We start from the raw sequence: 143233 nt of genomic DNA, 5'->3' as shown, positions 1-143233 counted from the left end.
TCCTCCGCCAATGCCAACCGGACAAACGTTTCCGTGAAGCTTCCGTCCGGTGAGTACAATTTGCACTATGACATATGCAATTTAATCCTACTATGTATGCATTTGTGACGCATAAATGTGCATATGTTTCAATTTTCTTAATTATATTTGCAAATTGGTAATTATAGTAAGTGGGATCCAGTATTTGCTTGAGACTATTGATTATTCTATGCGGGTTTCATAGGCTTTATTTTATGTCTCGAGTTTGCAAGCAACTTATACAATATTTATAATCGTAAATTGAAGATATCACGTCAACTCGCTCTAGTAGTTCTTAACTCAATTAAGTCCATTATTAGAAATTTAGATTTCAATTGAGTTTTTTGAAAATCGCTCATTCCACTGCTAATTAGTCTATTTTTACAATGATGAAATATCTCTATGAATAGTTAGTGTTTGTTGTTGCTGCTTTAGTGCAGCGTTGTTGGCAACTACTTTTATGTTTTTTCTGGTGGTTGCAGCTCTTTTCTGTGTATTAGTAATTTTCTTTTTTCTTCAATATTTTATTTACCAAAAAAAAAAAAAAAACTTACACGATACAACAGATAATTTGTTATCGTGGCAACGTCTCATGGCAGCAACACTTGATCATGACCATGATCAATATTAATTTCCGTAATTATATGCCTTAATTAGGGCAAAATTTGATTAGGTTGCTGCTTTTGGTTACCACTCCAATTAGGTGACATTTTAAAGGGTTTTTAATTGATTGTTAGTACGGAAAATCACCCATAAACGGACCAAGTAATATGCAATCAATTTCTTCACCAAAAATAAAAAAATGCAATCAATTAATAATTTTTATTTGGAAATTAATTTTTTATTTTCTCTGTTTTCATAATTTTCCAATTTATGTCCTTTTTGTGGTTGAAGATTCTATGCATCAGAAGTAGTTGCAGCTCTGGAGTACCTCCACATGATGGGAATAATATACCGTGATCTCAAGCCCGAAAATGTACTCATAAGATCAGACGGCCATATCATGTTGACCGACTTTGATCTCTCATTAACAACCACCGATCCAACATCAACCGCTCAGGTTGTTTCTGATCGGGACCCACCAGTCACCAACCGTTCCGATGATCCCAACAAGCCAAACTTTGGCATATCATCATGCATCCTACCAAGTTGTATGGTCCCGGCCGCACCAAACACACACCCAAAACGCAAACGCAAGAAGAATTCCGGCCACCGCGGGATGCTCGAGATCGTGGCGGAGCCTATCAATGTCCGGTCAATGTCATTCGTCGGGACCCATGAGTACTTGTCGCCGGAGATTGCATCAGGCGAAGGGCATGGCAATGCAGTAGATTGGTGGACTTTAGGTGTGTTCATATTTGAAATGTTCTACGGTGTGACACCCTTCAAAGGAACCAACCATGAGTTAACCTTAGCCAATATCATGGCTCGAGCACTTGAGTTTCCTAAGGAGCCCACCGTGCCCGGGCCCGCCAAGGATTTAATCGCCCAACTTTTGATCAAGGACCCATCAAGGAGACTGGGGTCCACAATGGGTGCAACAGCAATCAAACACCATCCATTTTTTAATGGGGTCAATTGGGCACTACTGAGATGCAATACCCCACCCAACATACCCCGGCCGGTTGCTTGCCGGGACTTTGCCCAGGCCGAGAAACGCAAGGACAATTCAGTAGAATATTACTAGTCAGATAAGAAACTCAAGTTTGTTTCAAAGCAATTGTGATATAAAATTTCAAATATACATGTAGCTGGAATTTTATTTTGTGGATTTTAATTTGAACAATGTCACAATTTTGTTGATTTAATACGATATATAGTTCAAAAACAAAAATGATTTCCGCTGCTCAATTTTTTTTAGCCACCTCTGTTCATTTTTGTCCATCGCTTTTCTTTTGATTTATTCGATTCAAATGTTTGGAATATCAAGGATGTGCGGGAGAAGAATAGAGGCATCTGAAAACCACTTCCCCTAAAAAAAATCACTTGGAGGACACTTGTGCATGATGCATCATGCATGCATGCAAATTGATTTTTATCGAAAGCAATTTGAGGGTTCATTTCTTATTTTCAAGATTATTTTATTGATATCGTGGTCTATTGGAACAAACAATTGAATTGAATTGCACTTATAGACAGTTTTGTCAAATTTTATAACTGACGTCAATATTATCCAAAATTTAAAAATTGAGTCTAATCTTGAGTATGGGCAGCCGCGACGCGTTGAAACTAAGCACCAGCTGATCAGATTACTCCATGACATGACTCTTGGTTGAAGGGTGGAGACCACTGTCTACCTCTTTGCAAAAATTTCAACGTTCGTGTTGTTTGTTGCCACTGCAATAATGGTACCACCCATTAATGGGGTGTGTGTGACCAACTTTATATCCATCCCATAGGTAACCAAACAAAAAAACTGCTAACTGTTGCAACATTTTTGTAACAATGGCTGAGCTTTCTCTGGATTGCTACCACGGTGCATCAGCGACAGTGGTGGCGGTTCCTCATCACACAAGTCACGGCCAGGAATCAACGGCGGCAGTGAAGTTGCAAAAAGTGTACAGGAGTTATAGAACCAGGCGTAGGCTAGCAGATTCGGTTCTTATTGCTGAACAGCTATGGTAATTAGTTTTCATGTGAACATTTTGATCTCGTTTTCTACTTATAATCTCAAGGTTATATAATATGTTAGTTTTTGGATTAATTGGAGGTGGCAAGCCATAGATTATGCAAAGCTGAATCGGAGTACAGTTTCCTTCTTCGATTATCATAAATCCGAAACTGCAGCGTCACGGTGGAGTAGGATCAGTCTCATTGCATCGAAGGCGTGTTTCCTTATCTTCCTCATGGCACATAAACTTATTACTCCTACATTAAATCTTTCTAAAGCTCGAAAGGAGAAAAATTAACGGTTCATGTTTGATGAATTCTTTGTAGCTGGGGAAAGGATTATCTAAGGATGCCAACGCACAAAAGTTAGCGTTCCAACATTGGATTGAAGCGGTAAGCTTGTAATAGTTAGAGTAAACGTTGATTTCTCGTGCAAAGACATTCATCTTCGCTGCTGATTATCATCATGGTTGTTGCAGATTGATCCAAGACACCGTTATGGCCATAATCTGAACTTCTACCATGATGAGTGGTGTAGATGTGATGCTGGGCAACCATTTTTCTACTGGTATATACATGATTCAAGATCCGCAGTTTATATCGATTCAAGATCCGCAGTTTATCATGTTCAATTAATGTTTTCTAAGATACTTGGTACATTTAAGCTTAGATGATTTAGAAAGAAGAGTCTCTACCTTTTGTAGGTTGGACATTGGAGATGGCAAGGAAGTTGATCTCAAGGATTGCTCAAGATCAAGGCTGCAACAAGAATGCATCAAATATCTAGGACCGGTACCATACTTCCCTCCGTGCTGCGTATTTTGTAACTTGGAACAACTTTAGCAGCATTTCATTCGGAAAAGCATGGTTATGCTTGCCACTCACCGATCCACGATAAATATAGGCATGACTAGTTCTAGAATCTGATAAAAAAATGTAGTACCAGTACTATAAAGTACATTCACAAACACAGGATTAAGATTATAAACCCTTGTTTTTGAGCTCCGCATCAAATAAAATATGCTAACATTCTCTTATGCATCTTGTGGTGATCTTTTATGCAAACAAGCAAGAGAGGGAACAATTCGAATATATCATTCATGAAGGGACATTGGTGCACGGAGGAACAGGACATCTTCTTGATACAAATCTAGGAATGCAAGATTCTAAATGGATTTTCGTCATGAGCACCTCGAGGAAACTTTATGCTGGTGTGGTAAGATCTGATATGGACGTCAACTGTGTTTAGCTTTAGTGTTCGCTACTTCTATTTGCAGAAGACTGATGCTCTTCTTGTTCGTCCTTCAAGAAGAAGAAGGGATCATTTCATCATTCCAGCTTCCTTGCGGGAGGGGCTACCTTGGCTGCTGGAAGACTTGCAGTAGAAAATGGAAAGCTCAAGGTACATATAGTAATGCATCAATCAGAAAATCTGGTACTCTAAACTCTTAATATCAGTCTGTATCCATCTCTCGGGATAACTCGTCCTCTTAGATATTTAATTTATTATGCTTCTAGCTCCTAATTCCCCTTGTCGTAATTGGAAATCCTTACCCTTTTTACATCTGAATGCTATATGTCCTTTTGACTTCCAGTCCGTGTCAGCATACAGCGGACATTATCGTCCAAGCAACGAAAACCTTGGCAACTTCCTCGCCTTCCTTGAGGAAAATGGAGTCACCCTTGATGAAGTCCAGGTAGAATGCATGCTGTTCATATTTTTTTTTAAGTCCATCAGCGATCAATAAACTGTATAATGTATGCACATTTGTGCATGCTTCTAGTCTGGTTTCCTCTAAGCTTTCCCCATCTTATTCAGGTACTTTCTCCAATGGAAGGCAACAAGAGCTACGATTTGAGCAAAATGAACCAAGCAGGAAGAACAATTGGACAAACAAAAGATGAACAGCCTGAACTTCATGCTTCCAGAGTCGAAGAACTAAATCAACAGTCTGAATCCTGTACATTTACACAAACAAAAAGAACGGTCACTTACCAAAGAACTGTAACTAGGAATCTCCGCAACCTCCAAATAATTGTGCCGACGAATGAAATATTGCAGAGGATCAAGCCCAAGAAGGAAGCAAGTTCATGCCAATTTCGGGACCAATTATGTTCAGAATGGTCAACAGGAGTAGGCCAGATAACTGGATCTGTTGCAGAAACCCTCTGAAGTTAGTCACAAACGCTGGAATTTGCAAACCTCTCGCCTAGGGTTCCCATCATGGCATCGAGCTCTGAACCTCCATCCGGATCACAGCCTTTACATCGTGCAGGGTAATGTGACCGGGATTGTAATCCCGTCCCTTTTTTATGCAAGTGATATTGGAGAAGGAATTGAACGCAGAACCTCAAGTGCATGTGTAAATGCTGTTAAGTGCTTGAGCAACAAGAAGCTGGTATTGTAAGCCTCTCTTTCGTAAGGGACGTGACTGCAAGTCACCGCAGTCTAGGTAAACAGTACTTAACAGGATTGAACAACCAAGTTTTTTCTTTAGGTAAAACACTAGCGACGGAGGGGTAAGTAATCTCAGAATGTTACAAATTAGGGAAAACTATCTCAGAGAACATTAAACACCGAAGCTGTAAAAGAAATTAAAAGAAGGCTTCAAACAACACACCGTCTCCCATTTATTTATACAGGAAATCATACATACAACAAGTTCAAAGGGGATCATTGTGATTGTGCTTACGAACAAGTACAAGTTTAACAAAGGACTTCATAGTCTATCATGTCGGTGTTCACCGATGAAACACATATTAAACGAACTACATCCACATCCACATTAAATAGGCAAAACACTAAGCTAAGCAGCTGCCACAGCTTCTGCAGGCTTAGCTTCCGGTTCTGCTGGTGCTTCTGCTTCCCAATAAGCAGTCTTCTTGCCAGTTTTGGAAACAGTTTGCAGCACTGTCTCGGGTGGTAAATTGCTTTTCACTGTCACTTTCTGAGCATCGAAATCAATGTCATATGATTCTACACCTGAGGATGAGAAGAAAGAACATCTTCCATCATTATCAAGATAAACGAAATCCACACAATTATGGACTCTATATTTTGTTAAAAGTTAGAACAATGATTAACAGCACAATTCCTGTACAAACATACTTACTCCAAAACAACCTCTCTATTTGTTTTTTAAATGGATTAACATGTGGGAATCAGGATAATATGCAATGCAGTAGACCACCTAGGGGAACAGGGACGATTTAATGGCCTCTAAACCCAAAGTGAAGTATACACCCATCTCTAAGATATAAGAGAACCATGACCTATTCTTCCTTTTTCTTTTGAAGGCCACCGAAGTGATAATCAGTGCACAGAGCTTCAGTGTCAACGTATACGACAAAAATACATCGGACTTTCACAAGATCGAAGCATCGCAACACTTAAATCCACATTCGTGGACATATTCACATGATTACGTAGTTTGCCTATTGTTGTAACTGATAGCCTCAATTGAAATAGAATAGGTATTAAAGAAGATTCAAATGATTTTCTTATGCTAGATTAAAAAGACCGTAAGCACGGCACTGAAGAGTAGGAAGATCAACACAATTGAAGCGGACAAGCACGAGCTATAAACAAACCTTCAAGCTTGCCAAGAACCCGTTTGACGGCCCCAACACAGCCTTGACACGACATACCAACCTTGAGGACCGTAGTCTGCACCGAAAAACAATCAAACATTGAATTAAATACTGAAATGAAACAAAGAACCAACATATACCGAAATTCACAGAACCAAACCTATGCTAACATATCGCCATTCTAACGATGATTTCAAACTCCCCATCAATTTTCAAGATATTCTCTTCACCTCAAGACATAATCAGTTTCTTTTGATTCTCTCAATTTTTATGCAATTCATTCCTATAAAAGCAAGAGACTTTTCAACTTTTCAATCAAATATATATCTTTTCTTCAATTGCTTTTGATCAGAATAAATTCCTAGCTCAGCAGCAAAAAGCAAAACTGAATAACTTGAAAAAAAATATATTTTAAGCTGGATAACAAGCTTAAGCAACTCAATTTCCAAAAAAAAAAAAAAAAAAAAAAAAAAGCAAGTAAAAGCATAATCTTGTACATAAACTGAGAATATTATTGTAAAACAAAATAAAGTGACAGATTAAAATTTCAAATCAAACCCAACATTGGTTCAACAAATTTATTTACAATCGTACCCAAATTTGACTTACAAGTCCTTAACTTTACATCCAGCACCAAAAACCCCAATCCAATCCAATCCAATCTATTAAATTTCAATAAAATCCCAGATATAAAATTGAATTGAAAGCAAAGGAGAAGAGGAGCAGAGGTACATACCTGAGACGCCATGTTAGGGTGTTTGGGATTTCAAGAAAGCTGAGGAAGAAATGAGAAATTTTGTTATGGATTGGATGCTGTGCTGGTGTGCAACTGGCGAAACCCAAATGGTATTTTTATAGTAAAAAATAAATAAAAGCAAAAAAGGTGATGAGGAAAAGGTTGACTCGGATTTTTGTTTTTATTTTCACTAGGCGACGTACGTAAAAGCGATAGCACGTTTATTATTCTTATGTTGCTTTTCGGTTACGATAATATTCCACCGAAAGAAAACTCAATGAAGATGATTTAAAAATTTTAGATTTTAACGATAACGATAAAAAAATAAAAAATGATTAGTATCAAAATTGACTTTTTAGTATAAAAATATAATTTTTCGTTAAAATGAACAGTACCGAAAATTTTTCGTTAAAATTTTCTAAAATAAAAAAAAAGAAAAGAAAATTACTTTTATATTCCTCTTTCTTTCCTATTTCTTGGCTTTATATTTCTTTATTTCCTATTTCTTGGCTTTTCTTTTTTGGCTTTTAAATGAAAATAAAAAAATCACTTAGTGTTACTGTCTTATAGACTTGTAAGTGAGAGATCGTAGACTTGAATATCACTAAAGATGAAATTGAACTAGTTTATTATGGTTAGTCTCTTGTGAGATGATGGTCAGGGGTTGAGGACGAATTGCACGATGTTAGATTTTTGGAGCTGATGAATCGCATGATGTTGGCTAGAAGAGACTGAAATGTCTCTGCGAGTCTTTCTAGCTCCTGAAATGATGAACTACCGTGGCGAAGCCACTAGTTGACCCTCTTTTTAAAAAAGGAAAAAAAAATTGTGGGATTAGTCCACTCCTCTATTGTGAAGTTTATGAGATTAGTGAACCTTCAACAGAGGTTTAATTAAAGGATTTAGTGAACCTATTCAGTAGGTTCAGCGTTCTTAGAACATAGCCATTGTTTTATCCAAAATAAAATTGACATGTATTGCAATACAATGAAATCAGACAAAACCTTGGAAACAAATAAGAAGATAAATTCAAACCTCTTGTTAATCTTTGTAATTGTGGTGTGGAATTCTCTTTTTTCCTTCGTTTGGGTTGAAAGTTCTGACAAGATTTTATCGAAGCTCAAAAAAAGCAACCTATCTTCTTTGTACGAATTATGTTATGTCATCAATAAATATCGTACTTCTCTTAAAAAAAGTTCATATTAACTGGATGATAAAAATTGCATCCCAACATTAATTTAGAGAAATCCAACCTCAACCAATGAGTAACCCTATCTCATAGCAAACAGGCAACAGACCTAAACTGATAACAAAAAAAAAATCTTGGATTAATCATAAAGGATGATCACATTTCTGGTTTAAATCTTTCTCAAAAGAGTAGAAATCGGAGTTATTCATTTAAAATTTCCTTTTTGGTGGCGAATAATACGAAAGCATCCATATGGGAAGAGTGATTCATGAGGAAGGATGGAAGGAGGAGGTCTGAAAACAAGACACAATGTACTAATTATTAAGACATTTAACCACTTGCAAATGAATTTTATATACTAAATAAAAGTAATATATGGCATTCTGCAATTCAATTACATTATGCGGAATTAACGATTTTAGAGAAAGTACATAGTAGTTGAATCAACTGAACAACTTCAACCACTACAGTTAGTGGTTGGGGATGAATTTCAAGTCCATATCTCACATGACACATCTTGTGTTCAATTTCTAGCGTTGGTAAATCGCACAATGATAGTCAGGGAAGACTAAGATGCATTTGTGAATCTTCTTGACCCTCGAAAAAATGGATTACTGTGACAATACTAATAGTTGATTCTTTTAGAAGAAAAAAAATTCCAACTGAAGTTGACAACTTCTCTAGGAAAGTAGCGAGTGGTTTTAGGTTTAGACATGTCAACTAATTTGACGCCACAAACACTAAAAGCTTGTATGGATAATGGATGTGGCAATCGTTCTTTACAAAGCATCCTAACGAGCTTTCCACAACATTGTACTAGCTTATCTCTTTGTGTTTGACAGAAATCATCTTGTTTTTGGTCCAATAAAATTTGTTGTATTTTTTTTTTCTACACAATGATATATTTACATTAAGGAAGTGACAAATTTTAGCTAAACCACGTAACAAGCTCTTATTCGATGAAAATCGAACTTAAGACCTCTCGTTTACAATTACAAATAAAAATGAATAATATTGGACCATAATACTAAATGATAAGTTGACAATTAGCGCATCACATGCATAATACATAATTTGGTTTAGCAATGTGATTTCAATACATTGGACGTTGACATTAATGGGTTGGGCAATGTTGTCCACCCACCTATTTTTACTTCTCACACACATTTTGTAATTTATGTCCTTTGAGCTACTACAATTCATTTGATCTGGCAATCAGAAAATAAAAAGAATATGCAAGAAGTAAAACGGACTGTGTGTATATCACATCCTTAGTAGGTTATTTTATGCATGAAAATTGTTTTTTTTTTTTTGCAACAATCAACAAACATGCATGTACCACCTCAACCATTCACGTTGCAGCATTAATCACCAATACAATTGTATTTTTTGGCTTTGATAATGCATAGTTGTTGACATTAAACAATCATTATTAAATCTAAACTTGTTTATTATCTTATTATACCACCCTGAAAGCATTACTTATTACTTGATATTCTTAATCCCAATTATCTGGAAGATTTAGTTGAATCTTACTTAATATATAATGAATTGATCTAGTCAATGGCAATTTGACTAATTAAAATGAATGGAGCTGCCAAAGGCGTGCTTGTGTAATAAAAGACAAAGTTACCAAAAAGAAAAAATAAAATGGTTATCAAAAGGGCCTAACATGTTAGTTTCAAGGTCAGCCTGCGACACTTCTTGACTTTTTATAAGTAAGGAGCTATTATCTAAGAACCATAGTATGAGAATTACATGAAAAACAATAATAATAAAATTTTGCACACATGTCAAATGGTAGTTTATCTGTAAAGGAGCCCAATATATGGTAACTCATTTTAATCATTCCGTGAAAAATCTCTATTAAATAAGGATAAAATAACAAAAATATCCTCAGTTTTGTCAAATCATTTTGATCCATTGTTTATTTAATTGAGAATATTTTTGTCATTTTGGTCTTTATTTAACATAATTTTTCATGGAAGAACCAAAATGATTGATGGTGAACAAACTAAGAGACCATTTCTATTGATTTCAAATCTCATGATCAAAGTGAGGAGTTATGCCAATCTCAATGATCATTTTGGCTAAAAAAACCTTCATTTTTTTTAACAAACGATGTTATCTATGTTAAGAGGGAGGGGGATAAGCTTAGCTTCATAGTAGATTAGCAATAATGTTATTTAGACGATCTGGGGTTGATCATCTAGATGAGCCAACTTTATTTTCTTTTATTGTTTTTATCCCGTACTCTTATTTCCTATGTTTTTACTATAAATTTAATTTCCTGTCTTTAATAACTTTAGATTTTCAATTTTTAAGTTAAAAAAATTGTAAACCGAACTAGAAAAATTGAATCAAAATTAAATCAAACCGACCAAAAAATCGAAAAAACCAAACCCGTACATAAATTTCGTTATGGTTTTCAGTTTCGACAAAAAAATCGAATGGATTAGAATCGAACCCACACCTAACCACTAGACCATAAGGTTATCTGCAGGGGCTAAAAACTCAAATTTAGCGTCGCATTTTCAACTATCTAATTCACCTATGCATGAGGTTAGACAATTTTTTTTCCTCCAATGGTAAGAGGCCTATAATTCCCACTTCCAACTTTTGTATTTCGTTGATTTTTTTATTTTTTTTATTTTTGCTAATAATTTTGGAATTAAATTCTATATAATCTATCTTGTTTTATTTTTGCGAACATTTTTATGTAAACAAATTCAAATTCCGAGCAAAAAATAATTATTGAGAAAATTGATTTTTTTTTATTGATTAGTAAACAAATGGATGTGTATGTATAGTGTATTGGAGTTGGATATGATATGGATTAATTAATAATATTGTTATGACCGTTTGATTTAAATTTGAACCATAAGAATTTTTTTTTACTGTTATTGAATTTGAGCCATTGGATTAAAACTGTTGGAAACTGATGTAGCTTGGCATACCTCATTGGATAAAAACCTAGAGCGCGCTGCTCTGATGCCTTTCTTGCACGGAGCTCGCATGGGTTGTCTTCACATCGTCTGCCTCTTGCGATTGGGTCATCGGCCCACTTGTTTCTCTTATCCATTTGGGGTGGGAAGCAACCCCAAATTCTCACCTCATACCCTAAATCACAAAATTCCCACCCCCAAAATACATGGCTAAAGGAAGTTTTGGCACAAATTTTAGGATTTTTGTGTTTCCCACCTCTGATTGGAGACAGCCAAATACCAAATGACAAGTTGATACTTAGCTCATGACATGTGATGAGTCGATTTTATACTATAGATTTTCCTCTATTCTTGGTATATTTTGGTGAGATTTTGATGTTTTGTTATGTATTGTTAATGTAGGACATGCGAATCATTTATGAGCATAAAGTATTGAAACAGTGGAATTTTTCAGTGATTCCAATTGGAACAAGTTCGTTAGTCTATCAAGAAGGTTATATCAAAATTTCATAATTTTATCCCAAAACATTTGATCGTGGGGAATTAATTTATACTCAGCGTGCAATGCTGGTAGATTGGACTATAGAGCTTATTTATGACTTTCCGGTTGGAAGATGATGGATTTTGGACTTGGGCTCTTCTTGGGACTTGAAGAGGAGGTTCTAATCCTTAATTTAAGTCATTTTGGACTTGTTTTGGAGCCTTAAAGGTAAAAAAAAATGTGGCTATTTCTTTGCTGGGTAGATTTCCTAGTCAAATTTGGAGTGTGTTTTTAAGTTATCATTTTGTTATTATATTTCCTAGTTTTTGGAATACCTTTTCTAGCAAGGGTTTTAATTTGTAGTACATAAATAAGGCTATTTAGTCGTTAAGGTTGTCTACACACTATTTTGGAGAATTTCGGACTTTTTACCTACAAGGTGCTTTCAATCATTTTTTTAGTTAATGATAAAGGTTTTTATTATGATTGTTCGTAACTAGTCATTTTGATAAGGTGAGGCCATGAGCCTTAGCATGAATATGTGATTTTATTAATTTTCTTATGAATGCATGCTTGCTTTGAATTATTAATCACTATGATTAAACTATCTAAATGTCTTAATGATCTGCGACCACTAAGGTATTGAGATAAGTAATTTGATGCAATTTCTGTTGGAACATCACCCTGAAATTGAGGAGGGCTTCTTGTGATTTGTAATTGTAAGTTCACTTAAGACGAATATCACGCTCTTAAGGGTTGCATGGTTTTTCAAAGGGTTTTCACAAAACTTAATGAGTTTTGCATGTTTATATTTGATCTGAACATCATAGATGGGTTGCATATTAGATATACGTTTCCACTTGAACATCACAAGGAAAATATGCATTAGGAAAACCGAAAGCCTAACCTTCAAAGTATGTATGTGGAAATTCATAAGTAGTAAAAGTGCATGTGACGGTGGAACCCTAATGCTTAAATTGGTTTTCCAAAACCGTTTTCTTTTGTTTTCTTTACTTTGCTGATTTCTTTAATTGTTTTTATTTAAATTCATTTTTATTACTTTAAATCACAAAATCAACTTTTTCCAACCTTTGTTTTAAGTAGTTAATTAAGAATTGGTTTAAATACAAATTATTCATTCAATCTTTGTGGAGAATGACCTTGCTTGAGTAGCTATACTACGATAACCTTGTACTCTTGCAAGTATTTTTAAATGTTTTTATCCCTACTTTTGCATATGGTAAAAATCCTATCAACATGCATAATACATAATTTGGTTTATCAATGGTGATTTCTCTTACCGTTACAATCCATTGGCCGTTAACATTAATGGATTATTTTATGCATGTGAATTGTATTTTTTGCAACAATCAATAAACATGCATGCACCACCTCAACCCTTGACGTTGCACCAATAATCACCAGTCCCGTTATATTTTAAGGCTTTCATAATCCGTGGTTGTATTATTAAATTAGATGATCCTAGTCAGTGGCAATTTGACTAATTAAAATGAATGGAGATGCCAAAGGCGTCCGTCTCCTTGTGTAAGAAAAGACAAAGTTACTAAAACTATTTAAGTGATTATGCTGATACACCATGCATGCAAAGTTGCCTTTTACCGTAATCTATTGTCTCGAGACAAAAAATGGATCAAATTATTAGACAAATCCAAATATTTAGATTGAACTCAGCAATTTTCTACCTACTTAAGAAAATGTCGCCATTATTACAAGATAGTAAACTCAACTCAAGCCTACAGAATTATAAGGCTTATTATCATCGAGGGAAACGACATATGCACATCGTTTTTTAATTAGTATCTTAAAAAAAAAAATAAAAAAATAAAAATAAAAAACTAATCTCTATCATGCTTGAGCGCTTTGTATTTGTTTTTACTGTTGTTGGCCAAAACCTTGAAATTATGGGGCTCAATAGATAGTGAATACCAAGTTCATTCTTCTTCATTTGTTCTCATCTCCTACCACCCTCTTCATCATACTTTCGTCGTATATAAGCACAGAAAGTGAAATAAAAATAAAAATTGAAATGGTTATCAAAGTGGCCTAACGTGTTAGTTTTCAAGGTCTAAACCCGCAACACTTCATGACTTCTTATATGTAAGAACTATTACCTGATAATCATAATATGAGAATTACCAACTCATTAAAATGAAAAACAATAAAGATAAAAATTATACACACATGTCAAACTGTCCCAATATTTTTCTTGGGGAAGTACTTTTACCATCCTAGATATTAAAGAACCTACTTGTCCACCCATTTTTTACTAGTGTTTTATAAAATCGACAGTATCACTGAAATATCGACCAATATTTCAGTTTTTCCAGTCATCGACATAAATATTGTTGGGGGCTAAAACAATAACTTACTAAGAGCATCAGGTGCGAAAGAAACCCACACGATAACCCAATCCAATTTTCTCACAATTCTCCACTAATTCAACCTCTAAATCACTACACTTTGTACGATTGGAAAATGCTAAATTTTTGCAAACTAAAAAATATTTTGAATACCTCATCGCTTGGGTTGGTTAGGTGAAGAAAACGAGCAATGCGAAATATGCAACAAAAAGAAGGATTAAACACAAGACAAATATGTAAGATATATTGTTCTCTTTACGTTTGAATGAGTTGTAGAAAAATGAGTTTGTGTTTTTATTTTATCAATGGGTGTAAAGATAAACTTACATATTGAATTGGGTTTGTGAGGATAGTTTAGGTTGTAAATTTGGGTTTAGAGAGATATTGATGGTTTAATTAAAATTGATATGGATGTAGAAAGTAAGTTTGATGTAGAAATAGGTCATATGAGTTTAAATAAAATTTCCCGATAGAATTTTATTTCTGTTTCTATTTTGGATCTGATTGCGGTTGTTCTAGATCTATTTGGATCAGGCCCATCATTTAATGGTCTAGTTCTATTTAGGCTCATCATTGCGGTTGTTCTAGGTCTATTTGGATCAGACCCATCATTTAATCCGGTCTAGATCTATTTAGAGCAAGTCCATCTCTAAAAACATGCGCTAGCACCCAGCCCATTTAATCCACTCAATGAACAGTGATAGATTCTAATGAACAGTAATAGGCCAAATGCATCTCCACCCCTAAAAAATGCGCTGGCACAAAGTCTAAAAAATGTGATGGCACAAACAATCTCCACCCCTACAAAATGTGCTGGCACCTAGCCCATTTAAAATATTATTAATTTTTTATAAAATAATAAATAATAAAATAGTTTTAATTTCGGATAGGATTTTTAACCAATCTCGTCATGCCACGTGTCATTATCCGAACGTATTATTTGGTGAGTTTATGTAATCTTATTTGATGTGTTTAAATAAAGTACAAAAAATAAATTTGAAATTACATAAAGTTTTACAAATAAATAAGAAATTACATAAAGTACTAATAATAAATAATAAATTACACAAATTACTAATAATAAATAAAAAATTACATAAAGTACTACCAATAAATAAGAAATTGCATAAAGTACTAAAAATAAATAAGAAATTACATCTATTAATAAAAATAAATAAGAAATTTCATAAAGTACTAAAAATAAAGACGAAATTACATAAAGTACTAAAAATTAAGACGAAATTAAATAAATACGAAATTATACAAAGTCTGTAGAGCTAGGATATGTGGTGCTAGGATCTGTGTAGCTAGAACCCCCTCGACTTGTTTCCGCATCTCTTGCACACCTCCTTCACACCACGTCTCTTTTTTTCTGATGTCCAAAAATATTTTGAATTCGGAGACAGTCCTACTAGAGGCTTGTTCATAGTGTCACAATCTGCTTGAGCCATTCTTTCTTCTCTAAGCATCTCGTTTTCTCGATTAAGTGATTCTCTAATCATCTTGTTTTCTCGATTAAGTATTTCTCTTTGTCTTTCAGCTACCGCATCACATCTTTTAGTAGCTGCTAATATTGCTGCCATAGTAGCATCTTTTTCCTCATCTCTAGCCACTTCCTACTCCATGTTCAATTCACCTTAGCGAGCAAGTTCGTCCATATATTTAGTGCAGTCATTTTTGGAAGAACTACCTTTTTTCTTTGATGCCTTTTAACCTTGAGGCCTGAGGGACTGATGAGTCGGTTGGGTCTCCGACACTTCTTCAGGTGTCCCTTCTGTCTCTTTAAATGTGTCGCCTTCTTGTTCAGCCGTGTCTGCTTTTGGCGAACTATGTAGACCCATGTCGTGCATGACAACTTTTGGACCGGTTGCCACAATTCTGTATTTGGGGCAATCTTTGACAATTTGCCAACATTCTCATTTTTGCTGAATGATTTGTTGTGGTTCTTCGCATTGTAGAATGCTTGTGCTTGTAGTGTCTTTAAATGTGGGATAAGAGAGTATTATAAAATGCGGGTGTAACACAAATAAATAAATTAAAATATTGATGCGGATGGAATACATATAAATAAATAAAAATATTGTCACTTGATCCCCTAAATTTATCCCACTAAGCAGATTACCGGAAGCATGAGAGATAGCGTTTTTCCAACAAGTAAAGGATGCATTGTGTTTTTTCCAACAACCTTGAAGACCTTGACTACTTTTGGCGTCTTTTCCATGTACATCGCAAAATGCTTTTGTAATTTTACTCCACATTTCTGGCTTATCCATCTCATTACCGGTAATCGGGTCATGAGTGGTGTGAACCCAGCATTCACACAACGTAACATCTTCGATGAGCTTCCATGCAGTCATTTTTTTCTCTAAAAAATTATATGAAAGCTTTGGTAGAAAGTGTTGAAAATATTGAAATGTGGTGTAAGGTGGAAGATGATGATTAGGTATTTATAGAAATTTATTTTTTTAAATTTATTTTCTGTATTTTTTAACAAATTTTAATAAATTTTAATAAATTTGTTATAAAATTTAATTTAGTTAATTAATCTGGACCGTTGGATTTGAAAAAGATTCAAATCCAACAGCCTATACGTTGACACGTGGCCAATGGTCATAATTCTGACTGTTGTGCCTTTTTTTGGGGGGGAGGGGAACGTGGACCGTTGATCTCTGGATCGAACGGTCCAGATCAAGCCACATTACTAACCATTGGATGTCAAATTCAAATTTTGTTGACAGTTAGAAATCCAACGGTCCAAAAAAAACTAGCCGTTGGAAATCCAACGGCCCAGGATGGGCCACGTGGCCTCCCCATCATATCGGGCCCTACGCATGCGGGCCCCGCCTCTGATTTCTTGTCGGTGACACGCGCCCAGTCGCTCGTGCTTCCCACGTGCCTGGCACAAAAAAAATTTAAAATGCCCTCCGACGTCACGCTGGCGTCAGCATGACGTTAGATGGGCCGTCCCATGGGTCTGTCGATTTTGGGCCAGCCTATGGCCTGGCTTGGATTGGGTGCTAGCTTATTAGGCTGAGGTGGAGCAAAAAAAGGGGAGGTTGGTCCATTTTTCAAGCTGGGTGCTAGCCTATTAGGTTGGGGTGGAACTGCACTTAGCCTCATCATTTGGACCTGGCGGGATCGAATCCCTGTAATTATTATTTTATTTTGGAAAACACCTAACTCTTCAATTTTCTATAAAATAAAATTATATTTATTCCCATATATACAACTATTGTAAAACACGGTGTTGAACAAGTTAATCGTTCTCACACACCTTTTTTTCTTTTATTCTGAAGAAAAAATACAATGGAGGAAGAAATCGACATCATGGTGACTATGAAGTCGAAAAGGCAAATGTACTTTGTATGTTTTTTCAAGTTTTAATTTGACTCTTTGACGAGAAAATTTTGCTGGATCGCAGCTCGAGCGATGAACCAAAGCCGTAACCCACCTGATTCTGGGTTTTAAAGGTAACCGCAAAATGAAACCATGTGCAGCTGCACAAGCTGCAGGAAAAAGAGGCAATTTGCTGAAATGATCGCTCTAATTGTATCTCCACGTTTTAATTATTTTATTTGGGTTGCTAACTTCACGGTAGAGTACTCGGCTTTTAAGTGCTGCTAGCATCATTTACACATATGTATGAAGTAAAGATTCATCCATACCATCTTTTACACATTGGTTGTAAAAATGATTAGTTTTTAATAACAACGACATATTGATCATATCTGGACCGAAACAATGATGACATAATAACCACACAACGATGATAAATTTTATTTGTAATGTATAAATTTTTATAACATTAATTTCAGTGTAGAATTTTTAAGTTGTATTGGAGCTGATGTCGCATCACGTTGGCTTTGATCTAGTAATTTGTTTATTGGTTGAATTATACGGCAACTAAATAGTTGAGATTTAAAATAGAACATTTTATAATTATAGAAATCAAATCTAACAATTAAAATACTTGTACCATTCAACGCTATTCAACATTAAAGTTGGACGCTCCATCTAGTTGCTCTTTATTTTATGTTATTTTTATCCTATTCTCGGGCATTTGTTAGCCTCAAATACACAGATACGGTGACAATTCATTTGGTAAAGTTGGTGTTCTATATTTTGTTGAAGTTTCTTTGAATTATGAACCTCTTGAATTTATCCAAAATGTCCTAGTTGAGGTTTGTACCAATTTTTAATATTCTAATATAATCGCTACCATAGGAGACTTTTTTTCTTCTTGTTAGTGCAATGAATATATTTGGAAAGATTGTTTCAGCTGGCTCACATACGTGTCCACTCAAATCGTCATATGCTAATATAGACATTGGGTCAAGAGACTAAAAAATAGTTTTGAATCTTACACCAGCTTTTAGTCTTAAAGTGATGTTTTTTGTTAAATAAAAAGTGAAGTGTTTTAAGGATTAATATGAAGTTTTTGTAATTAACAAGTAAAATTCCTTAAATTTAGATAATTATACATGTTTCCTTCTCTTTTATTTATTTATTTTGTTTTGTTCTATTTTATGGCTTTTGTTCATTTAATTAAAAGTTAACTGATTAGGAGTGCTTGTGTTTCTAATTGAAAGTGGACGGTGAATATCTGAATGAATTTTTTGAGAAAAGATACAAAACTTTGAAAGATACAAAGTTATCGTGACAGCTTACATACATATAGTGAAAACGTGCCCCCTGATTTGGGTCTGTGCATGCATGCATGCTTATAAGCAAATTTTATATAGTAGCATGAACAAGAAGCAAGAATAAGCAAATTTTGAGCACTGTTAAAAACAATTCCACCGCTTAGGGCAATAGTTATCCAAGTAATTGAGTAACAGAAATAAATTTCTTAGTAAATACATAAGTGCATTTTCACCGAATTAATTGATATTAAGAAATTATTTAAATATAATAATAATTAAAAGATAATATTCTGTTTAATTTCGGATAAAATGTTTAACCAATTTTGTAACATCACTTGTAATTTTTTTTGTTCAATTTTCGATTAGATTTTTAACCAATCTCGTAGCGCCAAGCGTCAATGATCCTATAAAATTCTTGTGAGTAGATTTCCGATTAGATTTTTAACCAATTTCGTCGCATCACGTGTCACTATTCATTTAGAATATTTGTGAATAGATTTTTGATAAGATTTTCAATCAATCCCGTCATGCCATGTGTCACTATCCATTTATAATCTTTGTGGATAAATTTTCAACCATTCATGGCGACAAGTGCCAATATCCATTGTAATTGGCATTTTGAATTTGCTGATTGTGTTAAATGGGGATATTCTTTAGCATATGCATCCATTCCCATGTATGTCACCTTGTGTGCGAGTAATTGGACGGATGAGGGCCACTCTGTAAAGAATAAATGGTGTCTTTGGTGGTTGAGCGATAAAACCCTATGCTAAAACCGTGCGTATATTAGCGAGAGCTCCTTGCATTGAAGAGAGAGACCATAAACTCTTGGCTATAAAAATTGCAACCAACCCATATATCTCTGCTTGTGCGTGATAACGAGACAAAGCTAGAGAGAGAATGAGAGAGAGCATAAGAAATTCCTTCACCGAGGAGGGAGAGGAAAATCTCAAAACCTTCAAACCCTCTCACTCTTTCATAGCCAAAATACACTGCAAAAGAAAGGTATTGACTCTTATAATTACTTGTCTCTGCATTTTATTTTTGTACATGTTTTTTTAAGCAATTTCTTGTTTCAAATAATCATGTCCATTCGGAGGATCCACCTCGCCTGACGTATTTTTCCAGTAATGTTTTACTTTTCACGTCAAAATGTCATCCTCTTGTGCACCCAAAACTCAAAATGATCTAAAAATTATCTAAGACGCCCAGAATAAAACCCTTGAATTTTTGGTCCTCCCACCCCAGTGGCCAACGGCGAACCAACAACGAACCCAGTCGCCATCCTCTATGTTTTCTCTCACTGTCCAAACACTCATGATCCATTAGCCGACAAACCACAGACAAATCTCTAAATTCTTTTTCTTTTTCTTTTCACAAAAATACGTGAGGAAAATTAACAAAGAAATCTCCAAATCATCATTTATCTCTCTTCTCCACTCTCCTACTCAGCAAGACGCACTTTGAATTGATGCTGCACTATGAACTGATGTTGCACTTTGAACTGATGATGCACTTTATACTGATGTTGCACTTTGTAAATTAATTCTGGTTCTACTTTCTATTTGTAAATTGATTTTTAAACATCTGAAAAAGAAAATGAATATGCGTCTAAATTTTGTGATTAAAAACATTAACCGTCTAGCTTTGATGTTGCACTTTGAATTGATGTTGCACTTTGTAAATTAATTCTGGTTCTACTTTTCGTAAATTGGTTCTGCATAATTATGCATCTACATTGTGTGTTAACAACCAATTATGCATCTACCTTGTTTGCTAAATGATGATGCATATACTTTTGTGCTAAGTGATACTGCATCTATTTGTTTGCTAAGTGATGTTGCATCTACTTGTGTGCTTAGTGATGTTGCATTTAGCTTGCGTGCTTAGTGATGTTACATCTAGCTTGTGTGCTTAGTGATGCTGCATCTAGCTTATGTGTTATGCATTTGCCCTTTGCATCTTATTTGTCATTTATATTTCTTATTATTTGATAATTTATTGTATGCATGATCGTTTCATTTTTTTTATGAAGATGACGACAAAAGTAAAACATTTTGCAATAAAAAAGAAATCAGCTCCAAAATTTCCTGCCGTAAAGGGTCGAGTAACAGATGAGAACTATGCTCAAATAAGACTAAATATCTTGGCTTTTGCAGAACTAATACAAGAGCTCAAGCCAAAACTTGAACAAAAACCAGAAGTCTTGGCATTCATATATAAGTCACCTTTTGGCAGACTAGTGAATTACAAATGTAGAAATCAAATTGGGATATCATACATATAGTAAACTGGTATGACATTGAAAATGGAATCTTCAAATTCAAAAATAGATATTGCAAAGTAAATGCTGATAATATCCAACGCATATTTGGGATCCCAAACCGAGGCAAAGAAGCCGCTTAGTCAACAAAAGACTCAAGAATCCCAAAGTCGAAAGAAAACACATTTGTTGACAAATACTTCTCGGAAATGACAAGAATTGGTAGAAGTGAAATTGCACAAGCAATTCAAGTTGCATTTGATACTGGGACAACAGAAGGAGATTAAGATGCAGGCTACCTTATAATTCTATATTTGCTTAATACAAATCTGCTTGGGAGCATAGCGGAGAAATTTCCTTTGAGTTTGGCCAAGAATTACAACTCCATCGATAGCATAAATCAGTACAACTGGGCCAAGGAAACATTGGGGAAACTCCTTTGTAGAACCAAGTATCTTGCTGTTTCCTTGGTCCAGTTGTACTGATTTATGTTATCGATGGAGTTGCAATTCTTGGCCAAACTCCAAGGGAGTTTCCCCATTGAGCTCCCAAGCAGATTTGTGTTGAGCAAGTATATAATTATAAGGCAGACTACATCTTAATCTCCTTTTGTTGTCCCAATATCAAATGCAACTTGAATTGCTTGTGCAATTTCTCTTCTACCAATTCTTGTCATTTCCAAGAAGTATTTGTCAACAAATCTGTTTTCTTTCAATTTTGGGATTCTTGAGTCTCTTGTTGACTGAGGGGCTTCTTTGCCTCGGTTTGGGATCCCAAATATGCGTTGGATATCATCAGCATTTACTTTGCAATATCCATTTTTGAATTTGAACATTCCCTTTTCAATTTCATACCAGTGATGTATGACATCCCAATCTAATTTCTTCATTTGTAATTCACCTTTTAGGTAAGCTTTCACTAGTGTGCCAAAAGGTAACTTATATATGAATGCCAAGACTTCTAGTTTTTCTTCAAGTTTTGGCTTGAGCTCTTGTATTAGTTCTGGAAAGGCCAAAAGATTCAGTCTTATTTGAGTATAGTTCTCATTTGTTGCCTGACCCTTTACGACAGAAGATTTTGGAGCTGATTTCTTTTTTATTGCAAAATGTTTTACTTTTGTCGTCATCTTCATAAAAAAAATGAAACGATCATAAGTACACTAAATTATCAAATAATAAGAAGTAATATAAATGACAAACAAGATGCAAAGGGCAGATGCTTAGCACACAAGCTAGATGCAGCATCACTAAGCACACAAGCTAGATGTAGCATCATTAAGCATACAAGCTATATGCAGCATCACTTAGCAAACAAGTAGATGCAACATCACTTAGCAAACAAGTAGATGCAACATCACTTAACGCACAAGAAGATGCAACATCACTTAGCAAACAAAGTAGATGCATAATTGGTTGTTAAATCACAATATAGATGCATAATTGTTCAGAACCAATTTACAAACAGAAAGTAGAACCAGAATTAATTTACAAAGTGCAACATCAGTTCAAAGTGCAACATCGAAGTTAGATGGTTAATGTTTTTACTCACAAAATTTAGAGGCATATTCATTTTGTTTTTCAGATGTTTAAGAATCAATTTACAAACAGAAAGTAGAACCATAATTAATTTACAAAGTGCAACATCAGTATAAAGTGCATCATCAGTTCAAAGTGTAGCATCGAAGCTAGACAGTTAATGTTTTTATTCACAAAATTTAGACGCATATTCGTTTTTCCTTTTCAGATGTTTAAGAATCAGTATACGTACAAACTAAAAAACGAAACTGAAACATCTAAAACACTAAAATTGTTTTTCACGAACTAGAGCACTGATTTTTTTGTAAAATCAAGTGCAAAACACACTTAATAATGCATGCGTTTTTTTACAGTTTTCTTTTGCAAACACAAGTGCAGAAACACTTGATAATGCATTCGTTTGTGACAGAGTTTGAATTATAATCATGCAAAAGGATGATTTTGAGTAGTAAGAAAATCTTTGAAACACTAATCGTTTTGGAAATCCGATTGAACTTTGGGAATCACTTACTTAAAATCTGGCTTGAAAGTGTCGGAAACAATGGAGATTTTAGGGTTTTTTGTCTGGGGAAATATCTTTTGCGTGAGAGGGAATTTGAAATGATAGGTTTGGGGAAGAGGAATGAGGGTATTGAATAAGGGAAAAGGGGAAGGAACTGGTTAGTTTTTATGATTTTGTCGTGTAGTGGTTAACATGGCCGTTTATTAACGGTTATAGTAGAGTGGCATGGACCGTAATTTTAGTTGGTCCCTTTCTTTTTGGGTTGGGCTTAGTTTTCTGTTATTGGGTTTTTTGTCCCTCCTTGTAATGTTCTAAAATGTGTGAAGTTGTGTGAAATATGGTATATATTTGTGTCTCTATAAGTAAGGCTCCTTTAATTTCAAGAGAAATTTTATTCTACTTAAATAATATATTTTATTTATGTTATATTACTAAAAAAATTATTATATATTTTTTATTTTTCAGCCATATATATATAATTGCTGTATGTACGGTTGTATCTGCACAGTGCTTCATCCACACTAAAAAAATGCATATACTTTCGAGAGAGTATTGCATCGGCCGTGTTTAGAGAGAGGGCATTCAAGGAGACGAATATTAAGGAGAAAAATGAAATCTTTTGGGATACGGGGAAGATGACTTGGTTGTGATATATTTAGTTAACCAATTACTGGTTGTACTGGTTTTTATATTAATTTATTAACTTCTATTTGTAAATGGGATCTTGAGCTGCATAAGATAGCGGATTACATGAACATTAGTGAAAAAGATGGTGTAACGATCAAACACGTGTTGCATCATTTTCCTTTGACATGTAACGTATTTGTGGGTCGACCATTCGATCACTACACAACTGTAAGTATCTAAAACTCTAAGCCATGATATTAATATGTGACGTATTTGTGAGTCCACAATTCGATCATGGCTTAGAGTTTTATATACTTACAATTGTGTAGTGATCGAATAATGGACCTACAAATACTTCACATATTAAAGGGAAGTGGAGCTTGTAATCCGCTATCTTAAGATCCCTTAAAATAATAAATTAATATAAAAAACAACACAATGAATAATTGGTTAACTAAATAAAATGGAATGGCAGTCTATTACTCTTACCTCTGGTCGAACACTGGCTAAAGGTTATTTTTGTTTCAGAGGTTTGCCAAATCTTGAGGCATATCTCAACCCATCCTCTATTGATATATCACAATCAAGTCATCTTACCTGTATTCCAGAGAACTTCAATTTTCTCTTTAACATTCGTCTCCATCCGGACCTTGAACCCCTTCTCTCTAAACACTCCCGATACAATACTCTATCGACACTCCCGATACAATACTCTCTCTCGACAGTATATGCATCTTTTTAGCGTGAATGAAGTCCTGTGCAGACACAGTGCAACAAATACATATATGGCTAAAAAATAAAAACTACAATAATTTCTTTTAGTAGTATCACATCAATGAAATCTATAATTGAAATAGAATAAAAATGTCTTTTAAAAGTTAAAGATATTAATGAACTTGTCGAAAATTAGAAACATGGTATATATTTGTGAAAAAACAACAAAAAAAATGTTAGTTGTCCAGACAGAGGTCTCTGGTATTCCAGGAATACAAGCAAAGTGCGGGGTTGGGAAATATTTGGAGTTAATTAAAGGGCTGATGTTGAATTATTGAAAAAAAGAAGTGTTTGATGACAATAAAGTAGGTGAGAAAGTAAATAGATGGGCAAAGCCATTCTTATCAACAACCGGGAAAAAAACTCTTATTAAGGCGATTGCGCTGGCCTTACCAAATTATATATGCTATGTCTTGCTATAAGTTTCCGGTGAATGTCTGTAAGAGATTGAAAGAGTGTTGGCAAAATTCTGATGGAGTGGACAAAAGCAACTGATGTGAAAGTATCCAAATTGGCTAGACAAATTTGGATAAAAGCAACTGATGTGAATGCACGGTCCAAATTGGCTAGACCAAAGAAAGATAGGGATTGAGATTCCAATATCTCATGCATTTTAATCTTGCCTGGGTTGTTAAAATTGGATGGAGATTTGATTAAATGTTCTGATTCACTGCTGGCTCGAGTGTAAAAGGATAATTACTTCCCGAATACGGAATTTATGAATGTTAGTTTAGAAGGGAATCGTCGTGGGGTTGAAAGGGTATTATACAAGCACGACAAGTTTTGAAGGCTGGTTTGCATTGGAGAGATGGTGCGAGTTCGAGATGATCCTTGGCTACCAATCCTAAGGACATTCAGAGTTCAAACTGCGAATCCTGAAGTTCCCATGCATGATAGTGGCTGATCTGATTAATTCGGATACGAAGGAATGGAGACATGCAACAACTGTTTCAGCCGGAGGAAGCCAAGGCCATTTTGGGTCTACCACTCAGTAAATTTGGTTTTACATGCAGATAAGTTAAGTTTGGCATTCCAACAAGAAGGGACTTTATACTGTTAAGTCCGGTTATGAGGTAGCTATGGAGATGCAGCAGAATGGGAATTTCGAAGAAAAAGAGACGGGAAACAAGCTCTTTTAGAGAAAATCAAAAGCTTTGGGCTGAAATTTGGAAGCTTGAGGTGCCATCAAAGTGACAAAACTTTATATGGCAAAATAAAACCTGAAAAATGGGGAAAGGGTAAAGCATATCTTTCCCCAATATCAAAGATATATCGGCAGATATTTTGATATATCCACGAAATATATGAATTAGCCAGACATCATGCATTGAAAAGGAGAAAGATATGCAATTTTTTTGCTAAAAAATGGCATTGGCATGACTTGCAGAGTAACCCTCGCGAAGAAGGTTACAACCCTATTTTTTTGCTGCCTTCACAGCGTCGTTTGAGAGAACTGCTTTTTAGTCAAACGGAGCTTTGCATGTTTTGTTTCCTTTTTATACGTGGCATGGTTTAATGACATTTGTTCCAGCTAAAAATAAAAACAGAAAAATAATATTTCATAGAATCCTAATTATGTAGTTTTATATATAAAAAATCTTGTCACAATATCCGTCGATATATTCGTAAATTGAGTTGTTGATATTTCTGTGAAACCCGACGATCTGCACTAAATCTCCACCTATTTATGTCTTTCGTCATATATTATTCAAACCCCCCCCCCCCCCCCCTCTCCCACAATGAAAAAAAATCAATAAAAAGTAGAAAGAACAGATTCAATTCCTTGATCCATCTAAGTGGAAGCCTAAAGCCAATGAGAATACTGATCTCTTAGGGATTCTTTCAATGTGCATGCATCACGAATAATGAACAGTTGATCACGGTTCTCAGTTGATCAGCGAGAATATCATGATCTTATCGAATGCATAACTCTGCACATCCAATAGGTGGTAGTTTAATTTCAATGGCCAATTTGTCTAACGTAGTAGTAATGCATGGCATCAGGACCTTCCGATTTGACCAGCAAATTGAGGCACCATATATGATTCAGTACTATATACGAGTAGTTAAATAAATTAGTGCAGAATATATGTCGACGCATGAGGCATATATCCAAGTGCAGTTGGATGCGTGCTTTCTCTCCTTATAAAACGGTCTGCATGTTCTGCTTATTCACCAAGAGTTGATGAGAGAAAACATCCGGCTAGATAGGTGGTGAAGTTATTGAGAGGAAGAGAGACATGTCAAGGCCAACAAGTGTCGTAACTTTGCAGGGCTCTGAAGCAGCACCACCGCGTCTTGTGCGCGTGGAGCGGAGGCCTACTTTCGGAAAAAGATTGGAGACCATCGACGAAGAGAGTGAGCACGGTGGTCGCAGAGAGAATCAGCAGTTACCTGGATTTGGATCGGCAAGTAACAAGGCTGAATTTCCCAAACAAAGTCATGCTGTGGTGGCTCGTTGATCAAGTTATCAATAAAGCACGACCAAGTATTTGAAGAGGTTGAGGTTTCATCATTAAACCAATTAGTAATATGGAGAGTAGCTCAATTACTTATAAACACATGCAATGTCTCTCATTTTTCCGATATGGGACTGTACTCCTAACACGCCCTGGCGAATTTTCAAGTCTAACACGTGTATAACACAAATCAGGGTGAAGTAGGACACATGTGGCATTTGAGCTTCTCACATGGGACAACAACATTGATATAATGGAGAATGTTAAAGTTCCACCATAAAACCAATCAGAGAAGGTTGTCCCACGTGTGGAACCCATAGGTCACACGTGCTCCACATCACTTAGATATGTGCTTTCCACGTGCTAAACTTGACAATTTGTCACACGTAAAGGGGCGTGTTAAGAGTATTAATCCTGCATCGGAGAAAGTAGCGACCTTGCATGTGCTTATAAGTAATTGAGTTACTCCTCATATTGTTAATTATTTTTATGATGAAATCTCAACTTTTTATGTTTGAAGTAGTTTAACATAAAAAGGAGCAAGTGTACGTATGTTATTGTCAAAGCAAAAGTTGTTGCCTATGGAGCAGCAATACATACATACATACATATATATATATGGAGTGATTGTATATATAGTGCTCTATTGAAACAATACTACTCTCTGGAAATAATGAAAAAGGGGTGGAAGAACAAAACAAATGAATATAACAACATTTGTGACATTTTGAACAATATTCTTGTAGCCTAGCCGATCCTAACCCTAAACCCTAAACCCTAAACCCTACAGCAGCCTATGGAGCAGCAATACATACATACATATATATATATATATATATATATATATATATATGGAGTGATTGTATATATAGTGCTCTATTGAAACAATGCTACTCTCTGGAAATAATGAAAAAGGGGTGGAAGAACAAAACAAATGAATATAACAACATTTGTGACATTTTGAACAATATTCTTGTAGCCTAGCCGATCCTAACCCTAAACCCTAAACCCTACAGCAGCCTTCCCCTCCCTCCCCACGGTTGGCACCAGGCCTCTTCTCTGAGACTGTCAATGACTTTGTTGTCCCTCTGGTAGAGCATAAATTTTAGGTCTTTTAATAATAATCTTGTAGTCTAGTTGAGAAGCACGACACCATCTTCTAGCTTTATGGATGTCGGCATTGAATTTGACTTGAATTTCTACATAACACAATCTAATTGTTTGCACGCCAATGAAAAAGATTCAACCCAACATTTACAAAACTTAAAAACATTGGAGGAAAATTCTTTTGTAAATAGATTTTAATCGTGATGGATTCTTTTTTTAACCCCTTAAATTCTTATTGTTCTACTGCACGAAGATTTCAAATGATGACATGATGTCATATTATCATGTCAATTCGTACAGAAATGCTTGCCTATTTGCAGTCTTAATTAGTGGCAGTTGAATGAGCCGAGCCATTTGCGCTCAAAGTTTAGCTTGTTTAATTTTTTTTTTAAGCTCGAGCTAGGCTTTACTCGGTTCTTATGCGAATTGAGCTTGAGAGAGCTTGAAAAATTCGATTTTGATACTAAACTTGAACTGTTTTGAGCTGCTCATGAGCTTTGCGAGCCGAACACACTAATGCTCAAGCTTTGTTTCTTTCTTAATCAAGCTGTGTAAAGATGTATTAGATGCTTAAGATGTTGACAAGTGTACGTAGATTATGTTGCTAAGTGGTTAAGTTTGTTATTGGTAATTAGCTTACTTAGTGACTAAGAAAACCTTGTCTATATATATGTGTGCAGCTGTTGTAATTCACTTATTCATTCAATATATACAAAACATAATTCATTTCTCTCTCTAAAATTGCTATTCTCTTGAATCTCTCTCTCTATCAAGAACACATATGATGAACAAGAATTCTTCTGCATTCTGACACGGTATCCTCCCTGGTAATGGAGATCTCTCAATCCTGAGCTGCTTCTTGCTTTCGCATCCTTGATCAATCTGTTCTAGTGTGATTTTCTGCTCTCTTTTCTCTCTCCATAGCTCTGTGCATTCTTGTATCTGGGACGTTGTTCTGAGACGTATATACACGATTGTGCTCACCAAGTGTTCGATTAATTGCTTCTTACAAGATCTGTTGCATTGATATCAGTTTACCTCTCACGAATCTGTCTACAAGTTGAATTCTTTGTAATTTTACACGATTCTCCATCTAAAACCCTAATTCTCTTTGCAAGAATGGTGATTGCTGCACAATTATAGATTGTACAGTCTCTGATCACGAATCTCATTACGATGTCTCTAATTCTGTTACTATGAAGCTTGATGATACAAATTATCTTGTATGGAACTATCAAATTCGTTTACTTCTTGAAAGTCATGGTATCTTCGACTTTGTTGCTGGCACTCATCCATGTCCTACTCGGTTTAAAGATGATTCAGATGTTGAAGGTGTTGAAACTGAGGAATTTAAGATTTGGAAAATGCATGATTGTGCTCTCATGTAGTTGATCATTGCTACACTATCTCCTACAACCATGTCTTGTATCATTGGTTGTCTTACTTCTCATGATATGTGGACTAATTTGAAGGAAAAGGTCTCCACAGTTACGAAAGCCAGTATTTTTCAACTGAAAACTGAGTTGCAGAATATAAAGAAAGGCTATGATTCAGTCTCTCAATATCTTCAAAGGATCAAAGATGTACATGATCATCTCTCTAATGCAGGAGTGATCTTTGAAGATGATGACATTGTAATTTTGGCACTTAAAGGCTTGCATGTTGAGTATAATACCTTTCGAACAGTTATAAGGGGGAGAGACAATGTCATTTCACTAAAGGATTTTAGGTCCCAAATATTAGCTGAAGAAGCTGTTGTTAAAAATAATTATGTGAGTGAAACCTTTGTGTCTGCCATGATGGCAAATGAGAGGAAATACAAAGGAAATGCTCTGATGCTTGGAGAAAGGTCTACTGTTAAAAATAATTATGTGAGTGAAACCTTTGTGTCTGCCATGATGGCAAATGAGAGGAAATACAAAGGAAAGGCTCTGATGCTTGGAGAAAGGTCTACTCAATCTCAATCACATAATTATACTCCTAATGGATCAACCAACACTCGTACTTACAATGGTGGTTCTTCTAATCATAATGGAGTATACAGTTCTAATTACAGAGGTATAGGAAGAGGCAGAAACAACTATAATTCCAATAACAGAATCAATTATGGTTTCTCAAATTCCAGTGCAGGAATTCTTGGTCTAGGAAAACCTTATGTTTCTACATGTCCTGATCATGGTTATGATATTCCAACTTGTCAAATTTGCAACAAACGAGGACACATTGCTGTTGACTGCTTCCAGAGACATTCATCATCCTCTACTCCATCCTCCAAGCCACAGTGTCATATTTGTTGGAAATTTAGACACACTGCCTTGCAATGGTATCATAGAACTGATTTCTCATACCAAGGAAGGGTTCCCTCTCCCAATCTATCTGCTATGCATACAACTTTTCAACCATTTACACCTCAGGACCAGTTTTAGGTGGCTGATACAGAAGCAACATCTTACATGACTTCTGATTTGGCAAACCTTAATCTTACAACTCCATTCTCTGGCACATATATAGTAACCATAGCCAGTGGTTCAAGTTTGCACATCTTTTATATTGGCTCCAGTACATTAAGGACCGCTAAATATGCATTTGAATTGAAGAAAATTATGCATGTTCCTCATATATCTCAACATTTATTATCCATTCATAGACTTTGTAAGGATAACAATTGCAGATTTATATGTGATGAGTTCTCTTACGGATCTAGGACAAGGTCACAGGGAGAATCCTTCTCCAGGGACTGGGTAGAGCTGGCTTATATCTCATTCCCTTATACATTCCACAACATCTCATCAATCAAACACAACAACCATCTGCATTCATTTCAACACAATCATGTTTTCTTGGACAAGTCAAAATAACTTTGTGGCACCACAGGCTAGGACATCCTTCCAACATTGTGACATCTGCAATGTTAAAACAATCCAATATACCTATGTATGTTTCTCATGTGTCTTTAGTTTGAAATCATGTTCAGTGGGCAAATTTACAAAACTTCCTTTTGTTTTTTCTGCAAATAAAATTGTAAAACCCTTGGAGGTGATACATAGTGATGTTTAGGGGCCTTCATCTACTGTTTCAGTTGAAGGTTACAAATATTATGTTACATTTGTGGATGAATGTACCAGGTTTACCTGGATCTTTTCATTGATAAATAAAAGTGAAGTGTTCAATATCTTTATTCATTTTTATCAGTTTTTGAATACTCAATTTTCTGCACATATCAAAGTCTTTCAAAGTGATGGAAGAGATGAATACTCCAGTCATCAGTTCAAACAATTCTTGCTTGACAAGGGTATAGTTCATAAAAAATCATGCCCTTATACCCTTGAGCAAAATGGGCTTGCAGAAAGAAAGCATAAACGCATTTTAGTAACTGTTATCACACTTTTACAAAATGCTTCCATGTCCTTTAAGTATTGGTTTCATGCATGTGCTGCTTCTACGTACCTTATTAATCAAATGCCCAGTCAAACCTTGCACATGTTTTCACCATATAAATGTCTGTTTGGTCATCCTCCTCAAATATCTCATCTTAAAATCTTTGGTTGTGCATGTTATCCTCTTCTAAAACCCTATAATACCACTAAGTTGCAACCTAAAACAACTCAATGTGTGTTTATACTATATGTAGGCCAATACAAAGGCTATTTGTGTCTTAATCCACACACTGGTAAAATCATGGTTTCCATACATGTGTTATTTGATGAATTTGATTTTCCATTTTCAAATTCTCAGCACTCATCCATTGCATCTCAGCCACATGTGTCTGTCAATATACCACAGTCATTACCACCATTAGTCACTTCACCAAACACAGTCACTTCTCCTTAACCATCTCATTCACTTGCTTTATCTCCTATAGCCTCAGAGTCTTCGAATTCCATAACCACTAGAGCTGCAGAGTTATTGCATAACATTCCCTCTAGCGCCTCATAGTCTTTAGATTCCTCTAACCATATTCAATCTTATAAGTGATGCGTAAAATAACTAGACACACACAAATTAAACCCTCTTTTTGACAATTGTAGTATAGATGTAAGTAGGGTATCGTTCTAGGCCGGGGATTAGGAGGGCTTGCTAATAACCTCTCACTTGACTCAAAAATATAAGAAGAAACTTAAAAACACAAAAGTAGGCTTTAAAACACTAAACTAGACTCAAAGAGTTCAAAACAAACTTAAGCACACTTTGATACAAGAAAATAAATGGGGGGTATTGGTTTTGGTTGTAATTGAGATAAAAAGTAAAACTAAATATATGGTTGATGGATTAGCTAGAGATCCATTCTTCACACATGACACACTTGAACATGAATTGATTTTCAGTTGCTTTTCGATAAGCTATTAATACTCAATGCCCCAAATTAACCGTGAATTGCACTAATTAACCCTCAGTTTTTTCCACAAGTTATTGGGTTGGATGATTGCATACGACAACCCAAAACATTCCCTACAAGTTCCCTACATGAGTTGCATAATAGAGATACAAGCAAGAATCATTAAGTTCTATGAAAAACATAAGCATTGACGAGACACTCGTTACTATGATTTGCATGAAACTTATGCCAAGAATTTACTTAACATGATTGTGACTAGCAACCTTCACTACTTGTGAATATAAGTTCATAACGATTAGGTGAAACTCCCTTATATTCTAGCGTCAAATTCATGCATGAAAATTAAGCGTGCACTCTCAACCAACATACACAAATCAGTTTTTATACGAACGGATAAGTAAATTGAATTCACAACTTATAAATCACAACTGAAGGTAATCAATTCATATTACAAATATATTCATGGCTTTGAATTAACCTCTAGCCAAAATAAGTTTATTTACACATTATTAAAACAGAAATAAAAGAGAAGTTTGGAAAAATTAAACCGAAAGAGAGAGTGGGCATCTTGCTGCTTTCTTCACTGGCGTCCTCCCTGTCTTCTTTCCGTCTCTGGCAGCCTTGCTGCCTTTCACGCTGCAAAACCGTCCCTGCTCCTCGCGTCAGTCTTTCACATGCGCCAGTCTCTCTACCTCTCTCCCCGCTGTCCGTGTCAGTCTCTCCTGCTTTTTCTTCGTTTCTGCGTGCTGACCCTGTCCTTCTCACCATGCCGCGCCTTGGGCCTCTCTCGCTGCCAAAGGCAGCGCCTCTTCTCTGCGAGCTGCCCAAAGGCAGCTTCTCTCCGTTTGCGCCCCTGTGCCTTTTTTTCGTCTCTCTCTCTTTATTTCCTATTAATCTCCCGAGGCTAATGCCTCACCCACCACACTCACGTTGCAAGTGCCTATTCTTTTTGTTTCTTATTTCTGCGCTCCCCAGCTGCCAAAGCAGCATCTGCCTTCCACTCCTCACGTTTCCACCTTGGATTCCTTTCTTTCCAGCTGCAAAGCAGCTTCCTGTTGTTTTCAGAAGTGAAGAATATGGGAGTCAACGAGGTAAAAATAAATATAAATCATGATGCTCTCTTGCTCCCTCTTTGACCGACTCTCCCCATTTCTTTTGTTTATGCCGTGACATAATTCTACCAATAATCCATGACAGAATGAGAACGACTAAAGCAATTTTCGACGAATTTATTATTTAAAACTCATTTGTGCTATTTTTATTTTCTTTGCATAACAAATCCTATAAACACAAAAATAACGTAAATAGCTCAAAAATATAAGGAACTAACTAAGAAAAGACGAGTGAATTCGAAGTAAAATTATATATAAATATGATCCGATCAATAAGCCAGCATCTCAAGGTTCTACACAGTCTCAAATCCCTGTTGATCCAGATTTTCAACTAGAAAATCTATTTGTCGTCCTTCCTATTCCCTCAGTTAGTTTTCTTCCCATGCAAACTAGGTCCAAAAGTAGAATCTCTGAAAAGAAAGTATTCACAACAACTGTTCAATCATCTGCAAATGCAATTGAACCTACTTCTTACAAATCTGCTAGTAAATTTCCTGAGTGGCAATGCAAGATAGATAGATGCTTTCATGCTCAGAAAACTTGGAGTTTAGTTCCTTTACCCTCTGGAAAGAATTTGGTTGGCTGTAAGTGGGTATATAGGATTAAAACAAATTATGATGGATCTATAGCTAGACACAAAGCCATATTGGTTGCAAAATGATATAGTCAAGAAGAGGGTATTGATTATAGTGAGACTTTCAGTCCTGTAGTTAAACCCATCACTGGGAGGTTGATTCTGGCTTTGGCAACACAATTCAATTGGTCTTTGAGACAATTAGATGTCAAGAATGCATTTCTGCATGGTGAGTTAAATGAAGAAGTGTATATGACCCAACCTCCAGGATTTCAGAGTGCAATTCATCATTCTCAGTATGTGTACAAGCTAAATAAGTCATTATATGGGTTGAACCAAGCTCCCAGAACTTGGGATGAGAAATTTACAAGCTATTTGCCCCGTTTAGGTTTTTAGTCCTCTTTTGCATATCCATCATTATTTGTTAAACATAATGCTACTGGTACAGCTGTGTTGTTACTCTATGTGGATGATGTTATTCTTACAGGTAGTTCCTCTCAAATGATTGATGATGTATAGTGGAATTAACCAAAGAGTTTGAAATGAAGGATTTGGAGCAGTTGAATTACTTTCTGGGGTTGCAGATTACTTATTGGTATGGTGGATTGTTTGTCTCTTAATCCAAATACATCAAGGATTTGTTAAACAAAGTTGACTTGCAATATTCAAAGCCTTGTCCTACCCCTTGTTTGCCATATCATAGACTTCTCAAAGATGATGGCACTCCATATCACAATCCAAAGCAATATAGGAGCATTGTTGGTGCATTGCAGTATGTGACTTTTACAAGGCCAGACATAGCCTTTTCAGTAAATCAATGTTGCCAATTTATGCATAATCCCATGAATTCTCATGTTGTTGCAGTTAAAAGGATTCTTAGATACCTTAGTGGAACAATAGACTATGGTCTAAACTTCAAACCTGGAAAACCACATTTGCAAGCATACAGTGATGCAGATTGGGCATATGATCCTAATGATCGAAGATTAACTTCTGGTCATATTGTATATTTTGGTTCTAGTCCAATATCTTGGGCTTCCAAGAAGCAACACACAATGTCAAGATCTTCGACTGAGGCAGAATATAGAGCATTAGCTATTGTAGCTGCAAAATTGGCCTGGATTAGGCAATTATTATGTGATCTTCATGTTTCTGTGTTCACTGCACCAGTGATTTACTGTGACAATATTTCAGCAATAACTTTATCTTCTAATCCAGTTTTTCATTCTCGGGTGAAACACATTGAAATAGATTACCATTTTGTCAGAGAAAGGGTAATTCAAGGAGATTTGAATGTTTGTCATGTGTCCTCAGAGAACAATTTGCAGATATTCTCACCAAGGGCCTTGCTGCACCTTTGTTTCAGTGTCATTGTTCTAAACTAATGCTTGGTTCATCCAAGCATGAGATTGCGGGGGGATGTAAAGATGTATTAGATGATTCAAATGTTGACAAGTGTACGTAGATTAGGTTGCTAAGTGGTTAAGTTTGCTATTGGTAGTTAGCTTACTTAATAACTAAGAAAACCTTGTCTATATATATGTGCAGCTATTGTAATTCACTGATTCATTCAATATAGGTAACTTTAACCAAAAGCTTTCGGTACTGTTCACTTTAACGAAAAAACACATTTTTACACTAAAAAGTCAATCATGGTACTATTCACTTTACCCTTTATTTTTCCTTATCGTTAAAACTCAAAGTTTTCAAGTCTTCAAGTCCTTTTCATTAGTTTCCCTTTCAATATATAGAAAACATAATTCTTCTCTCTCTCTCTCTCTTGATGAACAAGAATTCTTCTGCATTCTGACAAGCTGAACCTGATGTGAGGTCAAACTTTTTTGAGCCGATTTACAGCCCTAGCTCTGATTGAGGTTTTATTGAGATCAATTCCGTTCATATCCTTAACATGTAAACAACTCTACGAAATTTTCATCCCAGTACATAGTTTTATTTGTTTATTAGGGCCTTAGCTACATAGTTTTATTTGTTTATTAGGGCCTTAGCTAGCCTCATGCAATCCCAAGAAAATATTGGGCAATTTCCATGCAATCCAAAGCCAGTAGGGCCAAACAAAGTTGACAACTACGTACTTAGGCATGAACAAATCACGAATACAATTGATGAAGAGAAGATTTCAAAGAGGAATAAACATCATTCCAACCATTCTGAGAGAGGTGCACCGTGTCCCAAAAGAAGGACCTCTCAGGATTACTGCATATGCCGTACTTCTTTGCTCCGGTACTCTCGTCCACACTCCCACATGAGTATTCGCTGCCCAACCCGACACAGCACGGTTTCAGTGGATCATCAATCTGGACCATCATTTTCCCTGCTATACCAAGAAAGCATGAGCTCGATCAACTGCTTGAATTCTCATAAACAAGCATATCATAGAATGCATAGATTATGCAGCAACTGAGATATTAACTAATATTTATTTCCGTTACAAGATATCAAAAAATATATAATCGTACTATACATGTAGATGATACGTTGCCGAGTGCGCGCATTCCAGTACCAGACAATTAACAGTTACTTGATCTTAAATAGAGGAACTAAAGAGACGGTCAGCTAGTTGGTGGTTCGTATATCATGCATTGTTAAAAATGTCATCCTGCATGCATTCCTTTCTGTACAATTTTTCGTTGTGTTTTTTCGCATGATGACTTTTATGGAGTGGATTGAGTGTCAACAACAGCAACCATTCAACGCAATTACGTACCTTGATGGTCTTTCTGGGGCTTAATTGCAGACAAAAATGCGCCATAGAGATCCAGGATTATAAATGCAGATTTCTTCGACTCCTTATTCAACTGTTCCACGTTTTGGCGCAAAACTTGGTTGTGGAACATCGACGCCAAGTTGAGCGTTTCGCTGCAGTTCTGATAGGAAAGGAAGGAAGTTAAGAGCGGCAGACATCCCATGGGCTCTAGTGCTGTCACTGCTATTTTTCGCACTCCCAAATCACGTATGCGCATCAAATCCACAGCAATCTGCTTAACAATCGATTTGGTGAACTCTGCCAAATCCTGTCATTTGGAGGAATATCAGTGCTGAAGTTAGTAGCAAGTCTCACAACTCAATATATATTTGATATGATGCCAAGAACCCCAAAAATAGTTATTACTTGATTCCAAAAAGTTCAATTTTTTTGAAAAGCCATGGTAATCTTTGTATCTAATTAGAGTGTGTAATGCTAGGTGTTAAGCATTACGTAGAAAAGAGAACAGAGAGATTGTAGAAGAAGAAGAAGGAAATAGAGAAAACTTAGAGAGAGAAAGAAAATGATTTTTCACTTGTATTTTCTTGATTGATTCACTAGTTGCAGAGATGCAGAGATACAGTTGCTATATAGATGGATATTCACCTAACTACTTTATCCGAATCTTACACTAGCAACAATCCTAACTACTTATCTGTTTGGCTAATGACATGTGTCATGATCCACACTTTCCATATCCTATATACTCCAACACTAGGTAGACTAAATTTGCAAACTATATGATGTGTCACCAGTAGAAAATAAGCTTGTTAATCAACCATTAGATAATAATTCAATCATTAACAATCACGTCATGTGGTTTAGTGGCAGAGCCTGAATTCTTTGTGAGAGAGGTTTTTCATATATGTATTGAGAAAAGAAATTTGAATCAAAACATGAACAATTGATGTAATCTTCACAAAATTGAAAGACTCACTAAATTTAATAGAGATAATCAAAGAAGTGTATAATACAATTAAGTGGGAGGTTGTAAGCAGCGTAACCAGTTAAAATTGGAAATATAGGAAGAAAATTCAAAGAAATTTGGTTTGAATCGTTTGACAGAAAAAAGAAGGCAAAGAGGAGGGTTACAAATAATAGTGGATTAGGTTGCTTTAGAAGTAACATTAAAGTCAATTTTAAGATCATATCCCTGAGTTTCACTAAACTAGAAAGGCAAAGCAAACAAAACTATTAGAAAAATATAAGATGTAGTCAATTCAACTTTTTCATAAGGACAATTCATCTTCTTCCCCTTGTCTAACGGTTCTACAACATAGGCTTAAGGTTGGCAGAAATTTCTTACATAGTGATCAAGATGGGCTCGGAACCGCTTTGGTCCTCTAGTGGCTCTGCCCATGATATGGTTACAAAATTTAATTTGAAATTTTAATCTCTCTAACATTATTCATTTCAGTGTCTACACCTATCCTTAAATGTTGAATAATGCTAGGGAGACCAACAATTTAGATCAAATTTCATAAATTATGTAACGTGGTTGTTGATGATTGAATTATTGCTTAAATGTTGATTAATTAACGTGTTTATTTTTTATTGATGACACATCTAATTTACAAATTTGATCTGAAACTTTGATTTATCTGTCATTACTTTGTTTGCTATTGCTGGTATCTGACGTACGAAAATTATGCTGCAATAAACCGTCCTTTGACAACAATTTATCACATGTTACGTGTAGAGTATTAATATTCAAATGCAAGAAATAATTAATACGAAGGAGTAAAGATACACCAATAAACTCCAAAATATAATCTTATCCAAAAACAATAAACTCTATATTGGTTTTCACAAAAGGGGACAAAAAGGCCAAACTGCAAGAACCTTGGTTATAATGTTAAAACTAACTCCATATATGTGTTTGTAAGTGCTTTTAAAATATCCGAAAGCGTCTTTGGTTCAAGTGTTATTAGAACTCAAAAAGCATTTTATGTGCATTTTGGAAGAAACACCAATTGTATGCTTTTAAAAAACAGTACTTCAACCGTTTTTTATCCAAAGTTTACTTGAATATATACTAAAGATTGGTTTTAAAAACACTTTCATTAAAAGTACTTTCAGACATTTCAAAAGCACTTTCAAACACTATAATTGTATAACCAAAGGTCCAAAACTCACGAAGACTTTTGAAACAATATATATAAAGCTAGCTGAACCACCACTTACCTTACTGCCATTGCCTGGTTTAACGAAATGAGTTGTGTAGTCGTTCCCCGCAACTGACACTAGAGCTACGGAGGATTTAATTAGGTCGCGTTTGTCATACACTTTTTCTTGTTCAAGCAGCTGTTGGAAAAAGCCGATTTGGGTGGTCAAGTTTGGTCCACTCACCAACGTATCGAAAACTCCCGTCCCTCCATATGCAAAGTTCATCCCGTTCTCCAGTTTCGATTTCTTCGCATATTTTCTCAATGCGTAAGGTAATGGAGATCTTATACCCAAAAATTGAGCTGCATAAATATATTACAACATATAATTAATTTAAATTTACAATACCATATATGCTATAATAATTAATTCATTTATACATTATTCCATTTCTGATATGCACAAGGATATATCAATGTTAAGGAAAAATTGATATTGAACGTTTATCACTTACAAGTTAAAAAGAAATATTATTAGACCGTTTAAAATCTAAATAAAAATACTCTTGAGTTGAGAGAGGGTAGGAAAACGTACCCAAATAATCAGTGAGCACACGACCATCGGAAAAGCGGCCGGCAGGCTTTCCAGGAAATGTGATCCCATAAGGTTCCTTCCACGAAGGAGATACAGATTTTCTGACATTCCCGGTATCAGCATACGAGTCCCCGAATACGAAAAGTTTGATGGAACCATCATTTTTGTGAGGTTGGTGGTGAAGGTGGGGGTGTGCCTCAAGAACTTCTGCTACTGCATGTAAAAAGAAATTAAAAAAAACGTAGTAATCAAATATCCGAATTAATAAATGAATACAATTTGTTTTATGTAATTCTAAAATAAATAATAATTAAGTTATTTGACTAACCAGTTGAAGTGGCGACACATAAAAGAAGGAGACAAAATGAAGAGGCGACGGTGGGTTTCTTCTCCATTGAAACCAGAATATTAATTAGGAGTAATGTTCTTGGGGAAAGATGCTGGGATGAGGACGATATATACATATATATACATACATACATACATACATGTAACTTACTCGAGAGCATTAGGTTTTACAGCTTGGAAAACGGAAAAAAGGAATTGAGAATTCATATAATACAGTCCAAATGCTTCATTTATATTTAATTTATGACCTAATTAACTTTATTGGTACAATTTCCATTTAAGAAATTTTCCCTTCTGTAAAGATGGCAAACATTTATGACATAATATTTTGGATTTGTATGTAATCACTGTCAATCAAACCATAACTAAATAACATTTTGGACTTTATGATCATTGCAAGCGGTGAAGTGCTTTCCGGAATAAGTACGTGCTTCTTTTATAATCCTAACCATTTTCATATCAAAGTTTATAAAGCTACCTCACATTATGGTCTTGGATTCAATTTTTGTGAAATGCAAGTTGTGGAGCCAAAAATATTCACAAGGCGACATGTGGGTTTTTTGGACAAAAAGGACAAAAATACCCTTGCAGTACAACGAGGTTCCTACACGCAAGCAGCGGGCAACCCTCTTTCAACCAAGACAGAAATGCCCAAAATAGGTAACAATTCCAAGTCCATCTCATCAAATCCTTTCTACAAGGTATTTCTCAAACACATTCCTTTTAAATTATGTTAATTGGCTAATTAATGGGTTTATTGCCTAATTAACCCATTAATTGTCAATTAAACCATCCATTATATCCAAATAACCACAAAATACATCCAATTCAACCCTAAAACACCACATGGCCGGCTACCCCCATTTAAAAACCTAATCCATCACTTTTTTCTACCATTTTCACCATTTCTTCCTTTTTATTACCCAATAAATTCAAAAACCATCAAAACATTCATTTTATGTTTAATAGCCAAATAAATTGGCTAATTAAACCTAAATCAAACCCAAAAAACCCTAGCCACCTCCTATCCCTATAAATATACTCTCATTCTCACCAAAAAGCCAATTCCAACACTTTGGCAAAAATCCCAAAATTCTCTAAACACTCTTTCTCTCTAAATTCTAACTTTGGCATCGGAGGTTCTTCGGCCAAAGCCCCCCCCATTTATTGTGGGCGAGTGAGGCTCTTGGCCTTAACCTAAGGTATTAATTGTTTTGTAGGTGCAAAATCGTCCAAGATCGAGGAGGAAGAAATTTGCATCCACAAATTGGTGCTTTCATTGAGAGTTGAAATCCATACTCGTAGAAGACTCTCGCACAAAAAAGGTTTTTTCTTTATTTTCTAGTCAATTTGAATATTTTTCATACGTTCTTATTATTAGAATTTTTTACTTGCAAAGGTTCTTTGATAAAACATATAAGCAAAATATAATGGCTAGAAATTTAGAAAATTCCATAAGTGAAAATTCTAGTGTTCAAGAAATGGGAGTGCGGAGATCCATGAGGCAAAATGCGACAATAAGGGGAGCGGCATCACCACCACGAGTTTCAACCATGGGAACCACCGCGGTGGCTACCTCGGTAGCCACCCACGGCGAGGTCCATGGTGCCTTCACCACGGCCACCATGGGAACCACCGCGGTGGCTACTTCGGTAGCCATTCGTGGCGAGGTCCATGGAGCTTTCACCACGGCCCGAGCCGTGCCATCCAAGGCTCACGGTACCAAGACCACGACCCAAGCCGTGCCATCCAAGTTTACGTGGACCCAAGCCCAAGCCTCGCATTCATATGCACCGCGCGTTGAGCAGCCCACTCCCGTGGCCCAGCCTGCTCCTGCCAAGCAGCCTGCTCTCGTGACCCAGCCTGCTCCCGACGAGCAGCCCACTCCCGTGGTCCAGCCTGCTTCCGTCGAGCAACCCACTCCCGTGGCCCAGCTTGCTCCTGCCAAGCAGCCTGCTCTCGTGACCCAGCCTGCTCCCGACGAGCAGCCCACTCCCGTGGTCCAGCCTGCTTCCGTCGAGCAGCCCACTTTTGTGGTCCAGCCTGTTCCTGCCAAGCAGCCTGCTCTCGTGACCCAGCCTACTCCCGACGAGCAGCTCACTCCCGTGGTCCAGCCTGCTTCCGTCGAACAGCCCATTCTCACGGCCCAACCTGCTCCTGCCGAGCATCCTGCTCTCGTGACCCAGCCTGCTCCCGACGAGCAGCCCACTCTCACGGCTCATCCTGCTCCAGTGGCTTTCCAAGCAGCCCAAGTCGACCCAAGACTATCTCAACCATCCGGACCTATCATCGAGCCGGGGGCATTCTCACCACATTTTTTCACGGATTTGACATTTCCCAATTCAAATCTCGCGCCCGGAGTCTACCACATTTCCACTGCCCAAGGAGGCGCATTCCTTCCAAGCTCTTCCAATCCAAATGGCGAACAACACTTGTCTCGACAAGTTATAGAGTTGACGAGCGCCCTTGCACAACAAACAACTTTGGTGAATCAACTTTTGCAATGCATCGGGATCCAACGTGCCCCGGACGAGGTATCCCGAAGTAGGACAAGGGCAGACAAACCTTTCTAGCAGCGTCCCGGCAAACAGCCATTTGACCAGCCACGAGCCGAACGTTCAGGCAGTGTACATTCCCGATTGGGCCCTCGAGATAGCGTATACTCCCGTCTTAGCGCGCGGAGGAGCGTGTACTCTTGACTAGGCCCACGGATGAGCATACATTCACGGTTGGGGTCACACTCCGATAGTCAACATGAGCAACCTTCTGGACAAAGTATTCATTCGCGGCTAAGCCCATAAGGAGCATCATCCACCTCACATCAGAGTAGGTAGCACGACGGACGGAGAGAAGCAGTCACTCAATCCAGCTCAAGTTCAACCAGCAGCCTGCGAAGAACTCGCTCGCCTGCTAGGAACGCACCACATGCACTGCATCTGCGGCATAGACGAGCCAAACACATGGAAGAGCAGCCTAGACCAGCAAGTCATGGCTGGGGGCAGGCGAGAGCTCCGCTACCCCAACAAAGGCAAATTCAGGAAGAAGTAGAGAGACTCTTGACCAAGCGATTGCATGATTTCCAACGCAACGAGGTCACCGACGAGGTACTACGACGGAACATGACCAACATAAGCAGGTCACCCTTCACGGACGAGATCGAGCAGGCAGAGCCTCCACGAGAGTTCAGCATGCCACATTTCACATCTTTCAAAGGGGATGAAGACCCGGAGAAACACTTAAAGCACTACCGAAGCGCAATGATCCTTTATCGAAACAACGATGATCTCATGTGCAAGATATTCGTCACCACTCTACAAGGCGAGGCGCAAGATTGGTTCTACACCCTGCCGCCACAATCCATCCGGAATTTCTACGAACTTTCTTTGGTTTTCACCAAAGAATATTCATCCTATCGCTGATAAAAAAGAAGTCTGATCATTTGTTCAACGTCAAGAAGAACCCAAAAAAGTCGCTTCGCGACTATGTGAGGAGGTTCAAAGTAGAGAAGGCAAAAATAGTCGGATGCAATGACTCGATAACTAGAGCAGCCTTCCAAAAAGGAATTCCAGCAGACCACCCGCTATTCGGAAAATTGATCATGAAAGAAGATCTAACTCTGGCAGACTCTTTTGCTTTGGCAGAGAAGTATGCACTTTGGGATGAGGCTCGCTAATGCACATTCAAGGACTTGAAGAAGTACCCGACATCACCTCCCTAGAAGCAGCGGAGGACTTATTCACATGTTTGACGGTATCTAAAGTAGCAATAAGCTCTACCATCATGTGAGAAGAGATGGGGGCCCGACTACCTGTATTCCACAGTTACCTGTATTCTACAGTTCAAAAGCTCTCATCGATGTTATTAAAAATTCAAAAGCTAACTTTGGCGATAGTTGTTGCAACCTAGAAGCACAAGTTTTACTTTCAAACGCATGCAATCATCCTCATGACGTACTATTCTGCCCAATCCAGACGCGCGACGATAAAGGCGTAGACCCTGGCGGATGTAAAGTTTTCTGACGAACGCAACACTGGAAGGACACACTCGAAAGCAAGTTTTGTCCTCGTCACCCTAAAAGATTCTACATAGGAGCACATGTACCGGCAGTTAAGTACCATTTCTTGCTGCGCATCACACGGCCCTAGCCGACCCTTGCTCAATGATTCAACTCTAGAGTGGCCCAATACCGGCAGTTGAGCATCTCCTGCTGCGTATGACATGGCCCCATCTCCACAGCTCCCTACTGCGCCTTCACGCCGAGCCTAAGTGACGCAACAGAGCAGCCCAACGATGCCTCAGAAGTAGCCGAGCACACTCTAGCTGCGCCTACTTCACCCGATGGAGACTTTTGGCATTTGCATGTCGACGGCGCAGAAAAGCCTTCATCACTGCCGGCAGAGAAGGCTCCAAAAAGATGGATCCCATCTGGGAAGGTCCGTACAAGATCAGCAGAGTAGGGGGCAAGAGTAATTACACCCTCGCCACCATGAAGCGGCAAAAGATTGAAAAAGCAATGGATGGCATACAATCTGAAGAAGTACCATGTGTGACCTCCCGCTACATCAAAACCCGAAGACTCAATAAGTTCGACCGGCACCACCTCACAAGCTGAGGACAATCCAGTTGTTATGCAGTTCCTACCTAACAGCTAAAGTTCTCGTTCGTTTCACTCGTTTTTCAATGAGGAATTTAGAAGTAATCACAACTTGGCTTGCCTGCATGCTTACAACAACTAATCACTCCTGCACTTCAAAAGAAGACTGCGCCCTTCTTAAGGACTCATCGCAGGAATTGCGCCCCCCGAGGGACCAACCATGCTCTCCAGTGCGAGAGGGTAAACCAATTCTCCGACACCCATATGGGTCAGCTCTCTAAGACGGGAGGATAAACTTTACACTCCGAATATCCAGACGTGGATGAGCCTGGCTGCCCTAGTATAACTAGATGCACGATGGCTTGCGCTAGGATTCCTAGAAGTAGCCGCAATGGTCTTTTTCAAGGTTTAGCTAACTGAAGGATTTTGGGTCTCTTGGCCTAATCCGTGGGGAACCGGGCCCTAGAGACGGAGAGGGCACATTACGCAGTACATCCGATGGACGGCTGCCCTGGAATCCTAAAGCTGCTACCGAGTGCACTAAGGTAGCCTACGGATTCCGGAAGACTGCCTACGACTTGCCTTTCGAGCAGTAAAGCCGCACTAGACTTATACAACCGCACATTCTTGTGAAAGGTTAAACAAGCTAGCGCGCATATACGAAGTTTTATCCACTGCCGACATGCTACGTAGTCGATAAGCTTCACCTCTGCCAATCGCGGAACAACCTACACCAAGTCCTAAAGTGTTGTGATACTTGCTACGCAACCTACGGAATTGAAGAAAGTCAAGGTTAACAGCCTAGTGGTTACGCGGACTTGTCTGCTTCTGTAAGTAAGGCATCCGGCTGCCAACCCTATGGCTAACAACTTTACAAAGTTCTACACCAACACCTACGGCTGCATAGGCTACGCGAGTTTGTCTGCTTATAAAAAAGTAGCATGCCTGCCACTGGTCTATAAAGTCTAAAGGTTAGGGCATGAACAAAAGAAGTGAAGATGAAGAAAAACGAAGGAAAACATGTTTATAAACAACTAGCAAAGGCTGAAGGAGTTCAAGCAAAACAAAAGCTACAAGGAAAAACAAAGAAAATCCTAAAGGCTACCTAAAATACTACACTACAGCAGCTTGGACATCCCACGACTACTCGGTCGCCACACCTTCAACAGCCGTAACGCTCTTAGCAGCGGCATCATCTGACGCTTCACCCCTGGCTGCCCCAATCTGGGCACTAACTTCTCCAACTACTTCACCAATGGAAGCCTTAAAAGTAAAAGCAAGCAAGTCTTCCGGAGAAATAGAGAAGGTCTTAAAACCTCAAGCCCATCATTCTCACCCTTCAGCTGCTCATTCTTCTTAAGCAGACTAACACGGACGCGCTGCAGCTCATCCACTATCTTCTTAGCATAAGTAGCGAAACGAAGCTCAGAAATTGCAAGCTTAAGATCTTGAATCTGAGGCGAATCAATCTCAGCAGCAAAGGGAGCAGGCTTTAGTGCCACTTTAGCAGCAGAGTCCACCTTACCACTCTTCATAATAGCAAGCCTCTACAAAGGTGAACCGGACTTGGCTCCCAAAGAATGTCCTGGTACAGACTTCGGCACTGGGGGCATGATAAAACCTTTACGCTGAGTAATCTTATCCACAATTGTACTAGCCATTCTCAACATGGAAGACGCCACATGCTCAGATCTAGCAGCCTTACATTTCTTCCCATTGGAAGAAGTCATGTTAATCACATACCTCTCGGTAGCAAGCGGACCCTCATGAGCAGCAGAAGAAGTCTTTAGTTTTTTCTTAACTGGCATCTCATGAGCAGGCGGGGAAGATCTCTTCTTTCCATCTTCATTCATAGTAAGCTCCACGACAGCGATTAGACGAGCCAATGCATCCGCCTTATCCTTTTTACCTCATCTTTCTGGAGCAGCCCACATTTCTTTCAGCAAAGAGGACTAAGCAGCCAACGACATTCATGGTACTCAGCAGGGGAGCTCAACCAGTATTCCAGCAGGCAGGAGGCCTGCATGCCCAACATTCCAGCAGCCCATGGGACCCGCAATCTCCTTATTTCTCTCAATCGCCAGCCTGGCCCGAGTCAGGTCCAAGAGCCCAAAGGACATGAGCCATACGGCTCGCCTAGCACTGCGCCCCAGCGCCACAATCCGCGACCCTAGTTGCACAAGCTGCCTTTTGGCTCAAGCCAAGCCAAGCTGCCCAAGCAGTGGTCCATGCCATGACATCTCCTCGGCCCATGCCGAGCCAACTCCTGGCCCCTGCCAGCCGATGTGCCGCACCACCCCGACGGCTGCCCCGCAATAGCACTATCCAAGAATAAGGCAAGAAAAATTAAATTTTTCTTACATCGGTGCGGTACGAAGAAGACGAAGAAAGCAACGAAAGACGGTCCTTTGCACGGGCAAGATGTAGAAGATTGCTAGAGGAGGGGGAACAAATATCCTCTAAGATATCTCTATCTTGTAGGGTAGAATAAATCGCTCTCCAAAGTTGATTTAATAACCCACTTAAGGTGGACTTAAATAGGCTTTGAGAGAAATTTATTTCCCTTTCCTAGAATGATCTAATTTCCTATTAAAGAGAGAATCTACATCAAAATATGAAGCAGTCCTAAGTTTCCTAAAGCAAGAAAATCTCTACACCTGCCGCCCTTTTCTGCGAGCAGCCCAACATGTGTGAGGGCATTTGTGGAGCCAAAAATATTCACAAGGCGACATGTGGGTTTTTTGGACAAAAAGGACAAAAATACCCTTGCAGTACAACGAGGTTCCTACTACAAGCAGCGGGCAACCCTCTTTCAACCAAGACAGAAATGCCCAAAATAGGTAACAATTCAAAGTCCATCTCATCAAATCCTTTCTACAAGGTATTTCTCAAACACATTCCTTTTAAATTATGTTAATTGGCTAATTAATGGGTTTATTGCCTAATTAACCCATTAATTGTCAATTAAACCATCCATTATATCCAAATAACCACAAAATACATCCAATTCAACCCTAAAACACCACATGGCCGGCTACCCCCATTTAAAAACCTAATCCATCACTTTTTTCTACCCTTTTCACCATTTCTTCCTTTTTATTACCCAATAAATTCAAAAACCACCAAAACATTCATTTTATGTTTAATAGCCAAATAAATTGGCTAATTAAACCTAAATCAAGCCCAAAAAACCCTAGCCACCTCCTATCCCTATAAATATACTCTCATTCTCACCAAAAAGCCAATTCCAACATTTTGGCAAAAATCCCAAAATTCTCTAAACACTCTTTCTCTCTAAATTCTAACTTTGGCATCGGAGGTTCTTCGGCCAAAGCCCCCCCCATTTATCGTGGGCGCGTGAGGCTCTTGGCCTTAACCTAAGGTATTAATTGTTTTGTAGGTGCAAAATCGTCCAAGATCGAGGAGGAAGAAATTTGCATCCACACAAGTTCGATATATTTGGTATCCTGTTGTGAACCACTTTTGCCCAACAATCCGTTTCAGTTTTTTGACCCGCAGAGAAAGACGTAAGCAGCTTCATCTTTTCCTGATCCTGACATCTCTCTCCCTCAACCCCTTTTCCTCATCTGACTCTCCCAATTCAAATATGGAGAGCTAAAGAAATGCGATGAGGAAGATAATTAGACAAGAAAGACGAACTTGTGTGCCTCTTCTCTGCGCGTCAAAAGACTAAAATGGATAATATGCCTAAACATAAGGTACCATTTGGTACGTGGGACGAGAAAAAATGGAGTGAGACGAGACATTCTGTCCCCCGTTTGGTGAGCCTAAAACCGGTGGAACGCGCCATTCCACGGGACGAGTTTTGGGTGAATTTTTGTTCCGCCTCACCCCCTGGAACGACTCGTTCCACATCCGTGGAACACATATCACCGATTCTATATCCACTCAAATCTTCAAAACCCCTCCTCTCCCATGGCTGCCTGCATCGATACTTAGACCAACTTTCTCGGGATCCCAACAGGTCCAGTTCCGATGAAGACCGTTACCAATTCATGAACTTCTGCCACTGCAGCTTCTCCAATCAAGTTTCTTGCGCACCCATTTGCCATAACCGCACGAAAACCACTCAAACGTGCACAATCGTGGAGGATCTCGACCCATATGAAGATCTATGGCTCAGAATGTAGGATGAAGCTCGCCCGGATATTGATGATGAACCTATCTTGTCAAATTACTATCACTCGTCGATTTGAGAGGTACCCACTTGGTTTTTTACAACGATTTGTTCGAAATCGGTCTGAAAGATTTCTTATCTGTTTCGTCCTGCACGTACCAAACATACACGGAACCTCCGTTCCGTCCCGTCCCGTCTGCGTACCAAACGGTACCTAAGTGACAGTAATAACTCAAATCTATTTATTTTGAAAAGTAAAATTATGGTACTATCAAAGGTTAGAGGAATTCAATGTGGTACATAACAATTCACTTCTTGGTGGAAAATCTCTCTTCTCTCTCTTTCATCTGGTTGCTGGCCTGGTCTGGCCCCCGCCGCTGTATCTTGGAGGGCTAGTCTTGGCAACATCAACTGATGCAGGAAGAACAAAATGACCGAGGGAGATAATCTGGGAATCACTCTTCAACTGATGCAGGAAGAACCAAATGACCGGGGGAGATAACCTGGGAATCACTTTTTTTTTTTTTTTTGAAAGCAACGACATCATTCATTAGAGAAGCACAAACTTGGGAATCACTTAACCAGGGCAACAGAACTCACTCGATGTTGCTATAAGGATAAAATCTGATAATCACTCAACCAGGGGCAACAGAATTACTCACGTTGCTAACCGTGGATTCACTCAACACAACCAAGCCTAACACTTGATTTAAGGAAGGAGAGTGAGTTTTCTCCTTCCTTAAATCAAGCATTTGGCTTGGTCGTATGAGCGAATCCACGATTAGCAACGTGAGCGAGCTCTGTTGCCCCTGGTTGAGTGATTCCCAGGTCATCTATCCCCTGTTCTTTCCATTTACCATTGGTTCTTCCTGCATCAAGTAGCACCAAAACGGGTTTTTGGATTTTATCCGAAATCCTGGTGGTAGTGTTGCCCACATCATTTGTGTTCGTCGTCAAAACTGACTTAATTCCCCTGACTTTCATTTGAAGAGTTACATATCATCGGAAAGCTTTGGGAGTCTAGTTTTCAATGCAATAAACCGTGCATCAAACCAAATTTTATGTGTGCAAATATCGACAAAACACCACAAAGCATCAGTGTTGTCGCGAAAACAAAATCAATTCTCTTGCGAGTTAGTTTTCAATTTGGTTAAGTATTTCTCGACCTTCATGCCATATATCATTTGAAATCCCTTCCAATCTAGTTTCTAAATTTTCAAGCAGCTCCTCAATCCGTTATTTCTACAAAACAATATCCTCAATTTACTAAAGCATGTTGCTGCTGCCAGTAAATGAGGTTGGATGGGTTCTGGGAACGGCTATCTTTGTTTTTTAGGTGACGATATTCTATATCTCAATCTTCCTCCAAATTTTGATCGTTATCCAGATGGTTCATGTGAGATTTGTTTTACATGTTTGAGGTTGAAAAACGTTCCAACACGGAGTTTGGCATGAAGGGGGAACATATAGAAAACAATGATGTAGTTGAGAACTTTGCCGAATGGGATTCTGCCCTGGTTTATGATCATTACGAAGGCGATGAAGATGTAATTGAAGAGTTCCATGGACAACTATATAATGGAGTACAAGCTCTTATTATCCGTAGCATTCATGATCATTTTTGGGACAGTTTCGTTGCTCAAGATATGAGAGGAGAGCTCTTTGATAGAAGAACTTTTCAACATAATTTGAATTATCTCAGCTCATTTGAAGAAGTGATTTGGAAGCATTATTCCAAGGTGATTATTTTCAAGAAGAAAAGATTAATGTGTGCATGGTCTATAAGAACTTGGAAATTTTTGGTGCCAAATTGGGTATTGTGGAACATCTTGATTGGACATCCAAAAGATGGAGGAAAAAAGAAGTCAAGTGAACCTCAATGATGAGTTTTTTTTCGAGAAGATGAGAATGATGCGGAAACAAACATACAACTTGGAAATTGGTCACATGCATTGGAATTGGAATAATAATGGCAGTGCACTTTTAATTACTTAGAAATTTGTTAGGTCCATTTAGAATATGGTGAGAGTCTTTTAGGAAGTTGTAATTAATTTATGATTCTTTTATCTTTCTTTAAATTATGATGTAATACAATCATTTGGGGATGATTAATGAAAAATAGTTTATTTGCCTTGTGCATTTGAAGAGAGTGATTTCTCCTTTTAAAATCAAGCATTTTGCTTAATCTTGTGAGTGAATCCACAATTATTGAGATCAGATTTTATACAAAATGAAAAGCATGTTGAAACTTGCCTTGCCATTCATCTCTCTGAGAGCTGCACTAGCAGCTTCCTCTGTTGGATAATGGCTAAATTAGTGGCCAAGTGGACAACAAGCTAAATCACCTTTTGGCTATTAAACAAACTAAAAGAATGAAGGACATAATGATGTGGGAACATCATTAGGAGGGTTTCCTTTATGATGTGGCCACATGAGTGGCAATTATGATGTTTGTTCCTTTTGTTTATATTAAGGCATTTGATTATGCCTTTGGTTGGGTGGGGGGAGCGGCATCAGATGAGAGCCATACCAGGGAGAGCGTTCGGCTCTCCCATTTGAAACAGTGCTGCTCCTTCGCATTGTTTGTAATCCCCTTTTGTTAGTAATTCCTCAATCAAAGATGTTGCTGCTTCATGTTGTGTAGCTTTTGGGAGAGATGGTATTTGATGTGTGTCCATCTTCTCCAATTGTTCTTTGTGAGAGTGAGAGCTATTGGGTGTATGTGGGATTTGGGTTTAAGAGTTAAAACTCTATTTGTAATCTCTTTTTGATATTAGCAGAATTTCCTCGCCGTCTCGGAACTGGACGTAGACTTATGCCAAACCAGTATAAATCTTTGTGTCATTTGGATTATTTGTCTTATCATATTTTGCCGTTGTAGCTTATTGGTTTCATATTTGACGCTTCCGCACAACATCCTTCGTAGTGTATTCTATGAATGCATAACCTTTTGACCTTTTAGAAATTTTGTCCATTATTATTTTAACTGTTGAGACAAGCAGCTGATTAGCGTGAGCATACCAACGGCAGGAAACCAGAAACACCATTTTAAGTAATAGAAAAAGGTAGTACCTTCAACAAGCTCTCCATAGCCTTCAAATGCAGCACGTAGGGTTTTCTCGAATGCATAAAACGATAGGCCTGTTCAGAAAGGAAGTTATTTTTAAGGGAATATGTAATGAAAGGGAAAAGGGAGCTGCAAAAAGTTAGGAATATCGAGATCTTATGAATAATTACAAATTACAATGGATTAGTGCAAAGTTTAGCGAATAATAATGCCAGAATAAGAGTTAAAACTTAGCCAGGGATTACAAGGACGAGTACCATTTCATAGTTTACTCGAAAATATCAACAAGCCAGGAACCCTATTCAAATAAATGAATGTTTAAGATCAGAACTGAATCTGCAACATACCAGTCACAAAAAAGTTTCTTTGTTTTTATGAGGTCGTTTCACTTGCCTCTCCAGATGTTGACAGATCCGTAGAATTCTGTAAATTGTTACCTGAGAAACACATGGCTAACTCATATACATGTTTACAGGGGAAAATACTGTGAAATGTTGTGTTAGCATTGATGCCATTAAACAGAAAATGACCTAACAAATGTTGAAATAAAGCTATCCGAAACTGGATTCTTGAAAAGAAAAGAAAAATAAATAGTGATGACGGTCTGTAGATGTGCACTTGATAATGCTATTACTATCAGTTTGTTTATAACCAACTTCATATTTTCTTCAGGAATCTTTAACTTCGTATCAAACCATGAAACAAAAGGAGAAGCAGCACATAATGCTTTAATGGAGAAACAAGTGCAACAAGTAGAAGTGAAGGAAAATGAAGGGATACTGAAAGGGTTGTAGTGGGTGGGTGAGATGGGGAACCGGAGGTTGGGAGTCGGGGCCTGACGCTGGGTTTTGGGAGGTTTGAATGACAATTTTGTTGATACGATAACTGCTGAGGGGGAACAGAGGGACTCCATGGCTGCTCAGCTGCCCCCGCATTCTCATGTCGACAAGTGTCCCATGACTTAGTGATAAATGAACAGAGTTGACCTTAAATTGGACTATGCAAAAGATTTTTTCAAGGTCAAATCGGATGGATAAATAATCTATGTGATCATAAGATAATTAGAAAATAACCTATGTGCTAAAAAATTTGGATTTAAACCCTAATGGTGTACTCCGTTAGCAAATTTAGTCCAAAAGTGATTTTTCTGAGTTTTTTTAGCACAATAGCTATCTTCCGAATAGTGTATAACCACATAGATCATTTATCCAATTTGACATTTTTTCAATGTAACTGGAACATGTACCCTTGCATTGGTGTATATCGATTAGAAAATCTGTTCACTAGATGTTGGGTTCAATTCTATTCGGTTTTTATCAAAACTGAAAGCCAAAATCAAAATTATTATTCGGTTCTGCTCGGTTCAATTTTCTTTAAATTTTTTCGAATTCAGTTTGATTTTTTTTTCGATTTTGAAACCCATCCAGCGTTCACACACATTATTCAAAAGAAAAATTAATGAAAAGTACTTGAAAACTTTGAGTTTTAATGATAAGAAAAATATAAAGGATAAAATAAATAGTATTAGGATTGACTTTTTAGTGTGAAAATGTGATTTTTCATTAAAGTGAACAGTATGAAGCTTTTCGTTAAAGTTACTCAAAGGAGTTTATGAAAAAAATAAACAAAACAAAGAGGCACGTGTGACGTGCGAAAGAAAATCCCACGCACCCACCCGCAAAAACACACAATCCATCGTCACCCTATCTCCCTTTCCCTGCAATTCCATTCGTTGTCTCTCTCTCTCTCTCTCTCTCCCAATTCTCGTTCCGAAACCCTAAAGAAAAAGCCCCAATCAATCTGACATGAAATCCAAACCCCAAAATCTCGTTGGGGTTTCAATCTCAGTCTCGGAGGACACACACGTCCTTCCATGAATTGTTCGCCACCCTTCCTCAAACCCTAACCTCGATTTTCTTTCCCCTTTCCCCTTTCGATTGCGCGTATTTTACATACCCAGAGAGGGATAGAGAGAGAGAGGTTGCGATCGATAGGCCATGGAGGGCTCTGTGGCGGAGGATCTCGGAGCCCCGGAGTCATGGGAGGTCGCCGGTTTGGACGACGCCTTGAACCGCCTGATGCTTTCCTCCAACAAGGATTCCAAGCCCCCCCAAAGCCTCAGCGACGTCCCGCCTTTGGTTTCCTCTTCTTCTGACGCTTCTGATAAGTTTTCCGAGGATGCCGTCAATCAGGTCGACCAGTTCCTTCGCGAGGCCTTGCAAAACCCTCGGGAGCGCCTATCAAGTAAGCTTTGCGTACATCCCTATAAGTCAAGTTCATGTTTTTGCTTCTTAGAAAAACTCGACACGAAATTGAAGCTGAATGGGGTTTTTTATGGCTAATTTTGTTATAGTTTTCGTTTCGCAATCTTGTGTGGGTTGTATGCATCTTACTGCCTGTTCCACATTTGCTTGCATTTTCTGCCCGTGCCATTCTTGTCGCAGTTAGGGTTTTCTTTAGAAGTGCCTGTATGAATAACAGAAAGGAAGGCATAAGAAAAAGTCATAAGCCACTGGCCGAACACTTCAATTCACATAATTTTAGCTGCTATGGTTTTGATCTTCCTTTGTACTTTGTTGGAAAGCTATAGAGATGAAGTTGACATGTTGTAATATGTCTTCTAACACATGAAATGCTTTTCCATTTTATTTTATCTGTTAGTCCATATTCACATCGAAACAGCCTGAGGACTTCCTTCATTTAGCTAGTTTTAGTTTCTAAAAGGGTTTAGTAGTATTTGAAAGTGAAAGAGTGATTACCAGTTCTACCTTATCCGACCTTGCTGATCCCGAACCTAATCAAATTGGAATGTTTGACACAAATTTTGTTTGTGATGAGAAGAAGAATGGTTTTTTTGTTGTAAGAGAATTAAGTGAGTCAATTCCGTAAAACTAAGAAGAGGGAAATTTGCTAAACTTCCTATATTAACTTCTCAATGATGTTGGCGAATGAACTCGAATTAAACCTTGTTTTCTTGGAATCTTTTATCATTGTCATGGCCATTTTATTATAATTATTGTAATATGTTTGGTTAGATGCTGTCAGAATGTGCTGTCTTGTTTGAATTAACTAGAGTAAACCCTATTCATAGATATCTTCTTGTACAGTTTTACGAATGGAGCAAGATGTGGAGAAGTTTATCCGTGATCCTCTTCAGCAGCAACTAGAGTTTCAGCAGTTGCCCACTTCTTATTTACGCTTGGCTGCACATCGTGTGGCTCAACATTATTCGCTTCAGTCAATGGTTTTATTAGATGATAATTTACCTGATGGCTCTGGTTCCAGAATTATTGTCCGCAAAACTCCTGAGTGTCGACTCCCTTTGATTCGCCTTGCAGACATCCCTCTTAATTTACCGTCGGAAGACAGCGGTGTTACTAAGGTTGCAATAAAACAGAGGCCACAGAAATGGTCACAGGGTGGAAACAGTGTAGACTCAAATTCATTAAAGGCAAACAGTGCTAAAAGTGTGGAAGAACGGAAAGAGGAGTATAACAGGGCTCGTGCACGAATATTTAACTCTAGTATTAATACGAGTGGCAGTTCAAGTGGGAAATCAGAAAGTGAACCAAAGCTGCAGGATACTCCACAACATGTACCCTTGGTGATGCCAAAGGTGGAAGATATGTCAAATGTTTCTGAGTTGCACTCTGGTAGGGGTTTAATCGAGACTTCAACAAGTAGCAATAGAACAGCTAGAATTAGGCCAGAGAAGGAGCCAATTGGGAGGTACAAACCAAATAATAGGGTAGCTATATTTAGGGATCATGAGATTGACCGTAAGGACCCTGATTATGACAGGAGCTATGACAGGTATGGTATACAATTTCTGTAGTGACCATTTATTCTTCTCTCTGATTATTTGTTTGGTAATCAATTGTTCCTTACCAAAATAGTTACTTTCTTCAGTATTGAAGCCTGTCCTTTCATTCACGTGAGGACCATCATCTTTTTGTGTTCGGAGGCAAAATCTCATCTCATAATTGTTTTTATGGTCATGGTTTTCTATTTGCTTAAGCTACTCTTCCCTTTCTGTTTTTTTTCTTAAACAAACAAAAGAAAATATAGTCTTATCTATCCATGCAAAATATGGTTCCTATCAGCGTTGCTATTGTTGTCAGTATTGAAGCCTGTCCTTTATCGTGACAGTGATATTTTTGGATGATCTGGTCATTACATGGCTCAAAATCTTAAGCATCTGCCTTCTCGTACTTTACCTGCTATGTTAATTCTTAAATCCAACTAATCCTTAATGAATGCTGCAAGTTGATAGAATCCAACAAAGTAAGAACTTAAAGGTGTAATGTTGTAGTCCCCTTAATTTCCATGTAACCCTGGCCAGAAAATTGTTCTTGAGAACACGTTATTAGCTCCCAGTTTGTTTGGTCTTTTCTATTTTATAGCTAACCAAAGTCTATGATAAAATATTTTGCAGGTACATGCAAAGATTTGATCCTGGGTTTGGATTCAATGGTGGCCCATATGCCATCCAGCCTATGTATACACCTGCATTGAACTACAACACCGAATTTCCTCAACTTGGTTCTGCACACAGGCCTCAGATTTCTACTGAACATCAGGCTTGTCCTCTTCCACAACACCTACCTGGGCCTTGGGTTCCACCATCGCCCCCTGCTGGAATTGGGTATGGTCATCCGGAGACCATAATCACACCATTTAATCCGAATCATGTTGGTGCACGATCAACATCTGGCATTTATCTGCATTCATCCCAGTATCCTTGTCAGCGCCCTGGAATGCCCTTTGTCCATCCTCATGAACATGTTCACCAACCTTTTTCACAGGTATGGCAATTCAACAGCTGTCTTCTCTAAAGTCAATTAAGTAGTCTTGTCAACTTCTTGTTGAAGAGGTACTTCTTTTGAAGGAAAAAGAAAATCAATCTTTTTATTTCCCCTCTTTTCAAATGTGGTTTGAGGTACTCCCTATTAATTTGCTACTGCATTAGAACACTTCTGGTTTGAGGGCACTGAACAGAATCCTTCTCATTATATTATATTTTGGTTGGCTCTCTTGCATCTTGCATTCATAAATCTCCACCTGACCTAATCTACTTCACAGTAATTACAACACAACTCATTATTTATTAACTAAATACAGATGGGTCCCACTGAAATAATTTTGTGCTGCGTCATTGGTGATCCAAATCATTATTTATGTCTACTGTTGGCAAATGTAATGGGTACTCTCCCATGTATCACTTTTCTGTTTGAGGATTTTTTGTAATCTTATTTTCCATGAACTTCACCCCTTAATATGATTTTTAGTACCACCTTCTTGTGTAGCATTAGCCGCTACCATCCCTTTTTTAGAAGTAGAAATCCTTGTATACCAAAAGAAAGAATGGTTTTTAATTACCTCTACTTGTCGTTATTTGTTTTTCAGCTGTTTTTGGATAAACTAGTAATAAGTCCCAAAAAAAAAAAAATCAAGTTCTGTTTATTTTTTGCTCCAATATGGGGCTTAAAAAAAATTTGTTCATAGATATAAGTGGCTAAAAAATAAATAATTGTAAAATTTATGGCAGCTATATGAATGAACAAAAATCTGTCTTGTTACGTAAAAGTTTGTTGTTTTATTACTAGAAAGTTTCTTCATTTTCTTTAATTTTTCTCCTCCTGCTAAACTCTGGGAAATGTCATCTAAAGTAGAATCATAAGTCTGCTTTCTAAATTGCAATTTTCGTTGTGCATTTTTATTTGAAAAAAAAAAAAAGGGCTGTGGTGTGTTGCTTAAGGTTTCTCAAGTAATAGGTTTCACTTGTTTTGACTGCTTGGAATATGGTGCTTGTGTTTTATTTATTTATGTTTTTCTTTTTACAGTCTCATCAACAGCAACCTGATGCAAGTTTTGGGTTAGCCCGGCCCTGGTGAGGGGCAGGGGCTGTGCCTGCACCCTGCCTGCTTGTAGTCGAGCATGAAGTATAATGGGCTGTGAGAGTCGCACGTGTTTCAGTTGGCAGGAGTGCAGGCATAGGGAACCAAGGTGGGCTTGAGTGGATGGATCATTTCTATGGACACAGACATCATCTGTTCTCCTCTTCCTTGGTTCCAACGGAAGCTTCTTCCATCTGTGATGAATGATGAAGAAGCTCCATGGGTTTGGAAATTATATCTAAATAAGCTCTCTCGAGAGCTTTGTGACCCTATGATGACGAAGACGATTTAGAAGAATCTGAACAGAGCTGAGAAAGTATGTCTCTGCTTGGATGAAGGTATGCTCTCCGGACACTATCACATACACACACGCACTGTGAATGAGACTTGTGCACTGGCTGGTATAAGATGTGGTGGCGCACCGTTGGTGAAAGTGGATGGGATACATCTGATCTAGCAAATTGGCTGTTAATTTTTCCAGTTTTCAACTCAAGCTATACTTGGATCGCCTCATTTGTATATATGTCGATATTAAAGCTTGACCAAATTGTTTTGGATTTTGTTGTGCAGGCTTTGGTTACTTGTTTAGAGAGTAAGCAGCATCGATATGTGTTTCTTTGATGTCTTGAAGCACTGAAAAGAGCCAGAGGGGGTCTGCATAGGAGGATTCTTTGGAACTATTTGTATGCCTTTGGGAGGTTTGATCTGCATCCAGGTTCTTCTGACAAAAAGATTTCAAAGTTGAAAATATAAAGTATTCTGCATCATGTTACGTATCATACGACACTTTGGTCTGTAGTTATTTCTTTTAATACGGTTTATTTAAATTCATAATATCTGTTGTAGTAAATATAAAACAAACCCGATGCGTATCTGCATCTGTCTTGCTTGGGAGATTCTGAGGAGCCATTGCCATGGTGCGATCTAGTTTCAGTTGAATTGAATTCTGAAATTAATTCTGGGTACGTTACAAGTAAAAGTGCCATATTGACAAGTTTATTGTAAATGGATAAATTGCTGTCAATTTTTTTTCTAATAAAAGTTGGCAGTCCTGGATCTTCTACGTAGTTGTCTTGCCTCACCCTCACCAGGTCAAGGAGGAAATATAAAGAAAAATAATAAACACAGCCTTTTTAACGTTTCATGTACTGCTAGTTATTGTTCCAATTTGATTTGTTCAATTCGACAGCCATCAATAAAACATGGTACGTAAAGCTAAAAAGGTGTGAAATATCGCTGCCCGCAAGCACAGAAATCAGATCCAGAGACCACAGCCAACACCTAGCAGAGGAATCCGGATCTTTTCCGGATCTCCAAATACTGAGCTTAAGGATCAAATGATCTGGACCGTTGAAATTTAATTTAATGGTTACAAACAAGAAACCTTTCCAAAAGTTATAATAATTGTAACTGTTTGATCAAATTTTAACGGCCGGATCATTTGATCTTTAGACTAGGTTTTTGGGGATCTGGGTTCTTAGCAGAGGCAAGCAGTAACATAAGCTGTCAAGAAACTCTCACTAAATAAAGTAGACATGATCAAAATCTTTCTTTGATTGTGAAATCAGCAAGTCTGCGGAGTTTCAAAAACTTGGCCAAGGTAAGATATATCAATGCCTTCTTTGCTTTGCACGCTGATACGACCCCTTCCCCTTTATCTTCCATTTTTCATTTCCACCCGGCCGGTTTTTCTCTTCTATCTCACGAACCTTCCGCTTTCTGTATGGTGGATCAATGAAATAAGCAACAGCATCATGGTAATAAAACTCGTGAAAGAAACCTCTGGCTATCTTATTACCTGTAGTTGCCAAGGTTACGATCAGAAAGCACTTCCTCTGCAAGGGACACCTTCCTTTCCTTCTTTGTAAGTCTGCTTGTGAAGAAATCTAATGGGGACTCTATCACTGTCCCTACCTGATAAACAGCCACAAGGCAGATAATCTCGTCAAATATACTAATACATCCCATGAACGGCTTCTTGTAACGTTATTGTGATACCGTATTCTAACCTGGAAATACTTGTTCGGTTGTGCATCCCCCTTTTTGTAATGTCTCTTTGGATCCATAACATTCCTTAACTGCAGTTAGAAAATTGAATGAGCCAACTATACTTCCTTTTAACAACAACAAAAGCATCAGACCAAAAAATAAACGAAACAGTAAAACGCACAAGTTATAATTATAGTAATCCTTGCAAATGGATAAACCCGAAATCAATAAGCCGGTAAAATGGTGCATGAGCAGGCATATATCCCACTAGGTTCAAATAAATGTCAATTGATATGCTTTAGAACGGAAATGATCTGAATGATACAGGAATCATGGAAATATGAAAAATAACTGAACGTTGGAAGGGGTTCCAGATTCCAAAGAAATACCATCTCGTTTAATGTTTCAATGAACATATGGTCTGCGGATGGACAAGAAAAACACCACTCACTACAGAATGTGCTAGCAATTAGATGGTTCTTCTCGTTAAAACCAATTTGACAAGCACTTGGAATCATACCAAAGTAAGTGTACCGTCAAATGCAAACTTCCAAGTTAGTTTGGCTTTTGTTACATTCTCGATGCTAGAGATTCAGGTTGAAAGACTGTCCCATGTTTATTACTTCCAAGGTTGATGCAATGACATGGTAACTACAACTATAACCACAAAAACTTCTAAAAACACAGATCACTATGAGTAAAATAAGTACCGAGGCAAGCGCAAAATCGAGAAAACATGGAATGCACATGACTACAACAATGTGCCAATGAAAACAAATAACAGAAACACAACATAAGTTACCATACCTTGAGTAATTGGAGATCTTTCTGCAACTCCGGGGTCATGGTTGGTGCAGGCATGTCAAACCTAAATCAGAAAACACGTTACGAAACACCGAAAAGAATATGAATTTCAATCGCCGGCAAATTATATAGGGGAATCTAACCAAACCCAAGACTAAAAGGAAACAGAGTGAATTGAGCTGATAACATACCAGCTTGTTCCAGCAGTGTCTTTGATCTGCTTCTTGGCCAATTTGTTCCGCTTTACCGGGTCATTCGGCGGAACGAAGAGGCCATCTACAAGCTGCGTGCTGGGTTTCCAAAGCGGATTAGCTTCGGGGCGAGGTTTGGAGCCAGACCCATCTCGATTTTTGGAGGCCGATGAAAAAGCCGGCAACTTTGGCTCCCACGAGAGCCCAATCGCCGCCTTGCTTTTCGCCATTCTAGAACTCAATTTATGGAACCGAAACTCGAAAGAGCACCTATGGAAATTACATGCATGAGCTGATAAGCGTAAAGCAGTTTTAATTCCTTTAAAAATTCAGAGAAGAGATGAAGATACCCAGAAACTAACGTCCATTTATTGACTGCAAACGAAAAGAACCAAAAAAACCATACCGAAAAGTGAAGGCCGCCCTAAATCAGAAAACCTTACCTGGATTTTGGGACTCGAAAGTCGAAGAAGAGGCCTAGCAGGGTGCGTGTGCTTGTCTGTGTGTGTGGCTTGCTTGTGGCTGGTTGGAGTCGCGTCGGAGAAGGTGGACGGAGGAGCGGCGCCGCGGATTCAAGAGAGATGACAGGGTTGGAGTGTTGGAGATATCGAGAGTGAATGAGAGAGATGGGATAGAGCTAATTTACGATGGACGGTTGTGATTAAATCTTAACCAATCCAACGGTTCAAGTAATTCTTAAATTATAAATTATAAATTATACATTCCCCACTGCTGTTTCTTGTAGGAGTCTAGGTCGTGTCTCGGCCCCAGTGTGGCTGATCATCCTCTCGAACCAACTACTGATCATCGCCTTAGTAAGCTATTTCCTCACCAACGAGCTAATCAGACGCGACCATCAATGAATTGATCGGATTAACCAACCAAAACTAGCTTCAATCATTTTATATTGTACAGAAGAAAATGCGCCTGTAACGGTTGGACGATAATAAAAAGTCATAGCAAACCTGATAGCTACTTGTACTAAAAAAACAAGCCTAATTCCCTCTGGACAACAAAATATGTTGATATTTGGTTCGGTTTGGGATTCCCAACCAATTACATAGAGGAGCCTAAATCCCAAAATGAAACTTTCGGGATCGGTTTGGTTTCAGGGCGGGCAATTTTCGGTTCAGTTTTGGGACTGGATAGGGACGGTTTGGGGTTTTCCCTTTTTTTTTTTTTCACGCCTAGGGCTAGGAGGGACTCTGGTATGAAATTGTCCGCAATCTATGCATGGTATTGTGAAAGCTAGGATTTAGAACTTAGACGCCGTCTGAGTTGCATTGGTGTGCCATAACGTCGCATCCAAAGATAGCTCTCTATGAATTATATGAATTTACAAGAATGTTGGTTGTGACAACCAAGAAGCAGTCGGAAGAGATGTGACCCTCAAATTCTCGTTGGTTTACTTGTGTTATACACGCGTTAATAATATGCATGAATTTGGTTACACCAGATTAAGATTACGGATGGTAGAGTTTTATGAAAATTGGTCATGGAGGATGAAACAGTAGCTGATTTCGAATCACGATTTGAAATTACTATTATCCAAACTTATGAGACAAGAAAAACAATACCCTGTTAAAATGCAGCACTTTTTTGGGTGCATAAACGACTCTTTCTTAGGGACGCTACAATAGGAACCATCCCGAGTACCGATTCGGTTTAGAACCGGAAAAACACAATGGTTCGAAATTGGTTTCGGTTTTGGTTTCCAGTTCAATATACGCAGCTCATTCAGGACGTTATTTCGTGTACTCCCAGCGCAAATGAGAAACCGAAAAGTAGTGCCATTTGCCTATCATAAATACTTGGCATTAACAATCTGTTTCATTGTTTCGGGGACAACGGGAGCAAATCGGTATGGAGAAGCTCAACTTGCACGTGTACTTGCAAAACTGTCATAATCCAACAAAGAGAGTCGGGCTTTGTTTGGAGCTCAAGCAGAAACTCTCTGGAGGCAACTCAAAACCAAGCCCGAATTCCGATGTTGATGTTCGTTCTGCTTCCGCGGATCCATCAGTTGCAAAAAGGGTTAGCCAGGCACACATTTGCCTAGCAGAAATAATCCCCCCTCCAACTGTTGCAGTTCTTGTTACCTTTCCCCAAAAAAAGAAGAAAGAAGTTCTTGTTACCTAGCCCATCTCGAACAAATTTTGCTTTTGGATTGAAAATTATGTGATGAAAAGTAAACTTTTCAAACGAAGGAATTTATTCAAGCTCTGTCTGTCTCAGCCCACGCACAAACAGAAAATAGAATGATAAATACAACAGAGTAATAAAAGGCGACTTACGAATCTATATCCAGCTTCCTGTCTATGCTTGAGAAAGTTTGGTAGAATGCCTTGAAGTATTTGTATGCAATATCGATATCTTCCTTCCCGCAAATCTCTCTCACACTGCAGTTAGAGATGAAAATAAACAAAACTAACAGTGATAACTCATGACACATTATATTTCAACCTATAAAGGAGTGCTAATACGTAAACGTACAATATTAGCCTCTCTTTTATTGAAAACTATCAGTTATATTATCAAAATGCTTAATAATTTAAGCACTATTAAGATAGTTAATGAAACATATTATTTCACTTTACTAGTAGCTGCATTTTTTTCGTTAGACGGTTAGAGAGAGGCTCACTTTACTAGAGTCGTCAAAAGATATGCCACGACATGAAAATATGAAATAAATGAAGCTCGGGAGTGAGATCAATTATGAAAATATGATCTTCATAATTAAAAATATCAGTTGGCATCAAAATTTTGAGATTTATGTTGATGTGCGACACGATACCTGTGCATAGAAAGCTGAGGAATGCCACAATCGACGGTACGAATGCCAGCCCCTGAAGCTAGTATGGGACCTATGGTAGATCCACATCCCATATCGTTTCTCACCACAAATTCCTTAAGAGAAATAATAGAGCAAGTAAAAGCTATGAGCTAAGTTATTGTTATCTGAGATTCTGAGGTAAAGAATGTCAAAGATAATCAATGAGACATGTGAGATCAATTTTATCTCATGACAATATGCTTTAAATTGAATTCCAAAATAGGACTGATTTATCTTTAGAGTGATATATCTGATCTATGATGCTATCTCATAAAGGAGACATTAAATTAAACAGGGAAGAAAATCCTTATTTTTTTTAACACAAATTACTAACTTCGGAGTTTCTTTGTGGCTTGGATTTCACTTTTTTTATGTAACAAGTGAGCAATATATAAACATTCAGAAAGTAATCTTGTTTCGATCATTAGCAAATGAAAAGAGATAAATTTCCCTTCATGAAGATGTTAGTATAATGCATGAATAGCACAGAACATAAGGTCAGTTTCCAAAGAAAGGGGCACCTACTCTACTCAACTTATTTAAAGCATGGGATTCCTACTTAATGACTTATTTAATGCAAGAATGTTAAATGGATTAATCAAACTGGGTGTCCAACAGTAAATACCTGAGTCGGAAGGTTATGGATTTTGCCAATTTCTTTGAAAATAAAAGATGTGACCCCACTAGTAGCATAGCGCTGGTTTGCATTATGCTTGATAACTAGACCTTTTTGCATTTCAGGACGATGGTGTTCTTCATGCTTGTCCATGAAATTTGGGTGTACTCCATGAGCCATGTCTGCAGACACTATTAAGAAAGCATCCCAAATATACATTTAGAGATTATGTTGATACATTACCTAAGAACAAAGAAATTGAACAAAAGAAGTTATATCCTGGTCACACGAATAAAATTAGCTATAATACAGTCTGTGATTCAAAACCCTAAACCCTTTATCAAAAAACACACACCCAGGATATTAAACCACAATCCTACCTACCTTTTGTAATTCCCTTTACTGTTCATTTTCTTCGCATAGTATGTTGCTTAGGACTGCAACTCCCATGTCTATTTTGGGCGAAGAGAACAAAAAGGCTATCATTCAGGTGTTTGGTAACAGTGGGAAATGGTAACCAGGAAGTACCCCTTAAGCGTACACACATAACAGTTATCAGATTCCTGAGAATGTGCTTGCAAAATATAGGAATGGAATCTCAAACCCGTTCCGTGTTTTGAATCCATAAACCAAAATGTAAAACGAAACGAAAAGTGAATTGCAAGATAATTTTTGATGGCATAGACATTTTTCCATTCGTCTTTTGAATGTGCATAGACGTTTTAGAGCTACAACAACAACAACAAAGCCTTTTATCACTAAGTGGGGTCGGCTATATGAATCCTAGAACGTCATTGCGCTTTGTTCTGGATTCATTTTCATAAGGATTCGACGTAACCTAGGAGTGTCGGCTATCGACTACTTGACGCCCTCCCCCTCCTCCTTTATCTGAGCTTTGGACCGGCAATGTAAGACAAACTTACACAGGCCATAGACATTTTAGAGCTAAATGAAAAATAAAATTCAAGATAATTTTTTTAAGAGAGAGAGAGAGAGAGAGAGAGAGAGAGAATTATTAAAGGTCCAGTGGGAACTCATAAAGGTGTGACTCAAACTTACCAAGAAATGATTGGCGAATTGCACGCTCAAAAGCACATTCACCAACATATTTTTCAGCTAAGCAACTAATTATACGTCTCATAGCCTGAAACATAGTTGGTGCACCAGCCCCCTGAATTGAACCTGAACCAACCTAAACAAGAAGAGTTGAAGATAGAATCTGTGAACTGGCCAAAAAGGCAAGAGAAAATGCACACGAAAGATTACCATCACTATAAATGCAACATGAGTAAGAAGGGGATGTTCCTTGTGGAAATAAGAACCAGCATAAAATGATCCAATTGTTGAAACTCTACAACAGAAAGTAATTAAGTAATTACTCTCTTTCTGTAGAGCGTAGAATGTGTGGTCACGCCACACACATGCAAGCACGAATTTTAATTTTCAGGATGGCGTGAATGTTGCAGACAATCACAGGTTGTTGAAAACATCAGCCACACAGTAAAGTTAAAGTGATCAATGACATTGAGGGGCATCACAAGAAACAGACTCTACTTCTCAGTGTGTGTGACACCTTTGTAGGGTCCACTCCACATGGTATAACTAATAGTGTTTATAGTCATTCAAGTAATTTTACATCGTCACGGATATTAGATAATGAAAATCTAGTTTTGGAAAAGGAGAATATGTGAGGCACGAAAACTATCCTTGGAAGCATATGAATGCAGAACTTCAGTACTTAACGTAACAAATAAAAATACTGGGATCGGGATAAAGGAAATTCATGCTGCAAGAACTTCTGATGAAGGAAATACCTCCTCATTGTCAAATAAAGCAACCATCCGTACAGCATGTTCATTTGAGATATCACCAGGTGATTCACATGAATCAATGAGAGCCCTTAACGCACAGTAACTTGAGGCCAGATTATCCAACCTTCCTGAAAAAATAAATTCATCGTTTCCACCTCCAAGGCAGCTCGGTTGGGTATCACAAATATTCAACTCAATACTCACTATGTCGTCTATGTTACAATTGAGCTCATCTGATAAAACCTGAAAACCACAGCTGTAATTCAATAAAAAAGTGTTTTACACCCAAGACAAGTGCACCATTACTTTAACAGTGATCACAAAAATGGATAACTTGAAAAGTTACAATGTTACATAGAAACAGAATTCACTTGTGTATAAGTCAAAAATGGAAACTGGATCGTCTGGTTATTTGATATGGGAATGCCCACATACTATAGCTAACATAATAATTTCACATCTTCTAATTTTCTTTATAGATAAATACCACTTTTATTTAGTGCCACGGTATTTGCTGATTAGGATATCTACTCAGAGATTAGAGAGTGATAAAGATTGAATGTATTATCCTAAAATGACAAGAAAGTCTATTACCTCTAACAGTTGCATACAACAGATAAATAAGAATGCATTCCCATTGCTAACACCAGTGACATTGCTATGAATATAGTAATTTTCCAGCAAATTTCCCATTGCAAATTTACCTCTATACTCTACCATTCATATCCAAAAAAGATAGAGGCAACCGCAGAAGCACTGATGATTCAATTCTCATAAGCATTGGAGTACTGCTCGCTTTTTCTCATTTCAAATTCTATCTTTTAATTATTTTATTGAATATACAAGTGAATTTTGTGAAACAATATGCTTCTAGTCTTTTACATTGACATAAATAAAACAAATTTCATTTTTCAATTAGTCACATTACAGAAGATACACGGAAAGGGCAAGCTCGCATATTCCCAAGCCGCAAACACTAACAGATAGAATATCCCAGCCTATACTTTTCAAAGATACTTTAGAAGCTTTACCAACTAATTGTGGAACACCAAACAAATACCTGCATGAGCAAAGGATGATGATCAGCTTTTGAAGATGCTGTGGTACTTTTCTCTTTTGTCTCCAGAGATGCTTCTTCTAGTTTGGATGCCAGTAAAGGAATAAGTTGAGTCTCTATATTCGGTTTAAATCCATCCTTGTTTACTGTGCTAAACAAGCAAACGAAAAACAATGAGACGATCTGCACAATAACTGGCCTATTAAAAAGCCTTAAGACAAGTCACACACTACTTATATAGTTATGAACCACGATGCAGCTTCCACTATAACTCTTAGAAACTAAGCTGTTGAACTGTCTACCAATTGTCAAATTGTACAAGCTTGTCACACCTCAAAACTTAAACCAATAAAAATTTATTTGTTCAAATGTATATATACATATAGCATTCTCTTAAAAAGCCTGCCCTATATAGCCATTCACTATAACAAGATAATATGTGAATATTTGATAACTAACAAAAGCAGGACTTCATTAACAGGTATAACTTTTTGGAGTGCTCCTAAATGCTAAGGGGCAGCCCTGCCATAACTGTGAACTTGAAATCTCAATTTAAAGCATATGGAAGCTTTCAGTTATAAGTATAAGCTTCAAATATTTATCTTTCACGGAACATATTTACTAAGATTTTTACCCTCCTTTGCAATCATAGATGCTCTCAGAAACTGGAAATCTACTATCTTGGTAGTATAGGGACATTTACTTAGATTATATATTCAATTGCTAAGTTAAACAAATTAAAGTAATAGATAATACATCTAGCTTACTGAAACTAGAAGAATAAACTATTGAATGTTAGATGAATAAACCTTTCAAGATCGTCACAAGCCAAATGTGCCACATCCTTAAGACTTCAAAAAAGTAAGATAACCAACATAGATAGTCTTTCACAGAGCAGTGTTATTAATGTATCAATAACCTTTATCAACATTCAATGAGCTTTTGTGCATGAAAACATAAAACTTTTGTTCCAGAATGTTGTCTCACACTCCAGTTAATACATTCAACCTAATAAATACATAGACAGCACATTTCCTTCAAGGTTAACCTTTCTTCTTATCTTCCTCTTGATCAAAGAATCCCCTTTCAGACACAAATATAAATTCAGTTTACCAAATTACATTTAACAAAATTAACAATTGCAAAGCTTAACTTTTCTTCAGATAAACAAAACCTTTCTGAACAGACAAGTCAGTCCAATTAATCTGCTAACTTTGTACCCATCTGGTGGAGCACCCTATACTGACTCCACCTTTAAATTCAACCTAACTGGACTCTAGCATCTACAATTCTCGATCAATAAGGTCTTCATCGTTCATATACAGTGCTAACATTTTCATTAAACCAATTAAAGGTACTTTTTGCTTAAAATAAATAAAAAAATTTAAAAAATTAAAAAATTAAAACTCATAAGAACTACGCATTACAGGAGCATTTTCTAACCGGTCAAGGTGAATGGCCAGTGTCGGTATTCGTAACAGAGGTCGCTTCACTTTGACAAGCTTATGCAGAAAGGAGCCCTTGCTGCCTCTCAATATCACCCTGCCTGCCACACTTAGGTCTCTATCAAACCAAGTATGCCAGAGACCACCTCCGTATGTCTGCACATTGATCATTTGATAACCAGACTTGGATGATGCAGATCTTGGCTTTAATTTTAGACACGGACTGTCTGTGTGTGCAGCAATCGCATGGAAACCACTACCAACACTATACCTGAAAAACTAAGAATAACTTTTGATTAACAAATGCCAATCCTGTAGAACTACAAAACCAAATCTAACAATAAAAAATAAAAAATAAAAAGAAAGAAGGAATGACTTGAGCTGTATACGAAGCAATGAACAAAATAACAGGCATTACAGAGATTTTATTACTATAAAGACAATTCAATATATACGGTAAATCTATGTCAAAATAAAATGACGGTGACACAAAGATCCAGAAGTCAATAACAATGGTTACACAATTTGAAAACCCATGTCACCCAACTGTAACTAGTCACATACTCAATTAGGTTAGTAGTAATGCATAGTTGCTGATGATTCTAAATCCAACATCCTATTTTTCAACTGATAGATCTGTTTCACTCACTTCTCTCCAACAGCAAATGCAACCAAACAAGACATATTCCGTGTAAAGAAGTACCGGCCACCAGGCTTCAGGTCCCACTCATCATTCTCACTCAGCAAATGAAAACCAGCAGCAATTAGTTGTCTTTTCGCTTCAGCTGCAAAGAAGACCAAATCCTAAATTACAACAAAACTAAGACTATAAATGTAACCAATTCAGCACCTCTTTCTTCATATATAAGCATTCATTGGCCTCATAATTGGATCAAAGTTAACAATTTAAAGTTAAGTCGTATATAAGCCCTCGGGGTTTAGCCTCAAAGTGGATGAATTTGCTTTGCTTTTGAGCGCATTGCGATTGTTTGAATTCAAAAGGAAATATTACCAAACTAAGCTTTGAATCTCGAAAACATATTCTAAAGACCAGTTTTTCTTATTATCCATATCCTAGCAGATGCACATGAAAATGCCACGGAGTTCATATTGTTCAATTTCTTTCCCTTCCTTCCCCTGATTTTCCCAGTAACCAAACGGATTCTTACGAACAAATTCAACAGAAAATACACACACACACACACAAAAAAACAACATAAAATGATAGAGTGGTGAGTACCGGTAGCATGAAAGTGAGTCCAAGACTCGTTGAGGTAGTCGAGCAGATCCCCAATGATTGAGGTATTCGCTACCGCCGCAGAAACCGAGCTCTGACCAACACCACACACAAGACAAAATCAAATACATACAGATTGCACGTCAGAGGTATCAATTATGGAGAGAGGGAGAGAACCTGAGGGAGATGAGGGGAGTTGGTGGAGCAGAGGATAGGACCGGTGGAGAAAGTGCGAGGACGTGAGCGGCGGAGCTGGTTGGGGTTGGGGAAAAGTACGGAAGGCTTGACGGTGAGAGGAGAGTGGGGGAGTTGCATTTGCTGCAATCGAGTTATCGCTGCCATTTCTCAACTTCTTCTGGTATTCTACTCTCTCTGCGACTGCGAGTCCCTGTGAGTGAGCGTGTGCAACTTTTCTAATTCGATTTATCCAACAATTATTAAACTCCTAAACTCTGAAGGTTCAAATATTTTTTATCTGACTAATATTTTATAAAAATAATTTATCAAATACAAATTAAAAAATAAACATTTACTCGTTAAAATTTAATGATGTGTGAGTTCATAACTAATTCTTATATTTTGAAATAAAAATATCGATCTGACTAATATTTTATAAAAATAATTTATGAAATACAATTTGAAAAATAAATATTTGATCGTTAAAGTTCGATGTTATGTGAGTTCATAACTAATCCTTATTGTTTGAAAAAAAAAAAAGAAACAGATCCCTTGTGGGCCAAAACGACGGTTTATTTAGGATGGATATCAACTTTCGTCTTTTATAAGAAGCAACTCACTAGGAACCAATACGTACAGCTTTTCTTTATTGCTATTGCTGAGGTTTCGTTTCGTTAATTGGCATACTCCCACGGAAAACTCTTCTGTTGAAAATGAATCTCACATTAATAAGAGAAGAAATTTTGTATGAGTTTATAAGTAAGTTAGCTAGTCTTTATATTATCAATTGATTTTATATTGAAACCTCAACTTTCTTTATTATATAGCTAACAATTACAATGAATCATACATTGATCGAACCGTGTTTGATTGAGAACCCTTCATCATCCTAATTGTAATTGTTTCTCCAGGTAAATTGAGGCCCTTTAAATATCAAATCAAGTGTGTCATGTTTGCACGTGAACTCACGCTACGGGAGTTGAGCAAAAATGCACTCATTAATAGAGGGGGCCTGATTTGAGACAAATGATGACTTCAAGAATGTCCGAACTCGAACGTTTGACAACCTACGAGACTTCTATGGGGTCGACTCGTATTACAAGGCCCTTATTCCTTTGAATGTATAACGGAACTTGGCTGCTGAAAAATCAGCAACAGCTCCGGTTGCTCATCAATCACAAATGGACACGTGTTCAAGTGATTGATTTTTTAATCACAGATTGGACACATGTCCATCTATGATTGGTGAGCAGGAGGAGCTGCTGCTGATTTTTTCATCAGCTAAGTACTTTCTTTGAATGTATTTGAAGGTTTTCCAAGTCCCATGTTCATTCCCTTTTATGTCGAATTGCCTGGTTTTTTACTGTTTAATGTTTCATAAAATTTTTTATGAATAATTATAAAGCATTTTTTTATTATTTTCAAGTAATTAATAAGGGTAAATTAATAAATTTATAAGCAAAAAATTTCAAGAGGTTATATGAAAGGGAAATAAACATGAGAGGTTGTTAGTGTAATACCTTAAACGTGAGAAGATTTTATGAAAAATCGATAAACCTCTAAGGGTGTTAGTACAACTAACCCTTATGGAGTGAGTTGAAGAGTCTCTAGATTTAGAGAACCTCGAGATTGAATTTATCAACGAGTAATGTTAGAAAGACTAAATTTTGAAAACTAAAGGACATTAATGTTTATTAGTTTATTACTTAAGTGTTGATTAACGCGTTAAATCTTATTAGTAGCACATCATTTAATTTACAAATTTAGTCTGAAAATTTAATCTTCCTAACAATACTTTTTATCAACTACGTTGAAGGTTGAATTTACAAGATGAAACTTCAACTTTAACAAAAAGTAATCTTTGTGAATACACTTGAAGATGGTCTTGGTTAGTGAACAATGTCAAAAAACTATTTAGTTAGTGAATTTGACGAAATGTCTCTAGCAAGACTGTATTTTAACAAGTCTAATTTTTTATTAGTTCTTCAAGAGAGTTGAATAGTTGGAGATTTTAATAATTCTTTAATAGTCGGCTGACGTTAAAGTCTCTCTCTTCCTTCATAAGTTGATTGACTATTCACAATAATGTTAGTTTAAAGATAGTGTCTTGGAACAAGGTTTTGTTAGTTTTTTTTGCTAAAAAATCTAACTAATGTTGTTTTAAAAAATCTCTCGAAGATACTCTAACACTACGTGTCACATTCCGGCTCGGGACCCTACCACATTTTGAGTTCGAGACTCCATCGTAGCACGATATTGTCCGTTTTGGGCCCCAACCAAGCCCTCACGGTTTTGTTCCTAGGAACTCACACGATAACTTCCTAATGGACTACCCATCATGGGATTGCTCTCGCGCAAACTCGCTTAATTTTGGAGTTCTGATGGAACCCGAAGCCAGTGAGATCCCAAAAGGCCTCGTGCTTGGTAGAGATGAGAATATACATATAAGGCTTACAGGATCCACACCCCTGAGCGATGTGAGATGTTACATTACGAGCATTTCCAAGAGAAGTTCTAAATTTTTGTAAACTAATAAGTGAATAGTGTCAAAAATTATTTTAGTTATTCAGTTTAACTTTTTATCTCCAACGACACCCTATTTTAACAAACTTTGAATATATTATTAACAATTTAAACTCAGCCCCACTTATTTTCTAAATCAACCTTCTCTCTCTTCCTTTTTTTTCGTTGCTCAAGGGTCCACTCTTGAATTTTAATATTTAGCTGATAAACATGTGTTCTGTAAATTAAAAAAACGACTCTTATTTTGCTGTAATAAAGACTCTTTAATAGAGTCTGTCGAAGATGGGTGTTTTTAAATTTGGCTCTTTAAAATAGAATTTTAGTTGTTTCACAGTTTTTTGTTTTTGAGATGCTGTAGTAAAATTGATGTAGCCAATATGACATTTGTGAAGCATCCCCACTAGATATTCTTACGAGAAATGTTAAGAAAACTCTCTCAAAAGTGAAACTTTTAATGGATTATCTGCAACCTCATGTTTTTTGCACAATATTTTAAAACGTTGGTACGAAAATTAACGTTAAACTGTGAGATGTTAGACAATCAATTAAAAGTTCCATTTTTAGGAGTTAGCATTTCTTTACTCTTATTAGGGCAACAACCATCGCATATAGACTTGTCTATTATGTCGTGTTGTTGAGCAGTCTCCAACTTTTGGATTGGACTAACCAAACAACCACCCCTGCCTGCCTCTTCGGTGCTCACCTATAAAATGTCCCAATACCAATTAGAGAAAATGAAAAAAAGTGAAAAGGTAAGCTGTGAACCATGGCCATCAATGGATGCATTTTCTGTGTGGTTGTGTTAGGTGGAACGCAATACCAAGTACTAAATACCACAATGATGTTTAATATAATATACCATTGATTGAAATTGACATGTCTCTTGATTTGCTCTCCAAACTTTTACAAAATTGTTAATTTTTCTTTTAACTTTAATTTTAGCTGATTACATTTTTAAACGTTTATACATAAACAATTTTCCCCTTAGATTTTAAATTTTTTCATTCATCATGGTCATTCGAACAATACATGACAATTGTACGAAGGTAAAATGGTAAATTTTTTTGGTAAATTAAGTGGAAAGCCAATACTTTACCGCTGCTAATTGGACTCCCAAGACTAATTCAAACAAAAAGTGTTCGGAGTCGACTATTTGAAGAGAAGATGGGGAAAAAAAGCAATTTGAAGTCCACATTAGGAGTAAAATTACTTTATTGGTCTCAAACATTTGTTTTGAATGAAAAATTCCAATATCTAATCTTAGGATTAAAAATTGATTATTATAAAAATTCAGACAAATAATCGATTAAAATTAAAATTCATCTAGAAATTAGAAACTGTTTACATGGGGAGGAGAGAATAGACAAATAACTCTTTAAAACCTACTAATCTTTATAAAAAATTTAAATTGAAATTGACCAAGTTTTTTTTCGTGACTTCGTTATCTTCGGTCCATATTTCTGTTTGATATTCATTAAATTCAGCAGGTGACCTAAGCCAAGTCAGTCCTCCTAGACAAAAAACGGGCGTTAAAATAGGTGAAGGTGGGGCCTTCACGTAATTTAACAATAACGTGAACACTTTTACTCACTACCAATACACATATACATGTTATTTTAATTAACTCTGATTAACTTTAATATTTTTTAACAAATGATATTATCCACATTAAAGGAGAATTGATGAGTTTAACCTCACAATGAGCTAGTAATAATTTGTTACAAATTTGTTTTTGACAATAATTAAACTTAAGACCTCTCACTTACAAATAAAGATAAATATTACTAAACTATGATACTAAATGACCGGTCAACTTTAATATTAAATGTTCTTTTCCAATTTTGAAAAAAATTAACTATGGTTAAGAAACGAGCAGCTCAGAGACACCAAACACGGCAGCTTCAGCACCACACAAAAGCTAAAAGCAGCTGCTCACTCAGCTTGTTTCTGCCATTTTCTTCTGCATAAACATATTATTGTCACAGACGGAGGATCGGAGGGTTGGTGGTAAGTTTTTACCCAAAAAGCACATTAGCAAGTATGATTTTTTATGATTTCTTTTCTTGTAATTTTGGTTTAACAATGGAGTGCATCCTTTAATTTCCAACTTATTTATTGAGGTTTACAGAAACAATTAGTATAATCATGTAGGACTTCTCTTAAATATTATAATCCGTCTCCTGTAATTTAGATTTTAGAATATTATTTCGATGAAAGTCTAAAATTTTATGGTTGTTTAATGGGTTCTTTAGAGAAAGGCCCTTGAAACTCTTATTTTCCAAACAAAAACCCACCTAATAGTAAATACTCAAATAAAACCCAAAATTCAAAAAGACTATCATGTAGACAAATATGTAACCAATTATTACAACATATTTACAACTTATGCCACAAAACCCTAATTATGTTAATAAATATTATTACTCACCCTAATTATGATTAGCAATAATTAACCCCATATGGAAAATTTTCCTTTCTTGTATCATAAATATTAGTAACATGTATATATATATATATATATATATACACACGAATTTATCCATATTCATAAACAAATATGGGCACATTTTTAGTATGGAAAAAGAAAATCCTTTGTATAATTAGTTATTTTCCATCAAATAATATTGTTTGATAAAAAAAACAAACCAATTAATATTCTTTATGTTGTAGGTAAATTATTTTACATAGATTATTACATACATTAGACATTTTTTATTTTTTATTATATATGTGTGTTAAAAATAATTTATCTATATTTATATGTAAAATATAAGTAAATTAATTTTGAATCAAATAGCATTTATTTTGTAGGTAAATTAAAATAGTAGTTACATTATTTTGGTCAAGTTAAATAGTGCCTAAATTATTTCGTAAAAACTAAACCAAGGCAAATTATCCCCATTAAAATGAAACAGTAGATACATTATTTTTTTATTTGATTAAACAACAGGTAAATTATATTGTAGGTACATTATGTTTGTAAAAAAAAAAAGGAAAATTGAAAGTAGTAGATATATTATTTTTAACCAAATTTCCCTTATTTGTAGGTGAATTATTTGCATGCATTATATATATATATATTGGGCACATTTTATTCCTAATATATATTTGTGCAATGATTCACCTATATTATTATATAAAATATAGATAAATTTATGTTGAATCAAATAACATTTCTTTAACTTTATAAGTAAATTATTTTTCATGTATTATTACTGGACAAATTTTATAGCGCCTTTTCAGATTTTCATTTGGGTAAGAAAATGGCAAGATTAAATTAAAATTGTCAAATTTTATGCAAATTTGAAAAATAATTACAAAATCTTAAGGAAAGTATAACATTAGAGCTTTTTTTTTTCCAGAAGCATTAACATACAATTTGTTATGATATATTAATATGCAATGATTTTAAACATTAATGCATTTTTTTTTCATTAATCCCTCCCTTCAAATATGCATAGAATTTAATGTATACTTAAAACTATAATTAGGGGTGTTTTAGGCATCTAAAAAATGCAAAATGTGTAAAGGCAAATAGAATTAATGAATTTGCTTATGTGGAGCCTAGTCATTGGGTTTTATTCAGGTAAAAAAACTATGTCGGGTTTTATGTAAAGAAACTTGAGTTTCAGGGGCTAAAGTCATATTTTCAGTTGTTTAATTTGAATAACCATTTTTCAATTGAGGGGAAATACCAAATTAAAAAACTCGAGAAAACTTAACATAAATCTAATTATTATTAAGAATAATTTACTTATTGAAGTAAGTTCTGTAATTAGGAATTAAATCTCTTCAGTTCAGTAATTAGGAATTAAATCTCTTCCTCATCTACCTCTCACGGCTGGGTTTATCTTCATAATTTTTTTTCGGGTGCATTTTTGCTTACTATCAAGTGGTGATAATGCTCACATCCTATGAGTTTAAATTTTAAGGTTTGTGTCTGTCCACTCCACATATCTTCAAAGGCGGAGCCTAAAAATTTACGGTTGGTGGGCTAGCCAAGAAGTATAAAAAAAAAGTAGGTTTTTTGAAAAATGACTATACGTTAATCTTATCAGCAAAGCTCATCCAATTATTCTATGTTCATCAACCTTTAATATGACAAATATATACATAAATAAACAGAACAAGGTTAACACACTGTAAAACTTTTTTAAATAGATAAAAGTCATGCACACTATTCTAAAAATCTTTGCTTAGGTGCTAAGCGGTTGGCCACGGTCCCAATTAATGCCTAAGCGTTTGAAAATTAAGAAACGGTGCCTAAACCTGCTGAGGTGCCCGCTTAGACCGTCTAGGCATACGCCTAGTCCACCTAGGTTACGACTCACTTAGACAGAAAATAGATAACTTTTATTTTGCATTTTAATTTTTTAATAAATTGTAAGGAACTTGTTGAATACTTAAATGAATACACATTATATGTATGTTTCCCATGTTTTCATTATGTTTCAATACTTCCTAATATATGTCATTCTATTTTGTAGTTTATAATGAAATTATATATATTTTAAGTATAAACAAACACTTATTTACACGAAATATAATATATTTACTTAAATTCGTATAGCCCGTCTAGGCGTTAAGTCCTAGCTCACTGCCCGACTAGCGCTAAGCGTCTTTTATAACCTTGGTCATGCATAAAATAATTCAAAAACTGAAACATGCAACAAGTTGCTTTTGAAAAGAATTAAAAGCGCTATTACAGTAAGTAATTATTGTCTTAATTAACCATAAATGGATAGTATATGAACTATAAAATAGATTTTGTTAGGAAATAAATAGTATTGGTTAATGAAGTAAATAAATAAAATAAGTACATGGGTTAATAGTGAAATGAATATAAAAATAAAGGTATATGACAAAAAACTACCTCAACTATTGGTGTCATGACACTTTTATACCTTATCTTTTAAAATTGACAATGTCATACCTCATCTTACGAATTTGTGCTAATGTCAGATCTCAGTCAATTTTTCTGTTAAATGCTGACGTGGCCAAAGACGAGACCCACTCATTAATCCAACTAGATTGAAAAATAATAAAATATATTTTTAATAATAAAATATTAAAAAAATTAAAAATTAAAAAACAAAACAAATAAAAAATGCCTAGGGATGCGGGCCTTCCTTTCTTCCATCCACACCAACCCTTCTCTCTCTCTTCTATTTATCTTCTCCCATCTTCCCCCAACTCAAACCCAGATCCCACCCTGACTCCTCATCCTTGTCTTCAACAAGATCGTTGACGTCAGCCCTTGGCCGTTGCTGCATCGTTTCCCGCCGCTTCCTCATCCTCTTTAAACACAACCAAATTTCCTTCACCTGAACATGAAACAACACTGTGTAACCTTCAAGACTTTAAAAATTGAAAAATTCATCAAAAATTCAAAGCACATTACATGCAAACCCAGATCTGCCCCCCAAACCATAAATTCAATAACAAATCCACATAAAAAATAAAATAAAAATTCAATAACAAATCCACACTAAAAACACAACCCAGAAGCAAAAAAATTCTAAAATTTCACAGAAATTTGAAATTTGAAAACTTTTTGGATACCTTAAAGGAGTGGCAGGGCTTGCAGCCTATGAGTTGCAGAGAGGTCATCAACGACAAACCTTCTATGCGCGCCTGGAGGAGGCCGATCTTCTTAATTTTTCACCTTCCTTCTCTCCAAAACGGTGAGGTGCAGCCTTAGCCATTCCTTGAGGTTCGTCAAATTGCAAACCTCTGCGTCCCCATTGAGGGAGTTTTCAACCGGCAAAACTACTCGATTAGCGATCTAGAGCTTGACAACCTGGAAGGCGACTTCGAGTTTGTCACAAGGGATGGCCGACGGCAGCTTTAGATTTGTCAGATGGATGGGGTGAGATGACGAGGAGATCGATATATTCGAAGATGGGATAACGAGGTCCGTACGAGAGATGTTGGGTTTTGTTAGAGAAGGGAAAGACGTTCGCTGGAGCAGAGAGAGGTTAAGGTGGGGTAGTTGGAGACAAGAATGACTGGGTTAATGGTTACATCGGAGAAGAAAGGGATGGAGTTGTGGTCCGCCTCGTCCTCAACAACATTACCAAGCCTTTGCAAGTGCTCGGTCAGTTCCTAAGACCTAACCGACGATCCCCGAATAGGTCTCACTCCTCTCTCTCCGTCGATGACTCAAATTCCTCCGCCACTGACATCAACAACCTTGACCAATCCGGCGTCACCCACCACTCCTCGACCCAAGTCTTGAAGAATTTTAGCGATATTCGATTCCTTCGGATCAAGCTTCCCAACGGCAAGCTAGGCATCGGGTGCGGGTGGTGAAGGAAGGTTGGGTATGGAGGGACTAGGGGAGGGATGGGTCGGGTTGGGAGGTGGTGGTGAGGGAAGTGGGGAGAAAGACGGAGGAGGGAGATCGCATCCCAAAGAGAGGAGAGAGAGAAGAGAGAGAGGGTGGTGGAGGAAGGTTGGGGGGGACGGGGAAGGGTTTGGTGGCTATCGAAGAGAAGATGAAAAAGGGTTGGTGTGGGTGGAGGAAAGGGAAGGCCAGATCCCTTAGGCCATTTTTTAATTTTTTAATTTTTAAAATTTTAATTTTTTTAAGTTTTGAATATTTAATTACTAAAAAAATATTTAATTATTTTTTAATCCAGTTGGATTAGTGAGTGGGTCCTGTCTCTAGCCACGTCAGCATTTAACAGAGAAATTAACAGAAAAATTGATGGAGGTCTGACATTGACACAAATCCGTAAGATGAGGTATGACATTGTCAATTTTAAAAGATGAAGTATGAAAGTGTCGTGACACCAATAGTTGAGGTAGTTTTTTGTAATTTACCCTAAAAATAAATGAAATATAGGGAATAATTGGTTTGTACCCACAAGAGCTACCTAGGCTATAGCCCAGGGTAACCTTGTACTTGGCTCCGCCCTTGCATGTCTTGAAATTTAAACTCATTTTACGGTGATAAATAGAGTGATGAGCATATAAATTACATAGAATATATTTTCCTAGACTATCTGCTACGTAGATCAATTTCCTATTTTGGTAAAATACCTGCTAGTTAGGAATTGTATTCTCTAGTTAAAGAATATAAATATTTTTATCTAAAAGGGTAAAATTGGTATAAAAATATGTAATTAGATTACTCGACTCGTTCCAAAAAAACAACTTATAATTTTGGACCTGAATAAAAAATTATCTTAAAACTTATTATATAATGTCCTCAAGTGTAATTTACTTTTGTATTTGCTTCTTTACTGCAGTTGGGCAAAGTTTCATATCATCTTCTCAAACATGTTTAAGAGGATCACATTCATCTTGTTGGTTGGATTGCTGGCGTGGGCATATCAGGCCGCCCGACCCCCACCTCCGAACATCTGTGGTTCGCCTGGCGGTCCACCCATAACAGCGCCTAGAATAAGGCTAAGGGATGGAAGATTTTTGGCCTACAAGGAACATGGTGTTCCAAAACCAATCGCAAAGTACAAGATTATCTTTGTTCATCCCTTCAGTAGTTCCCGACACGATCTAATCATTACAATATCCGTCTCTCCGGTACTGCCTTGCTTGATTCTCTGTCACTTTTCAGTTAATTTCTATGTTGGTTGATTTCGTGGTGGATTTTTTTGTTTTTTTGTTTTCTCAGGAAGTCATTGAAGATTTAGGTGTGTACATTGTGTCTTTCGACAGACCAGGGTACGGGGAAAGTGATCCGGATCCTAAGAGAACAGCAAAGAGCTTGGCGTTAGATATAGAGGAGCTTGGTGATCAGCTGGAACTCGGATCCAAATTTTATGTAATTGGATACTCAATGGGAGGACAGTGCATCTGGAAGTGTCTTCAGTACATCCCTCATAGGTAAGATTTTACAAAGAAGCCTCCTTCGGTATGCATCGTTGGGTACTGAAATTTTTTCTCTAAAGTTCGATGTGTTTGAGATGCCTATTACAACAGGCTAACCGGAGCAGCGCTGATCGCTCCGGTGATCAACTACTGGTGGCCAGGACTTCCTGCCAACTTGTCAACTTATGCCTATAAGAAGCAACCTCCGCAGGATCAATGGGCGCTTCGAGCTGCTCACTATATACCTTGGTTAACCTACTGGTGGAACACTCAGAAATTCTTTCCTAAATCCAGCGTTGTATCCGGAAAACCAGAGCATATGTTTTCCCGCCAAGATTGGGAAATCATTAGGAATGCAAAGGTTTCTGGAAGAGAAAAGCACAAGGTACTTTCCTTATTCGATCGCTAATTGTTTACGATTTTATAGAAACTCGGCAGCGTTGATGATTTTTGTTTTGTTTTGTTGTTTGTTTGCGCAGGAACAGGTCACGCAGCAAGGAGAAGCTGAGTCCATCTTTCGCGACATGATTGTTGGATTTGGGAGCTGGGAATTTAATCCTACGGATCTGAAGAACCCTTTTGTCAACAACGAAGGCTCGGTCCATCTATGGCAGGGTGACGAAGATAAGCTTGTCCCAGTTGAGCTGCAACGCTATATTGCCCAAAAGCTTCCATGGATTCACTACCATGAGTTACCAGGTGGTGGACATTTGTTGCCAGCTGCAGATGGTATGAGCGAAGTCATCTTAAAGGCACTTCTAATTAAAGAGTAGACCATTGACGTCGTCGATACAGGGCAGCTCTCTCAGAGATGCTACATTATAGAGATTATACATTATCTTTTTTTTTTGGAGATGCTCTACTGGTACGGTTGTAACCAAAATCTTATAGAAATGATAAGGGGCTCTCAAGAGTGGGACTTTCAATGAACTCTCTCTACTCGGACAACTAACAGTCCCCGCATATAGACTTGTCTTTTATGTCGTCTATTATTTATGTCGTGTTGTTGAGTAGCCTCCAACTTTGAACTGGACTTGGCTGCTGCAAATTCAGCAGCAGGTCCTACTTACAACCAATTTCGATTGAACACGTGTCTAAATTTTAATTTTTTTTTAACAAAACTTGGACATGTGTCCAGCCGGGATTAGGTGTAAGCAGAATCTGCTGTTGAATTCTTCATCAGCCAAGTCTTTTCCTCCAACTTTTGGATTGGACTAACCAACAATCACCCCTGCCTGCCTGTTCAGTGCTGACTCATAAAAATCCCAACCCAATAGAGAAAAAGAATAAAAGTGAAGAGGAAGGCTGCGAACCATGGCCACCAATGGATGCATTTTTCTGTGTGGTTGTGTTAGGTGGTACGCAATACCAACTACCAAATACCACAAGGATTTGTTACTTATAATATGCCATTAATTAAAATTAACCTATTTCTTGATTTGCCTCCGAACTTTTATGCAACTGTTAATCTTTGTTTTGAATTTTAATTTTAACTGATTATTATTTTAAACTGTTATAAATAGCTAATTTTTCCCTGTTAGATTTTAAATTTTTTCCTCTGTTTTGGTCACGCAAACAATACATGACAATTGTATGAAGACAAAAAGGTAATTTTGTTTTGGTAAATTGGGTGCAAAGCTAATACTTTGCAGCTACTAATTCGAACAGACAGTGAACGGCGTCGAGGAAGTGGAGAAGGAAAAAACAAAAAGCAATTTGATGTCCACATTAGAAATAAAATTACTTTATCGTCCTCAAACATTTGTTGTGGTCAAAATAGAAGAAAAATTCCAAAATCTAACATTAAGGGAAAATTTGGCTAATTATAGCAATTCAGATGGGTAATCGACTAAAATTAAAGTTTATACAGAAATTTAGCAACTTTTTACAAGTTCGAAGGAGATCGACAAATATCTCATTAAAATTACCAACAAAACTTATTCCTCCTAATCTTTACAAAAAGTTTAAGATAAAGATGGACAATTTTTCTTCGCGTCTCCATCTACGTTCGTCACTTTGACAAAATATCTGGCATTCATATTTTTTTTTTCTTTAAAATCCAGCAGATTGTCTAAGTCAAGCCAGTCCTAGACAAGAAACGAGCCGTGAATTAGGTGAAGGTGGGTTCCTTCACGTAATTTAACAACCACACAAAAGCTAAAAGCAGCTGCTCACTGAGCCTGGCTTCTGCCATTTTCTTCTGCATAAACTTATTATTATCACAGAGGGAGGAGCGTTGGTGGTAAGTTTTTACCAAAAAACCACATTAGCAAGTATGATTTTTTTATGCTTTCTTTTCTTGTGGTTTTGGTTAAACAATGGAGTGCATCCTTTAATTTGCAACTTATTTATTGATTGTGTGCGTTTACAGGAACAATTAGTATAATCAAATTAGCTAGAACAGTGTTTCTCTTATATATTAAAATCCGCATCTTATAGTTTTGATGTTGTAATATTGTTTTCGATAAAGTAAAGTGTGTGTGTATTTGTTTTCTTTATACTAGATTGTCCATTTTTCTGGTTGTTGTTTTATTTAAGGGTTCTTTAGATATAGACCCTTACAATTTTTATTTCCTAGATAAAAACCCACCTAGTTATAAATATCCAAATAAAACCCAAATTTAAAAATGACTCTCAAGTATAGAAGTAATTGACCTATAATTACAAAATATTTACAATTTGTACCACAATATTCAAAATAAAAATCAATATACATGTTATTACTCACCTTAATTACAATGAAAATATAATTATTGCACATATTATTACTCCAAACACATACATATATACGTTCAAATGTATAGATTACTACCATAAGCTATACACACACACACACACACACACACACACACACACACACACACACACACACACATCAATCGACCTATATTTAAATTTATGATGAGCAAATAACATATCTTTTGTAGGTAAATTAATTTTGAATCAAATAACATTTCTTCATTATGTAGGTATTTTATTTTGTATGTATCATCATATATATTGGGCACGTTTTATTATTATATGTACAAATAATAGGTAAACTAGTATTGAATAAAATAATAACATTTTTTATGTAGGTATATTATTTTGCATATATTTGGGTTTGCTTTATTATGTAGGTAAATTATTCTGCATGAATTTTATGTATGTCAAGCATGCTTTTTTTGTTGTTATATATATATATATATATATATATATGTGTGTGTGTGTGTGTGTGAAATAATTTACCTACATTTTATACTTAAAATATAATTTTATTGACTTAACTAAGCATGTATTAATATATTTATTAGGCATGTTTTATTGTTATTATATTATGCAATGAATTCATTATTTTTTTATTTTTGTAAAATCATTAATTCTCCCTTACAATTGTATGGAATTAATTGTGTAAATCAAACATTCAAATAGGGGTGTTTTGGGTATCAAAATTTTTTAAATGTGTAAAGTCAAATATAATTAAGGAATTTGCTGATGTGGAATCTAGTCAATGGGTTTTATTCTAGTAAAAAACTTATGTCGGGTTTTATGTGGAGAAAATTAAGTTTCAAGGACTAAAGTCATATTTTCAGTTTATTTAAATAACCTTTCATCAATTGAGGGGAAGTAGCAAATTAAAAAACTCGAGAAAACTTACTATAAGTCTAGTTTTTCGAACTATTATTAAGAATAGTTTACTTGTTGAAATAAATTCAGTGATTAGGAATTAAATCTCTTCCCCGACCTACTTCTCACTGCTCGTTTTATCTTCATAATTTCTTTTCGGGTGCATTTTTGCTCACGAATCATCATTATCAAGTGATGATAATACTCACAACTCTATTTACCATCATTTGATGAGTTTAAAATTTAAGATCTGTATCTATTTACTACACATATCTAAAATTTAAACTTATTTTACGATAATAAATATAGTAGTGAGAATCACTATCACTTTAGAATAGTAAACAAAAAAATTCCTTTTCTTTTTTTCTTTTTTTCGTTTTTCCTTCTCGTTTTTGAATGGCATCTGCTACTGCTTTGTTCTTAAATGTAGAAATGAATTCCCCTCATTGAATCTCGTTTGGTCAAGTCTGATTAAAACACTCCAACTAACCCAACAAATACGAGACAGGTGGCACCAAAGCACCATGGAAGCATTCTCTTTTATTTCTTGTTTTCTTTTTAATCAACTCATTTTGTTGTATCTTTGTGTTTTTGTTCCTTACGTTTCAAACTTCAAACATCTTCGATCTTTCTTTTCTCTCACATATCATCATCTCCTTTCTCAAAATGTATTATAATGTTTTTATACCTACGAAAAAGGTGTATATTTAATTTCAAAGATATGATCATTTGATTGCTTGCCATTTTAATACTTAGGAATTGTTTTCTCCAGTTAAAGAATTTAAATATTATTATCTAAAAAGGTAAAATTGGTATAAAAACATTTAATTAGATTACTGTACTCACGCTCAAAACAACTTTTTTTTTTACCTAAATCTAAAAGCACCTTAAAACTTATTATACAATGATGTCCTCAAGTGTAATGTTATTTTTATATTTGCTTCTTTACTGCAGGTGAGCAAAGTTTCATACTTTCCATTTTCTCAAACATGTTTAAGAGGATCACATTCATCTTGTTGGTTGGATTGCTGGCGTGGGCATATCAGGCCGCCCGACCACCACCTCCGAACATCTGTGGTTCGCCTGGCGGTCCACCCGTCACAGCACCTAGAATAAGGCTAAGGGATGGAAGATATTTGGCCTACAAGGAACATGGTGTTCCAAAACAAGTGGCCAAGTACAAGATTATCTTTGTTCATCCCTTCTTTAGTTCCCGACATGATCCAATCATTGCAACAGCGGTCTCCCCGGTACTGCCCTGCTTGATTCTTTTCCATTTTTCAGTTCAACTCTTTATTGGTTGATTTCGTGGTAGGTGTTTTTTTTTTTCTTTCCTCAGGAAGTTATTGAAGATTTAGGTGTGTACATTGTGTCTTTCGACAGACCAGGGCACGGTGAAAGTGATCCAGATCCTAAGCGAACAACGAAGAGCTTGGCGTTAGATATAGAGGAGCTTGGTGATCAGCTGGAACTCGGATCCAAATTTTATGTGATTGGATACTCAATGGGAGGACAGGTCATCTGGAAGTGTCTTCAGTACATCCCTCATAGGTAAGATTTTGCAAGCAGCCTCGTTACCTGATGATGCATCGTTCGGTACTGAAATTTCTCTCTAAAGTTCGATGTGTTTGGGATGCCTGTTACAACAGGCTAGCTGGAGCAGCACTGATCGCTCCGGCGATCAACTACTGGTGGCCAGGACTTCCTGCCAACCTGTCATCTTATGCCTATAAGAAGCAAGCTCCACAGGATCAATGGGCGCTTCGAGCTGCTCACTATATACCTTGGTTAACCTACTGGTGGAACACTCAGAATTTCTTTCCTAAACACAGCGTTTTATCCGGGAAAGTAGAGAATCTGCTTTCCCGCCAAGATTGGGAAACCATTAGGAATGCAAAGGTTTCTGGAAGAGAAAAGCACAAGGTACTTTCCTTATTCGATCGCTAATTGTTTAAGATTTTATAGAAACTGGGCAGCGTTGATGATTTTTGTTTGTTTTGTTATTTGTTTGGGCAGGAACATGCCACACAGCAAGGAGAAGCTGAGTCCATCTTTCGCGACATCATAGTTGGATTTGGGAGCTGGGAATTTGATCCTACGGATCTGAAGAACCCTTTTGTCAACAACGAAGGCTCGGTCCATTTATGGCAGGGTGATGAAGATAAGTTTGTCTCAGTTGAGCTGCAACGCTATATTGCAGGAAAGCTTCCATGGATTCACTACCATGAGTTACCAGGTGGTGGACATTTGTTGCCAGCTGCAGATGGTATGAGTGAAGTCATCTTAAAGGCACTTCTAATTAAAGAGTAGACCATTGACGTCGTCGATACAGGCCAGCTCTCTCAGAGATGCTACATTATATACTAATTATGTTCCAAGACAAATCTTTGTAATGTTACAATTCAAATAGAGGAAATAATGAAGAGTCGATTCGAAATTAGTTGTATGATGTTCCATATCGCAGGCCATTTTTATGGTTACATCCAGCGAACTCGTACCTGGCAGGTGAACGAACTGCAAAGTTGGAACTACACAAATGACAGATGCAATGCGATTCGTGCAAATGTAACACCCGGAAGGTAAAGCATCTCTTTAGAAACGCGACAATTGAAACTACTACAGGGACAAGAGGTTAGAATTTCCACCCATGTAATACCTGCATGTGGTCCAATATATCCTAGTAATAGGACGTTGAATTTCCACCTATGCGTCCAGGGCTCGAAACCCCCCCTCCCTCAAATTATTGGAATAGTTTTGAACCTCCCCCTCCCGTTAATAGTAATAAAAAAAAATATATTACAGAGACTAAAATAAAACTTTGTACATGCCAGCGCCACTCTGTTAGTTCTTCTACTGATCACCATTTTCCGGCCTGTACTAACTGCTAGGTATCATTTTTAGTGAAATCTATCAATCTTGTACCAACTGCTAGCTATCATTTTTAGTGAAATCTATCAATCTTCCATTTCTAATTCCTGCTAGAAGTGAAAGATGCAATGCCGTACTTTCGAATGAACAAAAGAAAATTTATTCATTATTGTGTCAAAGACAATGAATAGAAAGACCATAATTGGAATAAAGAACAAAAAATAAGTTACAAATGCATGAAACAAGCAACAGAAACTGTCAAACTGCGAGCAACTCGGATAATCATTTCAAGCCAATTCTTCGGTTCAGCCTAAAAGCATTATCCATACAGCCATTTGAATAGGCCTGAGAAGGAATACGGTGTTGTGGAACAAAAGAGTCCCAAGCTTACTTCAACAATCCATTTTCAGGGTTGAGAAGAAGTATCTAATTTCAGACGAAAAGGAACACAGAGAATATCGCCATGATTCTCCTGTTCTTGGACCTAGTTCCAATGAAGAAGAAAAACATTATCTCTACACTTCCCATGTGACCAACTCCCCATTTTGAAGAAAAACGTTCTTTTTCTATTTCCCACGTGACCAACTTCCCAATTTTCTTTTTCTTTTTCTTTTTTTTAATTGTTCACCTATCATTTTAATTGATTGAAATTGACATGTTTCTTGATTTGCTCTCCAAACTTTTACAAAGTTGTTAAATATATTTTTTTACTTTAATTTTAGCTGATTACATTTTTAAACTTTTATAAATAAACAAATTTTCCCAATTAGATTTTGAATTTTTTTTCATTCATCATTGTCATGCAAACAATATATGACAACTGTATGAAGGTAAAAAGGTAAATTTTTTTGGTAAATTGAGTGGAAAGCCAATACATTACAGCTGCTTATTGGACTCTCATGACTGATTCAAACAGAAAGTGTTCGGAGTCCACTAGAGGAAGAGAGAAGGGTAAAAAAAATAAGCAATTTGAAATCCACATTAATAATAAAATTACTTTATTGGTCTCAAACATTTGTTTTGAATGAAAAATTCCAATATCTAATCTTTGGATTAAAAATTGGTTATTATAAAAGTTCAAGCAAATAATCAACTAAAATTAAAATTCATACAAAAATTAGAAACTGTTTACAAGCTTGGGGAGGAGATAATAGACAAATAACTCATTAAAATTATCAACAAACCTTAATCCTACTAATCTTTATAAAACATTTAAATTTAAATTGACCAAGTTTTTTTCGTGATTTTGCTATCTTCGGTCGTCACTTTGACAAAATATGCAATCTGGTCCATATTTCTATTTGGTATTCATTAAAGTCAGCAGGTGACCTAAGCCAAGTCAGTCCTAGACAACAAACGAGCGTTAAAATAGGTGAAGGTGGGCGCCTTCACGTAATTTAACAATAACGTGAACACTTTTACTCACCACCAATACTCTTTATCATCTGACACATGTCATTTTAACTAATTCTGATTAACTTTAATTTTTTTTAACAAACGATATTATCTACACTAAGGGAGTGTATTCAATTGAGATTTTGAGGGATTTTAATTATTTTAATGAATCTAGGGGTATTCAATCAGGATTTTAAGTGATTATCTGAAATTCAATGTGTATTCAATCAGGATTTTAAAATAGTTGATTAAAATCCTTAGAAATCCGAGTGTATTCAATTAGAATTTTAAAAAAGTTTATAACATTTTAGGTGTATTCAATTAGAATTAGAATTTAGAGAATTTGGAGAAGTTGAGGAATTAGAGGGAATTAGAGAGATTTTGTAGTGTATTTTAAGCATTCACAAATCTCCCGTGAGATTTCGAGGGAATTGAATCAAAATTTTACATAAAATCTCTACAAATCAGTTAAACTCAATAAAAATCCATGGATTTATAAATCCATTAAAATCTCTCAAATTCCCAATTGAATACACCCCCTATAGGGAAAGGGAAGGGGATGGACTTATGGGGGTGTATTCAATTGGGAATTTGAGAGATTTTAATGGATTTATAAATCCATGGATTTTTATGGAGTTTAACTGATTTGTAAAGATTCAATGTAAAATTTTGATTCAATTCCCTCGAAATCTCATGGAAGATGTGAGATTTATGGATGCTTAAAATACACTACAAAATCTCTCTAATTCCCTATAATTCCTAACTTTTCCAAATTTTTTAAATTCAAATTCGAATTGAATACACTTGGAATGTTATAAACTTCTTTAAAATTCTAATTCAATACACCCGAATTTCTAAGGATTTTAATAAACTATCTTAAAATCCTGATTGAATACACATTGAATTTCAGAGAATCATTTAAAATCCTAATTGAACACCCCTAGATTCATTAAAAAAATTAAAATCCCTCAAAATCCTAATTGAATACACCCTCCTTAGTCTCACAATGAGTTAGCAATAATTTGATACAAATTCGTTTTTGGAGAGAATTAAACCTAAGACCTCTCACTTATAAATAAAAATGAATACTACTAGATTATGATACTAAGTAACTGGTTAACTTTAATATTAAATGTTCATTTCCAATTTTGAAAAAATTAACTTTGGTTAAGAAAGGAGCAAAAATTAACTGGTATTACAAAAATGAGCAGCAAAGAGACACCAAACACGGCAGCTTCAGCACCACACAAAAGCTAAAAGCCGCTGCTCACTCAGCCTATTTCTGCCATTTTCTTCTGCATAAACAAATTATTGTCACAGACGGAGGAGCGGAGAGTTGGTGGTAAGTTTTTATCCAAAAAGCACATTAGCAAGTATGATTTTTTATGATTTCCTTTCTTGTAATTTTGGTTTAACAATGGAGTGCATATCAAGTAAGACTTCTCTTAAATATTAGAATCCGTCTTCTGTAATTTAGATTTTAGAATATTATTTCGATAAAAGTCTAAATTTTTCTGGTTGTCTAATTTGAATAACCATTTTTCAATTGAGGGGAAATACCAAATTAAAAAACTCGAGAAAACTTAATATAAATCTAATTATTATTAAGAATAATTTCCTTATTGAAGTAAGTTCGGTAATTAGGAATTAAATCTCTTCCTCATCTACCTCTTTGGAGTGATTAGGAATTAAATCTCTTCCTCATCTACCTCTCACGGCTGGGTTTATCTTCATAATTTTTTTTCGGGTGCATTTTTGCTTACTATCGTCAAGTGGTGATAATGCTCACATGTGAATTTAAATTTTAAAGTCAGTGTCTGTCCACTCCACATATCTTCAAGGGCGGAGCCAGAAAATTTATGGCCGGTGGGCTAGCGAAGAAGTATTAAAAAATGTTTGTTTTTTGAAAAATGACTATACGTTAATGTTATAAGCAAAGCTGGTCCAATTATTCTATGTTCATCAACCTTTAATATGGCAAATATATACATAAATAAATAGAAAAAGGTTAACACGTTGTAAAACTTTTTTAAATAGAAAAAAGTCATGCATAAAATAATTAAAAAACTAAAACATGCAACGAGTTACTTTTGAAAAGAATTAAAAGCGTTATTAGAGTAAGTAATTATTGTCACGATTAACCATAAATGGATAGCATATGAACTATAAAATAGATTTTGTTAGGAAATAAATAGTATTGGTTAATGAAGTAAATAAACTCCACCTATGTAAGTTTATCTTACATTGCCGGTCCCAAGCCCGGGTAAAGGAGGAGGGGGAGGGCGTCAGGTAGTCGACAGCCGGCACTCCACAGTTACGTCGAATCCTTATGAAAATGAATTCAAAACGAAATCGCGCTAAAGCTAGGGCGTCACCCGTAAGTGGCGCGCTGTGTGGCCCGAGCACAGTGATAAGTGAGCAAGGGTTGCTGTATCTCCATAGGCACCCGGATGCAGTGTTAAATGAGCAAGGGGGCCATAGAAATTTCTTTTCGAACGACTCCACTCAAAGTTGTTTGGGAGCATATGCACCTATCAACTTTACACGGGACACACAAAAGAAGTACTTTGATTCCACTGGACGGGGGAGGGTGAAGAAGCTAGGACAGAAGGGTAGAGTTCAGGAGAGTAGAATGCGTTTAGGAACGTGGAATATAGGAACCTTAACGGGAAAATCTATGGAAGTAGTGGAAGTTATGGTGAGGATAAGGATAAATATTATATGCTTACAAGAAACTAAGTGGGTTGGTCTTAAGGCAAAGGATCTAGAAAACTCAGGGTTTAAACTTTGGTACTCGGGCACAAATAGAACGAGAAACGGTGTTGGCATCATCGTGGACAAGACCTTGACACAAGATGTTGTAGATGTCAAGAGGGTAGGAGATAGAATCATGGCAATCAAGATTGTAATAGGACAAGAACTTATCAATGTGATTAGTGCGTACGCACCTCAAGTAGGGTTGGATATGAGTTCGAAGGAGAAATTTTGGGAAGACCTTGGAGACTTGGTGCAAGGAATTGCTCAGACGGAGAAGTTATTTATAGGAGGAGATTTAAATGGACACGTGGGCAGGGAGACAGGCAACTATGGAGGTTTTCATGGTGGCCATGGTTTTGGGGAGAGAAACGAGGATGGGGAAGCTATCTTGGATTTTGCAATGGCATATGATCTCTTCTTAGCCAACACCTTCTTTAAGAAGAGAGAAGAACATGTGATCACCTACAAGAGTGGGTCGTAAAAAACACAAATAGTTTTTCTTCTAATGAGGAAAGGGGATCGTATAACTTGTAAGGATTGCAAAGTTATACCAGGAGAGAGCGTGGCTAATTAACATCGCTTGTTGGTGATGGATGTACATATCAAAAGAGTGAGAAAAAAGAACAAGACTTGGAAGTGCCCAAGGACTAGATGGTGGAATCTAAAAGAAGAAAAACAAGTCATTTTCAAAGAGAAAGTAATCACCCAGTGTGTGTGGGATAGAGAGGGGGAAGCTAGCCAAATGTGGGATTCCATGGCTAGCTGTATCCGAAAAGTAGCAAAAGAGGTATTAGGAGAGTCCAAGGGCTTTGCCCCACACCAAAAGGAATCTTGGTGGTGGAATGAGGAGGTACAAACAAAGGTGAAGGCTAAGAAGGAATGTTGTAAAGCCTTATACAAGGATAGGACCGATGAAAATGGTGAAAGGTATAGAAAAGCGAAGCAAGAGGCGAAGAAAGCTGTGAGAGAAGCTAAGTTAGCGGCTTATGACGATATGTATAAGCGACTAGATACCAAAGAAGGAGAGTTGGATATCTATAAACTCGCTAGAGCAAGGGAAAAGAAGACAAGGGACCTAAACCAAGTGAGGTGCATCAAGGATGAGGATGGAAAGGTTCTTGCTACAGAGAACGCGGTTAAAGATAGATGGAGATGTTATTTTCATAATCTTTTCAATGAAGGACATGAAAGGAGTGCTTCTTTAGGGGAGTTGAGTAACTCAGAAGAGTGTAGAAACTACTCTTTTTATCGTCGAATCCGGAAGGAAGAAGTGGTTGTAGCTTTGAAGAAGATGAAGCATAGAAAAGCAGTAGGCCCAGACGATATACCAATCGAAGTGTGGAAAGTTTTGGGAGAGACAGGTATAACATGGCTCACTGACCTTTTCAATAGGATTTTGAAAACGAAAAAGATGCCAAATGAGTGGCGAACGAGCACTTTGGTGCCTATCTACAAGAATAAGGGCGACGTACAAAATTGCATGGACTATAGGGGTATTAAGCTAATGAGTCATACAATGAAGCTCTGGGAGAGAGTCATTGAGCATAGATTGAGGCAAGAGACACGGGTTTCAGACAACCAATTCGGGTTCATGCCAGGGCGCTCAACCATGGAGGCAATCTATCTCTTACGAAGATTGATGGAAAGATATAGAGATGGGAAAAAAGATTTACACATGGTCTTTATAGATTTGGAAAAAGCGTATGATAGGGTCCCAAGAGACATTCTTTGGAGGATTTTAGAGAAGAAAAGAGTACGAGTAGCATATATCCAAGCTATAAAGGATATGTATGAAGGAGCAAAGACTGCCGTAAGAACTCATGAAGGACAAACCGAAAGCTTTCCTATAACTGTAGGATTACATCAAGGCTGGCAGCTCCCACTACCGTGCTATGACCAAGCAGGGTAAATGAATAGCATTATTACTTGATGTTAGGGAGACTCCTATATATGTCGACCTCCATCTCCAACGGACAGGCAGACCTGCAAAAATGCTCAACCCTTCCTCATATCTGAGAGGGCACTCCTAAAGAAGCCTTTTGAAATATTCAGCTTTCTTTCCCCCCGATAATACCTCTGCAAACAAGCTATACTAGAGCAAGAATATCTCATATCATCAGGGTTAAAAGCAAGAGTATCTCATATCATGTTTTTTCCCTGTCTTTTCCTTTGGCCTTGTTCTTACCTGCAAGACAAGGAGAAAGAGAGCAATCAGTCAGCACTTGGAATCAAGCTTCCAGTCAGGAACTGACTGCCTGGAACCCCTTACTTGATTACTTACCTGGCATTGCTCTCGAGTACTCATCTTCAACATCTTATGCTTCCAGGGAAGATACCGCATCTGCCTGAGGAACAGATAGGGCAAGTGAGAAGGATACAAGGAAGCATGTGGAGACAAGCGTAACAGCACACGTGCCGATACATCCACTACTCTGTCAAAAGCAAAAGTATCCCATATCAGCAGGGTCGAACGTACTATAGATTTGATGGACTTGTTTTGACCCTCAAATTCTTCAGTCGGCCTTATACTCTGGAGGAAACCAGAAAACCCTCCAGCCTAGTTCAAGAATAAGCCTGTGGAAAGTTACTTCTTCAAAAGCAAAAGTATCCCATATCATCTCTTCTCATTTTTCTTCTCTTTATCCTTCATGCTGCCTGCAAGATAGGGAGAATGTGAATAATCAGCCGGAACTCGAAATCAAAGTTCTGATCTGGGACTGATTGCTTGGAGCTCTGATTGCTTACCTTGTCTGTCACCTCTTTCAGCAGATCCCCTAGCTCGGCGACTTGGATGACTCCTACTACATGGTTTGTATCGCGCTTGACCAAGCCTGAAACTACAAGTAAGCTTCAAGTGAAATTGATACATTACCTTGTGCATCTCCACCAGTTAAAGATACCACCCCTGGATGGAGGAAGAGTACTTCCAGAGAAGATGCCACATCTACCTATGAGACAGATAAGGCAAGTCAAGACGATACCACACTCCGGAACTTAGAAGTTTCGTGATTACGAGATCATTCTCCCACAATATTTCCTAATGTCATTTGTACTAAATCATTCACTTGTACTCACTAAAAGAGAGCTTGAACCTATGTACTTGTGTAAACCCTTCACAATTAATGAGAACTCCTCTATTTCGTGGACGTAGCCAATATGGGTGAACCACGTACATCTGGTGTTTGCTTTCCTATCTCTATCCATTTATATACTTATCCACACTAATGACCGGAGCAATCTAGCGAAGATCACAAAAAGCGACCGTTTCCGTTACCTAGGATCTATCTTGCAAGAGAACGGAGAATTAGATGGAGATCTCAACCATAGAATACAAGTTGGATGGATGAAGTGTAAGAGTGCATTCGGCGTGTTGTGTGACCGTCGTAGGTCACTGAAGCTTAAGGGAAAATTTTATAGGACAGCAATAAGGCCAGCGATGTTGTATGGCACATAATGTTGGGCGGTGAAGCATCAACACGTACACAAAATGGGTGTAGCGGAGATAAGGATGCTTCGTGGGAGATGTGGGCACACGAGAAAGGATAAGATTGTGAATGAGGATATCCGAGGTAAAGTAGGAGTAGCCGAAGTTGAAGGAAAGATGAGAGAAAATCGGTTACGGTGGTTTGGACATGTGCAAAGAAGGCCTACTGACGCTCCGGTTCGAAGATGTGACTACGGAACAGAGGTTCGGGGCCGAAGGGGTAGAGGAAGACCTAGGAAAACTTTGGAAGAGACCCTAAGAAAAGACTTAGAGTACTTGGATCTAACGGAGGACATGACACAAAACCGAGCGCAATGGCGTTCTAGGATTCATATAGCCGACCCCACTTAGTGGGAAAAGGCTTTGTTGTTGTTGTTGTTGTTGTTGTTGTTGTGGTTAATGAAGTAAATAAATAAAATAAATACATGAGCTAATAGTGAGATGAATATAAAAATAAATGAAATATAGGGAATACTTGGTTTGTACCCACAAGAGCTACCTAGGCTATAACCCAGGCCCAGGGTTGTCATATCCCAGTCCGGGCCCCTATCATATCCCAGGTTCGACTCCACCATAGCATGATATTGTTCGCTTTAGGCCCCGACCACGCCCTCACGGTTTTGTTTCTGGGAACTCACACGAGAACTTCCCAGTGGGTCACCCATCCTAGGATTGCTCTCGCGCGAACTTGCTTAACTTCGAAGTTCTGATGGAAACCAAAGCCAGTGACCTCCCAAAAGGCCTTGTGCTAGGTAAAGATAAGAATATACATATAAGGCTTACAAGATCCACACCCCTGGGCGCGATGTGGGATCTTACAAGGGTAGCCTTGTACTTCGCTGCACCCTTGCATATCTTGAAATTTAAACTCATTTTACGGTGATAAATAGAGTAATGAGTATATAAATTACATGGAATATATTTTTCTAGACTATCTGCTACGTATATCAATTTCCTATTTTGGTAAAATACCTGCTAGTTAGGAATTGTACTCTCTAGTTAAAGAATATAAATATTTTTATCTAAAAGGGTAAAATTGGTATAAAAATATGTAATTAGATTACTCGACTCGTTCGAAAAAACAACTTATAATTTTGGACCTGAACAAAAAATTATCTTAAAACTTATTATATAATGTCCTCAAGTGTAATTTACTTTTGTATTTGCTTCTTTACTGCAGTTGGGCAAAGTTTCATACTTCATCTTCTCAAACATGTTTAAGAGGATCACATTCATCTTGTTGGTTGGATTGCTGGCGTGGGCATATCAGGCCGCCCGACCCCCACCTCCGACCATCTGTGGTTCGCCTGGCGGTCCACCCATAACAGCGCCTAGAATAAGGCTAAGGGATGGAAGATTTTTGGCCTACAAGGAACATGGTGTTCCAAAACCAATCGCAAAGTACAAGATTATCTTTGTTCATCCCTTCAGTAGTTCCCGACACGATCTAATCATTACAATATCCGTCTCTCCGGTACTGCCTTGCTTGATTCTCTGTCACTTTTCAGTTAATTTCTATGTTGGATGATTTCGTGGTGGATTTTTATTTATTTTTGTTTTCTCAGGAAGTCATTGAAGATTTAGGTGTGTACATTGTGTCTTTCGACAGACCAGGGTACGGGGAAAGTGATCCGGATCCTAAGAGAACAGCAAAGAGCTTGGCGTTAGATATAGAGGAGCTTGGTGATCAGTTGGAACTCGGATCCAATTTTTATGTAATTGGATACTCAATGGGAGGACAGTGCATCTGGAAGTGTCTTCAGTACATCCCTCATAGGTAAGATTTTACAAGAAGCCTCCTTCGGTACCAGATGATGCATCGTTCGGTACTGAATTTTTTTCTTTCTAAAGTTTGATGTGTTTGGGATGCCTATTACAACAGGCTAGCAGGAGCAGCACTGATCGCTCCGGTGATCAACTACTGGTGGCCAGGACTTCCTGCCAACTTGTCATCTTATGCCTATAAGAAGCAACCTCCGCAGGATCAATGGGCGCTTCGAGCTGCTCACTATATACCTTGGTTAACCTACTGGTGGAACACTCAGAAATTCTTTCCTAAATCCAGCGTTGTATCCGGGAAACCAGAGAATATGTTTTCCCGCCAAGATTGGGAAATCATTAGGAATGCAAAGGTTTCTGGAAGAGAAAAGCACAAGGTACTTTCCTTGTTAGATCGCTGATTGTTTAGGATTTTACAGAACTCGGCAGCGTTGATGATTTTTCTTTTGTTTTCTTTTGTTATTTGTTTGGGCAGGCACATGTCACGCAGCAAGGAGAAGCTGAGTCCATCTTTCGCGACATGGTAGTTGGATTTGGGAGCTGGGAATTTGATCTAATGGATCTGCAGAACCCCTTTGCCAGCAACGAAGGCTCGGTCCATCTATGGCAGGGTGACGAAGATAAGCTTGTGCCAGTTGAGCTGCAACGCTATATTGCCGAAAAGCTTCCATGGATTCACTACCATGAGGTACCAGGTGGTGGACATTTGTTTCCAGCTGCAGATGGTATGAGCGAAGTCATCTTAAAGGCACTTCTAATTAGAGAGAAGTAGACCATTGACGTCGTTGATACAGGGCAGCTCTCTTAGAGATGCTACATTATCTTTTTTTTTTTTTTTTTGGAGATGCTCTAATGGTATGGTTGTAAGTTGTAACCAAAATTTTATAGAAATAATAAAGTGACTCTCTTAATGGTGAGACTTTCAATTGACTCTCTATACCTTATATTTTTTATATAATATTTTATAACATTCGCACGATAATTAATGTTAAACTGTGGAATGTTAAAAAATCAATAAAAAGTCTCATTTTAAAAAGAATTTTGCTAGCATTTGTCTACTCTTATTAGGACAACTAACAACGCCCACATATAGACTTGTCTATTTTGTCGTTTATTATGTCGTGTAGTTGAGCAGCCTCCAACTTTTGGATTGGACAAACCAACAACCACACCTGCCTTCCTGTTCAGTGCCGACTCATAAAAATCCCAAACCAATTCTTCAAAAAAAAAAAAAAAAAATCCCAACCCAATAGAGAAAAAGAATAAAAGCGAAGAGGAAGGCTGCCAACCATGGCCACAATAGATTTTTTAATGTGACCGTTACATTAAATGATACACTACGTATCTTTATATAAATGATGTATTATGTGTGTTAAAATGTTAATAATTTAAAAATTAAAATTTTTTACCACTTACGTAGAAACACGTGATATATTATCTGTATTTCGGTTATAACTAAAAATTTCTCCATGGCCACCAACTATCAAATACCACAAGGATTTATTCCTTGTAATATGCCATTAATTCTCTTCAAAAAAATAAAAATAAAATAATATGCTATTAATTAAAATTGACCTATTTCTTGATTTGCTTAACATTTATGCAACTGTTAATTTTTCTTTTGAAATTTAATTTTAGTCGATTATTATTTTAAACTGTTATAAATAGCCATTTTTTTCCTGTTAGATTTTAAATTTTTTCTTCTATTTTGGTCATGCAAGCAACACATGACAATTGTATGAAGGCAAAAAGATAATTTTGTTTTGGTAAATTGGGTGCAAAGCTAATACATTGCAGCTACTAATTCGAACAGAGAGTGAACGGCATCGAGGAAGTGGAGAAGGAAAAAAAACAAAAAGCAATTTGAGTGAACGGTGTCGAGGAGGTGGAGAAGGAAAAAACAAAAAGCAATTTGATGTCCACATTAAGAATAAAATTACTTTATTGTCCTCAAACATTTGTTGTGACCAAAATAGAACAAAAATTCCAAAATCTAACATTAAGGGAAAATTTGGTTAATTATAACAACTCAGGCGAGTAATCGATTAAAATTAAAATTTATACAGAAATTTAGCAACTTTTTCCAAGTTCGAGGGAAGGAGATTGACAAATATGTCATTAAAATTACCAACAAAACTTATTTCTCCTAATCTTTACAAAAAGTCTAAGATTAAGATGGACAATTTTTCTTCGCGTCTCCATCTACGTTCGTCACTTTGACAAAACATGCAATCTGACATTCATATTTCTATTTTTGTTTTCTTTAAAATCCGGCAGATTGTCTAAGTCAAGCCAGTCCTAGACAAGAAACGAGCCTTGAAATAGGTGAAGGTGGGTTCCTCCACGTAATTTAACAACCACACAAAAGCTAAAAGCAGCTGCTCACTCAGCCTGGTTTCTGCCATTTTCTTCTGCATAAACTTATTATTATCACAGAGGGAGGAGTGTTGGTGGTAAGTTTTTACCAAAAAACCACATTAGCAAGTATGATTTTTTATGATTTCTTTTCTTGTGGTTTTGGTTAAACAAAGGAGTGCATCTTTTAATTTGCAACTTATTTATTGATTGTGTGCGTTTACAGGAACAATTAGTATAATCAAATTAGCTAGAACACTGTTTCTCTCTTATATATTAAAATCCGCATCTTATAGTTTTGATATTGTAATATTGTTTTGGATAAAAGTAAAGCGTGTGTGTATTTGTTTTCTTTATACTTGATTGTCCATTTTTCTGGTTGTTGTTTGATTTAAATAACCTTTCATCAATTGAGGGGAAGTAGCAAATTAAAAAACTCGAGAAAATTTACTATAAGTCTAATTTTTCAAACTATTATTAAGAATAGTTTACTTGTTGAAATGAATTCAGTGATTAGGAATTAAATCTCTTACTGACCTACTTCTCACGGCTCGTTTTATCTTCATAATTTTTTTCCGGGTGCATTTTTGCTCACGAATCATCATTATCAAGTGATGATAATACTCACAAGTCTATTTACCATTATTTAATGGGTTTAAATTTTAAGGTCTATATATATTCACTATACATATTTGAAATTTAAACTCATTTTACGATGATAAATAGAGTAATAAGAATCACCATCACTTAAGAATAGCAAACAAAAATATTCCTTTTCTTTTTTTGTCTTTTTTTCGTTCTTCTTTCTCATTTTTGTATGGCATCTGCTACTGCTTTGTTCTTAAATGTAGAAATGAAATCCCCTAGTGTTGAATCTCGTTTGGTCAAGTCTGATTAAAGCACTCAAACCAACCCAATAAATATGAGACCGGTGGCACCAAAGCACCATGGAAGCATTCTCCTCTTTTATTTCTTGTTTTCTTTTTAATCAACTCATTTTATTGTATCTTTGTGTTTTTGTTTCTCACGTTTCAAACTTCCAACATCTTCGATCTTTCTTTTCTCTCACATATCATCATCTCCTTTCTCAAAATGCATTATAATGTTTTTATGGCTACGAAAAAAAGTGTATATTTAGATTCAAATATATGATCATTTTGATTACCTGCCACATAAATCGATTTTCTATTTAATATTTAGGAATTGTATTCTTTAATTAAAGAATTTAAATATTCTTATCTAAAAGGGTAAAATTAGTATCAAAACATGTAATTAGATTACTGAACTCACTCCCGAAACAACTTATTTTCGGACCTAAATCTAAAAGCACTTTAAACTTATTGTACAATGATGTCCTCTAGTGTAATGTTATTTTTCTATTTGCTTCTTTTTACTGCAGGTGAGTAAAGTTTCATACTTTCCATCTTCTCAAACATGTTTAAGAGGATCACATTCATCTTGTTGGTTGGATTGCTGGCGTGGGCATATCAGGCCACCCGACCACCACCTCCGAACATCTGTGGTTCGCCTGGCGGTCCACCCGTCACAGCGCCTAGAATAAGGCTAAGGGATGGAAGATTTTTGGCCTACAAGGAACATGGTGTTCCAAAACAAGTGGCCAAGTACAAGATTATCTTTGTTCATCCCTTCTTTAGTTCCCGACATGATCCAATCATTGCAACAGCCGTCTCTCCGGTACTGCCTTGCTGATTCTTTGTCATTTTTCAGTTCAACTCTTTATTGGTTGATTTCGTGGTGCGTGTTTTTTTTTCCTTTCCTCAGGAAGTTATTGAAGATTTAGGTGTGTACATTGTGTCTTTCGACAGACCAGGGTACGGTGAAAGTGATCCGGATCCTAAGCGAACAACGAAGAGCTTGGCGTTAGATATAGAGGAGCTTGGTGATCAGCTGGAACTCGGATCCAAATTTTATATGATTGGATACTCAATGGGAGGACAGGTCATCTGGAAGTGTCTTCAGTACATCCCTCATAGGTAAGATTTTGCAAGCAGCCTCGTTACCTGATGATGCATCGTTCGGTACTGAAAATTTTCTCTAAAGTTCGATGAGTTTGGGATGCCTGTTACGACAGGCTAGCTGGAGCAGCACTGATCGCTCCGGTGATCAACTACTGGTGGCCAGGACTTCCTGCCAACCTGTCGTCTTATGCCTATAAGAAGCAAGCTCCACAGGATCAATGGGCGCTTCGAGCTGCCCACTATATACCTTGGTTAACCTACTGGTGGAACACTCAGAAATTCTTTCCTAAACACAGGGTTATGTTGTCCCGCCAAGATTGGGAAGCCATTAAGAATGCAAAGGTTTCTGGTAGAGAAAAGCACAAGGTACTTTCCTTATTCGATCGCTAATTGTTTACGATTTTATAGAAACTCGGCAGAGTTGATGATTTTTGTTTGTTTTGTTATTTGTTTGGGCAGGAACATGCCACACAGCAAGGAGAAGCTGAGTCCATCTTTCGCGACATGGTAGTTGGATTTGGGAGCTGGGAATTTGATCCTATGGATCTGCAGAACCCCTTTGCCAGCAACGAAGGCTCGGTCCATCTATGGCAGGGTGACGAAGATAAGCTTGTCCCAGTCGAGCTGCAACGCTATATTGCCGAAAAGCTTCCATGGATTCACTACCATGAGGTACCAGGTGGTGGACATTTGTTGCCAGCTCCAGATGGTATGAGTGAAGTCATCTTAAGGGCACTTCTAATTAAAGAGTAGACCATTGACGTCGTCGATACAGGGCAGCTCTCTCAGAGATGCTACATTTTATACAAATTATGTTCCAAGACAAATCTAAATCTTTGTAATGTTACAATTCAAATAGAGGAAATAATGAGAGTCGATTTGAAATTAGTTGTATGATGTTCCATATCTAAGCCCATTTTTATGGCTACATCCAGCGAATTAGTACCTGGAAGGTGTACGAACAGCAAAGTTGGAACTACACAAATGAACGGATGCAATGCGATTCGTGCAAATGTAACACCCAAAAGGTAAAGCATCTCTTTAGAAACGCGATAATTGAAACTACAAGAACAAGGTGTTGGATTTCCACCCATGTAATACCTGCATGTGGTCCAATATATCCTAGTAATAGAGTGTTGGATTTCCACCTATGCATCCAAGGCTCGAAACTCCCCCTCCCTCAAATTATTGTAATAGTTTTGAGCCTCCCCCCTCCTGTTAATAATAATTTAAAAAATAAACCACAGAGACCAAAATCAAACTTTGTACATGCCAGCACCACTTTGTTAGTTCTTCTACTTATCACCCTTTTCCAGCCTATACTAACTGCTAGCTATCATTTTTAGTGAACGCTATCAATCTTCCATTTCTAATTCCTGCTAGAAGTGAAAGATGCAATGCCGTACTTTCGAATGAACAATAGAAAATTTATTCATTATTGTGTCAAAGAGAATGAGTAGAAAGACCATAATTGGAATAAAGGGCTAAAAATAAGTTACAAATGCATGAAACAAGCAACAGAAACTGTCAAACTGCGAGCAACTCGGATAATCATTTCAAGCCAATTCTTCGGTTCAGCCTAAAAGCATTATCCATACAGCCATTTGAATAGGCCTAAGAAGGAATAGGGTGTTGTGAAACAAAAGAGTTCCGAGCTTACTTCGACAATCCAGTTTCAGGGTTGAGAAGAAGTCTAATCTTAGACGAAGAGGAACACAGAGAATACCGCCATGATTTTCCTGTTCTTGGACCTAGTTCCAACGAAGAAGAAAAACATTCTCTCTACACTTCCCACGTGACCAACTCCCCATTTTGAAGAAAAAGTTCTTTTTCCATTTCCCACGTGTCCAACTTCCCAATTTTTTCTTTTATATTTTTTTAATTGTTCTCTAATCAGGTTGTGTCACCTATCATTTTAATAAATAAAGGGATTGTGGATTACTAAATCAATATTTTTATGACACATGTTTGACACCATTATTTCTTTTAAAATTCACTATACATATGACATTTGAAAAATATTTCGTAAAACACTGCGTCTTGTAATCACTTTGTAATATCCCACATTGACCAACAGAGAGGGGGTGATGTGTCTTATATGTACATGCTCCCCTCCCTATAGCACGAGGCCTTTTGGGAGCTCACTGGCTTTGGAGTCCATCAGAACTCCAAAGTTAAGTGAGTTCGGGCGAGAGCATTCCTAGGATGGGTGATCCACTGGGAAGTTCTTGTGTGAGTTCCCAGAAACAAAACCGTGAGAGAATGGTAAGCCCAAAACGGACAATATCGTGCTACGGCGGAGCCGGACTGGGGTGTGACACACTTAAACTTTCATCTCATACCATCTAATTCACTAAATTGCTAAAGCAAAAATTATGATGTTTTTGTATGTTATTGTTGACCCTAAAAACTACCAAGCCTACGTGGCGCACAGGCCGAGTAATCTATAAGCTAACTACGTCCTTCGGTGAATGCAGAGCGTGCCAACTCGTCGGCCGAGCTCGACCGAGAAGTAAATTTATTGATGTTGCGTTGAGTGCGCGGCTGACTTCTGCGTCTTGCGATTACGACTGAGGAAGGAACATATCTTGGCCTCTTGGGTTCTCGAACCTGAAGACAAGGCTACTATTCTTACGAAGTTCACGAATCGCCGTCGTCGGATTCGGTCACAGTGATGTTGTTCGTCAGAGTAAACTCATGCCGAATTGACACCAAAGTGTAAGGGCACAAATACTCAAAGTGAATATAAGTCTTAATAGTGAACGTGGTTCGGCCGTCTGAATGCTGAACTCTAAATCCCACTTGAGAGTATCCAATCATAAAATAACTCGGCGTGCAATGCGCCGAGCTCAGTAAACTGTAACACCTCACTTCGCCGAGAAGGCTAATGAGATGACCTCAATCAATAAGGATTTGGAAATCCTTCTCGACTGAGACTTGGATAGGTAACCAACCGTCATCGTCGCAGTGTTGTTGATGCCAACAGAAGATGCTGCGAGACCGACTGATTCTACGGCGATAGAGCTATCTATGCCGACTTAAGATATCACTGGTTGCTTTCACAGTGCTGTTGATGCCAACGGAAGATGTGTCAGCGAAAAGAGAAAATAAAAATCTCAAAGTTGTTGTGAGAGTTTGCGCAGGGTTGTTGTGTGTTGAATTGGAGGGGCCTGAATGATGTACAACCTCCTCTATTTATAGCACCCGATACCTTCAAGGTCGAGTTAAAACCCTACTCGGATTATGACTTCTTCTCCTGATCAAATACCAACTCGACCAGTCCTATTTTCACCATAATTGTGAACCTAGTCCTTTATTAAGCCGGATTCACTTCGGGGTTATTAATCTTGCCGAGACTCCTCATTGCACCAGGATTCGACTCGTCTTGCAGCATGGCTTAACTGACCCAGGTTCGGAAGCCCACGACCTAACCGGTCCAGAACTAAACGCTGGGCTGAGAATAATTCTATACTAGGCCCAAACTGATATTTTTGGGCCCAAACATTGCCCCCTCGCTTCTGAGGTCCTCGACCTGAATCCTCTGGTCGAGCTCCAGCCTTAAAGAAGTGAAATTAAAACTCAAAATCCAAATACTCTTATTCTCGAGGCGTATTTATTGAGCACGATTGCACGATCTTGATCTTGCTAACCAATACACCATGTGGCATCTTTTTATATGGCTAATCCCCAATAATGACGTTTAAAGCGTGCGGCTCCCTGAACCGTCATATCATCATGACCTCGTTGCTGAACATAACCATGCCGCCTCGATCTGCGAACCATTCAGCATTGTGCAGACGCCAAAACATTTTTCACCATAAATCTCGCCGCCACACGCAATCGTGTGTCCCCCTAAACACGAAACCTTGGTATTCTCAACTGGATTTTCTAAATGTTCATAATGATTAACGAATTTCTCGGTCGATTTTACCCTTCATTTTGAATTTCGAACGATTGCCCTTCCTTCTACCGTTCTATAAATACCGAAATTCTCTCATTTGTACTTTACGCTTTCAAATTTTCTGAAATTCTTGCCATCGCTCTCTGGTGCACTCCTTCCTTCCAGATCTTTGTCTTCAAATCTCCCAACCCAGAAAAGCTCATTTCGTCTCGCATTCTTTTAATCCCCTTACAATGGCTTCCTTCATCTTCAAGCTTTCCAAGGAATGCGACCAATGTCAGAACATTATTGATCGAAGTTCGATCAAAACCATACGGTTCGAAAGTGACATGAGCACCCCTCATCAAATCTTGGGTCATTTCTTTAAAGCGACAGTACCATCAACCATCATTGGGCTTCTCTAGAAACACTGACTGTCGCCTTTGCTACAAGGGTTTGAATGGCCGAAGTGGGATGTGGCAAGGCCTCAAGGCTCTTGGCATTCGACCACTACAACCTGGGTAGCCTGGGTTGTATGAATGGAGAAGCTCTTCGGCGAGCAATGGAAAGTCCTCGGCATTTACGATGCCATTCACCTCTCGTCTATGGAGGTCATCCTGGACAAGGAGCTCCTCCTAGTGGCCTTATGCTTCTGGTGTTCGGCCACTAACACCATGGTCATCCCTCTCGGCCCCATTGGCCCTACCATCTTTGATCTCACTGCCATCTTGGGGACTTCCCCGACTGGAATCCCAATTGACGCTGCCCTCTCTAGGTACCCGTCGAACCTTAACTTGAAGGCGCTATTCGACAAATGGGCCTTTGAGACGCTAAGTGGTGAAGGCCAAATACCCTCGAAAGAAGAGGTTTACAAGCTTCATAAGAACTTCTTCAATTATAACACCCTCTATCTCCATTTTACCGGCTGAAGAGAAGAAGCTCTGCGAGAAGGAGAACACGAGGCTTTCCTCTTCTATTGGTACAACAAATTTATCTGTTGTACTAAATCTAATAAGTGTCTAGTCGAGAATATGCCAGTGGCCGAAGCCCTAGCAAGTGGTCACACTCTAGCACTCAGCCCCGCCATTCTCGCCCATCTCTTACACTGCTTGGCCGAAACGACCCTAGATAAGGTCGATCCGCAGCAGAATGGTCCCCTCTGGGTCTTCCAACTCTGGCTGCAGGTCTACTTTGCTCTTTTTTAGCCAACGATTGCCGATTTCTCGCCTAAGAAAGCGCTCGGCCCTCAGCTGGCTTTTCGGCCAATCCCCTCTCACCAAGTCGAAGAAGTGTTCAGATACTTTTTCGCTCTTGACGACCTTTCTGATGATGAGTTCTTGATCTACCGTCGTCAAGAATACCCTTTGTCGATCAGACTCCCTACATCAGCGTGGGACACGAATGAAGATGCCGACCTTCGTCAATCCTAGGGGTCTTTCGTGCTTGCCCGCGACCTGCCTCTCTGCTATGAGGGTCGCTAAACGAGTTGGGAAGCGTATCATCCCAACTTCCTCACTCGGCAGCTTGGCTACCTTCAAGGTTGCCCAGTCCCCCTTCTCTCCTCACGGTCCGTCCTAAGCCGCGGATGCGAACCTGGCTCTTCAGAGAAGGAATGCAACGACGCCAAAAGAGAGTTCCAGGAACGGTGCAAAAAATTCCATCTTCGACCGGTCACTCTAGAGCCTCTTTGCATTGACACATTCGGTGATTGGTGGGAAGAGTATACCCAATAGTTTTTTGGTGTTTCGGTTGAAACCGTTCTGAACAAAATCTTCGGTGATTGACCTAAGAAGGCTCTTGCGCCCCAACCCCAAGGTAACCGTTTATTTCTACCTTTTTTCTTCAATTTTAAACTACTGATCGGCTTTGTTGATTTGCTTTTACTTTTCCAGGCAGTCGGCCATTGAAAAAGGTGGAAGTGGTCGCTGCGGCTGCGGCCAAGAAAAAATTGGTCGTTTCCAAGAAGGCCAAGATTGCTGTGCATGCCGTGCTGAGCAAACGACCTCGTTAAGAGGTCGAGCCAGCCATCGAAGCCCCTCGGCCCGCCAAACGGGTTAAAAAACTGGTGAAGAAAGGGGAACGGGTGATTCACGTTATCTCCAGTCAAACTACAGGGGCGACGACTCCCAGTGTTTCCCCTTCTCCCCTAATCACCTAAGCTTTAGTTGAGAAATGATCAATTTCGACCGAAGAAACAGTCCAAGTAAGGCCTGTTTCTAAAGTCGGTGAACCAGTTGTTGTTCCACTGGTCGAGGCTGCACCCGTCCCAGAAGAGGCAGTCCCTGTGACCGAGGTAACTTATCCTGAAAATCCAAAACCCTCGGCCTTCGTTCTGGAAGAGAGCGACGGGAGCGACGAGGTTCCACTGGCGAGTCACTTTCGACCCCGCTGTCCAAGTCAACCCTGCTACGGCCGACCGTGGTAAACGACCTGCTGGAGAGCTAGAAGCGGCGGTGGAAACGCCCATTCATCCGTAGGATCAGGGCCTCAATATTTCTCCGCAGGAAGCCACTTCGGCCTTTGTAAGTACCCTTTACCGCATTTCCTTGGTTATTTCTCTGCCATAGAACTCTAAACCAGGAAAATACTAAATGTTAGGTGCCTTCTCCTGTGTCCGAGGTGGCTGTCCAAGTCGGCCCCTCTACGGCCGACCGTGGTAAACGACCTGTAGGAGAGCCAGAAGTGACGGCGGAAACGTCCGTTCATCCGCAGGACCAGGACCTCAATATTCCTTCATAGGAAGCCATTTCGGCCTTTAAGTTCTTTAGGTTCGAGCAACGATCCTGAAGACATGGCCGAAGTCTCCTCCCGGCAGGTTTAAAAACAAAACCTTCTTGCTACCTTTTTCGTGATTTCCTTGAGCTTAAACTGATTTTTGTGTGCAGGCTTCATGGGAAGTCGAGTTCAAAGCCCTCCTGTCAAGTACTGTTGGAGCGGCTGGCCCTTCGGCCCTTACAACTGACCCCCCCCGATTCAACTGCTCTGGTTCGGGTGCAAGAAGTTTTGTCTTTTTCTACGTCGCAAGTCCTTGAATGCAAAGGCCTCAATTTATTGGGTGCCTACCTAAACGACCTCAGCGCAGATGGTCAAATGAGCGCCGAAGCCATCGTTTGCCTTAGAGCAAGTTTGGGAGACTTTTAGTGTCCTTGAGAACGCTCTTCGGGCTGAACAAGATTTGAAAGCTGCCATGGCCGTCCAAGACGATCTTCATCCAAAGATTGATGCTTTAAAGGCAAAAGGGGAAGCTTTGGCCGACCTCGACTGTCAAATAGCCGAACTGGTAAAACGAAGGTCGGCTATTGCTTTTGAGATTGCGAAAGACTTCGAGTCGGGCGGCAGAGATTGTCTGACTAAGTATGCGGGGAGCGCAAAATGAATCGAGCAGTTGAAGATGGACAAGAAGAACCGGCATGCCGAGGTCATAATGGGCGAGGTGTGGTGGCTGGAGCTTAAGACTCTTCTCGACACTTTTCTTCCTCCTTCGCCCTGAATTTATTTAAATGTAAACTGGTCGACCAACTCAATTTATGTATTCTTCTACCGATCTTAATGAAATGATTTTCTATTCCCGCATTTCCCATGTGATTGGATAGTACTTCTTTAAAAACTTCCCATTGATTGGCAATTTGTGAACTAAACTAGTTCGGTCTCTAAGATGATATGAGTATTTGTCGAGAACCTTATGTATGACGAAAGGCCCTTCCCAAGTTGGCGACCATTTGCCGAACCTAGGGTCTTTAATTCCTATGGGCAACACTGTTTGCCAAACTAATTCTCCTTCGCCAAATGTTTTCTGTCGGACCTTTTGATTGTATGCTCGCTCGGCAATCTGTTTTTGTGCCACCAGCAAGTTATAAGCGTCGAGTCGCGCTTATTCTAAGTCTTCTAACTTCTGTCTCATCGACTGATTATATTCGGTGCTGAACAGACTACTCTGTTCAATTGTTCATAACGAATTTATGCTTAGCTCGACTGGTAACATTACGTCGTGTCCATAGGTTAGTGCATACGGGGTTGTCCCAGTTGTCGATCGGAGCAATGTTCGATATGCCCATAAAGCCTCATTTAACTTTAAATGCCACATGCCAGGCCTCTCTTTTATTATTTTCTCGAGAATGCCGATCAACACTTTGTTACTTGTCTCGGCCTGCCCATTTGCTTGTGGATAATATGGTGTAGACTGTTCAAGCCGAATTTTCAGACTTGCCGTATATTCTTTAAACCTCTTGGCTGTAAAGATTGTGCCATTATCAGTTAAAATCGTTTCTGGTGCGCCAAATCTGGTCACAATGTGTTCTTCCACAAAGTCGCAAACTTCTTTAGACGTTAGCTCGGCATACGATTTTGCTTTGACCCATTTCGTGAAGTAATCGGTTGCTACCAATATCCATGCGTTCTTGGCAACCCCGGAAGATGGTGTGATTTTGCCGATTACGTCCATTGCCCATCCTCTAAACGGCCATGGTTTAGTGACCGAATGTAATGACTCGGCCGGGACCCTTTGTATAAGACCATGAATCTGACACTGTGTGCACCTTCGTGTGAACTCGATACAATCCTTTAATATTCTTGGCCAAAAATAACCGTGTCGTCGAAGCAACCACCGCATTTTACGTCCGGACTGATGAGCTCCGCAAACCCCTTCATGGACTTCTGTGATTGCTTGAGCATTATCTTGGGGGCTGAGGCATAGCAGTAATAGACCATCCTCACCCTTTCGGTATAACTCGTTTTGGTACGTGACATAGTTTGTGGTGTGAACTCTTGTCTTGCGACTGTGTTTGCCATTGGGATTGTCAAGATACTGCATAATGGGTTTTCGCCAATCATCTGGTATTACCTCGATAACACAAACTTCTATAAGGTCTTGTCGGTCTAACAACGACGGTTAGGACATGACTCTGGTGCGTATTACGTTGTCGTGTCGAAGAACTTGCTGGTTAACCAAGGCCAGGTATAGCTGTCGTAACACGGGTATTTCTTGGCCTAGCTTGCCCCCTAGGAGTTATGCATCGGAGGCGATTTGAGCCAATTCGTCTGCGTCGGTATTATGAATCCAAGCAATATGTTCAAATGTAATACCATCGAAGGATTCGGCCAAATAGTTGGCGGCCATGTGGTAGGGTGCCAGGGTACAACTCATGCATTGAAAAGACCCATTAAGTTGGTTAATCATGAGTTCGGAGTTACCGAGGATGAGGGCACGGGTTGCCCGTAAGTCATGAAGGATGCCAAGGCCGATAATAAGGGCTTCGTATTCGGCCTGATTATTTGTGCATTCAAAATCTAGCTTGAGCGAAAAATACTAACGATCGTGGTTTGGGGATTGAATGACAATTCCGATGCCAGCCGAGGATGAAGTACTTGAGCTGTCAAAGTACATCATCCAGTAATTATCGCCGTTTCAACCATGCCGATTTCGACGTCGGTGCCCCCAAAACCATAGGGGGAAGGGTGTTAAGCGAGGAAATCCGCCAGTGTCTGGCCTTTGACAGCTTTCTGGGGCACGTATTGCAAGCTAAACTCGGACAACGCCATTGTCCACTTCCCAATTCGGCCTTTGACGATTGGTCAGGTGAGCATGTAGCGGATGACGTCGGTCTGGGCAATGACTTGGGTGACCGATGGGAGTATGTAATGCCGAAGCTTGGAGGCGGTGAAAAATATGACGAGACAAAGTTTCTCGACGGCGGAATAATTAACCTCCGGTTGATTGAGATTTCGACTGAGGTAGAAAATAGCTTGCTCTCGTCCGGCATCGTTGTCTTGTGCGAGGAGGCAACCGATGGACTCTTCGACCGTCGAGATATATAGCTTGAGAGGTTTCCCGCGCCGGGGTGGAACAAGGACAGGTGGTGTCGTGAGGGAGACTTTGATTTGCGTAAACGCCGCCTGATGCTCGTCTGTCCACTCAAATTTATCTGAGTCCTTAAGTTTTAAAAGCGTGGAGAACGCTTTCATTTTACCCGTCGAGTTAGCTATAAATCGGCGGAGAAAATTTATCTTCCCGAGTAAGGACTGTAGTTGTTTCTTCGTCATCGGGGGTGGAGCATGGATGATTGCGCGTGCTTTATTTTCATCCACTTCAATCCCACGGTGATGCACGAGGAAGTCGAGAAAATTACTGGCCGACACACCAAAGGCACATTTGGCAGGATTCATTTTGAGGTTGTGTTGATGCATACGGAGGAAAGCCTGTCTGAGATCATCCAGATGTGTCTGCCAGCGTTTAGATTTAATTACAACATCGTCGATGTAGACTTCGACAATGGTTCCAATTAAATCATGAAATATGGTGTTCATTGCTCGTTGGTATGTGGCGCCGGCGTTCTTAAGGTTGAATGGCATGACAACCCATTCGTAAGTGCCGAGTGCCCCCGGGCAGCGAAAAGCAGTCTTGTGTACATCGGCTTTGGCAATGAAAATTTGGTTGTACTTGGCATGTCCATCCATAAAAGATAAGATTGCATGATTCGCCGCGACATCGATCAACAAATCCGAAATCGGCATTGTATACTCATCTTTGGGAGTTGCCAGATTCAAATTTTTGAAGTCGATGCAAATGCGCAATGCACCACTTTTCTTTAAAACAGGAACGATATTGGCCAACCATTTAACGTATCGAGCTGTCCAAATGAACCCTGCTTTCAAAAGCTGAACCAGTTCATCCTTGATACCGTGTTACACTTCGGTCGAGAATCGTCGAGGTGGTTGACGGAAGGGTTTACATCCAGGTTTAATACGTAATTCATGCTCGACGAGAGTGCGATCTAAGCCAGGCATTTCATGGTAGCTCCAAGCAAAACAATCTTTGAATTCCTCAAGCAGGGCACGAAGTTCGGTTTTCATAGGTTGGGGAAGTAAAGCACTAATAAATAAAGGTCGTGGGTCATCGACCGCCTCAACATTAATTTCTTCCAAAGGGTCTTTGACTTGGGGCCGATTGTTTTCGAGCTCGGTCGGGGCAGCTTGAATTTTGTCAAGAGATAAGACAGGATCATTATCTCATTTGGAGAGGAACTCGACGAGGTTAATGCCTGAATTTGGTTGCTTAGATATAGCATACCAATGAGCCAGCAGTCGTTCCATAGTAGATGAAACCGCGGCCCGATGTTTTTCCCGATCGGTGTCAAACATCAGGGTCGGGGATGAAGTTAGCTAAACCGAGTCTCGCCGAATCCTGGTGGACAGTTTCGGTGCCAACCTCGATAGCTTTTTGAATAGAAATATGAGTCGGCCATCCTTCATCATTGAAACCTTGTAGGGTGATGTAGCCGACGTGGTCATCATAATACCGTGCTTGGATCATGTTAGCTTCGAAGGGCTGATTATCGGCCGGGTGAACAATGACCGATTTACCGTCCCAAAAAACGAGCATTTGATACAATGATGAAGGAATACAGCTGGTTTGATGAATCCAGTCTCGACCAAGCTGTGCATTATACTCAGTCTTGGAGTCGACGATAAAAAAGGCGGTCATGTGATTACGGCCGACAATGTTTACCGTTAAAGGAAGCACCCTTTTGGTTTGGGATTTATCTCTGACAAAACTGTTCATCGTGATCCCAGAGGGAATAAGTTTGTCATTGGAGCGGCGTAACGCCTTCATGACGTTTACAGGCATGATATTGACAGTGGCTCCACAGTCGACAAAAACTTTGGAGACTGGATACCCTTCGATATGGGCCGTTACTTACAATGGTTTCAAATGATGAAGTTTAGCCGATGATGAGCGAGGAAACAATTCGGCTAAAGCTGCCTTGAGGTTGTCATCTTTTGTTATCGACTCGTCATTAGCAACAATTACAAAATCAATGTGACCAGCTTCCTCGGTAATTACGTCGCCATCAAGGAAATTCGGTTGAGATGTGCTCGACTGAAAATCAGCGGGCAAAACATGAACCATACTGATTTCCATGTTATCCAGGACCGACGGGCCCATCGGGTTACGATCATCCTCTTCAACCTCTTCTCTTTCGTGGTCACCGACAGCGGCATCTGCTTCCGTCGGAGTTGTACCAAGAAACTCCTTCGCTTATTCTTCAATGGTTTGTTCCCGCGGTGTCTCTTCAAAAACCTGTTTATTCTGTGTAGGTGCCTCAGGTGCGTCTGAAATCGGAATTGTGTCTGGGATTGATGCCAGGATACGAGCTTGCTCTTGGTACATTATACGGGCATCCCTGGTGTCAAGATAGGCATCCAACCGTGCAACTTGTGTTATTTCATCGGCCGTGAGGCCGAAGAGAGAAACGGCAAAAAAAACTTCGAAGTGGTATCGTAAATATTGAAGGTCCTCGATGGAGAAAGGAAGGTCGGCTACATCGATATCAGTATATGGATCGACTTCAAAGCCAAGGACTCGAGCTTTTCGTATATGTTGGAACCTAGCTTTCAATCCCGGGTCTGAGGTTTTCTAAATAATTCGCTCGGCATCCGGGCAAGTTAGAACGATATCGATTGTATCTTAACATGCTTTCGGCAAACCATATAGATCGTTGGCCGAATGTTTTTTATGAAATTCTTGCATATATTCCAAGGCCTTCCCGAGAAATGGTGGATGTAAATTCCGTCGAATTTTGATCAAAGGTTCTTGTATGGTTGGCGAGGACAGTTTGTTTTCAGCTTCTTGCCTGAAATGCTCAAAGCGTGCCTTCATTTCTCCAGGCCGGAGAAGAAGTTTGATCCGTTTATCAGCCTCCTCAAATGTGGTTTCAACATCTCGATTGACTAGCCGTTTCCCTTGAACCAGCTTTGTCATAATAGTTAGAGATGGTCGTTCATCATCATTGGCAACTGTTTCCTTCGGTCGCCATTTAGGGATCAAAATTTCTTGGGCTGCCTGTCGACGCTCCATGCAGTCTATTCTTTGGTGCCAATGTTTTTGGGATTTGGACAGTGCAGTGTATACACCTTTCGAGGAGTGATATGTATACCAACGCTGATCTCGAGGTTCGGGAGGTTTGAAAGTTTTTTGGCTCTGCGATGATTCTGAGCTGCTAGAATTGCAGATGTAATAATCTTCGTCATAAAACGGGGTATCAAAATCAGGCGTCGTCTGACCGAAGGTGTTTCTTCCACCCGTACTTTAAGGCCGAGCCTATAAAAAACCCCTTGATGTTGGCCTGCGTTGAGCTCTTTTTACTGTGTGGCGGCTGTAGGTTGTTCCATTATAGCCGGAGATAACTTTTCCTTTGGCTCGGCGTTGACATTTGCTTTACACTTTCTGCATAAAAGCGCCGACCCACCTTCTTCGTCAGTGCTGTATTCTGTCATGGGCTTGACAATAGCGGGTCCTGTTAGAGCTGTAGGTGGTTTGTTTGAATGAAAATCAGCAGTGAAACGTGGCCGAGAATTCTGATTCAGAACGCGTTGCGTTGTAACAGTTTCGGCCTTCCTTTTTCCTTTGTCCTTAGGTAGGCGTGCATCTACCATATTTACTGTTGCCGTGGGAAATAGGTCAGTATCAACACTCATCTTCTTCTCTGGAAATCTGAGTTTGCCATTATCAATCCAGCTTTCGATGTTGTCTCCAAACACGACGCAATTATTTGTCATATGTTTGCTTGAATTATGGTATTTGCAATATATCTTTCCTTTAAGCTCTTCGGCCTTGGGAATGTTATGCCCAGGCCAAAGTCTGATGATGCTCACTGATAACAATTGATCAAAAATTGCATCGACCTTTGTAATATCAAAAGTATAAACTTTTGACGTTTTCATTGTTTCTTCAGTGGCCGAGCGGGTTTTGACTTCCTTAGAGTCAATTTGAGTCAGCGCCTTGCAAACGTATGGCTTATCTATTACTATTTCAACTGCGTCCACACTAACGCATTCACCTTCGGTCGATGCGTAGTTGACATTGGGATTTTTGTAGATCGTCCCTCAAGATGGAGCTTTCGAAATCTTTTCTTCGCGGAGCAAATAATCATATTACTCGACATGCTGGGCTAGTTCATACATATCCCGAAAGTTTGCCCCCAAGAATTTCTTTTTGTATTCTACGTCAAGACCATTCAGAGCAAGTCTGACGAATTCGACTTCGGGGAGAGGTACTTGGCACCAATTCCTGGCTGATTTAAATATGGTAAGATAATCCATTGGTGACTCGTCGGACGGTTGAGCCATCCTTGCTAACGAGGACACTGACATTTCCATCCCTGGCCGATAAAACTGCTCATGAAATTTCTCGACCAACTCCTCCCAGCTCTGGACAGAATTCGGTGGAAGGTTGATATACCAAGCAAACGCTAAACCTGTCAGCAAAAAGTTGAAAAGTCGTAACTTGTGAAAGTCGCTATTGACATCTCCGCATTGCGCGGTGAAACGAGCCACATGTTCTAATGAGGATAAGGATGATTCTTCGGTGAAAAGGTTGAAATCCAGGATTTTGAAACCTCTAGGGTATTTGAACTATTCCACATAAGCTGGATACGAATGTATAAATTTAGGGAACTTCGGCCCTTTCTTCATGGCCGAATCGATCATCCGTTGGACCTCGGTCATATCGACGGGTGTTGCTTCCACTCTCTGGTCGGATCCGTCTGACCTACTATTTGATTCTCCTCATTTTTCCAAGTTAATTGGTTTGAGCCGAGCATGGATTGACTCGACCGGTGCACTTGGTAATAGATTATTTCTTGGTGGCAAGTGCTGGGCAAGATCGAAAGACCTACCGTCGTGACCTTACTAACCAGTATTTCGAGTAATCTGGTTTGTGCCTCACTGGTATTGCGTATCACGTCATGAAGTTTATCGATTCCTCGACTAAACGTCTGTTCAACCGTCCGAGATTGCTCGTCAAGTCGTTTTCGAAGAAACGACCTTGTTGGTGGATCAGATCTTTCGCCACCATCCTCGTCACAATCTTCTATTATCCCTTCATTGAGAACGCAGGTGTTCCTGTCAGGGATTTCAAGACTGTGAAACTGACCGCCGAGATTAACTTCCCTTTCTCGACGAGTCGCGCTCGTGGACTCAGGTGTTACGACGCTGATGGGATTCTACGCCTGTGGCACACTTTGTCCTATGTTCTGAATTGGCAAATCGGCTGTTGATTTTCCCATAGTTTTCTTTTTTACCGATCGCGTTTCAATTGGCATGAACTTCGTAGTTTAGCACTGGGTCCCACTGGGCGTGCCAAAATGTTGACCCTAAAAACTACCAAACCTACATGGCGCGCAGGCCGAGTAATCTATAAGCTAACTACGTCCTTCGGTGAATGCGGGGCTTGCCAACTCGTCGACCGAGGAGTAAATTTGTTGATGTTGCGTTGGGTGAGCGGCTGACTTCTACGTCTTACGATTGCAACTAAGGAAGGAACACGTCTCGGCCTCTTGGGTTCTCGAACCTGAAGACAAGCCTACTATTCTTACGAAGTTCATGAATCGCCGTCGTCGGATTCGGTCACAGTGATGTTGTTCGTCAGAGTAAACTCACGCCGAATCGACACCAAAGTGTAAGGGCACAAATACTCAAAGTGAATATAAGTCTTAATAGTGAACGTGGTTCGACCGTCTGAATTCCGAATCCAAATCCCACTTGAGAGTATCCAATCATAAAATAACTCGGCGTGCGATGCGCCGAGCTCAGTAAACTGTAACACCTCACTTCGCCGAGAAGGCTAATGAGATGACCTCAATCAATAAGGATTCGGAAATCCTTCTCGACCGAGACTTGGATAGGTAACCAACCGTCCTCGCCGCAGTGCTGTTGATGCCAATGGAAGATGTTGTGAGACCGACTGATTCTACGGCAACAGAGCTATCTATGCCGACTTAAGATATCATCGGTTGCTTTCACAGTATTGTTGATGCCAACGGAAGATGTGTCAGCGAAAAGGAAAAATAAAAATCTCAAAGTTGTTGAGAGAGTTTGCGCAGGGCAGTTGTGTGTTGAATTAGAGGGGCCTGAATGATGTACAACCTCCTCTATTTATAGCATCGGATACCTTCAAGGTCGAGTTAAAACCCTACCCGGAATAGGACTTCTTCTTTTGATCAAATACCAACTCGACTAGTCCTATTTTCACCATAATTGTGAACCTAGTCCTTTATTAAGCCGGATTCACTTCCGGGTTATTAATCTTGCCGAGACTCCTCATTGTACCAGGATTCGACTCGTCTTGCAGCATGGCTTAAATGACCCAGGTTCGGAAGCCCACGACCTAACCGGTCTAGAACTAAACGCTGGGCCAAGAATAATTCTATACTCGGCCCAAACTGATATTTTTGGGCCCAAACAGTTATATGTCAAATAATAAACCTATTTAAAATAATAAACTCAAATCCTAAACATAAGTATAGTTTTTTAAAGTGTAAATAGGCGCTTATTATATGTTATATATTAAATTTATTTAAATCTGCCTAGTTCGCCTAGGCCCCAACTCGCCACCTGAGTAGCGCCTATCCTAGCGTGCCTTGATTAGAACCACCCGATGGTAGAATTTTGGATCCGCCACTAGTTATATTAAAAAGTCTCTTGAAGATGCTCTAAGCCTCTAACACTATAAACATCTATATAAAAAGCTCTAAATTTTTATTAACTAGCAAGTCAAAAGTGCCAAAAAATTAATTTAGCTATTTAGTTTAACTTTCCATCTCCAACAACACTCTTTATTTTAACAAACTTTGAATATTTTGTTATTAACAATTCAACCCCAACTCATTTATTTTTATATCTTATGCCCTATATCTTAATTAGGCTGCTTACTCTTTCATTAGTTGAGTGAAGATTACTATGAACTTTCATTACGTTTCGGTAAGTAAAGTGAAAAATATAGCATTCTTCCCAGAGATAATTATCGAATATTCTAGAAAATTTATGCAGACTGCTGGGATTTTGTTAAAATCAACTGTAAGCAAAAAGATATGTGTGTAGCTTTTGGGTTACTAGGATTGAATAACTATCAATTAAAAGGGAGTTGCATTATAAAAAATCAGTAGATATACACTACGAAAAAACCGACTTGGGAGATGAATTCTGTTACGTCTCTTAAGGACAATGTTCGTCGCGAAAAAAGATAAGGCGATGAAATTCCGTCAGGTAAAAGTCGTCGAGCAAAAGCAGTCGTAAAACACTTTCGTCGGGCAACGAGGTCTTGCCTGATGAACATGGCGACTAAACTTCATCGAGCAAGTCTTCGTTGACGGTCGAGGCCCCGCGGACAATGTTTCACTCGACGAAAACTTGTCGTTGTGCAAAAACTAAATTTGTATAAAAATAATTTTTTGTCAACTTTGCCCGCCGACATGCTTTAACTGAAGAGGAAAAATTAGTTGATATCGTTGGCCGAAGGATAGGGTCATCGTGCAACATGTACATTAAATTAAAAATATCAAAGTTCTTACAACATTATTGGAAAGAAAAAATTATTCCGGATAATAAACAACTTCACTCGTCCCATGGAAGATGTTATTTCCAGAATTTATAAATTCTGAAAATAACCACGGAGCCACTCCCACTAGTCCATTGTATTTGCAAATTCATGGGATGGATGGGTCAGAGCTTCTTCATGACTTGCAAAGTCCTGTACTGGGTGCGCAGCTCGAACATCCACTCTTTGAATCTCTTAGTTCATAGCCGATTAACGCAGTTTAACGTACGCGAGTGTTCTACATTAATATCAAAATTGATCTGAAATAGACAAAAAACAAGTGTTAGTTATAAAAGTACAATAATTTAGTAATTATCATAATTAAATTATTAAATTATTATAAATAAAAAAAACACCTGAGAGCTCTGCCATTAGGGCTTGCTTCACTTCGGAGGAGATGTTCCTCCATTTATGGGTAGTCAAAGGGCAGTTAAGGCAGATGATTACACGTATCGATTAATTCAACATTGAATGAACTCGTGGGGATGCTGGACGCCCATGTCCTGTGTCATATTCAACCATGACTCGTTAGCCAAGAAAAATGGTGACGACAATGTGGCGCCTAGGTATCTATGTAAAAAAATTCTAGAAATTCCCAACTTTTCTAAATATGTCTAATATTTTATAAGAATTTATAATATACACAAAAATTGTGATATTTCCTAAAAAATTGTAATATAACAAAAAAATTATCTTTATCATATCACCCGATGTCTTATCCCACCTTGTCTCACTCCCCAACCGTTCCCATCCCCACTCATCTCCCTCCCCAACCATCCCCATCCCTACTCGTCCCCTTCCCCAAACATGTACCCCTTTTCACGGTTCCTGTCCCCAAACCTTTTTTATTCCCCAAACCTGTCCCCCTCACCACCCGTCCCCCTCCCCAACTCGGCCATACAACCTATCTCTCAACATTCCAAACCTATCCCTCAACAATCTCCCCAATTGTTTTTAAACAAAATTCTTACAAATATTAAAACATACTAATCAATAACACATTCACAATATATATATAACAAATTCACAATATAAACTAAGAACACTTGATTTAATTACAAATTTCACAACTTCAAAATTATTAAGATTAAATGTAATATCTTTGCGGGACTATGAGAGATAGAGAGATTTGGGAAGAGATGTTGTAGGTGAATGCTAAAGAGGGAGCCGATCAGTTTACAATGGATGAATTTTGGAGAGAGAGAGAAAGAGAGTGAATTTGATGAAAATGATGAATTGCAAGAAATGGAGAGATCTTGGCCTGATCAAAAGGAAAAGGCCTTTGTGCGACGAAACCATTCTGTTGGAACCAAATTCGTGCACCATTGTGAGTGGTGGTTGAGCACAAACTCGAGTAACCTGCAAAACAGTAAACAACCGTGAGCAAGCCTGAGACCGGTGCAGGAGGAGGGGGTGTGCTGTCCAAAGGCTCTTCGATGGTCAAGTTAGTCAGTGATTTTCGACTCAAGCAGTGGGCTAATGTATTGAAGTATTTAGATTGGCATTACAATAGATGAACCTAGATGGGTGTATTATACCGTGGGGAGATAGACATTTTTAGGATAGAATCCTCGTTCTAAGCTGGGAGAATCTCTTAGAGGATATCTAAAAGTAGATATTTCATCCTCTTAGTAGTTATGATTACTTGCAGCACACGCCAATTCCTAGATTATAGGAACTCGAAGACTTAAAGGATCTAATTATGGCCATATTTGGATCAGATCACGTGTTCTGCGGGACAAGCATGGTCATCCAGTGGAGTCGCTAGGACTACGCTTATTACCCTGGAATAGGGTGATGGTAACACCGCTGTTATGTCTAATACAGCTCCGCCTCGGAGTTGGTGAGTCCATGACCGAACTTCTAAGGTAACTGTATTTGGATCAGCCTTACTTCGACTCAAGAAAATCATGGTCCCATAATTGCCCTTAACCATTTATCTAAGAGCCAAATTGTTCCTTTTGAGGATGAATTGTTAACCAAAGATGATGCCTTTTGGAGTAAGCTAGAAAACGTACCGTTTAGTCTTTAGATTCTTTGTGAGCTAGTTTGGCACTCTGACAAAGCGGGGTAGTTGGTTGCTTCGGTTTCCATCACACGACCTCTAGAATCGTGAAAACTCAACTGCAATGATGATGAACGCCTCTATTTTGTGTGCATGATTCTCCACACGTTTCATTAATTGGCTTTGATCTTTGCACATATTGATCCCAAGGTACACGACTCTTTGTTTTCAATGGTGAAATCTTCTAATGATTTGCTTTTAAATAACTGCTTCTCTTTTGAGATTTTCACAACCACTTTCGTTTCTGCATTATTGAACTCTTATGTTCTAACCAAAGCTTCCGTTGTCAGTTTCTTCTTTGATCCTTTGATGTCGAGAATCCTCCAACCAAAATTCTTCCTTGTGTTTGTCGATTTCTGTCAAACAAAGCTAAATATTTCCTTATTTAGCCATAGTTCTATCTTAATGTCCTTCACTTCTTGCGATTTATTTCATAACATTCATCCTTTTCTGGCACTCACGATGCAGGATTTGCATTTGACTCCAATCTCCTCGAGGTGTTGAGGTTACATTAGGGTTTTCCATCACTGCTTTCTTCCTCTTCCTCTGCTTATGGACGACGACGGTGGAAAATTTCCATCAAAATGCTCACCCTCAATGTAGTGTCGTGCTCAGAATGTAGCAAGATGGGCACAGTATGCCACTGATTTGATAGTGGTATCTTTTTCAACACTAATGATTTTGGTCCAACATGTTGCCTTGTCTTCAAGATTTTCCTTTTGCTAGGGGGAGAGCTTGTCTCCCCCAAACACTATACCCATTTGGTCCCTCATATTGGGAATTGGATAATGAGTATGTGCTTGTGTGACTATTTGTTTTGTCTTTGTAAATGTGAAGAGATTCTTAATCCGATAAATTTTTGTAAAGTAAACGAACTTTAAGTAATAAATAAGCAACATAGCAGAATGCGAATAAGTTTATGGGCCTATGACATGGCTAAAAAAGCCTCCTTGATAATGTTGATTCAGAAAAACATTACCTCCCAAACTTAGCATCAGTAAAGGATCCTCGTCGCAATAGTTGGAGGACCACCTTGCTTCGGTACCAGGAATTGAACATTAAACAATTGAAGGACCCTTTGCTCCATGCTTATCAATACATTTATCGGATTGAAGAAGTTTAAGTTTGAAGCTACCTGTGAAAAGAAAATTAAATGATAATCAACTATTTTTACCTGCCCTAGTCTTTGGCTGCCAATTTTTGACATGACCTGTTAACCCGACACGAAACGACATTAAATTAACAGGTTTTCGGATCGATATAATAATGAATCGGGTCGTTATCAAGTAACCCAATAAGCACCAGTTAAAATAATGGGCTGATATAGGTATACACGTACGTACCCATTACACAATAAGAAAAATATTAATTTAATAATTTTATACCACTAAAATAGTATAATTTAATCCCCAACCGAACTGAAAGTTAAATATATATATATATATATATATAAATTAAATGTAGAAAATTGATGACTGTTGGATCAGCTGAAATTTAATCTCGGCCACCTAATGTTTTTCTCAGCCCTAAATCAAACTCTCTCTCATCATATAACTATTGAAGACAATAAATCAGGCCAAAGTTCCAATACTATTTTTCCCATGATGATCGATGAAAATGGAAGGATTTTGTAAAAAGAACAACATGCAAGCTCTGAGTTTCTTTGGCAAGGTCTTAACTTCTAAGAAAGGCTTCACAACCTTGAAAAGAAAAACTCCTTCATTTTTCATATCCTTGGACATTTGATATTTTGTAGTAGTGTATTGATGTTTTTTTTATTAGGCTCTTATTTTGGAGTATGTAGTAGTTAACAACAAATGTGTTTTTATGTTTTGAAGTAATTTTTATGTGACAATGTGGTATGTTCAAATTTATAAAAAAAATATTTTTCTAAACGGGTCATAACGGGTTGGGTCATTTTACTTGTAGGGTAAAATGACCCGAAATGACCTGACCTGTTAAAAACATGTTAAGATAATAGGTGTGACATGACATAACTTGTTAAAATAACAGGTGTTACATGAAAACGACACGAACACGATAAACATGGCCTGTTTGCCAGGCCTACTTGCAACGTAGTCAAAAAATGGATTTTTCTTTCTAAACTAGATCACATGTCCGTTTCTAGTGAATTTTAAACAAAAGTTCTTTGGAAACTTGGTCGTCGGCATGTGGGTCAGAAACACTTTTTGAATCCTTTTGTCAAACCTTATGTGTCAGACCTGAGTGTTTCCTATCAGACCACCTTGGTTGACTTGGCCAAAGTTTTTCCGCGTATCAGAGCTATTTTGGAATAAAATTCCTCTTTGGGATTACCTAGTCTGGATGCCCTTTTTGAACCTGCTAACATACGAATACTTGGCTTAATATGCTGGTTCAGGATAGAAGTAGTTGTACTCGGGGCCGGAGTTTAGAGCCACATTCGAATGATTTCCGGATCGCCCTTTTGACTATTCCACATAATGGCGTAGAGCCTAGGTTTGAATGTTATAATCCACAACCTTACTGTTTGTGTAAAGTCTAATTTAAAGTGTTTAGCTTTCCTTGTTAAATATTGTATTTGTGTACCACATGCTTAATCTAGCTTTAGAATAAACTCCAATTATGGGCTATTGCTACTGGAGGAAATGTTCATGAAGTGGCTTATTTCACATCAAAAGGTTTGTTCATGCATGTGCATTTCCTATCACTTTTTGTGTTGCATTCTGTCTAGTTTGATTGTCTAGTCAGTTTTGCGCGCTGACTTCCAGCTGTTTAGGCACACTAATTAAGATAGTCCACATGGGCTAAATGACACCTTTCTAATGGTAGTTAGTTTCTTGCCATTGATTTGCCTAGATCTCTTTTGTAGCCGACAAATGTCCTTGGGATAAGTTAGCTGATGGAAAATCTGATTTTCTTGGGTATATTTACTTCTAGGGTTTTAGATTGTTCTTAGGGGTTTTAGAACTTAGTTTTTAGAGAGAGATAGTTGTCTTCAAGGCTTTAAGCTTGCATCTTCTTCAATTATGAAACCCTAACTACCAAACCTTCCTCATGCATTAAACACCCAATCATTGTATATTAGGGTTGCATTGTTTTAAGGTTTTGCATTTATGTCTTGGTTTGGTTTTAAGCTTTAAATTCGTTTTTAGACCAAGCTTTTTGATTCAAGTTAGATTCTTCCTTCAACTGTTTGACTGGAGAACCTGAATGGTCATTTAAATACAGATTTCATGTGCATATTATAAAATCATATCATATCATTGATATTCTTGATCTCAGTGCCACAAGGTGATGAGCTCAGGAGGAGCTGCCACTTCGTGAAGACCAAAGAAGTCCGTCTCGTGTAAGACAATGTTGCATAAAGGTAAAGCTGCTCCATAGATAGGGATCTAGAAATTGAGCTTGTGTGGTCTTTTTATGAACCTTTATTTATACTAGTGGATTGGACTCAGTGGAGAGTCCCCAGTTTTTTAACCCAGAGGTGGGTTTTTCCAGCTAAAAATATCTTGTGTTCAAGTTATTTTTATTGTGTCACGTATCTCACATACACATACTTGATACATATATCTGTTGAACATTTAAATGGTATGTGTTCACAATCTTGCCCTATTGACACATTAATAACTTGCAACAAACTAATGCCTTGCTGACTATGATAGTTTTTGGTAACTGAAATTGGTAATTGAATCTTTGATTTGTTGATTAACAAATCTATTTGAGTTGACTAGCGGGCTTGACTAGTCAGTCTAGCATATTATAATTTTTATATACAGGATATTCTGCTTGGTCCCAATTTCAATTGGTATTAGAGCCTTGCTCTAGATATACATAGAGTGATATATGAGATTTACTGGTATTAGGTGGAATCCCACCATGGATCGTGTCGTGTCAGTGGCTCATGCAATACACATCCGTTCTTTGATGGTACAAATTATGTTGCTTGGAACGAGAAGTTTCAGATATTCATTGAGGCTTAAGATCTTATAGCTATTGATTATCTTTCTCTTAAGTGGAAGGCTTCATCGAGGCTAGTCAATAGAAAGTATGTGATTAAGCCAAAAGGTGAATGGACTCAAGAAGAAATTGCTTCGGCCATGGCTAATAGGAAAGCAAAGAATGCAATTGTTTCTGCCATTTCGTCTAATCAGTTTGCTCATGTTTGATATTTCACAACTGCCAAGCAAGGTTGGGACAAACTCCAAATTCTTCATTAGGGTGATAAACAAGTGAGAAACTTAAAGCTTCAAATGACCCTTTCGAAATTTGAAGATTTGAGAATGCTCGAGTCTGAGACTTTCTTGGTCTTCTTTGAGAAAATTGAAATGTTAACAAATAAATGTCTTGGGGTTAATGAAGCTTATTGATTAAACAACCGTTGTTCAAAAGATTTTGAGATGCTTGCCCAAGAGATTTCAAGCAAAGAAGGTTGTCATTCAAGAGTTTCAGGACCTAAATGAGATCAAGCTTGGAAAATTAGTTGGGAAGCTCATTACCTATGACTTGGAGCTTGAAATGGATGAAAGTGACTCCAAGAAGATAAAAGAAGTGGCCTTTCAAAGTGTTGAGAAGTGTGAGGTTATTGGTGATGAGTGTAGACATGTCTCAGAAGATGATCTTGCCCTATTTGTCAGACAATTCAGAAGAATACTAAAAAACAAAGGAAATGATTCTAAATAGTTTGGTAAGTCATCAAACAATCGGGAAAAAAAATCTACTGGAGTGAAGCACAAAAGGTTCACTAGAAAAAGAGACAAAGGTGTGTTAAAGGTACCTGGTCCCTACTTTACATGTGGGGGAAGTGGGCACCGTGCTGCTGATTTTGCTAACATCAAACTCCTTGGTCAAAAGAATAAAAAGGCGATGATGGTTACTTGGAGTGATAAAAATGATCAAGGTTCTGTGCATTCTGATGAGTTATCAGACAATGAAGAAAAGATTGTTGCTTTTGTTGCTCCAATTGAGGAAGTGTCTCTGAGTGATGATGATTCTGTTCTAAATGGCAATGAGGAGATGTCGTATGATGAATTGTGCATCAAGTATGATTCTCTCTTTGATGAGACTTGTACTACAAAAGTGGAGAGGATTGAGCTAACTAAGAAGGTTGTTGTATTACAGAAAGAAAACATGTCTCTTTGTCTAGTCAGAATTGAACTTGATGAAAAAATTGGTTATCTTGAGGCCTATGTTGAGGAGCTGAATGAGAAGGCTTTTAATTGCAATAAAAAAGTTGAAAAGGATGATGTTAATTCTTCTCTTGAAGCTCAGGTTCAAAACTTACTAGAATCTCAAGAGAACTTGATGAATCAAATTCATGCATTGAAGGCAAATAATGTGATGTATCATGAAGCCAACAGGAAACAGCTACTTGAACTGAATGAGGCAAATGATAAGGTTATTCGTCTCACTATTAGGGTTGAAAATTTGACAAGATGCTGAGTATCGGAAAACTATACGATGACAAAAGTGGTCTTGGTTATGTAGAAAGTGGCTCAATTTCTATCCCCACCAAAACAAAATTTGTGAGAGAATCTAGGGCTATATCTTAGAAAGTCAAACCATGTCCAAAGACATGATCTGTTCCTACGTGTCATCACTGCGGTGAAGTTGGGCACATTCGTCCAAAATGTAGAAAATTGTACTCTGGAAAGACTAATTTGCTGAAGGGTCAGGTAGATCGCTTGGTCATCGAAGTCAACAGAATTGCTTAGCTTGTTCAGTCTTCTTCATCTGGAAATATTAAGTAAAGTCCAAAGTGGGTTCAGAAGGCCTTGAACATGTGTCTTGTTGTTCTAAATGCTCTATATATTACCAAGCCAAATGTATGGAATCTTGATAGTGGGTGCACTTGTCACATGACTGGAGACAAGGAGGCTTTCTCATCTCTTACTTCTTTTATTTGCGGTGGTGTTGTGTTTGGTGGTGGAGACAAGTCTCAGATCACAAGAAAATGTGATATCAAAATCCCTGGATTACCTAAGCTTGAAAATGTTAGCTATGTTGATGGGTTGAAGTCAAATCTCATTAACATTAGCCAATTGTGTGATGATGTGGTTGATGAAGTGTGCTTCTCAAAAAGAGGGTGTTGGACTGTGGATGAACATGGAAAGAACTTGCATGTACTCCCGAGAGTTGGAGACAATTGCTACATTCTTGATGTCTCTAAAGTTGCTGAATACTCCAAGTGCCACAAAGCTATTGATGAAACTAGTATATTGTGGCATAAGAGACTTGGGCATGTAAACTTCAAGTACCTTAAGAAGTTGTCCAAACATGAGGTTGTGAAGGGCCTTCCATCTATTTTTGTTTCTGACTCCTATGTTTGTGGATCATGTCTGTAGATATGTAAATTTCATTGCATACAAATGATGCATCACACATCTCCACGTGGAATAGGACCCATCACAAATGGACAAGTCATAAATGACATGTAGCACAAATCAAGCAAAGGAAGCTCAAAAGCATTCTAAAATGCAGCAAATGGGAATAAATCTCCTTAAAATCGGCAAGGGGCCCAAATTGCTCCCAAAACATAAAAGAAAGTTAAAGCATCTTCATAAAACAAGCAAGAATTGAAGATTGCTCACAAAATAGGAAAGAAAGCCCTATAATTCGGGCAAGCAAGGGAAAGTGGCTAAACTTAACACAAAAATGCCTAAATTCTCCCATGGATGAATCAAGACACAAATCAAAGTCAAATCCATCCAAAGACATGGCTTTGGAAGTCTATAAATACAAGGTCCCAAACACAAATAGGGGTCGGCAATTCTACACCCAGAGGAACCTCTGCACCAAATCTTTGAAGACTAATATGCTACCAAAGCCCTCTTCAAAGAACGCACAACCAAAGCTGAAGCTTTGTTTCAACCAAAGACGAAGCATTCCCTTGAAGAATGAACAAGCACTGCCGATTCCTTTAAAACTTTGTTGCAAGCTCAAAACTTGTAACGATGTTCAATTCAAGATCAAGTTGTCAAGACCCTTGAATCAACAAAATCCCGCATCAACATGACCTTTGTCGTAGGTCATACACAAACCTTGAGGTGAAAACTATCCACACATTGTTTCAAGCTCAAAACTTGAAGCAAATCATTCAATCATTCGTCCGAGATCAAGTTATCGCGACTCTTGGATTAACAATCAACCATCTACATCAAATTTAAAGACTGAATCAGAGGGAAAATTATATATAGAGATTGTAACCCTATAAATTCATCAATACAAATCTACTTTGTACACGTGTTCTCGTTTCATTCGTTACAAAATTTTCGTGTTTACAATGTCAATTGGGAAAACAATCTAGGGTGGCACACAAGAAAGTGACTGACATTGGAACAACTAAGCCTCTTCAATTAGTTCATATGGATCTTGTTGGACCAATTTAGACTTTATCTCTTGGTGGTAAGAATAACATCTTGGTAATTATGGATGACTACTCTAGATTTACTTGGGTATGCTTTTTAAGGGAAAAATCTAATACCTTTCAATAGTTCCTCACTATGTACAAAGTAATGTTGAATGAATCTCTGTCTAGCCATCTTGCTCTAGTCAGAATTAGAACTGATCATGGAACCGAATTTGAGAATGCTCGCTTTGATGATTTCTGTTCAACCAACGACATCAAGCATGAGTTTTCTGCTCCAATCATCCCTCAACAAAATGGTGTAGTGGAAAGAAAAAAAATCGTGTTTTGATAGAGATGACTAGGGTGCTACTTAAGAGAAAAAACTTGGCAAAGCATTTTGGGTTGAAGCCATGAACACCGCTTGCTACATCTCAAATCGAGTGTTTCTCAAACCTGGCACTCATTTAACACCTTATGAACTTTGGCAGGGTAACAAGCCAATGGTAAAGTATTTCAAAGTCTTTGGGAATGGGTGCTACATTCTACGTGATCGAGAACATCTTGCAAAGTTTGATACTAAGAGTGATGAATGAATATTCTTGGGGTACTCCAACACAAGTCGGGCTTTTACAATTTGAGGACAAAGACTATCATGGAGTCCATAAATGTCAAGATTGATGACACTGATGTTCCTCCCTATTTGGCAATTGAAAATGATGTTGTGTTATTTTGCTCTTCTAAGGATAACGGTGATGTTTCTGGTGAGTCAAGTATGGTGTCAGAAAATGACAACGAAAGTGAATCAAGCACCAATCAAAGATTCTCATGTCCTATTCAAGGATAAACTGAAGTGGGCTAGAGATCATCGTGATGAGGAAATTGTGGGTTCGATTGACAAAAATGTTAGAACTCGAAGACAAATAACTAATGAAGTTGCAAATGTTTGCTATGTCTCCCAAATTGAGCCCAAGAATATCAAAGATGCTCTAACTGATGAAGAATAGGTCTTAGCCATGTAGGAAGAGCTAAATCAGTTTGAGAGGAATGAAGTCTGGTCCCTTGTTGATCGTCTATCGAACACTAATGTTATTGGCACAAAATGGATTTACAAGAACATGTCTGGTGAGTCAGGAAATGTGATAAGAAATAAGGCCAGGCTTGTTGCTCAAGGATACTCTCAACTTGAAGGTGTTGATTTTGATGAAACCTTCGCTCCTGTTACTCTCTTAAATTAGTTAGACTTCTTTGTGCAATTGCATGACATTTAAAGTTCAAGCTTTTTCAAATGGATGTCAAAACCGCATTCCGTAATGGATATCTTAATGAAGAAGTCTACATGGAACAACCTAAGGGTTTTAAGGATCCTCACAAGCCAGATGGGGTGTTCAAACTGACGAAAGCTCTCTATGGTCTTAAACAAGCCCCAAGTGCTTGGTATGACAGGTTGTCTTCTTATCTTCTTGCTTATGGTTGTACTCGTGCCTTTGTTGATAAAACCTTGTTTGTTAAGAAGGTTCAATCTCATGTTGTGATTGCTCAAGTGTATGTGGATGACATAGTTGTTGGGTCTACTTCTGATTCTCTTGTGAAACAATTTATCAATATGATGACGAATGAATTTGAGATGAGCTTGGTTGGTGAATTAAACTACTTCCTTGTACTTCAAGTAAAACAAGAAAAGGATGGCATCTTCATCTTTCAAACAAAGTATGCCAAGAACTTAGTGAAGAAGTTTGGCAATAAATGAGTACGAGTAGCATATATCAAAGCAATAAAAGATATATATGATGGAGCAAGAATTGCAGTAAGAACTCATAAAGGACAAACTGAAAATTTTCCTATAACCATAAGGTTACACCAAGGCTCAGCTTTAAGTCCTTACCTTTTTATATTGGTAATGGACGAGTTAACGAGACAAATTCAAAATGATATCCCTTGGTGTATGCTTTTCACAAATGATATAATGCTGATAGATGAAATGCATGAGGAAGTACATTGGAGCTTAACTTTTGGCTAGGAGTCTAAAGGTCTTTGTCTAAGTAGGTCAAATGCATAGTATATGGAGTTTTAATTTTAGTGGAATAGGCGTCCAAACGAGGTAGGAATGATGATTGGATCATGAAGTACCAAAGATGAACGCTTTCGTTATCTTTGATCTATCTTGCAAAAGAATGGAGAATCCAAAGGAGATTTATATCATGGTATATAAGCTGGATGGCTGAAGTGGAAAAGTGCATCAGGTGTGTTGTATGATCATCATTATTGGAACCAATGATGATCATTATTGCACCTCCTTTCTCATCTGTTATCCTTATGGCTCCATCCACATTTAGTTTCACAAACCCTTCATTAGGAGGCAACCACCGTGATTGTTTAGTTTTGCTCACTCTACTGGTTCTTCATTGGCTTCCTGGAAATCATGAATCCAATTGAAAGTGATGTGAATTAAAGCCATAGCATCTGCACTAAAACTTCCCATACCAAGCTATCTCTTGCTTTTCAAAGCAGGGCATTTAAGCTTTTGGTTGTTTTAATACCAAAGAAGGGTATTTAAGTCTATTTAAGTGGATTTTCTGTTATTTTTAAAAGATATTATAAAAAACTGACATTTATGAAGTTAGGTGTTAAATTCTGGCTGTTATTGATAAAATCTTTTCTTTCTTTTTAAAAACTGAAATCTGAAAACTAAAATTTTGCTTGGTAACTACTTTTAGTTTTGAAAACTCAAGAAAATAGTTTGAAAACTAAAACTGAAAGTAGTTACCAAACAAGATTTTAGTTTTCAAAAAATGTGAAAACAAAATGGTTACCAAACGGCTCCTAATTAACTGTTTGATTCAAATTTATTAAGAGCCGATCTACATACTATTTGTTTGACTACACAAGTATGGCAAGATAACACTTCAACGTTGAATTATTATTTATTTGTTCTATGTACATTTTTTTTCCTGTAATGGTGCAGTTAAATCATAGATTTATTTAACCAATTATTAGCAGATTTCCACAGAACAATGGAACAAATGGTATTCGAAAGCTTTGGGTAGGAAAGCATTATGAGTCTCTTGCTAGCTCCAACAGTCACGTTCTCAGATTCATCAAATATGATATGATCTACCAGATGAGATTGATGCCCCTCTTTGGCTTCTGAGCCATACGGATAAAAACTTCACATCATTGGGTTAGTATTGAGGTCGCACATTATGTTCGGGTAGGAAATCTTGAATGGTGGGTGTTCCTGGCTTGAGCACACAGCTCCCCGAGGAGTTGGCACTTTGGTTGGTTGTCGAGCTCCTACCTATTAAGAGGTTGCAAAAGCAGGAAACAGTCAGTTCTGAAAGGTGCCTTTATGGGGGCCTTAGGTGTAGGCCTTGAGGCTCACAATCAAAACTAACTGACTGCGGAGGCATACCATTGCCATCTCTGTATGGCAGATGTAGAACAAGTGTATTTAAGCTGATTACTTGCGCCCTAAGTTATTCTGACTTCTTGTTTATCAAAGGATTGTCGTAGATGGGTTAAGTCTACATTAAGTTCTTTTCTATGCCTTGAGATCAAGAAATTTTATATATCTTGTATGCTTAAAGGGTGGATGTCCAGATTTAGTTAAATCATCAGTTTTAGTGCACTTTTGATCCTTTTATGACAATAAAACCACTAAATGAACCAGATTTGAGAGCTGATGGAACTCTGAATCATTAAAAGACTGGAAATAGCTTGAATATATACTGAGGGATACATTATAACACCAGATCTATTAATTGAAAGACAATACAAAGAGAGTTAGGCAAGATTTAACCTTGTTTGGCAAGGTTGAATCTTGTGCAGCTTCTTCTTTTTCCAGTTACAAAGGTTTATGAGCTAAAGGGGAATGGATGTAAACAAGTTTACATGAGAGAATCGATACTACAACATTTAGAGAAGGGTAGCAGAGCTTTTACATAGACAAAAGCTGTTTTTCTAAGGGAAATCTAAGGCTAAAAAGGGATGCAGAAACTAGACAAAGTGCAGCTTTCTGGGTATTTGCTTGACTGAGAAACAAGTTGTATGTTGGTTTGTTTGTTTGATTGAATGCCCTCTTCTCTGGGCCCTCTTCCTCATTTTATAGATGAATAAGCCTGATTGTTTGGAGTTCTGTTCTTTCCCGAAAGTAATCGGAGGGTAGTGACTCACCAGCTTTTTACTTGTATTGCCACTGTAAAGTGTTTTTGGCTGATAGGTGATTGGTCTTATCACTTGTCATATTTAGATTATAGGCACACACCCTATGCATTATTGGGAAGCTGCCATTTTATGTTTGAGAGAGTTGGGCTGGGCTGGGTGCTGGGCCTCGGGTGAATCTCCCCATTTTAGTCCTTTTGGGCCTACCTTTATTTCTTTAGGCCCAAAGTTCAAATATTAACCCAAATAGTGCCCCCTTCAATCGTTGTTAAGCCTGCAAACCAAGGCACTAATAATGTTTGAACAATCGTCTTTCATTAACTGCCATCGCATGCATTTTCTCAGAACTTGTACTGCTCAAAAGCAACCGGTGTTTGTCTGCGACCTTTGCACTAACCCACAATCTTTAATTTCAACTGTCGCTTGATCCCTCGTTATAAAACTTCACTCAATCCCATCTTTTGGCCAAATAGTTTAACCAATTTGAGTTTTGTCTGAGTCCCCAGGAATTTTCCAGAAATCCCTTAGAACCTTTAGACGTTTCAGACTCTTTTCTTCATCTTCAGTTCCTCCTAATTCCAACTTTTCTCCCTATCTTCTTTCAAAAATATCCAAGGGTACCCAAAGCTTCATGAATCCAATTTTCCTTCGAGATTTGTGAAGGGACTAGTGAAGGTATTTCCACCATTCCTCGCCTTCTCAATGGCCTTCATTGTCCTCGGGTAGGCTTTTACTCTAGACTCTTCTTCAGAAAGGGGGAAGTGCATCCCTTGGGACCTGTATGGACTTCTCTAGTTTCAATTATTGTTGGAAACAACACGCATAAGGATCAATCAGTTCTTTTAATATATTCAGCTAGGTGCTCTGCTCTCGGCTCGCATAGGACTTCTATAACCTTGCAGGCTAGTCGAGTAATCTCTATCGCACCGATAGATTCCTGATATTCACGAGCACAGACTTCCCTATAACTTCTACTTTCTTGATGACTTCATCATCATAGGTGTATGCTTCGGGATCAATCAGTATGACATCACCAATCAATGAACTTCAGTCAAGCTTATGGGCAAAGGCTCAGAAGATTTGAAGATGCCAAGACAACAAAAGGAAGTTGGATACATGGAAAACATATTTAGCCAATAGTAGCAATGTTTAGGAAGAGTCGGGCGAAAGGTAGACCCACCATTCTAGGATAGCTGCCCTAGTTAAGGATGTAAAACTATTAAGCTAAATCTGTGTAACTTCAACATTTAATGAAATGAAAATGGCCTCTTTAATTTTCCTCCAACTTGCATTTTTCCTGATTTTTAACCGTGGTAAACATATAAGCTGTCTTCAGATCATTCATAATGTCTAAATTTCCTTAATGTAACAATCCTTGACATCCCATAAAGTTGGGTGATACTTCTTCAAAAACTTGGCATTGATCGAGTTTTTCTGCAACCTTCCTTCCAAATTTGCTAAGTAGAACCCTCCGTTATCCAAAATTCACTTGATAACGAAATGACCTTCCCAAGTCGGGCTCAATTTCTCAAAGCCTCTAACCTGAGCTCCTAAAGGCATAATTGTTTTCCACACTAACTCCCCTTCTGTGAAGGTTTGTAATTTTACTTTCTTGTTGTATGCTCGGGCAACAGCTTTCTTCCCCTCTTGGATTTTGTCTAGAGCCTCAATTCGGGCTAAATCAAGGTCTTCAACTTCTTGACATATAGCCTGAATGTACTTTTCACTGTGTAGTTCGAATTGATTTTGAATTCTGACCGAACTCACATTAATCTCCATAGGGAGTACAACATCTTGCCCGAAAGTTAAAGCAAAATGAGTAGTCTCAATTGCCGCCCTTTTGGAAGTTCTATATGCCCACAAAGTTTCCCCCAACCTCTCATGCCATTTCTCCGGATTCTCGGCCACCATTCTTTTGATAATGTTTACCAAGATTTTGTTGCTGGCTTCTGCTTGACCGTTTGAATGGGGTAGTAAGGGCTAAACTGAACCATCTTTATTTTGAACTTGCTGGCAAACTCTTCCACTTCTTTTGAAATAAAAGATGGCCCGCGGTCTGTGACAATTGTCTCGGGCACCCTAAATCTATGCAAGATCTTGGTTTCAATGAATTTCGTGACTGCAGCTGAAGTAATAGTCTTGACAGCTTAAGCTTTTACCCACTCGGTGAAGTAATCCGTAGCCATAATTATGAACGTGTGTCCCTTACTAGAGGCTGGATGAATTTGCCCGATGAAGTTCATTGCTCACCCCCGGAAGGGCCAAGGCTTGACCACGGGGTTTAAAGGTATTCAGGGCACATGTTGGAGTGGTCCATGTCTTTGGCATTCTTCACACCCTCGGGCATATGCTTTGCAATCTTTTCCATCTCGGGCCAGAAATAACCGTATCTCCTGAGTAGCCATCTCATCTTGGTTCCCGACTGATGTGCTTCACAGATCCCTTCATGTACTTCAACCATTACCCTCATTGATTCTTATTGGCCCAAGCATTTTAACATTAGCCAATCTAGAGTTTTCCTTAATAAATTCTCTCCCCACAAAACGTACTTAGTTACTTGCTGCCTATTCTTCTTACTTGTGGGGAAGGATGGATCTTTTAGATATTGAAGAACATGTGTTCTCCAATCTTCAGTCCCCACCTTTTCAATCATTACATATAGGCTGAATTCCCTTTCCAAGATGGAAAAAAGATTTCTTCTTTGGATTTCTATATCTCCTTCAAACTTCTTCTCTTGGATCTGTGCCCTAGAGGCCAATTATGCCATCTTGTTGGCAATCGCATTTGCTTATCTAGAGATGTAGCTGGCTGATATTTCTGTGCCCCAATAGCTTAACAATTGAGTGGCCGCTAAGTAATAACCGGCCATGGTGATGTGTCTGCATTTGTATTCTCCATTCAACTGATTAATCACCAACTCTGAATCTCTGAAAACTTCCACTTCAGTTGCCCCTAACTCTATCAAGATCTCCAGGCCAATTATTAAGGCCTTATATTCTGCCCGATTCTTGGTAGTTTCTTCATAATCTAGGAAGAAAGAGTAGCAATGATGAGTACCTCTATGATAAATGATGACAATTCCAGCTCTAGCAACTTTTTGGGTACAAGATCCATCAAAATACAACCTCCATAGAGTAATCTAAAGGCTGGATATCCTCTTTACCTCCTGTTGAATCCATTCTTCCCTGCCCGAGAGGGCTTTACTTGGTAGGATGTAAAGGTTAGCTACCTTCAGAGTTCCAGGGATGTTGACAGTCTCCTCTTGAGACTCTTGGTGTTTTGCCAATAAGTCTGCAATTGCTTGCCCCTTGATTGCTCTTTGAGGGACATATTGAAAGCCGAATTCTGATAGTACTAGAATCCATTTTTTGATCCTCCTAGTCAGCATATACTTGATTACGTCGGTCTTGGCAATGATGTGGATGTGGCAAGGCAACATGTAATGCCTTAGCTTGCAGGCGGTAAAGTACAAAGCCAAACATAATTTCTCAACCGAAGTATATCTTGTTTCTACCTCAGTAAGGATTCTACTGAGGTAGTATATGGCTTGTTCCTTCCCACCTTCATTGTTTTGGGCCAGCAAGCTCCCAATTAACCTCTCCAAGGCAGAGATATAAAGCTTCAACGGCTTTCCCCTCTGAGGTGGCATGAGCACTGGTGGAGAGGCTAAGTAAGTCTTTATGCTGTCAAAAGCTTCTTGGTGTGGTGGGCCCCATTCAAACTCTTCTTTGTCTTTCAGTCTCAGCATAGGAGTTAGTGGTTGAATCTTGCCCGCTAAATTAGCAATGAATCTCCTCAAGAAGTTGATTTTTCCAAGCAGGATTTGAAGTTGTACTTTGTTGGTGGGAGGAGGTGACTCCATTATTGCCCGAGCTTTTTTTTTCGACCTCCACTCCTCTTTGATGAACGAGGAATCCCAAAAGGTTGCTCGATCTTACTCCAAAAGCACACTTATTTGGATTCACTTTTAGCTTATGGATCCTCATTCTTGTCAAGGCTTATCTGAGGTCCACCAAATGCTGCTCTTCAGTTTTAGATTTTACCATGATGTCATCAATATATACTTCCATGCTATGGCCTATTAGATCATGAAAAATGGCGTTCATTGCTCTTTGATAAGTTACATCGGCATTTTTGAGCCCGAATGGCATTACCAAATACTCATATGCTCCAACATGGCCCGGGCACCTAAAAGCTATTTTATGTATATCTTCTTTAGCCATTTTTTATTTGATTGTATCCAGCATTCCCATCCATAAAAGATAAAACGTTGTGTTTAGCAACTGCATCTATAGATAGGTCCGCCATGGGCATGGGGTATTCGTCTTTAGGCGGGGCTCCATTAATGTTTCTATAATCAACACAACATCTAACTACTTTAGTTATAGTTTTAAGACAGGTACAATGTTGGCCAACCACTCAACATATTTGGCAAGCCTAATAAATCCGGCCTTCACCAGCCTTTCAATCTCCTATTTAACCTTTTCTTCAATTTCTTTTGACATCCTCCATGGTGCTTGCTTGACAAGTTGAAACCCCTCCTTAATAGGCATCCTGTGTTCTACCAAGGTTGGATCTAAACCTGGCATCTCGGTGTAATGCCAAGCAAAACAATCTTTAAATTAATGTAGAAGGTCAACAATCCTTGCCCGATCCTCGATTTCCAACAAACCACTGATTTGTATAGGTCTTGGATCCTTCTTAGTCCCCAAATCAATGGTTTCCAATGGGTCTTGCACTTTTGTGGCTGGTTTACCTGGCTCTGCATACAAAAATTCGACCAGTTTTGGATTGTCGGGCAAGTCCTCTGGCCCATCCAAGTCATATACACACTCAACCATTTAGATGGCTGCTTCTAACTTTTCTATAAAAGATTCTTCCTTATTCCTTTGGCTATTTAAAGTCTCTCTGCTCCACTCTTCTTCTTCCCTGGCTGAGTTCTCCCTCTCTTATTTTCTCTCTCCCATAAACCAACAGTCTTTTTATTAAGGACCTGATTGTAACTACTTGGTCATTCCTTTTCTACTCTGACATTTAATGGTGTTGGGGAGTTGGGATGATACAGGGATGATCCTATTCTTCTCTGGTAAGAGAGAACCTTTGCTCCAAAAGCTTTTGGGCCATCACCTTAGTTGGGTAGCCGTTCTTACCAGCTTCTGAACATTGAAGAATCCCAGTACTGGGATTGTAGAAGTTGGCTTCTGCGATGTTGGTTGTAGGTAGGAATGGCCATGACTCGGCCTTCACTATTTCCTAGAACCCATGTCTTGTTTCCTCTTCTTCATGGTAGACATCTACTTGTTGGTGTAAGGTAGATGGCACAAAGAGACTCTGATGAATCCAATCTCTGCCCAGTAAAGCCCCATAAGTGGAAGCACTGTCCACGACAAAGAAGGCCAGCATGATTTGTTTTGATCCCAAATCAAGCTCTAATGGTAGTAACCCATGAGTCCTGGTGATAGCTCCCGAGAAACTAGAAACTGTAAGATCTGTAGGGATAAAATCATCATCACTTCTGCACATTTTCTTTATTTGTTTGTATGGCATCACATTAATCGTGGCCCTTCCATCTATCAAGACCCTTGTGAAGAGTATTCCCTCCAGGTGTGCCGTTACATATATGGGTTTGAGATGGTTGGACAAGTTTAAACTTGGGCGAACAAAGACCATTTTGTCTAAGTATATTCTCTTAGGCTTTTTCCCTGATTGCTTGGGCAAGCCTGTTTGGCTAGGTTCTCATTCTCCCGCTTCTTCGACTTTAACATGTGCCATAATGGGTTCCATTGCCAAGTGATCACCTTCCATTATGGGAGGTTGATCATGCTCGACATGAAACATGGCTGATAAAACATATGTCATGTTTATGTGGAAGTTGCTAAGTCCAGGTAAATCTTTCCCCTTGCCTCCAATGTTGTTCATAAACTCATCTATCCACGCCTGTGCTTCTTAGGCAACATTAGTTTATGTAGATCTTCTTCCTTGGTGATACCAAAGTCTGGCATCCACTTTGGAACCTCATAGGTAGTATCTACTAACAATGGTGTGGGCAACCCCCTCTTTGGCGAGACAGTTCCAAAGTAGATTGGTTTTGGGCTCCATCTTGGGGTAGGCATCATTATCATATCTTCTTGAGCTCTCCTCAAGATTCTGTATTTCCCAGGATGGAGGTTTGGCTGCACATGGTCTCCTTCCCCTTCATTTTTGCTGTTTGCCTTCTTTACCTCTTTCTTACTCCTCCAATGGGGTTGATTTCTTCCCTCATGAAGAGCGTTCTCAAACTTTACATTCTCCTAGGTTTCTAAAGAAGCGGGAACTTTCAATGAGTTCATATGAGCCTTATGTTGCCTTTGGACTCTCCTGATCATGGAAGGTCTCATCTCCTTGACAGGCTTCCCGTCCTTTTCGACTATGTACCATCTTTGCTCGAGTCGGGCAATGTTCTTCTTTGTGACCGGGTTCACTGTCCTTCCTTTCATCCTGACATCTCCGCCGGCATAACTCAGTTGGGATGGCCTTACATCCATCCACCTTGGCATCTTGGCCTCTTTGTTTTCCACTTCTTCTGAAGCTTCATAGTTCCTAAACACTTCTGACATGTTTTTAGGCTGAGAGTCTCCTCCTAACCTATGGAAGACGTTTCGAGAGGTTTCCTTTTCGGCTGTCTGCATGATACTCATATGGTTTTCATGCTCTTCCTTTTCCCTTCTTTTGATCAGCTCCCGATCAAGGATGGCTCCTGTTGTTGGTACCTCTAACTCACACTTACAGTGACATCTGCTACATATCACTACTCCTTTTATTATGGCGGCTTTCGGCTTCTCAGGCAGCTTGACAGCTCCCTCGGTTGGTTTATCGCTTGTTCTCTTTTCTGCCTTCACTTCCCACATGGCTTTTCCTTTTCTTTTTTCTGCCCATGTTAGGTTCATCATGTTTACTGGGGCTTGTAGGAAAGGATTAGTATCAACCATCATATCAGCCTGTGGTTTTTTCAGTAACCGCTTTATTTTTGGCCCGCATTGCCTCTACTATCCAATGAAAATAACAAGGGGTCGGGCAACTCTGGCTTATTTTTCAACAACGGCTAACTAGCTCCGGATTCTTCCTTGTTTTCCCCTCACTACTCTTTTCCTCAAACGTGGGAAACCAAGGAATGACTGCCTTCTCCACAAGGCTAGCCTTGCTCGTCATTTCTCTAACATGATCATTTTCTGGGGTAGAGTACTTTAGATATAGCTTTCTTTGCAGATTTCCTGTTAAGGAATAGAGTCTGCTTATGTCTTCTCTTGTTTCTCGAGAATTTTTCTCCATGTTTTGAGAGCTTCACTCCATGCTTCTCAAGACAGCCATCATAATAGCATGCAGATCTTCATTTATGACATTCCCTTTCGATTTCTCAGAAAGAGTCAGGCTTTCTATCAAGATAGGTCATTGCAAGTTTTCGGGGAGATCTGCCATGCTAGATCTTGGTGTATACTGGGGTGTTTTTTGCTTTGCTTCCCACCTGAAGGCTTGTTCTTTCCTTTATCTTCTTGGCATACCAGATTTTTGTCCCACCGAGCGTGCCAAAACTATGTTCGGGTAGGAAATCTCAGATGGTGGTGTTGGAGACATGCCCTGAAAGTCAATCTTTGGAAGAAACCTTTCAGGACAATGTCTGTATATATAGATGACTTTAATACAGCAAAAGGCAAAGTCACTCATTAAGACTATCTCAATAAACGATATAAGTCCTAAATAGTGAATCCATGGACAATGGATCGATGGAAGAAGTAATCTAATGATGTTAGACTGCATAAACCTTTTTCACATAACCGTAATGTCCAAAAGGTTCCTGGTCATAGGATTTTCAGAGGGAGTCTAACAATATATAGACCAGTACATATTATGTCCCCTTAAAATGGAAGGATGGAAAGTCTCATGCCATTCATGTAGTGACACTAAGATAAGTATGTAGGTGTTCATTAAGGGAATGAGTTCACTGAACACAATCAAATGAGAATACTTGCAAGGAGGTCTACTCACATGTCAAGCAAGTAACTCTACTAGTTGGAATAATGTAAGTAATCCTTTGACCTGAGACATCATAGTTGTCTTGGGGATACGTTGCTGATCATTTGATAATGAGACATGACCACATCTCATCTTTGATGTGTTCTATGCATTGTTGGGGTCAGTGATTTATTCTCAGAGGCATGTGAATGATCAACAAGGGATATCTAATCCTCATTATGAGAGGATGAATACTCTTAGATATGATTCGGGAATCTTCGGCTGAAGATCGAGCGTAATGATGGAAAGTGTTCCTATACGACTCAATAGAATCATATAACTTGATATAATCACATTAGGGGTTTGACATTAAGTATCCATACCCTAGTAATGTGATTGTGAGTATTGTATTAGAGAAGGATCGAATTACATTGTAATTCCAACTGAATAGGTTCTCCGAACAAATTCTACATTAGCTTGGGTAGTCATGATATATGATTAGATGTCACTCATGGCTTGTGGGTTCTAAATGATTAATAAGTAGTCATCAAAGAAGAAGGAGAATTAAAAGTAAGTTTTAATTCATTAAGTGATTGGATTAATATTAATCAATTGGATTGGTACCAATCACCTCACTGCTTTGCTAATTAGAACCTAAAATGATTGTACACCGAAAGACTCTTGTGGTGAGACAACTAAAGGATGATGGAATTAATTAATTGGATTAATTAAGTGTTATGATTAATTAGAAAGTCTAAAGAAATCATAGAAGCAATGAAAGATCGTTTAGGACTTAAAGAAAAGTTCGAGTTCATTCAGGCCCATTGGGCCCAAACCCATTGGGTCATTTTATTCAAGCATAGAATGATTTGAGATGATAAAAGCCCAAAGTCCAAACCCACACTAAGGGGTCGGCCATTACTAAAGAAAGAAGAGAGAGGAGTCAATTTGTTGACTCATTTCTTTGACATTTATAAAGAAAGTTTAATGATAAAGTTTCATTAGGGTTTTGTGTGTTCTTTTCAACAAGAAGAGAAAACAAGTCTCTCTCTCTACCCACATACAAGGCTGGCCACCAAAAGGGAAAATTAACTAATCATCTTTTCTCCTTTTTGGTTATTCCAACATCCATCTCACTACATTAGTGGGTGTGGATCTTTAGAGGTCTTCTACATTGGAGACTAAAGGAGAATCAAAGGGGTTCCAAATCTATCAAGGTGGAGGAAGCAAGGAGGGAGGCTAGACTCAAGGAGTTCCAAGAACAAAGAGCTTGGAGGTGGTCCATCTTTGGTCTAAAGTCTATATAAAGAGGTATAAAACTCAACCTTCACTTTGTTCTTCAATATTTTGTTTGATGCATCATATATGAACATATGCTTCTTGAATGGGATTTGCATTACTATAGCTTTGATAATATGTGATAATATGCTTCCGTTGCGTATGTATATAAATTTAGAATTGTATATGCATGATAGTCACTAGAAATCCCACATAAATCTCATTATTTCCCTTCAAGTGGGCGTTCCTGGCTCGAGCACACAGCTCCCTGAGGAGTTGGCACTTTGGATGGTTGTCGGGCTCCTGCCTATTAAGAGGTTGCAAGAGGAGGAAACATTCAGTTCTGAAAGGTGCTTTATAGGACCTTAGGTGTAGGCCTTGAGGCTCATAATCAAAACTGAGTGTGGAGGCATGCCACTGCAATCTTTGTATGGCAGATGTAGAACAAGTGTATTTAAGCCGATTACTTGCGCCCCAAGTTATTCTGACTTCTTGTTTATCAAAGGATTGTCGTAAATGGGTTAAGTCTACATTAAGTTATTTTATATGCCTTGAGATCAAGGACTTTTATGTATCTTGTATGCTTAAAGGGTGGAGGTCCATATCTAATTAAGTCATCAGTTTAGTTCACTTTTGATTCTCTTATGACAATAAAACCACTAAATGAACCAGATCTAATAGCTGATAGAACTATGAATCATTAAAAGGCTGGAAATAGCTTGAATACATAATGAGGGATACATTATAACACCAAATCTATTAATTGAAAGACAATACAAAGAGCGTTAGGCAAGATTTAACCTTGTCGGGCAAGGTGAAATCTTGTGCCGCTTCTTCTCTTTGCAGTTACAAAGGTTTAGGAGCTAAAGGGGAATGATTGTAAACAAGTTTACACGAGAGAATCGATACTACATCATTTAGAGAAGGGTAGCAAAGCTTTTACATAGACAAAAGATGTATTTCTAAGGGAAATCTAAGGCTAAAAAGGGATGCAGAAACTGGACAAAGCATAGCTTTCTGGGTATTTGTTTGACTGAGAGGCAAGTTGTATGTTGGTTTGTTTATTTGATTGAGTGTCCTTATCTCTGGGTCCTCTTCCTCCTTTTATAGACTAATTAACCCGGCTATTTGCAGTTCTGTTCTTGCCTGAAAGTAATCGGAGGGTAGTGACTCACCAGCTTTTTACTTGTATTGTCACTGTATAGTGCTTTTGGCTGATAGGTGACCGATCTTATCACTTGTCATATTTAGATTATAGGCACATAGCCTATGCATTAATGGGAAGCCGCCACTTTGTCTTTGAGAGAGTTGGTCTGAGCTGGGTGCTGGGCCTCGAGCGAATCTCCCCAATTTAGTCCTTTTGGGCCTACCTTTCTTCCTTTCTTTCTCTAGGCCCAAAGTTCAAATATTAACCCAAACACCTTCAAAATTCGTGTTCTTGGCGGCCGATAGATTGCAGGCGAGTCCTATAACTACGAGTACTTTATTTTTTGACAATTAAGTGGGCATAAACTAATTTCCCATCTAAATTCCACAAATATGTAGTTACATACAAACTTTGGCCGATATTAAGGTTTAGGGTTGTAATCTAAAATCCGAATTCGTAACCCATGATCTGAATTAATATCTGTTCAGTATTTTTGAACTGAACACGCAATTTCCAATCACAAACTCATAGCGCTAAAAATTCTAGTTCACGACCGATGAGCGACGAGTCCATACAACCACATTCACATATTAAACAGCCATCTGTTCTTTGTCAGCATCCATCCATGTTTTTTTTATTTTTCTAGTCGCTTAACCTTGTATCCAGGGACGGCCCTGAGATTTCAGGGCCCTGTGCGAAAGTGAATTGGAGGTCCTAAAAAAATACTAAGAATCTAATTTTTTTATTTTTTTGTTCAAAAAATTAACTTTAGTTTTCAATTGAGCTTCTATAAATTTTAATGGCACAAACAAATTTACCAAATCAACAGGTGGAAATGTGGCGTATTGTTTTTCCTTAACTATTTAGAGGGCCAGGGTTCAAATTTTCATGTTATTGCGTCGAATTTGTATATTATTTTGTGGAAGCTTATGCATTTAATAAAAATAAATTGAAAAAAAGATGGAGATGAGTTTTGAACCCATCCCCTAGGATGATGTAAAGAAGTAATAATATCACTTGCGCTAAGACTCAAGTTTGCAATATTTTACACATACTACTATATATACGTATATGCATACAAAATTGAAAAATCGGGAGCCGTGTGCGGTGGCACCACTTGCACCCCCTCAGGCCCGGCTCTACTTGTATCCAAACAAAAGGAACAAGAAAAATAATATTTCTTCTTAGTTCAAATTGAAATTTTATAACCGAAAATCACGCCTAAAGTTAATTTTTTTTTATTCATTATATTTGGTTCGGAAGATCTGGATAGAAAGGAGAGAGAGATGATGATGATAATAAACCTATCTTTTGGTGTGTGAGTTTAATTTTAAGGATTTTCTGATTTAGACTCACTCAAACTCACAACAGAGAACTAGAAATATGATGATACATTTAGTAAAGGTAGATAGTGTTTCTACAGATGTTGCTTCTGTTGATGAAAATTCTTATTTATGACCAATGAAGCTTTCATCGATCATAAAAAATAATAATATAGATAGTGAACTTATTATACACATGTATTCTCATATAATTTGATGTACAAATATATTTGAGTGACATTGTAATTTAATATAAATAACAAAGAAGAGAATTCGATCTAACTTGTAGAGAGGTAGGGATGCACGCCTATTATTCTAGCCAACTTGGCTCGTTGAAGTCTAACTTGATGTGCCAATATAAAATTTAAACATTACCAAAACCAGTCTTTTTATTTAGGTATAAGCAATGACAGAATAAAAGCTTGCCATCATTGAGTGAAGCATAACAGAGACAAGGAGAGGTATTCACTTGGTTTCTTTACATTCAACAAAGGGGTTATACAAGTACCGCATGGACTAGTGGATGATGAGAAGAAATTGCTCTAACAATCTATGTGAACAATCG

At 38.1% G+C, this 143233-nt stretch overlaps 9 protein-coding genes across 21 annotated transcripts in view; 5 read left to right on the top strand and 4 right to left on the bottom strand.

Moving 5' to 3' along the window:
• The window catches only part of LOC126629714 (serine/threonine-protein kinase D6PK-like), a 2604-nt gene extending 776 nt beyond the window's left edge, over window positions 1-1828 (top strand). Inside the window, exons 1-2 of the mRNA XM_050299819.1 lie at window positions 1-49; window positions 913-1828. The exon at window positions 1-49 is cut by the window's left edge and continues 776 nt beyond it. Of these exons, the coding sequence (XP_050155776.1) occupies window positions 1-49; window positions 913-1705 (842 nt within the window). The 3' untranslated portion in view covers window positions 1706-1828. The remainder of the gene's footprint in view (window positions 50-912) is intronic.
• A 508-nt stretch (window positions 1829-2336) lies between these two features.
• LOC126629792 (IQ domain-containing protein IQM3-like) lies at window positions 2337-5428 on the top strand. 2 transcript variants are annotated; one of them, XM_050299936.1, is made up of 9 exons: window positions 2337-2639; window positions 2729-2843; window positions 2956-3021; window positions 3108-3196; window positions 3333-3420; window positions 3698-3844; window positions 3941-4030; window positions 4224-4325; window positions 4448-5428. In XM_050299936.1, exons 1-9 carry the CDS (start codon window positions 2464-2466, stop codon window positions 4799-4801), a joined length of 1227 nt encoding a protein of 408 aa, XP_050155893.1. In that variant the 5' UTR covers window positions 2337-2463; the 3' UTR covers window positions 4802-5428. The 2 variants fall into 2 exon arrangements, with proteins under 2 accessions (XP_050155893.1, XP_050155892.1); XM_050299935.1 differs by having other exon boundaries at window positions 2339-2639; window positions 3938-4030.
• LOC126629793 (copper transport protein ATX1-like) lies at window positions 5236-7123 on the bottom strand. The gene is made up of 3 exons (XM_050299937.1): window positions 6956-7123; window positions 6220-6295; window positions 5236-5611 (listed from the first exon to the last, which is right to left on the bottom strand). The coding sequence occupies exons 1-3, from the start codon at window positions 6965-6967 to the stop codon at window positions 5436-5438; spliced, it is 264 nt and encodes an 87-aa protein (XP_050155894.1). The 5' UTR covers window positions 6968-7123; the 3' UTR covers window positions 5236-5435.
• Window positions 7124-35782: 28659 nt separating this feature from the next.
• On the bottom strand, window positions 35783-52409 carry LOC126627955 (GDSL esterase/lipase At5g03610-like). 3 transcript variants are annotated; one of them, XM_050297535.1, is made up of 8 exons: window positions 52113-52409; window positions 51842-51931; window positions 51500-51568; window positions 39676-39733; window positions 39348-39560; window positions 38832-39115; window positions 36609-36915; window positions 35783-36218 (listed from the first exon to the last, which is right to left on the bottom strand). In XM_050297535.1, the coding sequence occupies exons 3-8, from the start codon at window positions 51554-51556 to the stop codon at window positions 35992-35994; spliced, it is 1146 nt and encodes a 381-aa protein (XP_050153492.1). In that variant the 5' UTR covers window positions 51557-51568; window positions 51842-51931; window positions 52113-52409; the 3' UTR covers window positions 35783-35991. The 3 variants fall into 3 exon arrangements, with proteins under 3 accessions (XP_050153492.1, XP_050153490.1, XP_050153491.1); XM_050297533.1 differs by lacking the exons at window positions 51500-51568; window positions 51842-51931; window positions 52113-52409 and having other exon boundaries at window positions 39676-40210; XM_050297534.1 differs by lacking the exons at window positions 51500-51568; window positions 51842-51931; window positions 52113-52409 and having other exon boundaries at window positions 35783-36215; window positions 39676-40210.
• Window positions 52410-53173: 764 nt separating this feature from the next.
• LOC126628642 (uncharacterized) lies at window positions 53174-58385 on the top strand. Its single transcript, XM_050298409.1, has 5 exons — window positions 53174-53738; window positions 54602-55307; window positions 55930-56299; window positions 57338-57729; window positions 57962-58385. Exons 1-4 carry the CDS (start codon window positions 53492-53494, stop codon window positions 57386-57388), a joined length of 1374 nt encoding a protein of 457 aa, XP_050154366.1. The 5' UTR covers window positions 53174-53491; the 3' UTR covers window positions 57389-57729; window positions 57962-58385.
• Window positions 58386-58521: 136 nt separating this feature from the next.
• On the bottom strand, window positions 58522-61145 carry LOC126628643 (rRNA-processing protein fcf2-like). 2 transcript variants are annotated; one of them, XM_050298411.1, is made up of 6 exons: window positions 60782-61145; window positions 60376-60645; window positions 60188-60248; window positions 59401-59469; window positions 59190-59305; window positions 58522-59110 (listed from the first exon to the last, which is right to left on the bottom strand). In XM_050298411.1, the coding sequence occupies exons 2-6, from the start codon at window positions 60603-60605 to the stop codon at window positions 59002-59004; spliced, it is 585 nt and encodes a 194-aa protein (XP_050154368.1). In that variant the 5' UTR covers window positions 60606-60645; window positions 60782-61145; the 3' UTR covers window positions 58522-59001. The 2 variants fall into 2 exon arrangements, with proteins under 2 accessions (XP_050154368.1, XP_050154367.1); XM_050298410.1 differs by having other exon boundaries at window positions 60819-61101.
• An 804-nt stretch (window positions 61146-61949) lies between these two features.
• Window positions 61950-69802, bottom strand: LOC126628641 (probable aspartyl aminopeptidase). The gene is made up of 11 exons (XM_050298408.1): window positions 69552-69802; window positions 69378-69468; window positions 68787-68922; window positions 68136-68408; window positions 66696-66843; window positions 65639-65878; window positions 64884-65016; window positions 63834-64015; window positions 63170-63282; window positions 62670-62774; window positions 61950-62474 (listed from the first exon to the last, which is right to left on the bottom strand). Exons 1-11 carry the CDS (start codon window positions 69714-69716, stop codon window positions 62471-62473), a joined length of 1590 nt encoding a protein of 529 aa, XP_050154365.1. The 5' UTR covers window positions 69717-69802; the 3' UTR covers window positions 61950-62470.
• Window positions 69803-73939: 4137 nt separating this feature from the next.
• LOC126629752 (uncharacterized) lies at window positions 73940-101018 on the top strand. 9 transcript variants are annotated; one of them, XM_050299865.1, is made up of 9 exons: window positions 73940-74081; window positions 95198-95491; window positions 95583-95794; window positions 95900-96173; window positions 96272-96484; window positions 99685-99846; window positions 99934-100145; window positions 100244-100496; window positions 100590-101018. In XM_050299865.1, the coding sequence occupies exons 2-9, from the start codon at window positions 95231-95233 to the stop codon at window positions 100881-100883; spliced, it is 1881 nt and encodes a 626-aa protein (XP_050155822.1). In that variant the 5' UTR covers window positions 73940-74081; window positions 95198-95230; the 3' UTR covers window positions 100884-101018. The 9 variants fall into 9 exon arrangements, with proteins under 9 accessions (XP_050155822.1, XP_050155818.1, XP_050155817.1 ...); XM_050299860.1 differs by lacking the exons at window positions 73940-74081; window positions 95198-95491; window positions 95583-95794; window positions 95900-96173; window positions 96272-96484 and adding exons at window positions 82009-82027; window positions 98128-98249 and having other exon boundaries at window positions 99551-99846; XM_050299859.1 differs by lacking the exons at window positions 73940-74081; window positions 99685-99846; window positions 99934-100145; window positions 100244-100496 and adding an exon at window positions 88985-89118 and having other exon boundaries at window positions 96272-96491; window positions 100810-101018.
• LOC126629753 (uncharacterized) lies at window positions 73947-80837 on the top strand. The gene is made up of 5 exons (XM_050299866.1): window positions 73947-74081; window positions 79328-79619; window positions 79711-79922; window positions 80019-80292; window positions 80387-80837. Exons 2-5 carry the CDS (start codon window positions 79359-79361, stop codon window positions 80678-80680), a joined length of 1041 nt encoding a protein of 346 aa, XP_050155823.1. The 5' UTR covers window positions 73947-74081; window positions 79328-79358; the 3' UTR covers window positions 80681-80837.
• Window positions 101019-143233: the final 42215 nt, after the last annotated feature.

The sequence above is a fragment of the Malus sylvestris genome, chromosome 7 (assembly GCF_916048215.2).
Source record: "Malus sylvestris chromosome 7, drMalSylv7.2, whole genome shotgun sequence".
In the NCBI taxonomy this organism is placed as follows: domain Eukaryota; kingdom Viridiplantae; phylum Streptophyta; class Magnoliopsida; order Rosales; family Rosaceae; genus Malus; species Malus sylvestris.
Note: the sequence above shows the minus strand (reverse complement) of the source record. Positions and strands in the feature narration are given on the sequence as shown.

What these genes read in the sequence shown, in the direction of transcription:
- LOC126628641 (XM_050298408.1), bottom strand. Translation starts at nt 69,716, where the DNA reads ATGGCAGCGATAACTCGATTGCAGCAAATGCAACTCCCCCACTCTCCT. An exon ending in CTTTATTTGACAATGAGGAG is followed by an intron (nt 65,017 to 65,638) that starts GTATTTCCTTCA and finishes CTTCTTGTTTAG; the next exon opens with GTTGGTTCAGGTTCAATTCA. An exon ending in TCCATAACCTTCCGACTCAG is followed by an intron (nt 63,283 to 63,833) that starts GTATTTACTGTT and finishes ATTTCTCTTAAG; the next exon opens with GAATTTGTGGTGAGAAACGA.
- LOC126629752 (XM_050299865.1), top strand. Translation starts at nt 95,231, where the DNA reads ATGTTTAAGAGGATCACATTCATCTTGTTGGTTGGATTGCTGGCGTGG. An exon ending in CTGGAAGAGAAAAGCACAAG is followed by an intron (nt 96,174 to 96,271) that starts GTACTTTCCTTG and finishes TTGTTTGGGCAG; the next exon opens with GCACATGTCACGCAGCAAGG. An exon ending in CTGGTAGAGAAAAGCACAAG is followed by an intron (nt 100,497 to 100,589) that starts GTACTTTCCTTA and finishes TTGTTTGGGCAG; the next exon opens with GAACATGCCACACAGCAAGG.
- LOC126629792 (XM_050299935.1), top strand. Translation starts at nt 2,464, where the DNA reads ATGGCTGAGCTTTCTCTGGATTGCTACCACGGTGCATCAGCGACAGTG. An exon ending in TCAGTCTCATTGCATCGAAG is followed by an intron (nt 2,844 to 2,955) that starts GCGTGTTTCCTT and finishes AATTCTTTGTAG; the next exon opens with CTGGGGAAAGGATTATCTAA. An exon ending in TAGAAAATGGAAAGCTCAAG is followed by an intron (nt 4,031 to 4,223) that starts GTACATATAGTA and finishes TTTGACTTCCAG; the next exon opens with TCCGTGTCAGCATACAGCGG.
- LOC126629753 (XM_050299866.1), top strand. Translation starts at nt 79,359, where the DNA reads ATGTTTAAGAGGATCACATTCATCTTGTTGGTTGGATTGCTGGCGTGG. An exon ending in CTTCAGTACATCCCTCATAG is followed by an intron (nt 79,923 to 80,018) that starts GTAAGATTTTAC and finishes CTATTACAACAG; the next exon opens with GCTAACCGGAGCAGCGCTGA. An exon ending in CTGGAAGAGAAAAGCACAAG is followed by an intron (nt 80,293 to 80,386) that starts GTACTTTCCTTA and finishes TTGTTTGCGCAG; the next exon opens with GAACAGGTCACGCAGCAAGG.
- LOC126628642 (XM_050298409.1), top strand. Translation starts at nt 53,492, where the DNA reads ATGGAGGGCTCTGTGGCGGAGGATCTCGGAGCCCCGGAGTCATGGGAG. An exon ending in CCCTCGGGAGCGCCTATCAA is followed by an intron (nt 53,739 to 54,601) that starts GTAAGCTTTGCG and finishes CTTCTTGTACAG; the next exon opens with TTTTACGAATGGAGCAAGAT. An exon ending in TTCACCAACCTTTTTCACAG is followed by an intron (nt 56,300 to 57,337) that starts GTATGGCAATTC and finishes TTCTTTTTACAG; the next exon opens with TCTCATCAACAGCAACCTGA.
- LOC126629793 (XM_050299937.1), bottom strand. An exon ending in GGTTCTTGGCAAGCTTGAAG is followed by an intron (nt 5,612 to 6,219) that starts GTTTGTTTATAG and finishes TCTCATCCTCAG; the next exon opens with GTGTAGAATCATATGACATT.
- LOC126628643 (XM_050298411.1), bottom strand. Translation starts at nt 60,605, where the DNA reads ATGGCGAAAAGCAAGGCGGCGATTGGGCTCTCGTGGGAGCCAAAGTTG. An exon ending in AACCGAACAAGTATTTCCAG is followed by an intron (nt 59,306 to 59,400) that starts GTTAGAATACGG and finishes GCTGTTTATCAG; the next exon opens with GTAGGGACAGTGATAGAGTC. An exon ending in CGTAACCTTGGCAACTACAG is followed by an intron (nt 59,111 to 59,189) that starts GTAATAAGATAG and finishes TCCACCATACAG; the next exon opens with AAAGCGGAAGGTTCGTGAGA.
- LOC126627955 (XM_050297533.1), bottom strand. Translation starts at nt 39,856, where the DNA reads ATGCTCTCGAGTAAGTTACATGTATGTATGTATGTATGTATATATATG. An exon ending in TGTGCTCACTGATTATTTGG is followed by an intron (nt 39,116 to 39,347) that starts GTACGTTTTCCT and finishes ATATTTATGCAG; the next exon opens with CTCAATTTTTGGGTATAAGA. An exon ending in AACCAGGCAATGGCAGTAAG is followed by an intron (nt 36,916 to 38,831) that starts GTAAGTGGTGGT and finishes TCCAAATGACAG; the next exon opens with GATTTGGCAGAGTTCACCAA.